At 43.4% G+C, this 137,993-nt stretch overlaps 1 protein-coding gene across 5 annotated transcripts; it reads right to left on the bottom strand.

Annotated features, from left to right (window-relative positions):
- Positions 1-71,027: 71,027 nt before the first annotated feature.
- On the bottom strand, positions 71,028-136,117 carry LOC124118859 (probable methyltransferase TARBP1). 5 transcript variants are annotated; one of them, XM_048403033.1, is made up of 27 exons: positions 134,931-136,117; positions 132,874-132,937; positions 128,774-128,925; positions 126,741-126,793; positions 125,746-125,846; positions 118,439-118,574; positions 118,217-118,313; positions 116,623-116,824; positions 109,341-109,574; positions 107,612-107,721; positions 98,951-99,097; positions 98,631-98,815; positions 98,313-98,520; positions 94,448-94,627; positions 92,894-93,069; positions 91,075-91,146; positions 90,637-90,871; positions 83,283-83,435; positions 80,773-80,856; positions 80,469-80,656; positions 75,889-75,970; positions 75,604-75,784; positions 74,572-74,760; positions 74,058-74,182; positions 72,828-72,964; positions 72,610-72,718; positions 71,028-72,508 (listed from the first exon to the last, which is right to left on the bottom strand). In XM_048403033.1, the coding sequence occupies exons 1-27, from the start codon at positions 135,990-135,992 to the stop codon at positions 72,452-72,454; spliced, it is 4,719 nt and encodes a 1,572-aa protein (XP_048258990.1). In that variant the 5' UTR covers positions 135,993-136,117; the 3' UTR covers positions 71,028-72,451. The 5 variants fall into 5 exon arrangements, with proteins under 5 accessions (XP_048258990.1, XP_046337096.2, XP_046337095.2 ...); XM_046481140.2 differs by having other exon boundaries at positions 71,028-72,478; positions 72,580-72,718; positions 134,931-136,116; XM_046481139.2 differs by having other exon boundaries at positions 71,028-72,718; positions 134,931-136,116.
- Between the last annotated feature and the right edge of the window lie 1,876 nt (positions 136,118-137,993).

Genomic DNA, 137,993 nt, shown 5'->3' with positions numbered 1-137,993 from the left:
CCATTACAGGAGATGTACATCCACCGACCACTACAGAGAGATGTACATCCACCGACCAGTACAGAGAGATGTACATCCTCCGACCAGAGCAGAGAGATGTACATCCACCGACCAGAGCAGAGAGATGTACATCCGCCGACCAGTAGAGAGAGATAAACATCCACCGACCAGAGCGGAGAGATGTATATACACCCACCAGTACAGAGAGATGTACATCCTCCGACCAGTACAGAGAGCTGTACATCCACCGACCAGAGCAGAGAGATGTACATACACCTACCAGTAGAGAGAGATGTACATCCACCCACCACTACAGAGAGATGTACACAATCACCGACCAGAGCAGAGAGATGTATATACACCCACCAGTACAGAAAGAGAGATGTACATCCACCGACCAGTACAGAGAGATGTACATCCACCGACCAGAGCAGAGAGATGTACAGACATCCACCAGTACAGAGAGATGTACATATACCCTCAATTACAGGAGATGTACATCCACCGACCAGTACAGAGAGATGTACATACACCCTCTATTACTGAGAGAGATGTACATACACCCTCCATTACAGGAGATGTACATCCACCGACCAGTACAGAGAGATGTACATACACCCACCAGTACAGAGAGATGTACATCCACCGACCAGTGCAGAGAGAGAGAGATGTACATCCACCCATCAGTACAGAGGGATGTACATCCACCCACCAGTGCAGAGAGATGTACATCCACCGACCAGTGCAGAGAGAGATGTACATCCACCCACCATTACAGAGAGATGTACATCCACCGACCAGTACAGAGAGATGTACATACACCCTCTATTCCTGAGAGAGATGTACATACACCCTCCATTACAGGAGATGTACATCCACCGACCACTACAGAGAGATGTACATCCACCGACCAGTACAGAGAGATGTACATCCTCCGACCAGAGCAGAGAGATGTACATCCACCGACCAGAGCAGAGAGATGTACATCCGCCGACCAGTAGAGAGAGATAAACATCCACCGACCAGAGCGGAGAGATGTATATACACCCACCAGTACAGAGAGATGTACATCCTCCGACCAGTACAGAGAGCTGTACATCCACCGACCAGAGCAGAGAGATGTACATACACCTACCAGTAGAGAGAGATGTACATCCACCCACCACTACAGAGAGATGTACACAATCACCGACCAGAGCAGAGAGATGTATATACACCCACCAGTACAGAAAGAGAGATGTACATCCACCGACCAGTACAGAGAGATGTACATCCACCGACCAGAGCAGAGAGATGTACAGACATCCACCAGTACAGAGAGATGTACATATACCCTCAATTACAGGAGATGTACATCCACCGACCAGTACAGAGAGATGTACATACACCCTCTATTACTGAGAGAGATGTACATACACCCTCCATTACAGGAGATGTACATCCACCGACCAGTACAGAGAGATGTACATCCACCGACCAGTGCAAAGAGATGTACATCCACCGACCAGTGCAAAGAGATGTACATACACCCTCCAGTACAGAGAGATGTACATCCACCGACCAGAGCAGAGAGATGTACATATACCCACCAGTACAGAGAGATGTACATCCACCGACCAGAGCAGCGAGATGTATATACACCCACCAGTACAGAGAGATGTACAACCACCGACCAGTACAGAAAGATGTACATCCACCGACCAGTGCAGAGAGAGAGAGAGAGAGAGATGTACATCCACCCATCAGTACAGAGGGATGTACATCCACCCACCAGTGCAGAGAGATGTACATCCACCGACCAGTGCAGAGAGAGATGTACATACACCTACCAGTACAGAGAGATGTACATCCACCGACCAGAGCAGAGAGATGTACATCCACCGACCACCACAGAGAGATGTACACCCACCGACCAGAGCAGAGAGATGTATATACACCCACCAGTACAGAAAGAGAGATGTACATCCACCGACCAGTACAGAGAGATGTACATCCGCCGACCAGTACAGAGAGATGTACATCCACCGACCAGAGCAGAGAGATGTACAGACATCCACCAGTACAGAGAGAGATGCATAGATACCAGCCAGGACAGAGATGTATAGATATCCTCCAGTACAGCGAGAGATGTACATCCACCGACCAGTGCAGAGAGATGTGCATACACCGACCAGTGCAAAGAGATGGACATACACCTACCAGTGCAAAGAGATGTACATACACCGACCAGTGCAAAGAGATGTACATACACCCTCCAGTACAGAGAGATGTACATCCACCGACCAGTACAGAGAGATGTACATCCACCGACCAGAGCAGAGAGATGCACATTCACCGACCAGACCAGAGATGTACATATACCCACCAGTACAGAGAGATGTACATTCACCGACCAGAGCAGAGAGATGTATATACACCAACCAGTACACAGAGATGTACATCCACCGACCAGTGCAGAGAGAGAGAGAGAGATGTACATCCACCCATCAGTACAGAGGGATGTACATCAACCCACCAGTGCAGAGAGATGTACATCCACCGACCAGTGCAGAGAGATGTACATACACCCTCAATTACAGGAGATGTACATCCACCGACCAGTACAGAGAGATGTACATACACCCTCAATTACAGAGAGATGTACATCCACCGACCAGTACAGAGAGATGTACATCCACCGACCAGTACAGAGAGATGTACATCCTCCGACCAGAGCAGAGAGATGTACATCCACCGACCAGAGCAGAGAGATGTACATCCGCCGACCAGTAGAGAGAGGTGTAATGGAGGGTGTATGTACATCTCTCTCAGTAATAGAGGGTGTATGTACATCTCTCTGTACTGGTCGGTGGATGTACATCTCCTGTAATTGAGGGTATATGTACATCTCTCTGTACTGGTGGGTGGATATACATCTCTATCTCTGCACTGGTCGGTGGATGTATACTCTCTGCACTGGTTGGTGTATGTACATCTCTCTGCACTGGTCGATGGATGTACATCTCTCTGTACTGGTCGGTGGATGTACATCTCTCTGTACTGGTGGGTGTATGTACATCTCTCTCTGCTCTGGTCGATGGATGTACATCTCTCTCTGCTCTGGTCGGTGGATGTACATCTCTCTGCACTGGTCGGTGTATGTACATCCCTCTGTACTGGTGGGTGGATATACATTTCTCTCTCTGCACTGGTCGGTGTATGTACATCTCTCTGAACTGGTCGGTGGATGTACATCTCCCTACACTGGTGGGTGGATGTTCATCTCTCTGCACTGGTGGGTTGATTTAGATCTCTCTGTACTGGTCGGTAGATGCACATCTCTCTGTACTGGTGGGTGGATGTACATCTCTCTGCACTGGTGGGTGGATGTACATCTCTCTGTACTGATGGGTGGATGTACATCTCTCTCTCTCTGCACTGGTCGGTGTATGTACATCTCTCTGTACTGGTGGATGTCTGTACATCTCTCTGCTCTGGTCGGTGGATGTACATCTCTTTGTACTTGTCGGTGTATGTACATCTCTCTGCACTGGTCGGTGTATGCACATCTCTCTGCACTGGTCGGTGTATGTACATCTCTCTGTACTTGAGGGTGTATGTACATCTCTTTGCACTGGTCGGTGGATGTACATCTCTTTGCACTGGTCGGTGGATGTACATCTCTTTGCACTGGTCGGTGTATGTACATCTCTTTGCCCGGTCGGTGGATGTACATCTCTCTGTACTGGTCGGTGGATGTACATCTCTCTGCACTGGTCGGTGTATGCACATCTCTCTGCACTGGTCGGTGGATGTACATCTCTTTGCACTGGTCGGTGTATGCACATCTCTCTGCACTGGTCGGTGGATGTACATCTCTCTGTACTGGTCGGTGGATGTACATCTCTCTGTACTGGTCGGTGGATGTACATCTCTCTGTACTGGTCGGTGGATGTACATCTCTTTGCACTGGTCGGTGTATGCACATCTCTCTGCACTGGTCGGTGTATGTACATCTCTCTGTACTTGAGGGTGTATGTACATCTCTTTGCACTGGTCGGTGGATGTACATCTCTTTGCACTGGTCGGTGGATGTACATCTCTTTGCACTGGTCGGTGTATGTACATCTCTCTGCTCTGGTCGGTGGATGTACATCTCTCTGTACTGGTCGGTGGATGTACATCTCTCTGTACTGGTCGGTGGATGTACATCTCTTTGCACTGGTCGGTGTATGTACATCTCTTTGCACTGGTAGGTGTATGTCCATCTCTTTGCACTGGTCGGTGTATGCACATCTCTCTGCACTGGTCGGTGGATGTACATCTCTCGCTGTACTGGAGGATATCTATACATCTCTGTCCTGGCTGGTATCTATGCATCTCTCTCTGTACTGGTGGATGTCTGTACATCTCTCTGCTCTGGTCGGTGGATGTACATCTCTCTGTACTGGTCGGTGGATGTACATCTCTCTTTCTGTACTGGTGGGTGTATATACATCTCTCTGCTCTGGTCGGTGGGTGTACATCTCTCTGTAGTGGTCGGTGGATGTACATCTCTCTGCTCTGGTCGGTGGATGTACATCTCTCTGTACTGGTAGGTGTATGTACATCTCTCTCTACACTGGTCGGTGGATGTACATCTCTCTGCACTGGTGGATGGATGTACATCCCTCTGTACTGATGGGTGGATGTACATCTCTCTCTCTCTCTCTCTGCACTGGTCGGTGGATGTACATCTTTCTGTACTGGTCGGTGGTTGTACATCTCTCTGTACTGGTGGGTGTATATACATCTCTCTGCTCTGGTCGGTGGATGTACATCTCTCTGTACTGGTGGGTATATGTACATCTCTCTGCTCTGGTCGATGGATGTACATCTCTCTGTACTGGAGGGTGTATGTACATCTCTTTGCACTGGTCGGTGGATGTACATCTCTTTGCACTGGTCGGTGGATGTACATCTCTCTGTACTGGTTGGTCGGTGGATGTACATCTCCTGTAATAGTGGGTGTATGTACATCTCTCTCAGTAATAGGGGGTGTATGTACATCTCTCTGTACTGGTCGGTGGATGTACATCTCCTGTAATTGAGGGTATATATCCTCCGACCAGTACAGAGAGATGTACATCCACCGACCAGAGCAGAGAGATGTACATACACCTACCAGTAGAGAGAGATGTACATCCACCGACCACTACAGAGAGATGTACATGAACCGACCAGAGCAGAGAGATGTATATACACCCACCAGTACAGAGAGAGAGATGTACATCCAGCGACCAGTACAGAGAGATGTACATCCGCCGACCAGTACAGAGAGATGTACATCCACCGACCAGAGCAGAGAGATGTACAGACATCCACCAGTACAGAGAGAGATGCATAGATACCAGCCAGGACAGAGATGTATAGATATCCTCCAGTAGAGAAAGATGTCCGATACCCACCAGTACAGAGAGAGATGTACATCCACCGACCAGTGCAAAGAGATGTACATACACCGACCAGTGCAAAGAGATGGACATACACCTACCAGTGCAAAGAGATGTACATACACCCTCCAGTACAGAGAGATGTACATCCATCGACCAGAGCAGAGAGATGTACAGACATCCACCAGTGCAGAGAGATGTGCATACACCGACCAGTGCAAAGAGATGTACATACACCTACCAGTGCAAAGAGATGTACATCCACCGACCAGTGCAAAGAGATGTACATCCACCGACCAGTGCAAAGAGATGTACATACACCTACCAGTGCAAAGAGATGTACATCCACCCACCAGTGCAAAGAGATGTACATCCACCGACCAGTGCAAAGAGATGTACATCCACCGACCAGTGCAAAGAGATGTACATCCACCCACCAGTGCAAAGAGATGTACATCCACCCTCCAGTACAGAGAGATGTACATCCATCGACCAGAGCAGAGAGATGTACAGACATCCACCAGTGCAGAGAGATGTGCATACACCGACCAGTGCAAAGAGATGTACATACACCTACCAGTGCAAAGAGATGTACATACACCGACCAGTGCAAAGAGATGTACATCCACCGACCAGTGCAAAGAGATGTACATCCACCGACCAGTGCAGAGGGATGTGCATACACCGACCAGTGCAGAGAGATGTACATACACCGACAAGTACAAATAGATGTACATCCACCGACCAGAGCAGAGAGATGTACAGACATCCACCAGTACAGAGAGATGTACATACACCGACCAGTGCAGAGAGAGAGAGATGTACATCCACCCATCAGTACAGAGAGATGTACATCCACCCACCAGTGCAGAGAGATGTACATCCACCCACCAGTACAGAGAGATGTGCATCTACCGACCAGTACAGAGAGATCTAAATCAACCCACCAGTGCAGAGAGATGAACATCCACCCACCAGTGTAGGGAGATGTACATCCACCGACCAGTTCAGAGAGATGTACATCCACCGACCAGTGCAGAGAGAGAAATGTATATCCACCCACCAGTACAGAGGGATGTACATACACCGACCAGTGCAGAGAGATGTACATCCACCGACCAGAGCAAAGAGAGAGATGTACATCCATCGACCAGAGCAGAGAGAGATGTACATCCACCGACCAGTACAGAGAGATGTACATACACCCACCAGTACAGAGAGATGTACATCCACCGACCAGTACAGAGAGATGTACATCCACCGACCAGTGCAGAGAGATGTACATACACCCACCAGTACAGAGAGATGTACATACACCAACCAGTGCAGAGAGTATACATCCACCGACCAGTGCAGAGATAGAGATGTATATCCACCCACCAGTACAGAGAGATGTACATATACCCTCAATTACAGGAGATGTACATCCACCGACCAGTACAGAGAGATGTACATACACCCTCTATTACTGAGAGAGATGTACATACACCCTCCATTACAGAGATAGAGATGTACATCCACCGACCAGTGCAGAGAGATGTACATACACCCACCAGTACAGAGAGATGTACATACACCAACCAGTGCAGAGAGATGTACGTCCACCGACCAGTGCAGAGATAGAGATGTATATCCACCCACCAGTACAGAGAGATGTACATATACCCTCAATTACAGGAGATGTACATCCACTCACCAGTACAGAGAGATGTACATCCACTCACCAGTACAGAGAGATGTACATCCACCGACCAGTACAGAGAGATGTACATACACCCTCAATTACAGGAGATGTACATCCACCGACCAGTACAGAGAGATGTACATCCACCGACCAGTACAGAGAGATGTACATACACCCTCAATTACAGGAGATGTACATCCACCGACCAGTACAGAGAGATGTACATCCACCGACCAGTACAGAGAGATGTACATACACCCTCAATTACAGGAGATGTACATCCACCGACCAGTACAGAGAGATGTACATACACCCTCTATTACTGAGAGAGATGTACATACACCCTCCATTACAGAGAGATGTACATCCACCGACCAGTACAGAGAGATGTACATACACCAACCACTACAGAGAGATGTACATACACCCACCAGTACAGAGAGATGTACATACACCCACCAGTACAGAGAGATGTACATACACCCACAAGTACACAGAGATGTACAAACACCCACCAGTAGAGAGAGATGTACATCCACCGACCAGTACAGAGAGATGTACATCCACCCAGCATTACAGAGAGATGTACATCCACCGGTAAGTGCAGAGAGATGTACATCCACCCACCAGTACAGAGGGATGTATAGATACCCACAAGTAGAGAGAGATGTATAGATACCAACCAGTACAGATAGATGTTTTTATACCCAACCAGTACAGAGAGATGTATAGATAACCACAATTACAGAGAAATGTAAAGATACCCACCAGTACAGACAGATGTATAGATACCCAGCAGTACAGACCGATGTATTGATACCCAGCAGTACAGAGAGATGTATAAATACCCACCAGTACAGAGAGATGTGTAAATATCCACCATAGTCACCCACCAATGCAGAGATATAAAGTAGGCCATTAATACAGAGATATACACTCTTGAAAAAAAGAAACGCACAGGTAGATTTTCAGGAAATGTATTGTACCTAATAAGTCGATATATTTAATTCAATATCATAGATACAAATATGAAGCTCGATAGTCACATGTTGTTGTACAACGGCATTGAAAGCTTGCATTGTCATGACACAAAAGGCCACAGGGTTGCGCTGAACTCAGTATCTCGTGTTACCGTCCCGGGGAGCAATCACGGCTCTGCATCTCCTCGGCACTGACTAGATAAGTGTACGAATTCTGTCCTGCGGAATTCTGCGCCATTCTGCTTGTTGGCCAGCTGTGGGAGTGTCTACGGCGTGTTCTGTCGTTGACGTACACGTCGATCGAGTTACACGAGATCGACGTACACGGTGTTCGATTGGGTTGAGATCTGGAGATCTCGACGGCCAGGGCAAAATGTTGATGTTGGCATTTTGAGGATAGTCTACCGTGACAAGAGCTGTGTGCGGTGGAGCGTTGTCCTGTTGAAACAACTCCCTCTGGCAGTCAATGCTTGGAAGAAGGTGAGGCTGAAGAATTTGAATCATACAGCAATTTGCTGTCAAAATTCCCTGAACACAACAACCAAGTCAGATCTCGTGGTGTAGGAAATGCCACCCCCCACCCCACCCCACCCCCCCACCCCCCAAACCCCCCCACTGCCCACCCCCCACCCCAACACACACACACCCCACCCCAGCCCCCCTCCACCATCAGGCCACCAACATTTACCAATAACATATATCCAATATATATACCGGATTTTTTGTGTAGTCATTTTCAATGAACTATATACTACCTGTGCGTTTCCTTTTTTGAAGAGTGTATACCCACCAGCATAGAGAGATAAATAAGTACCCGTTGGTAATGCGTATTCATTTCATAGCTTATTTTACACACAATGGCGATGGTTTCAGTAGGACTGTATTTCTTTAAATAATGTCATACAACTGAGTACGAGGCACTAATGTAGTTAAGTCTTACTAGGACCTCAGTTAACCGTACATGTATGTATGTATGTATTTTCTGTGTGTATGTTTCCTGTGATACCCCAATCCAACAATGATGACATTTCGCGGGTTACCGCCTTCCTGTTTATTCAAAATTAACAAAAGTCAATTCACACAATCCAAAATGAAGTTTAGGTTTTCAAAGCAACCATATTTGTTTAAAAATCGGTCATTGTTCCTCCATTTTCTCAGACAATTTTACCCCACAGCGTTACGAGTGATGCTGACATGCCGCTTACTATGAACCGACTTGAGGTGAGGTGAGGTGAAATGGGGTTTAACGTCGCGTCCATGATTATTGCACTTATATCTCGACGTGCATGAACGTGTGTGTGTGTGTGTGTGTGTGTGTGTGTGTGTGTGTGTGTGTGGCTGCTTGTACTAGTCCGGACTGAAGCCGATTTATAGTGCCAGCTCACTGATATACCATACCGCAGTTTAACATGAATACCCCACTCAGATACAGTATACGGACTCCGAACCGACCAGTCCTTGTTTTAGCCCTTAATGCCGAGCGCCAGACAGGGTAACAACGAGTACCATCTTTTAAGGTTTTTGGTATGACGCGGCCGGGGATCGAACCCCTGACCTCCTGCTCTCCGAGCGGACACGCTCTACCACTAGACCACGTAGGCGGTCTAAACCTACTTGAACGTGCATTGAGGTGCAGATCTGAGGTTCGTCTTAAGTCACAACGGTGGAAATAATTTTAGTCATTTTAGTGGTAATGTTGTGACAGTGAGTTAAGGTTACTGTCAGGTTAGTTTGTGAAACAGAAGCGGGTGTGAGTGCAGACGAAGGACGATGAATGGCGCAGTCCATGGACCTTTACCACTTTGGAGGAAGCGGTTTGGTGTTGACTAAGACGTGATCATAACCGGGGCGAATCTGGGATTCGAACCATGGACCGATGGATCCTGGTTGTGGTAGGGGGGTTCCTGGTGTCTCAGTACAGTATTAAATATGAACCTGGTACTGGATACTGCTTGGTGGCTGTCGTCCGTGGGAGACGGTGGATGGTGTTTGGCGTATCACAGATAGACAGATAGCAGACAGGTCAAATCATTGTCTACATGGCTAACCAAAAAGGTGCATGGATCAAGAACTGTCTGTGATTCGCTGAACACCAATAATCTTCATCTGTATGGAAAGGGTTTTCTCGCTTATATTTTCATTTTCATCATGTTTTCATGCATGTATGCATTTATACACTGTTTAATCATTGCCGTGTTCTTATTTCTGTGCCATGTAAATGCCATATTTATGTGCCCTGGCCCATGTGGGCATTTATTTTTTTATTTTTCAACGGCATTCATACAATGGAAACACTTCCTATCCTCCATTTGTATATTATTTTAACGTCCTATTTCAATGTTTATAAGAGCAATGCCTCAACCCTTGCAAAGTTAATGTAAGCCGCAATGTAGGATTATACTGATCCTTTGTATTACATTGTTTTAATTTCAATTTTTCAAACAGAAATTATATCATTTTTAATCTGTCATCTTTCCCGGGGAACAGTTTCCGGTTTTGTTTTTTCTTGATCCACGTACTTCTGCGCCTCAGGTGAGTGTGCACGGCCATGTCACGGTCTCTGAGACCTGCTACTCCACACACCGACTAGTTCCACAGGTGTTGTATTGTCGGGGGGACGTCGCACCACCTAGGCAGACGCCATGTACCTGCTTTCTTATAAGTTCTGGTTTTACAAGATAAATAGGAAATTCTAACTGCTTGGTTTGCCTGCTTTTGGTCTTTTTGTAAACCCCCCACGAATGTATTCTTGTGTGTTGGAGATTGACAGGGCCAAAGTTTCGCCGTTCTTTGGAGTGAAAAAGGCATTTAAAACTGGCCTTATCGCGCGCTGCACTGACGGGGAAAATTGCCACACTTGGAAAAAAAATTGCATAAACGAAGAACCTTTCTTCGACATTAAATCATTTTGGTTTTTCCCTATAAGCCCGAAAAACAGGAATGAGAACGAACACGTGTTATGCAGTTAGACCGTCCAAGCAAACCGTTATAGCCATCGCCTAAGTTGAGACTTACAATATTGAACTCTTTCCCAGTTGAGGGGGTCGTAAATCCCTCACTCCGTGTCTAAACGTTCCCAGTCCCTCCATTATACTAGTACACCAACAGCTTCTCCCTCCGCCCGCCCCCAGATCAACACCAACTGTTCCAGGTCACATATCAGGCAAATTTCACATCTTATTATTTTTCTCCCCAAATTCGCATGATCTCTGGCTTCTTTGTCGTGAATGAAAATGCGAGAACACCGATTCCTTGTGTGTTTCATTAAGAGAAAAGAAAAGAAAAGATATACACAATTTGCTTAGCGATTCTATACAAACCAATTATGCTGCGTTATTCAAAAACAATATTAATGATTTTGCCTTGGAGAAAACTTGAGGGTTAAATACATATATATCCATGCATGCATACCTACATTCAATGTGGCCGTCATGTACTTATTCATATCACTTTAATAAAACCCTGGAATGAAGCAAATACGTATTGACACTGGTTCTGGGGGTATGACAGTAGTAGATGACACAGTATCGGGGGATGAGAGGGGGGGAGGGGACTAGACCTGCCCCACCCCCTACCTGCCATGTAATTCCAGCACGCAAATGTTTCAATCACTGTTTGTTGTGAATGGCACCAGTTTCGGATCAGCCCGCTCAATCGCATATTGTCTAGGAACACAAATAAAAGCTGTTGCCAGTGTTTTCGCTCGCTCTCCATCCCTCATTGGGAGGCACTGACTAGATCGGTTTGTGCACGGCCTTGGAAATTGTGCTGAGCGCGAACACGACTAGGTGATACGCCAGACCTCATAGACGGGCGCCGCCTTATGGAAAACCGTATTGTCATAGTTACGAGTGAAATGTTGGCAAACTCGTTGAACCTGTGAGGATATTTATGCATGGAGTCGACCGGTCCACAGCTAATATCTTTACTTTCTTTGTTTTTAAAAGCGAAATATTTCTGTAGATTTTCGACATGCTGGTGCTCGGGAGCTGTCAACAAAAACCTGTGATGAACCACCATCCATTATGCTTGCTAGAGTTGGAGGATCGCAGCACGAGCAGAGAAACCAAACTACCTATGCTCTTGACAGTGGCGTAATTTATCTAGCTGCTATCGCTATTTTCAAAACAAACACAACGAAAGCTGAGGCAATTCTAGTTCTGTCGCTAACTCATTCTGAAGAAGCGATGACTTCCCCACATGTGAGTACCGGGCCATCAGTGTCGGTGTCGAGCCGATCCTTTGAAGTGACAGCAGGGGGTACGACTGGGGGGTGCCGAGCTCACGGGATACGGGAGGGGGTAATAGGGTTCTTGGTACCGTGGGAGGAATTTACCCATTTAAGAGACTCTGTCATTAGATAACTCAAGGAAAATATTTTCGTTTGGTTGTAATGCGTAATACAGATTTTTATCAAAGTTTTACGACAAGACCATTCGGCGCTCTGCCTGAGAAGGTTGTTTTGATTGTAGATTGTTGGCTGTAATCGACTGTCGGGTCTGGTGTAAGTACACAACGGGGAGTCATAGGGCAAAACAATCACAGTTATCACACACGGCCCTTTTTGTAATATACTTGCTTTAGATAAGGCGCTTGTTCTTCGCTGGCAATCTGTGACGCTCAGTACCCACAACTGAAATACATGTTCATTAACCCCACAGTGAGTGTAACTGCAGAAGCGAGAGGGTTGGGGAGCTACACATCTAGCATATCGGCAATATGTGTCGTCATCACCAACACTGATGTAACGTTTAGCTTCCAAGATGGCGTATCGGATCTATTTCTGGACAACAATATTCACCGGTAAGGCCACGTGGCGAGTTACGTGTGGGGTGGCGGTGACAGGTGGCTGTCGTAGAATTCTCTCCCACCCAACTCAACGCACGCTCGCCACATTTCTCACACTCTCAAAGAAAATGACAAGTGGGAAGCTGGTTGTAGATAGTAGCAGCTCATCTTGAACATGGAAACCATTTTCCTACGGCCCAACTTGACGCGGGCCTACCAAACCACCCCACTGCCTTACCCATCTACCCACACCCCCACTCGCGCACGCACGCGCACACACACGCACACACACCGAAGGGCCCTGGTGTTGCTGTGCAGACTAAGCCTCTATCTGGTGGCACTTGTCCCGGTGAATCCGCCCCTTGCCAGGAGTCCCTGTCATGTCACTCCCCCACCCCACCCCCACCCCCACCCCAGGTCTGTATGTAGCCGGGACCTATAAAAAATATACGCTGTTACATATACGAATATGTACACTGCGCCCATAGCAGCCATTCTTACCACTTGAGTTCTTTGCAAAGATGCGTATGCATTAAAACTGGCTACTCTAAAAGAAAATATATAACGACAAAACTATGTCAATCGAAACTCAAATGATTATTGATACATTTTATTTCTAACTTTCAACAAACATGAAAGAGTTTACAGAAGGCTAATTATTCGCTATTTACGGGGCACAAACGTGATAAACTTAGAATTTCAGACGAACTTATGTAGTAATTGATTTCGGGCAGTGATACAATCAGGCTAAGTATGGGATTTCCACGAAATGTAGATGTTTTATTTGCTACCGACCGAGCGTTGACCATAAAGACTTGCTGAGAGCAGTTCATAGTCGGAAAGAACAGGCGCTCTTCGCCATCAGATATGTTTATATATATGCTGATCATATCAGAGAGCTACAGTAGCGGGCGGTTTTTGCAGTGAGATGGTAAATCTTGGAGTAGAAAGAATTCTGAATACGATAAAAGGAATGTAATTTACGGGGGACAAGTGCATGGGGCAGGATTCTAGCGGGTACAAGATAAATATGTTAGTCTAGCTCTGTGCTATCACCATCATCTCAAAGAAATTGACTCTCATATTTCTGTCTATGGTTTTGTTTTTCTCCGTAGGAAATAAAAAATAAGGTTATAAAATATGGAAGATTTAAGATACGTGTACGGTTAATTTGCAATGCGCACATCTTTTTCTCATTTATGAAAATGTACAATAAAACTGTCTTGTTCGTCGTACACATAGAACTCTGGTAAACAGAAAACATGAAACATTCTCAGTGTGAATAATTCTAGATGAACTGGTTGTGTAATGAACGCTGAGGGGCCCTGATCAGTACTATGTACCAGTAGGGAGCACTGGGGTATGGATGATGTCACCAACAGGCATCCTGCATCGGGACGAGTAATAATCGAAATAGCTCTCTTCTTTCTGAAAGATTGCCAGAAATGACACTATTAAAGATATATGCTTCGAAGGCGCTTTCAATACGTTTACTCTCCCCGAAGCCGTTGAACGGCTAAAAAAGATACCATATATGATATAAATACTCCCTCATGTTCGAGATTAATGTACGGGTTGGAAACTGGAGAAGGCAAGATCTCTTTTAACTTTTACAATCAAATGGTTTTATTGAACGTAGATTGCATTTTGTCTATTAGATTAGTTCACCCTTCACTTGCATTTAAATGATTATCAAAGGAAATTATCAAATTGTTAATTATGCCACGGAAACGTGCGAATGTTGATGTTGTTAAAATGTCTTCCACCATAAGTAATTGATGGACTCGCATCACAATACTAGTGCCCACCATTTGTAGAATCTATGTACGATATTCTGGTCCTCATAATGCTCATTTTTATTCCTCGGGTTTGTATATCATATATTGGTGTATATATTGGTTTGTTTTTATCTAAAACGGCCACTAATGACAAACCCAACTTTTGTACATGCACTTTCGCCCCGAATGACAAAAACAACATTGACTAGCTCCGTATGCCATCATGGAATACAAACAGCCGTGAGTTTTGAATATACAATGGACAGCTCTGAACCACTTTTATAAAATTGGTTAAAATACTTTAAGGGTCTTAACAATATAGCAAAAATCTACCACAAAACATGCAGTGTTGCAAGATGCAGCTGTAACTGACAAAATATATCATCTCCAGACAAAATGCCAGCCATCTTTCACCCTGAAACAGTTTAAATTAAAATAATGTTCCCACAAGACTGTGGGGGTTGTTACTGAACCAGTGACTAGTTGTCTACATGTAGTGTTGTTGTTGTTGGTTTCCCGGAGATGAGCGAGTCTGTTTATCTACATCCATTATCGTCACTCGGATGGTAGTAGTATTCTCTCCCCTAATCTTCCCTAACGCCAACAAACACAACAATTCAGAATGTCACTTTTTGTGACAATTATGCATAGTCACATGCACATGGCTGGCAGATATTCCGGGTCAAGTGTGGAAGTGAGAAGTGAGGTATATTAATCGACTTGTTCTACCTGTTGTTTCCGGGGCTGTGTTCGCCCCGAGGGAGGTGATGGGTGTATGTATGTGTGTGTTGGATGGCGTCTGAGAACGCCTTGTTCATTGCGTGCGCCCGCCAAACCTTCAAGAAACGCTATCTTGATTACAAAGATCAAAAACCCCAGGAAACGACAAATTTACTCTGAAGTTTATCCTAAAAACTTCTTATTTTATCAGATAGTCTGTCTAACGCAAATACAGCGATCCAACGCGAGACTAGCTACTCGTCAGCCTATCGGAAGCAAGAAAATGTTTCAATTTTACGGTTGACTTGAATTTCAACAAAAAGTCTCAAACGACATCATTTTCCCCACGAGCGACATAATTTTTATCGATATTCAGAGTTGAGATGTCATCCTAGCAGTTTGTTAAAGCATTTCTTCTCGACTCCGCGCGCAGGAAATGATATCACACAGCAGTTACCCCCCTTGAAGAATGATCTTCTGTTGACAATGACCATCTGTCTCAAACGGTTGCCTATTCAGGTGTAAGGAAACCTCGTTCTGACTATCTTCCCAGCTGTCTCCGGCCATCATGGCCGTCGTTTGTAACAGATCAGTGATTGTGGTGTGCAAGAGGCCCGATCCTGACAAATCCCCCAACCTGAGGTATTTGATTCCCTTCTCACCAGCAGGTGAAGCTAATGATCATTTAAACACCCAGCTTTTTGTAAAAAAAAAATTTAAACTGCGACCCTTCGTCTGTATCAAAAGTTTGTTATCAGATTGGTATATGTTGCGACAACATGATATGAGTCAATTTCAGGCGCAATTAGTGCCGTCACAAGCTTGATAAAACATGCATAACGTAACAATCCATTTACTGTTCTGAAATACACCATATGACTAGGTTTACATGACGAGGTTGTTGCCTATACACAACTCCCGAGGTACTTCACTGGTGCGGTCCAGTTTGACCTTAAAGCTTCTTAAATGATAACACGTATCAATGCATGAAAATATTATATTATTCAAAAATTCACGCGAAATGTATAGGTAGAAAACCAGGGTGAAGCCTCACGGATCAGAACTAAAAAGTGACTTTATGATGTACACGTGGCAGGGACGTCGTGAATGAGGGCTGGGCAGAAGGTTCATAACGACGGTTTATCATCGTGAAGGCACCTTCGATGTGCGGAGGGACGGGTTATCATCGTGAAGGCACCTTCAATATGCGGAGGGACGGGTTATCAGAAGACAGGCACCTTCGATGTGCGGAGAGACGGGTTATCAGAAGACAGGCACCTTCGATGTGCGGAGAGACGGGTTATCAGAAGACAGGCACCTTCGATGTGCGGAGAGACGGGTTATCAGAAGACAGGCACCTTCAATGTGCGGAGAGACGGGTTATCAGAAGACAGGCATCTTCGATGTGCGGAGAGACGGGTTATCAGAAGACAGGCACCTTCGATGTGCGGCGAGACGGGTTATCAGAAGACAGGCACCTTCAATGTGCGGAGAGACGGGTTATCAGAAGACAGGCATCTTCGATGTGAGGAGGGACGGGTTATCATAAGAAAGACGCTTCCAATGCCCGGAGAGACGGGTTATCAAAAGAAAGGCACCTTCGATGTGAGGAGAGACGGGTTATCAAAAGAAAGGCACCTTCGATGTGAGGAGGGACGGGTTATCAAAAGAAAGGCACCTTCGATGTGAGGAGAGACGGGTTATCAAAAGAAAGGCACCTTCGATGTGAGGAGGGACGGGTTATCAAAAGAAAGGCACCTTCGATGTGAGGAGGGACGGGTTATCAAAAGAAAGGCACCTTTGATGTGCGGAGGGACGGGTTATCGTAAGAACGGCACCTCAAATGTGCGGAGGGACGGGTTATCAAAAGAAAGGCACCTTCGATGTGAGAAGGGACGGGTTATCAAAAGAAAGGCACCTCCAATGTGAGGAGAGACGGGTTATCATAAGAAAAGCACCTTCGATGTGCGGAGGGACTAGTTATCATAAGAAAGGTCTAATGTGCGGAGGGACGGGTTATCATAAGAAAGGTACCTCCAATTTGAGGAGGGACGGGTTGTCATAAGAAAGGCACCTCCAATTTGAGGAGGGACGGGTTGTCATAAGAAAGGTCTAATGTGGGGAGGGAGGGGTTATCATAAGAAAGGTACCTCCAATTTGAGGAGGGACGGGTTATCATAAGTAAGGTCTAATGTGGGGAGGGACGGGTTATCATAAGAAAGGTACCTCCAATTTGAGGAGGGACGGGTTGTCATAAGAAAGGCATCTCCAATGTGAGGAGGGACGGGTTGTCATAAGTAAGGTCTAATGTGGGGAGGGACGGGTTATCATAAGAAAGGTACCTCCAATTTGAGGAGGGACGGGTTGTCATAAGAAAGGCATCTCCAATTTGAGGAGGGACGGGTTGTCATAAGAAAGGTCTAATGTGAGGAGGGACGGGTTGTCATAAGAAAGGCATCTCCAATGTGAGGAGAGACGGGTTATCATAAGAAAAGCACCTTCGATGTGCGGAGGGACTAGTTATCATAAGAAAGGCGCCTCCGATGTGCGGAGGGACGGGTTGTCATACAATTCGTGGAATACATACATATTCCCTGGTATCTAAGCTACTGAACCTCCTTCGCAATGCCGGTAGTACTAGGTTTTTTCTTGGAATTGACATGACGCTATATGAATACACGGTTGTTATAACAACTATGAATGGACGCAACTTCTTGAAGTCTCAGAAAGAGGCTGTCAGTCACGTAACCTTTGGAGTGTGACGGAAGCCATGTTTGGGTAGTGGCGTGACAATTGAGCGTGTCCAAGTGGCACTATCGGAGCGGTATGGCGTACATGGGGGCGGCCTACTGGAACACAATCGACGCCTCGGCCGCGAGGATACTTGATGAAAGTGAAGATAAAATTGATTAAAATAACCTTGCTGCCTTGAACACCTTCATTTCAGATACGTAAAATATTTTGTTGTTTTCATTGATTGAGTTAGCCCAATGGTTAGTGTGTTGGTTTGTCAGACTGAATGCAAAGATTTCATTTACTACATGTGCGGGTACCACTTTCGTTTATCTTCCTTCGTGGCCCCAAATAATTCCTATTTACTCACTCAACCCAATCGTTAGAGTATGCATATACCAATAGACGTTCTGCATTTACTTTTGACAGACTTTCTGATTTTCTTTCACATTCTTCAACCTGGGCTGCCCACCGATTTGATTCTGTTATCGCAATGTAAATAGATACTTTGTTAAAAGAAAATCCAAATAAATTACAAATAAATAATCGGTAGGTCAAGAAGTGTGTTATATCACTTAAACCGTTTTTTATGTGATTTTTTTTACCAAAACAGAAATGGAATATATTGTTAATAATTGCATTGTCAGGAAAACACTGGTAATCTCAGTCAATAGTTTTTTGAGAGAGCACACACTGAATCATTGTTTGGAAATTACTAGTGTATAGGATCGTGATACCATGGCAAATGTTTGTATAGCTGGTTTACGGCATGTGGACGGTGTGGCAGAGCGAGATGCTTGTCTAGATCAGTCCGTGGTTGTCTTACAGCTGCCTACGTAGAAGGTCTACTTATATAAATGATACAACAAGTATAGTGCTCGGCTCTTGAAAGGTGGATTCTGCCCGACCCAAAGAAAAGATGTCATGTCGCACAGATCGAATTAGAATTACCCACACAGGGTATCTCTGAGTTCTAATAGGTTGTGTCTAGAAGGGGATCGGTCATCCAGCAGTGAGTAGTTCTCCAGTACACTACGGTTAAGTAAACTCGATAACGTTCTTGGCGAAGGTCAGCAATGCCCTGCGGTGTGACGCCTGTAGGAGGTCAACAATGACCTGCGGTGTGACGCCTGTAGGAAGTCAGCTGTAACCTGCGGTGTGACGCCCTTAGGAGGTCAGCAATGACCTGCGGTGTGACGTCTGTAGGAGGTCAGCAATGCCCTGCGGTGTGACATATGTAGGAGGTCAGCAATGCCCTGCGGTGTGACGCCTGTTGGAGGTCAGCAATGACCTGCGGTGTGACGCCTTTAGGAGGTCAGTAATAACGTGCGGCGTGATGTCTGTAGGAGGTCAGCAATGACCTGCGGTGTGACCCCTGTAGGAGGTCAGCAATGACGTGCGGTGTGACGCCTGTAGAAAGTCAGCAATAACCTGCGGTGTGACGCCTTTAGGAGGTCAGCAATGCCCTGCGTTGTGACGCCTTTAGGAGGTCAGCAATGCCCTACGGTGTGTCGCCTTTAGGAGGTGAGCAATGACCTGCGGTGTGACGCCTGTAGGAAGTCAGCAGTGACTTGCGGTGTGACGCCTTTAGGAAGTCAGCAGTGACCTGCGGTGTGCCGCCTTTAGGAGGTGAGCAATGACCTGCGGTGTGACGCCTGTAGGAGGTCAGCAATGACCTGCGGTGTGACGCCTGTAGGAAATCAGCAATGACCTGCGGTGTGACGGCTGTAGGAGGTCAGCAATGACCTGCGGTGTGACGCCTGTAGGAAGTCAGCTGTAACCTGCGGTGTGACGCCTTTAGGAAGTCAGCTGTAACCTGCTGTGTGACGCCTTTAGGAGGTCAGCAGTGACCTGCGGTGTGACGTCTTTAGGAAGTCAGCAGTGACCTGCGGTGTGACGCCTTTAGGAGGTGAGCAATGACCTGCGGTGTGACGCCTGTAGGAGGTCAGCAATGACCTGCGGTGTGACGCCTGTAGGAAGTCAGCAGTGACCTGCGACGTGACGCCTTTAGGAGGTCAGCAATGACCTGCGGTGTGACGCCTGTAGGAAGTCAGCAGTGACCTGCGACGTGACGCCTGTAGGAAGTCAGCTGTAACCTGCGGTGTGACGCCCTTAGGAGGTCAGCAATGACCTGCGGTGTGACGTCTGTAGGAGGTCAGCAATGCCCTGCGGTGTGACATATGTAGGAGGTCAGCAATGCCCTGCGGTGTGACGCCTGTTGGAAGTCAGCAGTGACCTGCGGTGTGACGCCTTTAGGAGGTGAGCAATGACCTGCGGTGTGACGCCTGTAGGAAGTCAGCAATGACCTGCGGTGTGACGCCTGTAGGAGGTCAGCAATGACCTGCGGTGTGACGCCTTTAGGAGGTCAGCAGTGACTTGCGGTGTGACGTATTTAGGAAGTCATCAGTGACCTGCGGTGTGACGCCTTTAGGAGGTGAGCAATGACCTGCGGTGTGACGTCTGTAGGAGGTCAGCAATGACCTGCGGTGTGACGCCTGTAGGAAGTCAGCAATGACCTGCGGTGTGACGCCTGTAGGAGGTCAGCAATGACCTGCGGTGTGACGCCTTTAGGAAGTCAGCAGTGACCTGCGGTGTGACGTCTTTAGAAGGTGAGCAATGACCTGCGGTGTGACGCCTGTAGGAGGTCAGCAATGACCTGCGGTGTGACGCCTGTAGGAGGTCAGCAATGACCTGCGAAGTGACGCCTGTAGGAAGTCAGCTGTAACCTGCTGTGTGACACCCTTAGGAAGTCAGCAATGACCTGCGGTGTGACGTCTGTAGGAGGTCAGCAATGCCCTGCGGTGTGACATATGTAGGAGGTCAGCAATGCCCTGCGGTGTGACGCCTGTTGGAGGTCAGCAATGACCTGCGGTGTGACGCCTTTAGGAGGTCAGCAATAACGTGCGGCGTGATGTCTGTAGGAGGTCAGCAATGACCTGCGGTGTGACCCCTGTAGGAGGTCAGCAATGACGTTTGGTGTGACGCCTGTAGAAAGTCAGCAATAACCTGCGGTGTGATGTCTGTAGGAGGTCAGCAATGACCTGCGGTGTGACGTCTGTAGGAGGTCAGCAATGCCCTGCGGTGTGACATATGTAGGAGGTCAGCAATGCCCTGCGGTGTGACGCCTGTTGGAGGTCAGCAATGACCTGCGGTGTGACGCCTTTAGGAGGTCAGCAATAACGTGCGGCGTGATGTCTGTAGGAGGTCAGCAATGACCTGCGGTGTGACCCCTGTAGGAGGTCAGCAATGACGTTTGGTGTGACGCCTGTAGAAAGTCAGCAATAACCTGCGGTGTGACGCCTTTAGGAGGTCAGCAATGCCCTGCGGTGTGACGCCTTTAGGAGGTCAGCAATGCCCTGCGGTGTGTCGCCTTTAGGAGGTGAGCAATGACCTGCGGTGTGACGCCTGTAGGAGGTCAGCAATGACCTGCGGTGTGACGCCTTTAGGAAGTCAGCAGTGACCTGCGGTGTGACGTCTTTAGAAGGTGAGCAATGACCTGCGGTGTGACGCCTGTAGGAGATCAGCAATGACCTCCGGTGTGACGCCTGTAGGAGGTCAGCAATGACCTGCGGTGTGACGCCTGTAGGAGGTCAGCAATGACCTGCGGTGTGACGCCTGTAGGAGGTCAGCAATGCCCTGCGGTGTGACGCCTGTAGGAGGTCAGCAATGACGTGCGGTGTGACGCCTGTAGAAGGTCAGCAATAACCTGCGGTGTGACGTCTTTAGGAGGTCAGCAATGACCTGCGGTGTGACGCCTTTAGGAGGTCAGCAATGCCCTGCGGTGCGTCGCCTTTAGGAGGTGAGCAATGACCTGCGGTGTGACGCCTTTAGGAAGTCAGCAGTGACCTGCGGTGTGACGCCTTTAGGAGGTGAGCAATGACCTGCGGTGTGACGCCTGTAGGAAGTCAGCAATGACCTGCGGTGTGACGCCTGTAGGAGGTCAGCAATGACCTGCGGTGTGACGCCTTTAGGAAGTCAGCTGTAACCTGCGGTGTGACGCCTTTAGGAGGTCAGCAGTGACTTGCGGTGTGACGTCTTTAGGAATCATCAGTGACCTGCGGTGTGACGCCTTTAGGAGGTGAGCAATGACCTGCGGTGTGACGTCTGTAGGAGGTCAGCAATGACCTGCGGTGTGACGCCTGTAGGAAGTCAGCAATGACCTGCTGTGTGACGCCTGTAGGAAGTCAGCAATGACCTGCGGTGTGACGCCTTTAGGAAGTCAGCAATGACCTGCGGTGTGACGCCTTTAGGAGGTGAGCAATGACCTGCGGTGTGACGCCTGTAGGAGGTCAGCAATGACCTGCGGTGTGACGCCTGTAGGAGGTCAGCAATGACCTGCGGTGTTACGCCTGTAGGAAGTCAGCTGTAACCTGCGGTGTGACGCCTTTAGGATTTCAGCAGTGACTTGCGGTGTTACGCCTGTAGGAAGTCAGCTGTAACCTGCGGTGTGACGCCTTTAGGATGTCAGCAGTGACTTGCGGTGTGACGTCTTTAGAAAGTCAGCCACTGCTCTGCGGTGTGACGCCTTTAGGAGGTCAGCAATGACCTGCGGTGTGACGTCTGTAGGAGGTCAGCAATGACCTGCGGTGTGACATCTGTAGGAGGTCACCAATGACATTTAGTGTGACGCCTTTAGGGGGGGCAGCAATGACCTGCGGTGTGATGTCTGTAGGAGATCAGCAATGACCTGCGGTGTGACGCCTTTAGGAAGTCAGCAATGACCTGCGGTGTGACCTCTGTAGGAGGTCAGCAATGACCTGCGCTGTGACATCTGTAGGAGGTCAGCAATGACCTGCGGTGTGACGCCTGTAGGAGGTCAGCAATGACCTGCGGTGGGACGCCTTTAGGAGATCAGCAATGACCTTCATTGTGACGAATTGAGGAGGTCAGCCACGGCCTGCGGTGTGACGCTTTTAGGAGGACATGTCCACCGATTTCCCCTATTCATTGGTACAGGAACTGTTCATGTTCTTTTCTGAAACGAATAAGTTTAGAAACCGATTTGTCTTGTTATACTCCCTGCCATTCCAAGGTTTAATGAAATGTTAGAAATTGAACTATTTTGAAATAAGGAATATGTTTGAGTGCTGGTGGAATGCCACGCCGAGTAGGGTTCCAGGCCTCGCGCCATAAAGGTTGTCAATGCTTATAATACTCTGAAGAATTTCCTTGAACTATCAGAAGCAATCATGGCAACACCGTGTCAGTCATTATCAATATGTTGCAAACTCCAGCCCAGGAGTACTTATTAAACTTTCCTGTGCAGTGTCAGCATGGCCAAGCGCCCTCGGCTTATACATCGCTTATCTACAACTTGTGCGTTATGATCGATGTGACAGGCGATGGCGGCAGGTTCTATTAGATAAGAGGGGAGAGAGTACATTGCTAGTCACAAGTCTTTGTTATGGTAGAGCGGACTGCCTGGTATTCCGCCAGAACAAACGCGGAGAGTTCCTTACATTGCGCCCGTGGTTGGCTGCAGCAGGAGCGTGATTTACACGGACATCCTGACCCCAGTGGCCTGGCGCTGACAAGGAGGTGTAAGGGTCTAGCTCCGGGAGGAGTGGGGTGTGCCACCTCGCGATACGTCATGGAGCCGCAGAGACAGCTTGGAGGAAGATAGCGGCATCCCCTCCAGGTACCAGGTGACGAGAGAGGAATGGAGGTGTAGCGCCCATCTCATTATTCCACCCTTGCCACTGTCGTACTCTGAACGTTCATGAGGAATTCATAAGAGAGTTTATCTTCTATGGCACACTGAATATTGTAACAGCAATACGAACTGAAATAAAAAACATGTCCCCTGTAGTTCCATTTTGTTTTATCTGCGTAGAACGTCATTAAACTAATTGCAATTCAAACAAAGGTGTCGTCAATGTGGAAATCTGATGTTTTACATTACATGATGTTTCTCCACCATCACACGTCCGATGTATGTATATGTATATATGTTACAGGAAACAAGTATAATCAGTGATTAAGTCTAATAACTGGAAATTTCAGTGATTATGTCTAATAACTGATTCACTCGGTGGTTATGTCTAATTACTGAAATCTTCAGTAATTAGACATAATCACTGAAATGAACCAAGGGATTTTATACTTGTTTACTGAAAGCATATTCCTGCCTTTTTATAATAACTTGTGAGAAGGCTTCATAATCCTGTCCTAAGCCAATCAGGCAAACACATATAAATGGTACACCTTGACCAGATACCTCACACTTTGACTATGGAGCCTCACGATACCTTCAGAGATGCACTGTACAAGATGTATGAGGAAAACAGGCGTGTCCTCATCCCGAAGGAGCTTTACTTGGAATCTATGAACAACTTGCTAGAAGCCTCCAGTACCACTAAGAAGACACCACACCACTACTACCTCCTGAAGAAGTATGAACTACTGAAGTGTGGTGACGTTGACAAGTTGATCAAACGACGCCAGTCATCAGAGGAAGATGCACTGTATTTCGTGACCATCGAAGATACGTACGACAATATCAAGCGCGCTCACCTGGCAACTGGTCGTGGCGGAAGAGATAAGATGATTCATGAAATAAATAAGAAGTATGCCAACATCACCATTGATTCAATCTCCCTCTTCAAATCCATGTGTACGGAGTGCCAGCGGAAGAGGAAGCGACCAACCAACAAGGGGACCGTTGTCAAGCCCATTCTTTCCAAGCACTTTAATTCAAGGGCTCAAGTGGACCTCATCGACATGCAGTCAATGAGTCAAGGCCAGTATAAGTGGATCATGGTTTACCAAGATCATCTTACCAAGTTTGTTGTGTTGCGTCCCCCAACGTATAAACGTGCTTCTGAAGTCGCCTATCAGCAGTTTGATGTATGTGTCAACAAACTGTATAATGCTGACGATTTCAATACCGATCGAAGACTCTCTTTGCGTCAAGCGGTTCAACTTGACTCAGTCTGTGGTGGTCAAGGCTTTGTAAGGTGTAATTGTGTTGGAACTAAACGGTGTCAGACCAATCGATGCAAATGTTTTAAGGCCAAGATGCAATGTAATTCTAGATGTCATTCAAGTCTTTCATGCGCAAACAAACATTCCTGAGTGTCCATCTGACTGCTATTTGTCATACCATTCATGTCATACCATTCACGTCATACCATTTTATGAAATAAAAGATTGAACTGTTTAAGCTTATTTCTGTGATTTTTGTGTAAGGTATCTGGTTACAGGAGGTTGTATTTACTTTGATAGCTAATCTACTTTCAAAACTAGCACACATTATAAAAACAAGGCAGGAATATGCTTTCAGTAAACAAGTATAAAATCCCTTGGTTCATTTCAGTGATTATACACGTATATGTAAGCAATCAGTGAAGGCAATGTTTATGTGAAGTGAAGGCAATCATCGAACACGTGTTAATGGTGAACATGGTGTTTATGTATTTAATCAGTCAAGACGGAGTATATATGTATGTAATCAGTCAATACGGAGTTTATATGTATTTAATTAGTCAAGACGGAGTATATGTGTATGTAATCAGTCAATACGGAGTTTATATGTATTTAATCAGTCAAGACGGAGTATATATGTATGTAATCAGTCAGTACGGAGTTTATATGTATTTAATCAGTCAGGACGGAGTTTATATGTATGTAATCAGTCAAGGCGGAGTTTATATGTATTTAATCAGTCAACCCGGAGTTTATATGTATGTAATCAGTCATCACGGGGTTTATATGTATGTAATCAATCAACATGGAGTATATATGTGTGCAATCAGTCAATACTGAGTATATATGCATGTAATTAGTCAACACATAGTTTATATGTGTTTAATTATGTATGTAATTAGGTCAACACGGAGTATATATGTGTGTAATCAGTCAACACGGAGTTTATATGTGTGTAATCAGTCAACACGGAGTTTATGCGTTTTTAATCAGTCAACACGGGGTTTATATCTATGTAATCAGTCAATATGGAGTTTATATGCATGTAATCAGTCAATACGGAGTTTATATGTATGTTATCAGTCAACACGGAGTATATATGTGTGTAATCAGTCAACACGGAGTATATATGTAATCAGTCAACACTGAGTTTATATGCGTTTATAATCAGTCAACACGGAGTATATGCGTTTTTAATCAGTCAACACGGGTTTATATGCATGTAATCAGTCAATACGGAGTTTATATGTATGTAATCAGTCAATACGGAGTTTATATGTATGTAATCAGTCAATACGGAGTTTATATGTATGTAATCAGTCAATACGGAGTCTATATGTATGTAATCAGTCAATACGGAGTCTATATGTATGTAATCAGTCAATACGGAGTTTATATGTATGTAATCAGTCAATACGGAGTCTATATGTATGTAATCAGTCAATACGGAGTCTATATGTATGTAATCAGTCAATACGGAGTTTATATGTATGTAATCAGTCAATACGGAGTTTATATGTATGTAATCAGTCAATACGGAGTCTATATGTATGTAATCAGTCAATACGGAGTCTATATGTATGTAATCAGTCAATACGGAGTTTATATGTATGTAATCAGTCAATACGGAGTTTATATGTATGTAATCAGTCAATACGGAGTTTATATGCATGTAATCAGTCAATACGGAGTTTATATGTATGTAATCAGTCAATACGGAGTTTATATGTATGTAATCAGTCAATACGGAGTCTATATGTATGTAATCAGTCAATACGGAGTCTATATGTATGTAATCAGTGTGAGTCACATGGTTTCATCACTCTGTGTGTGTGCGTAGTAACTGCTTTATAAACGTGCCCATGATGTTCTTTGAGGATTGATGTGAGAATGTTATGCACCTGCAGTTGTAACTGACGGCGCCGACAACAATGCAGAGAATGCAGGAACCATGCGTACCGTGCACTGCGTGACCCCACTAGATGGCGTGTGCTGGAAACTGCTAGCCACTCTAGGTATACAAATGAGAGGTATTAGCCAACTCTATCTGCTACACGCAACTAAAGCCTCCACCCACTATGCATCTCATGTTGCTAATTGGGCTGTAGAAAGCTGCTTATGCTGATGCTTGAGAAGTAGCGGTGCACACCACATGTTTTCTCCCCGTGAAATCTCTACAAGTAAGGTCTACTTGGCGATCATCCCTGTTCAAATTGTGCTCCCTGCACTGGCAGCGGTGTATTTATTCTGGGGGTTCACGACCCGGGGGGCTGGGTAGATGAGATGGGGCACAGTCGCCCTCTGAAGTCACCTGTACCAGGCGAGGCATGGCAGTGCAGTAGAAGGCCATAAAACGGTCGCTGCGCAACGATTAGCTATCGGCAGATTCACAGCAGGACAATCTGACCCTAAATATCATTTGTTTGCACAGGCGCAGTGATATGTATCCATTCCCTCATAAAGGGAAGAACATGGATGATGGGATCTGGTTAAGCGTATGTCTTACTCGTTGGGAGGGAATCCGGTCACTTACTAGTGATGAATATGTCAGGCCGTACGATGGTGCTAGCTGTACGTTGACAATCGCTCCTTCATAACAATCACAGTGTAGTGTGAACTGCCTCCCACAACAAGCGGACTAGTCGTAAACATTAGCACATTACACATAACTGATCGTTCGTACTTGTTATGTCAAGAAATCCGAAAAGAGTATAAATAAAATATGAAAACTTAACGACATGTAATACTAAGAAGACTAAGAGGAGAAGTTGTTCAGCATGAGTGACTGTGAAGCCAGCAAAACAGTCGGGGATATGACAATGCTCTATGTCGAAGGATATGCGGCTGTTCAAAGATAGGATTATTTGTAACTGTTTTGGCAGTCCAATATCACATACTTCCTGTTTTGCCTGATTAGCTTCAAGAGCTGCTCATCAACGCAACCTTTAACTGTTGCTATAGTTACAAGAACGACTACCATCTGCAATTGTCATCAACATAGCTTACAGATCAGCCTTTTTAAAACGGGGTATTTTTTATATTTTGGCTGGGTTTGTTTCCATATTTGAGGGCTAGGATAGAGTCTAATCGCAGCCCCCCGTGGCTACCAGATGCTCAATGTTTTATCCCCACGGAGTTCTCTACGAGAACGGCATTCAATTGGCAGGCTGAGAGATTTATCATCTGCATATGCTCACAAGATAAACAAACAAGATGGAATGGTCGAGTTAGCGGTCTCAGCTTACTGGAAAGGTATTAGCCATGCGATTGCAAGAAAACTCCTGATATGTTGACATTTGTGTACGACAATTTGTGAAAATTAGCGACATGGTCGGATTGCTATATTCTGTGCGCGGCTAGTCGGTGTCTAAATGGCCGGAAACAAAACCACGAGCCGCTATGTAACAACAGCCACACAATGTTTTCTCGTGGATTCATATCATTACTTATCTAACATGTGGAACGTGTCTCGCTCCCAACCACACATTAACCATTTTATGCGAGTTTTCCTTCGCCCGAGACGCTTCTTAAACTCCGACTTTCTGTAATCAAAGTTATTGGTGTAAGTGCCTATTTCAAGCAGATAGATCACTTGTATCTGGGAAAACAATGATGTCTGGCTTTATCGCTTGTCATTGTGTGTAAATGAATGTATTTAAAAAAAAAACAATCACACTAAAAGAATGCTATATGTATTTCTTCTATCGAATTATGAGGATCATTCCCATTGTTCAACACTTGGCCTGAGATAACATGACACGGTAATGTAAGCTTAGATATGCTGGTCTTACAGTGCAACTGTGTACACCAATCCATACTTAGCATCAGTTGAACAGAGAGTCCCTATCATATACAGCATAGTTCTGATATATAATTCCATATACATTATTCTGCTACACATACTTCTACTTTGACACAGACAAAAAGTACACTCTTCAATCCCCTCCGTGCATAAGTCTTTGAAACATAGAACGAATTCAGTACGCTTTGTCAATACACGACATCAGATCTGGCATATCTAAAGCAACTGGGACACCGACATCGGTTTACCAGTGCCCAAGTTTTTTGCTCTCAGTATATTTTTTCCAGAAGCCCCCTCCTTTGTGTGTTTTATGGAACCTGAACTGTCAAAACAAGCGGGCTGTACCGCTCAGTACGGCGTTTGAAGCCCGGAACAATCCTCAGCATCAATCTGGGGTAATTTGTAAACCAAGACAAGATCTCGCTATCTTCCAACACCCTGCTTGATTACTTTTCAAAACAAATTTATCCTGCATCTAACTTGATATACTAGCTACCTTATCCAACCCGCGGGGAGCAAAAGGCAAAAAATGGTCGGTGGGCATCAATCACTTGGACTCTCATTTTGAATTGTAACTATACCGGAGGAGGCATCGCGACAGCCGGGGGGCAATTCGACCGTGATCACCTGTTGGCATTAATCTAGCTCTATTTCTTGTCGGAGGTGAAGATTGAGGAATGATATGCCATTTGGAAGTTTGGAAGTCGCCACTAAGCCTCTCAACTATGTCTTATCAGCGCCCCCCATTGGTCACGTGATGGCAACTTCAAACGTGAGGAACTTTCCCTTTCGCGGGAACTCGCGCCAGAATGAGAATTTCATTGTTGTGAAACAATAAAATGGCGGCGAGAGATAAGTTATTCGAAATGTTTATTTGCTAATAAATGATGACGGCTTTGCCGAGCAGCAAGGACTGATTAAATCGATGAAATTAACACGAATCCTGCAGCGCCAATTTGTCATGGATTTGAGATGTGGAGCTGGCACGGACGAAATGTAATTAAATAGTTAAAGACCCATTTCAGCGCTAAAGCAAGTCAAGCCCTCGCCATCTGTATAACTGACTGTCTGTCAAGTCCTCGCCGTCTGTACAACTGACTGTCTGTCAAGTCCTCGCCGTCTGCATAACTGACTGTCTGTCAAGTCCTCGCAGTCTGTATAACTGACTATCTGTCAAGTCCTCGCCGTCTGCATAACTGACTGTCTGTCAAGTCCTCGCCGTCTGTACAACTGACTGTCTGTCAAGCCATCGCCGTCTGTACAACTAACTGCCTGTCAAGCCCTCGCCGTCTGCATAACTGACTGTCTGTCAAGTCCTCGCCGTCTGTATAACTAGCTGTCCTTGAAGTCCTCGCCGTCTGCATAACTGACTGTCTGTCAAGCCCCCATCACCTGAATACTGACTGTCTGTCAAGCCCTCATCACCTGTATCACTGACTGTCTGTCAAACCGTCGCTCTCTGGTATCAGCCACTGTCCAGATCTGCCAATCCCTTGCAATCTGGACAACTGAGTGTCTGTCATGCCCTCACCATCTGACATCTCTATGTCTGACATATTTTTATAACTAATTGTCTGTCGATCAAGCCCTGACCATCTGTGTTAGTGAATTCAGTTAAATATCAACCTAAGACTCGCTTTGTGGATTGGGGCCCATCACGTATGAAGGTCAGGTTTCAGTACTTCCACGCTGTTCCGGATTGATAGATTAAATATTGCATTTGTATGGTAAATGCGTATAAAATGTCTTCCTGTGTCGTGGCTATCAAAAAATCTTCACTTCTTATTCAAGACATAACATTGATGTGCTGTAGAGTTACATCTCACGAGAGCAGAATACAACATGACACTAGCAGCCAGATCGCACTTTCGCTTTACCGAGCTCTACTTGACTGGCGAATTGTTTATCTATAATAGCAGGTATGTAAACTCGGTGAAACACTGATATCAGTACAATTGTATTTCGTCAGAGTGCACATAAATAGTATTGTGTTTTAATTCCCTGAAGCACGCACAGTGTGTATGGAGAAGTTAGCGTTCCCAGAATCTCGGAATTATGAAATAAATGTTGTTGGTTTTTTTAAAAAAAAATACATGATGGTATATGGCAATTGTGTATATTTATTTTTCTACAAAAAAGTATTCAATTCATATCGACGATGGATTATTCGGCCACTGTGTACCGAATATTAGATGCACCAGACACAATATCCTGGCGATCCTGGCGTATGCAGCAATTGGAATGTATGTTCGCCATAACTACTGATGCCATGTTTCGCAATCTGTGCCTGTTTCGCTTTGCTGATGAAATTTGTTTTGATATTTGCTGTATCTAAACAAATACGTGATATATTAGATGAGGATGATACATTGATAATGATGCGCAACCTCGAGGTATTATACTGAAGTACTTCGAGTAGTCATGTATTATACTGAAGTACTTCGAGTAGTCATGTATTATACTGAAGTACTTCGAGTAGTCATGTATTATACTGAAGTACTTCGAGTAGTCATGTATTATACTGAAGTACTTCGAGTAGTCATGTATTATACTGAAGTACTTCGAGTAGTCATGTATTATACTGAAGTACTTCGAGTAGTCATGTATTATACTGAAGTACTTCGAGTAGTCATGTATTATACTGAAGTACTTCGAGTAGTCATGTATTATACTGAAGTACTTCGAGTAGTCATGTATTATACTGAAGTACTTCGAGTAGTCATGTATTATACTGAAGTACTTCGAGTAGTCATGTATTATACTGAGGTACCTTGAGTAGCCATGTATTATACTGAAGTACTTCGAGTAGTCATGTATTATACTGAAGTACTTCGAGTAGTCATGTATTATACTGAGGTACCTCGAGTAGTCATGTATTATACTGAAGTACTTCGAGTAGTCATGTATTATACTGAAGTACCTTGAGTAGTCATGTATTATACTGAAGTACTTCGAGTAGTCATGTATTATACTGAAGTACCTTGAGTAGCCATGTATTATACTGAAGTACCTTGAGTAGCCAGGTATTATACTGAAGTACTTCGAGTAGTCATGTATTATACTGAAGTACTTCGAGTAGTCATGTATTATACTTAAGTACCTTGAGTAGTCATGTATTATACTGAAGTACTTCGAGTAGTCATGTATTATACTGAAGTACCTTGAGTAGTCATGTATTATACTGAAGTACTTCGAGTAGTCATGTATTATACTGAAGTACCTTGAGTAGTCATGTATTATACTGAAGTACTTCGAGTAGTCATGTATTATACTGAAGTACCTTGAGTAGCCATGTATTATACTGAAGTACCTTGAGTAGCCAGGTATTATACTGAAGTACTTCGAGTAGTCATGTATTATACTGAAGTACTTCGAGTAGTCATGTATTATACTTAAGTACCTTGAGTAGCCATGTATTATACTGAAGTACCTTGAGTAGCCATGTATTATACTGAAGTACTTCGAGTAGTCATGTATTATACTGAAGTACTTCGAGTAGTCATGTATTATACTTAAGTACTTCGAGTAGTCATGTATTATACTTAAGTACCTTGAGTAGCCATGTATTATACTGAAGTACCTTGAGTAGCCAGGTGTTATACTGAAGTACCTTGAGTAGCCAGGTGTTATACTGAAGTACCTTGAGTAGCCAGGTGTTATACTGAAGTACCTTGAGTAGCCAGGTGTTATACTGAAGTACCTTGAGTAGCCATGTATTATACTGAAGTACTTCGAGTAGTCATGTATTATACTTAAGTACCTTGAGTAGCCATGTATTATACTGAAGTACCTTGAGTAGCCAGGTGTTATACTGAAGTACCTTGAGTAGCCATGTATTATACTGAAGTACCTTGAGTAGCCATGTATTATACTGAAGTACCTTGAGTAGCCATGTATTATACTGAAGTACCTTGAGTAGCCATGTATTATACTGAAGTACCTTGAGTAGCCATGTATTATACTGAAGTACCTTGAGTAGCCATGTATTATACTGAGGTACCTCGAGTAGCCATGTATTATACTGAAGTACCTTGAGTAGCCAGGTATTATACTGAAGTACCTTGAGTAGCCATGTATTATACTGAAGTACCTTGAGTAGCCATGTATTATACTGAAGTACCTTGAGTAGCCAGGTGTTATACTGAAGTACTTCGAGTAGCCATGTATTATACTGAAGTACCTTGAGTAGCCATGTATTATACTGAAGTACCTTGAGTAGCCAGGTCTTATACTGAGGTACCTCGAGTAGCCATGTATTATACTGAAGTACCTCGAGTAGCCATGTATTATACTGAAGTACCTTGAGTAGCCATGTATTATACTGAAGTACCTTGAGTAGCCATGTATTATACTGAAGTACCTTGAGTAGCCATGTATTATACTGAGGTACCTCGAGTAGCCATGTATTATACTGAAGTACCTCGAGTAGCCATGTATTATACCGAAGTACCTCGAGTAGCCATGTATTATACTGAAGTACCTTGAGTAGCCAGGTATTATACTGAAGTACCTTGAGTAGCCATGTATTATACGGAAGTACCTTGAGTAGTCAGGTATTATACTGAAGTACCTCGAGTAGCCATGTATTATACTGAAGTACCTTGAGTAGCCAGGTGTTAAACTGAAGTACCTTGAGTAGCCAGGTGTTATACTGAAGTACCTTGAGTAGCCAGGTGTTATACTGAAGTACCTTGAGTAGCCATGTATTATACTGAAGTACCTTGAGTAGCCATGTATTATACTGAAGTACCTTGAGTAGCCATGTATCATACGGAAGTACCTTGAGTAGTCAGGTATTATACTGAAGTACCTCGAGTAGCCATGTATTATACTGAAGTACCTTGAGTAGCCAGGTGTTATACTGAAGTACCTTGAGTAGCCATGTATTATACTGAAGTACCTTGAGTAGCCATGTATTATACTGAAGTACCTTGAGTAGCCATGTATTATACTGAGGTACCTCGAGTAGCCATGTATTATACTGAAGTACCTTGAGTAGCCAGGTGTTATACTGAAGTACCTTGAGTAGCCATGTATTATACTGAAGTACCTTGAGTAGCCATGTATTATACTGAAGTACCTTGAGTAGCCAGGTGTTATACTGAAGTACCTTGAGTAGCCAGGTGTTATACTGAAGTACCTTGAGTAGCCATGTATTATACTGAAGTACCTTGAGTAGCCAGGTGTTATACTGAAGTACCTTGAGTAGCCAGGTGTTATACTGAAGTACCTTGAGTAGCCAGGTGTTATACTGAAGTACCTTGAGTAGCCATGTATTATACTGAAGTACCTTGAGTAGCCATGTATTATACTGAAGTACCTTGAGTAGCCATGTATTATACGGAAGTACCTTGAGTAGTCAGGTATTATACTGAAGTACCTCGAGTAGCCATGTATTATACTGAAGTACCTTGAGTAGCCAGGTGTTATACTGAAGTACCTTGAGTAGCCATGTATTATACTGAAGTACCTTGAGTAGCCATGTATTATACTGAGGTACCTCGAGTAGCCATGTATTATACTGAAGTACCTCGAGTAGCCATGTATTATACCGAAGTACCTCGAGTAGCCATGTATTATACTGAAGTACCTTGAGTAGCCAGGTATTATACTGAAGTACCTTGAGTAGCCATGTATTATACGGAAGTACCTTGAGTAGTCAGGTATTATACTGAAGTACCTTGAGTAGCCATGTATTATACTGAAGTACCTTGAGTAGCCAGGCATTATACTGAAGTACCTCGAGTAGCCAGGCGTTATACTGAAGTACCTCAAGTAGCCAGGTATTATACTGAAGTATAACTAAGGGTCAGTTATACAGGTGGTGAGACTCTTTGAACGGAAGACTATGTTATGCAAACCATAATATTATGTAACCAGACAATCTCTGTGAGAAGACAACATTGAACATGTTTGTTTCTGAGCAAGTATGCATTTAACGCCCGTGTATTTGAACATTGTGTCCTCCGCGCAGTGAAATACACAAGGAAATCTGGGGCGGTCTCAGACATTTTGTATTTAAAACAAATTGGGGATAGTTTGTGTACACTACACAGTCATGGCAGTGTCAAAACATTTTGAAAGCGAAAAACTCCTGGTCCAAATTCTTTGCGCCCTTACCGCCCCCGCTGCCAGGGTGTTCGGGGAAAGACTATTATTTTACTGGTTATGGTGACAGCACAAACGTACGTTGTATTACGAGCTGTAAGTTCAGGGCGTGGAATTTGCTGAGAAAAAACTACGGTATTCATCGGGGCTCTCTGTTTCGGACGTAGTTAAATCCTCTCGTGTCACTTACGCGAATATCATTTATCTGATATTAATGAACTCATAACACAGCGGCTGGGATCCACGCGTCAATGGCACGGCTCAAGAACAGGGCTAGTTTGTGTGTCATCTTTGCATGCCAAATTAAGCAGGTGATATACGTGATTCCTGTTGCAGCTTTCTCGCTGGCCCAGTCCTTCACGCTCACCTGTCGCGAGCTGTACATATCTCTCTCCTCCGCCTAGGCAGGGGGTCGGGGGCTCGCCTCTCCCCCCTCTCCAGTATCCCAAATGTTCTGCATCAACCCCTGACGCTTCCCGACCTACAGTTCCGAACGGCGGGATTTACGAGGAACAGCAGACTGTAGCCGGGTGTTACTTATCGCGTGTTCAGTGTAAATGATGTGCAATTGGCTATGGTTGGGCAGCCATAGTTGATGTCTTGGGACTACTTCGACGGTTGTCTGGTAGGTTGTGATGGGGAGATGCACAGTGCACATCACATGTAAATGGCGTATCCGTTCACAGCCAATAACCTGGGCTAATCAGGCCTAAATACAGGGAGAGATCCATGTACAACTAAACGTAGACACTCCATGACACTAACGCCCTGCAGCAGGAATACTGGACGGCAGGTGGAAAAGCAACGGAATTGTTCATCTTGAAATATATCCTCAGCGTCATGTTGACACTATGAGCACATCCGACGACGACAGGTGGGTACAATGGTGGTCCACTCTAAGCCGCACATGTAGAGTGTGGCTCCCTTAAAACCTACACACACACTTCGGTGCGCCGATGTAAGCTACACAGCACATATAGTGTGGTGCTCCCATATAAGCTACACGCCACACAAGTGTGGTGCCCCCTTTTGAGCTTTACGCAACGTCCTGTGTACTGCTCACCTACAAGCTACACGCCACCTTCAGTGTGGACCTTCTCCATCAGCTGCACGCCACATTCAGAGTGGAGCTTCTCTATAAGCTACACGTCGCACACAGTGTGGTCTTCCCCCTTTAGCTACATTGCACATTTAGTGTGCTCAAAGACGTATATACGTCTTTGGTGTACTGTTCCTCTCGAAGCTATACGTCACTTTCAGTGTGGTGCCGCTCCTATAAGATACACACCACATACAGTGTGGTGGCCCCTATAAGATACACGTCACATGCAGTGTGGTGGCCCCCTATAAGATACACGTCACATAATACAGTGTGGTGGCCCCCTATAAGATACACGCCACATACAGTGTGGTGCCCCCTATAAGATACACGCCACATACAGTGTGGTGGCCCCTATAAGATACACGCCACATACAGTGTGGTGCCCCCCTATAAGATACACGCCACATACAGTGTGGTGCCCCCTATAAGATACACGCCACATACAGTGTGCTGGCCCCCTATAAGATACACGCCACATACAGTGTGGTGCCCCCTATAAGATACACGTCACATACAGTGTGGTGCCCACTATAAGATACACGCCACATACAGTGTGGTGCCCCCTATAAGATACACGCTACATACAGTGTGGTGCCCCCTATAAGATACACGCCACATAAAGTGTGCTGGCCCCTATAAGATACACGCCACATACATTGTGGTGCCCCCTATAAGATACACGTCACATACAGTGTGGTGCCCACTATAAGATACACGCCACATACAGTGTGGTGCCCCCTATAAGATACACGCCACATACAGTGTGCTGGCCCCCTATAAGATACACGCCACATACAGTGTGGTGTCCCCCGATAGGATACACGCCACATACAGTGTTGTGTCCCCCTATAAGATACACGCCACATACAGTTTGCTGCCCCCTATAAGATACACGCCACATACAGTGTGGTGGCCCCCTATAAGATACACGTCACATAATACAGTGTGGTGGCCCCCTATAAGATACACGCCACATACAGTGTGGTGCCCCCTATAAGATACACGCCACATACAGTGTGGTGCCCCCTATAAGATACACGCAACATTCAGTGTGGTGGCCCCCTATAAGATACACGTCACATACAGTGTGGTGCCCCCTTTAAGATACACGTCACATACAGTGTGGTGCCCCCTATAAGATACACGCCACATACATTGTGGTGCCCCCTATAAGATACACGCCACATTCAGTGTGGTGTCCCCCTATAAGATACACGCCACATACAGTGTGGTGGCCCCCTATAAGATACACGCCACATACAGTGTGTTGGCCCCTATAAGATACACGCCACATACAGTGTGGTGCCCCCTATAAGATACACGCCACATACAGTGTGGTGCCCCCTATAAGATACACGCCACATACAGTGTGGTGCCCCCTATAAGATACACGCCACATACAGTGTGGTGGCCCCTATAAGATACACGCCACATACAGTGTGGTGCCCCCTATAAGATACACGCCACATACAGTGTGGTGGCCCCCTATAAGATACACGCCACATACAGTGTGGTGGACCCCTATAAGATACACGTCACATACAGTGTAGTGGATCCCTATAAGATACACGTCACATACAGTGTGGTGCCCCCTATAAGATACACGCCACATACAGTGTGGTGGCCCCTATAAGATACACGCCACATACAGTGTGATGGCCTCCTATAAGATACACGCCACATACAGTGTGGTGGCCCCCTATAAGATACACACCACATACAGTGTGGCGGACCCCTATAAGATACACGTCACATACAGTGCGGTGGCCCCCTATAAGATACACGCCACATACAGTGTGGTGGTCCCCTATAAGATACACGCCACATACAGTGTGGTGGCCCCCTATAAGATACACGTCACATTCTGTGTGGTGCCCCCTATAAAACACGCCACATACAGTGAAGTGCCCTCTATTTGATACACGCCACTGACAGTGTTGTGGCCCCCTTTAAAATACACGTCACATACAGTGTTGTGCCCCCTATAACATACACGTCACATAATACAGTGTGGTGCCCTCTATAAGATACACGCCACATACAGTGTGGTGGCCCATATAAGATACACGCCACATACAGTGTGCTGCCCCCTATAAGATACACGCCACATACAGTGTGGTGCCCCCTATAAGATACACGTCACATTCTGTGTGCTGCCCCCTATAAAACACGCTACATACAGTGAAGTGCCCTCTATAAGATACACGCCACATACAGTGTGGTCGCCCCCTATAAGATACACGCCACATACAGTGTGGTGCCCCCTATGATACACGCCACATACAGTGTGGTGGCCCCCAATAAGATACACGTCACATACAGTTTGGTGGCCCCCTATAAGATACACGCCACATACAGTGTGCTGGCCCCCTATAAGACACACGCCACATACAGTGTGGTGGCCCCCTATAAGATACACGTCACATTCTGTGTTGTGCCCCCTATAAGATACACGCCACATACAGTGAAGTGCCCTCTATAAGATACACGCCACATACAGTGTGGTGGCCCCCTATAAGATACACGTCACATACAGTGTGGTGGCCCCCTATAAGATACACGCCACATACAGTGTGGTGCCCCCTATGATACACGCCACATACAGTGTGGTGGCCCCCAATAAGATACACGCCACATACAGTGTGGTGCCCCCTATAAGATACACGTCACATACAGTGTGGTGGCCCCCTATAAGATACACGCCACATACAGTGTGGTGGCCCCCTATAAGATACACACCACATACAGTGTGGTTCCCCCTATAAGATACACGTCACATAATACAGTGTGGTGCCCCCTATAAGATGCACGTCACATACAGTGTGGTGCCCCCTATAAGATACACGTCACATACAGTGTGGTGCCCCCTATAAGATACACGCCACATACAGTGTGGTGCCCCCTATAAGATACAAGCAACATTCAGTGTGGTGGCCCCATATAAGATACACGTCACATACAGTGTGGTGCCCCCTATAAGATACACGTCACATACAGTGTGGTGCCCCCTATAAGATACACGCTACATACAGTGTGGTGCCCCCTATAAGATACACGCCACACACAGTGTGCTGGCCCCCTATAAGATACACGCCACATACATTGTGGTGCCCCCTATAAGATACACGTCACATACAGTGTGGTGCCCCCTATAAGATACACGCCACATACAGTGTGGTGGCCCCCTATAAGATACACGCCACATACAGTGTGGTGCCCCCTATGATACACGCCACATACAGTGTGGTGGCCCCCAATAAGATACACGCCACATACAGTGTGGTGCCCCCTATAAGATACACGTCACATACAGTGTGGTGGCCCCCTATAAGATACACGCCACATACAGTGTGGTGGCCCCCTATAAGATACACACCACATACAGTGTGGTTCCCCCTATAAGATACACGTCACATAATACAGTGTGGTGCCCCCTATAAGATGCACGTCACATACAGTGTGGTGCCCCCTATAAGATACACGTCACATACAGTGTGGTGCCCCCTATAAGATACACGCCACATACAGTGTGGTGCCCCCTATAAGATACAAGCAACATTCAGTGTGGTGGCCCCATATAAGATACACGTCACATACAGTGTGGTGCCCCCTATAAGATACACGTCACATACAGTGTGGTGCCCCCTATAAGATACACGCTACATACAGTGTGGTGCCCCCTATAAGATACACGCCACACACAGTGTGCTGGCCCCCTATAAGATACACGCCACATACATTGTGGTGCCCCCTATAAGATACACGTCACATACAGTGTGGTGCCCCCTATAAGATACACGTCACATACAGTGCGGTGGCCCCCTATAAGATACACGCCACATACAGTGTGGTGGTCCCCTATAAGATACACGCCACATACAGTGTGATGGCCCCCTATAAGATACACGTCACATTCTGTGTGGTGCCCCCTATAAAACACGCCACATACAGTGAAGTGCCCTCTATTTGATACACGCCACTGACAGTGTTGTGGCCCCCTTTAAAATACACGTCACATACAGTGTTGTGCCCCCTATAAGATACACGTCACAAACAGTGTGGTGGCCCTCTATAACATACACGTCACATAATACAGTGTGGTGCCCTCTATAAGATACACGCCACATACAGTGTGGTGGCCCATATAAGATACACGCCACATACAGTGTGCTGCCCCCTATAAGATACACGTCACATACAGTGTGGTGCCCCCTATAAGATACACGTCACATTCTGTGTGCTGCCCCCTATAAAACACGCTACATACAGTGAAGTGCCCTCTATAAGATACACGCCACATACAGTGTGGTCGCCCCCTATAAGATACACGCCACATACAGTGTGGTGCCCCCTATAAGATACACGTCACATACAGTTTGGTGGCCCCCTATAAGATACACGCCACATACAGTGTGGTGGCCCCCTATAAGACACACGCCACATACAGTGTGGTGGCCCCCTATAAGATACACGTCACATTCTGTGTTGTGCCCCCTATAAGATACACGCCACATACAGTGAAGTGCCCTCTATAAGATACACGCCACATACAGTGTGGTGGCCCCCTATAAGATACACGTCACATACAGTGTGGTGGCCCCCTATAAGATACACGTCACATACAGTGTGGTGCCCCCTATGATACACGCCACATACAGTGTGGTGGCCCCCAATAAGATACACGCCACATACAGTGTGGTGCCCCCTTTAAGATACACGTCACATACAGTGTGGTGGCCCCCTATAAGATACACACCACATACAGTGTGGTGGCCCGCTATAAGATACACACCACATACAGTGTGGTTCCCCCTATAAGATACACGTCACATAATACAGTGTGGTGGCCCCTATAAGATACACGTCACATACAGTGTGGTGCCCCCTATAAGATACACGTCACATACAGTGTGGTGGCCCCCTAAAAGATACACGCCACATACAGTGTGGTGGCCCCCTATAAGACACACGCCACATACAGTGTGGTGGCCCCCTATAAGATACACGTCACATTCTGTGTTGTGCCCCCTATAAGATACACGCCACATACAGTGAAGTGCCCTCTATAAGATACACGCCACATACAGTGTGGTGGCCCCCTATAAGATACACGTCACATACAGTGTGTTGGCCCCCTATAAGATACACGTCACATACAGTGTGGTGCCCCCTATGATACACGCCACATACAGTGTGGTGGCCCCCAATAAGATACACGCCACATACAGTGTGGTGCCCCCTATAAGATACACCAAAACATCCCAAATGTGAACAGTAACATTCCCTATCTCTAGCGTAAAACGCTGTGAGTGGATCGCGGTTGTCTTTTCTTATTCCGGTGGCGACCTTGCCCTTCGATCGTTCGAAGCTGTCACTGACATGCAAGCAGATTTGAGTTTGTTGATTTTCACGTCTTCAGTATATAGGGTGGTACAGTAAACATGAATGTCTTTGGCGAACAGTCTGATTTCCCTCTTCCAAAATGGTACGGACATGATATAAATTCAGCTGATAGATCAAGGAAACCGAACCATTTTGATTGCACAGACGGGACCCCGGCAGTGTGATGCGTGTGACTGTTGATCCGATTTCAAATTTTCTTATCGGTGTCCTGCGTACTAACAACATGGCGCTTGAATTACTATAAGTTTAAGACTTTCTTCCAAAAGGATCTTGAGCGTCGGTGCTGGTTTGTTTGCAAACAGAACAGCAGGCGTATGTTGTTAATGCGTATGCATAAACATGTCAACAATGCCCATATCTGGTCATATATCAATATTCATGCGCAACCAGATTTTGCAACCGGTTTCAGTTTGGTCTGTCAACGAACAAAAGTTGTTATGTATTTACACTTAAATATATATTTAACGTGGGTAATAAATAAAATACCACACTCATTCTCGTTACATACCATTTTTACGAAACTCGTGAACTTTCTATGGTATCTGACCTCGCTTTCGCTCGGTCAGATACCATAGAAAGTCCACTCGTTTCGTAAAAATGGTATCAAACGAGAATGAGTGTAGTATTCTCTATATATACTACCTACAGGATATTGTTATTGCCATATATTCTACCTACATACCACTCTGCTATTCTGATATATTCTGCATACAGACCAAGGTGTTATTGTTATATATACTACCTCAGACCGCTGTTTATTGTTATATATTCTACCTACAGAACATTTTATTGCTATATATTCTACCTACAGACCACTGTATTATTGTGACATATTCTACCTACATACCACTGTGCTATTCTGATATATTCTGCATACAGACCAAGGTGGTATTGCTATATATTCTACCTACATACCACTGTGTTATTGTTACATATACTACCTACAGACCACTGCTTATTGTTATATATTCTACCTACAGACCACTGTGTTATTGTGATATATACTGCAAACAGAATGCATTGGTATTGTGATATATACTACGTACAGACCACTGTATATTGTTATATATTCTGGCTACACACCACTGTGTTATTGTGATATATACTGCCAACAGAACACTGTTATTGTCATATATACTACGTACAGAACACTGTGTTATTGTGATATATACTGCCAACAGAACACTGTTATTGTCATATATACTACGTACAGAACACTGTGTTATTGGTATATATTCTACCTACAGACCACTTTTATTGTCATATTCTACCCAAAGACCACTATGTTATTGTTATATATACAACCTACAGACCACTGTTTTATTGTTATATATATTGCCTCCTGAACACTGTGTTATTGTGATATATACAACCTACAGAACACTGTGTTTTTGTGATATAGGCAAGCTAAAGACCACTGTGATATTGTAATATATTCTATCCACAAAGCACTGTGTTATTGTTATATACACATCCTACAGACCACTGTGTTATTGTTATATATTCTACCTACAGAACACTGTGTGATTCTGACATATTTTACATACAGACCACTGTGTCATTCCGAAATATTCTATGTACAGACGACTGTGCTATTGTGATATATTCTAGCTACAGAACACTCTGCTATTGTCATACATTCTTCCTACAGAATATTCTACGTACAGACCACTGTGTTAGTGTGACATATCTACCTACATACCACTGTGTTATTGTGATATTTTTTACCTACAGACCACTGTTTATTGTTATATATACTACCAACAGAACACTGTTATTGCTATATATTCTCCCTACAAACCACTGTGCTATTGTTATATATACTACCTACAGACCACTGTTTATTTTTACATATTCTTCCTTCAGAACACTGCTATTGCTATATATTCTACCTACAGACCACTGTGTTATTGTGACATATTATACCTACAGACCACTTTGTCATTGTGATATATGCTACCTACAGACCATTGTGTTATTATGAGAGTAACGCTATTTTTCAGGGCATTATCATTCGCAGAAGCCCGAGGTGTTCCATTAACTGCCCGACGAAGGAGGGCAGTTGAAAAGACCGAGGGCTTCTACAAATGATAATGCCCTGAAAAATAGCGTTACCGTTATTATAGCTAAAATGGATGGAATTTGTTATCAAATAAAAAGAAACAACAATATCGGTTTTCAATCATTTACTTCAATCAACACGAATGTCACTGACCCACTTTTACAAATATGGAAACACCAGATGATGTCACTATTGATCGTGACGTCACCTATCCCTATCCTATGACGTCACCTCACAACGGGCGTGATAATGGCCCGTCGTCAAGAAATGTGAGGGCATTATAAAGTTACAGTGGCCCGCTCATCTTTTTATAACATGCGGGCGGTTTAATGATAATTCTATCCATTTTAGCTATAATGTGATATATACAACCTACAGATCACTGTGCTATTGTTATATATACAACCTACAGAACACTGTTATTGCTATATATTCTCCCTACAAACCAATGTGCTATTGTTATATATACTACCTACAGACCACTGTTTATTTTTACATATTCTTCCTTCAGAACACTGCTATTGCTATATATTCTTCCTACGAACCACTGTGCTATTGTTATATATACTACCTACAGACCACTGTTTATTTTTACATATTCTTCCTTCAGAACACTGCTATTGCTATATATTCTACCTACAGACCACTGTGTTATTGTGACATATTATACCTACAGACCACTTTGTCATTGTGATATATGCTACCTACAGACCATTGTGTTATTATGAGAGTAACGCTATTTTTCAGGGCATTATCATTCGCAGAAGCCCGAGGTGTTCCATTAACTGCCCGACGAAGGAGGGCAGTTGAAAAGACCGAGGGCTTCTACAAATGATAATGCCCTGAAAAATAGCGTTACCGTTATTATAGCTAAAATGGATGGAATTTGTTATCAGATAAAAAGAAACAACAATATCGGTTTTCAATCATTTACTTCAATCAACACGAATGTCACTGACCCACTTTTACAAATATGGAAACACCAGATGATGTCACTATTGATCGTGACGTCACCTATCCCTATCCTATGACGTCACCTCACAACGGGCGTGATAATGGCCCGTCTTCAAGAAATGTGAGGGCATTATAAAGTTACAGTGGCCCGCTCATCTTTTTATAACATGCGGGCGGTTTAATGATAATTCTATCCATTTTAGCTATAATGTGATATATACAACCTACAGATCACTGTGCTATTGTTATATATACAACCTACAGAACACTGTTATTGCTATATATTCTACCAATAGACCACTGTGTGATTGTGACATATTCTACCTACTGAACACTGTGATATTGTGATACAGACCAGCTACATACCATTGTGTTATTGTGATATATTCTATATGCAAACCACTGTGTTAATCTTATATATACAACCTACGGACCACTGTGTTATTCTGACATATTCTACACACAGATCACTGTGTTATTCTGATACATTCTTCCTGATACAATGTGTTATTGTGACATATTCTGCGTACAGACCACTGTGTTAGTGTGATATATTTTACCTATAGACAACTGTTTTATTGTTATATATACTACGAACAGACCACTGTTTATTGTTATATATTCTACCTTCAGAACACTGTTATTGCTGTGTATTCTGCCTACAGACGACTGTGTTATAGTGATATATTCTTGCAACAGACCCCTGTGTTATTGTTATATATACTACCTACAGACTCCTGTGTTATTTGTTATATATATACTGCCTGTAGAACACTGTGTTGTTGTTAAATATACTGCCTACAGACTCCTGTGTTATTTGTTATATATATACTGCCTGCAGAACACTGTGTTGTTGTTAAATATACTGCCTACAGACTCCTGTGTTATTTGTTATATATATACTGCCTGTAGAACACTGTGTTGTTGTTAAATATACTGCCTACAGACCCCTTTGTTATTGTGACATGTTGTACAAACCGACTGTTTCGTGTAAACATGTAGTCCCATCACTGTTAACTTGTATTGGTCCAGTTAGATAATCTTACAAATATTCCGGTTCAGTCATTTGCCACATGCATGCATCTTCTGTTTGAGAATTTATGGATATTGTCATCATACTCGCATTTGACTTCTGAGTTTAAGGAGCTTTGTTGTAAATATATATTCTGATAAACACAGGGGTTTTTCAGGTACTCAGGAAGTGAAAGAAGAAGAAACGTTAAAGGCCGAACACACATCTGAACACTAACTGGTCAGGCAGGAACATGGGGATTTTACGCCCGCTATATTTATTAGGGTTCATTCTGAGCATGTCATGGCGTAATGTGAGATTTCAGAAACCTAGGGCACATTCTGTGTACTGTTTCTTCTGTACATTATTACAACAGAATAACCGCAAGTTCAAGGAGAACGTCGGGAGGGGGGAGGGTTATTATACCCAAATATTAACTCTTCCTCTTGAAAAGCATGTTTGTTGAAAGCCTTTATTATCTCCCTTCTGCAATAAAAACAATATATAACCTGCTCAGCTTGAAAGTTGAGTACAGAGTAATGATATTGCCCTGTGGATAAGAATGTTAAATCCAACAGACATGCGCAGAAGAACCAAAAATGGATGCTTGGACATTTGTTTCACTTCCGTTGATATTAAACGTTACACAGATAGGTCGCGACGTACCTCAACCTTCTCCTTCAGGCACACTGACATCGGTTGTACCGAGAGAGGAGCACCCGGAGGGATGTCAACAAGACATAGGCCATCTCATCAGCGGGAATAATAACCGTGTTGTCAGATGGTATCAGTGGCCGCTGCAGATCCAATGACAGGAGCTATAGCGTCATCCAGTTTGGGTAGCTTCACAAGAACAATAAACGAGGAATTCCTGTTTTTGTACATTTGAACTGTCTCGCTGGTGAAATGGGGTTCAAGATTATTCTACTTATAAAGGAACGTGCATGCGTGTGCGTGCGTGCGTGCGTGCGTGCGTGCGTGCGTGTACCCCAACCAGACAAAATATACTGACTCCACACCAGTCCTTGCGAGCCGAGCGCCAGGCGGGGTATCAGGTACCATCTTTTAACGTCTTTTGGTTTGACGTGGCCAAGGATCGAGCCCCGACCTTCCGCTCTCCGGGCTGACGCTCTACGGCTAGAACACGGAGGCGGTCGTCTCGCTTCTATGACCTGTAAAATACATATTTATATAATGTATTATTATGTGATATTATATGCATACGAGGGGATAAGCACAGAGGCTGGGAAGTACTGTTTCTTTTGTTGACGATATATTTTACACGAGAAGACAAGAGGGTGAGAATCTAATTATCACACATAAATAACCAACCTCATGATTAAGTCCTTTTGCAAAGCAACTGCATAACTAGATGGAGCGATTCCATAATCATGACGTCGTTACAAACAAATGATGTATCACGCGACGACATCTCCAGTCACGTGTGACTGACGAACGCACACTGATGGAAAGTACAGGCATTTATTTACACAATTACATGTTCTATCAAAATTCAATTTGACAGTTGAAAACTTGAATTAAGAGGAGTTCAACAACACTGAAGAAAACTGTAACCTGTTCGCTCGCAGGTCTGCTGTTCGTTAGTGTTGGCTCTGGAGACGTGTAGCCCTGAGCGAGTGCCTGGCTTCGGCAATGCAGCATTTTGTTTGTTTGCTTGTTTGTTTGTTCGTTTGTTTGTTTATTGTTAAACGCCGCACTCACCAAATGAGCATCGACCTACGCAATGGGATACGATGACACGCACGGACCCCGTTAGTCGCCTCTTACGACAAGTATAATCAAGCTACTGGCCCGTGTTTGGGAACTTGATTATACCTCAATAAGAAGAGGAACAATTACAATAAAGAAGTTAGCTGTTAGTTTTGTTGTGTGTACAATACAGAATACAAGAGATAGAACAACAATACAAGGCATATAGAATGATAATAATACATGGAACATATAGAATAATGATTGAACAATCGAACAAGCAACGGTATTGATACTTGAGGGGGAAAGCTGGGAAGGTAGGGGATATAACTATAATTAGAGCTAACCACACTTATACGTCAAGAAAGGACATCACATCACGACACCAATATTATGACACATGACTGCATATGTAAGTAACATTAATATTAATACGATTGGCTTAATACGCCTGAAGTAAGACGCGATGTTTACTAAATGTAGATATTCATATACACGATAAACGATAATAACAATAACCTCAAACCAATTATAATAAACAATGACATAATTGTATTTGGTGCTTAGAATAGGAGCTGTGGTATATGACCGATATTGGTATTCTTATGAATATCATTTCCCTGCAGTTGATTCATCACGATGTTAGATTTGATTTCTAAGTTCATCAATGCTTTGTCATAGGGTGTATCAAAATATAATACGTTGAGTATCTTGGGAACAGTTTCTGTAACGGCCGAACATTAGATATACAGGTTAACTGCCTGTGTCTTTATCGTTCAATTAAAGTTACTTTCATGTTATTTATTTGATATATATTGTATTCTGATACTAAACTGAGGGCCAAAAGAAACGTTACCAACATTAACTGATTTGCCACTTTGAAACAAAGATGCCAACCTGTTCAAAAACAGTAAAGAACACATCTCACGAATACAGCCTTCATGTTCTCTGTCGTTCTTTGCACGTGCTTTGCGGATTTTGGGAGATATTGGTGTTTGTCAGCAAATTTTTAAAACATTCTTTCCCAAATTATCGTGCAATTTCCGGGTATAAATTACGCACGGATCTGTTCCCTATCATTGGTTGCGATGATTAACACCAACGACCATGCCAAGACTGACCGCTGTCCAGAGGGAGAGAGCCATAGGTATGCTGCAGATGGGAGCGACACAGAGAGCGGTTGCCATTAACATGAACTGCTCCAAGATGACCATTACAAAACTGGTCGCACGTCTCCGGCAGACTAGCAGAACCGCAGACAGACCACGGAGTGGCAGACCAAAGGTCACGACACCGCAGGATGACCGCTTTTTACGGGTACTTCATCTGAGGAACAGATTTCTTACTGTGACGTCATCAGCTGCCAACAGCTTAGGACATCCGGTCAGCAGAGAAACAGTGACCAGACGACTACGACATTATGGTCTCCGGGCTTATCACCCTTTCAAGGGCATGACCTTGACCCGTCAACATCGACGTGCCAGATTGACGTTGTGCAGGCAAACTCAGCGATGGCAACAAAGGGAATGGCGGCGAGTGCTGTTTAGTGACGAGATCTGACAACACAACGATACATTGACAATATCTAACGGCCAGTGGTTCTTCCTTTCATCCAGCGTCAACAACGGACGGTGTTCCAACAAGATAACGCCACACCCCATAGAGCCCGTATTACTAGAGACTTCCTCAACGCCAACAACGTGCCTGTCCTGCCGTGGCCAGCTCGATCACCAGATCTGTCACCCATAGAACATCTCTGGGACCAGCTGGGGCGTCGTCTTCGGAAACGTCAACAAGTGAGACAAGCGCTGATCGTTGCCCTCCTTGAGGAATGGAATCGGATACCTGTAGTCGATGTGAGGACGCTTGTCTACTCAGTTCGACGCCGCATTCGAAGATGCATTGCCGCTCATGGAGGTCATATCCCGTATTGAACTGTCTGGGCCGTCGTCAACTTAAAGTTGTAACCAATGTTGTTGATCGAATACTCTAAGAATCACCCCTTGTCAAGAAATGTCCCTGTTGGAGGTCAAGGACTTTGTTGTTGTATTAGTAAATTCGCATTTTACTGTTCTGAATGATGAATTTCTACAATACAATTGTTATTCCTGCTTCAAATTGTGTTGGTCATATTTTATCCTAGAAATATCGTTGGTAACATTTCTTTTGGCCGTTAGTTCATGTATATTCGGATATTGATGGTGGATAATCATATTCAAAGTAAAGAGTATAACTGATCATTAACGCACGCATGTGGTCCTAAACACATTTTTTATAAAACATACAAAATATAGTAAACATCTATTTAAAATACATTGAAGTTCTGGTAAAAAAATATCTTAACTACACAAGCTATTGTGTATGATCTCTCATGTATACATTAGGTAATAATGAACGCTTTATTATTTAAACACACAAGAGACCAGTACACATGGATAGTGCCAATTTGTCTCTAGCATCTTGCATTAGATTGTTTAAGTTAACCACTATAAAAAACATAGACTTTATATGAATGTGTCACATATATATCAAATAAGACATGTATTTAATGACAAAATGTTTCTTACATTAATAAGAAGAGGAACGATTACAATCAGCTGTCAGTGGCATGTCTAACTCCTTTGTGCTTTCTTTAATCAGAGGATCGCCTCCTTGGTCAAGTGGTAGAGCATCCGCTCGGACAGCGGAAGATCCGGGGGTCGATCCCCGGCCGCGTCATACCAAAAGACGTTAAAAGATGGTACTTGTTGTTACCCTGTCTAATACGCTCGGCATTAAGGGGCTAAAACATGGACTGTTCGGCTCGGTTTCAGTATACTATGGTATCTCAGTGGGCAAGCACTATAAATCGGCATCAGTCCGGACTATAAGCAGCCACAACACACACACGTTCATATATAAGTGAAATTATCTTGGACGCGACGTGAAACCCCATTTCATCTCACCTCTTTAATCAGATGAGCATTCACCCCTATCTATAGCTTATGGTGTTTATTGATTGCAGATTGTGAACTAACCGTCAAATAATTTTGCTAGAACTTCAAATATGAAAGTGACGGCCTTGATACACATTGACGTTTTCTCACCTGCAAATGCATGCAAATAGTTCTGGCTTTTGACAAATATGTTTCATAGACAATATGTATGGTAACCATCTTTACAGTTAGTCTCCTCCCTGACCTGACCACTTCATTCTACCCTCCCCTGGGGAGTTTGTTCAACCGTTCAAATTCTATGCAAATGAGATCTACACAAGGTATTTTTAAAACAATCTTTAAAATGATTTTTAAAAATAAACTGTTACATTTATTCCATTTACTATTGCATGATTTCTTCCAGAATAATGTTGCAATGATATACGTTTGTTTGTTAACGACACTACAAGGCTAATAAGCAGATAACATTATACAGTTTTGTGTGAGATGGGAAAATACATTCATACGAGTAACCGCACCAGGTATTGAGCCAAAGTGATGTGGAGAGAACACGTGGTGATAGTAGTCATCTCAGTTATCGGTATATAGGAAAAGTCCAAGGTGAAGGTCAACATACATCAATAACACGTATGTCCTCAGTTGGAATCGATAGCGGATGGCAACTCCTGCACATTGAAGAGACGAGTATGCGAATTACATCCTGGGGAATGGTAGCCCACTCGGCCTGCAACGCAAAGGCCAACTGCTGCAACGTCTGGGGTTGTGGGTGACGTCGGTGAGCCGTCTTTCCAATTCATCCAACAGGTGCTCTAGCGGGTTCAAATCCGGGGATCTGGAGGGCCAGGGTAGAACACCAAGGTTGTTGTTGTGTAGACAGGCTCTTGTGATCCGTGCTGTATGCGGTCGAGCGTTGTCCTGCTGGAAGACACCGTTGCCGTTGGCTGCAATTGGGAGGAGTTGATCGTCGAAGGAGACGGTCGTACGTAATATCGCTCCGAGAAAAGTGCTACTTATCTCATGATCTGTACAGCTGTACTCATTGAGGAAGTACCCACTTACAGCTGAGCATTACAGGAAAACAATGCCGTGAAAACGAAGTTTCTCGGAAACTGAGTTTAATGTTGTTTTTGGTTAAAATCTGTAAAACTATTTGCAATAACAAAACTATCTCGCCACGCATGTGTTAACAACCCAAGCCTGCCCAACAATGGAGTCTCCACCAGAGACGCACAGTGAGCGCTCGGGTACTGATTGGCCAACAATAGAAGAATCCGACGAGGTCTACAGTACACAGCCCAGCGATGAACAGGACAAAGCCATGTATCTGGAGATTAAGAAAAAACTTGGACACAAAGAAAAGCGATCATTCATGGAAAGCTTACTTGGTATCTACGACAAAAGCATGAAGGAAATCAATCACGTCAGAGAGAGCTTATACGATTATGCGAAGGATAATTGTGACAACTTTCCTCCAGGATCGCTTGTCAAACGACGAAATACAAACGGCGGTGTTCACAATGCCCTCGATAAATGTGCACAAGATGTATACTATCTTTTCCACTTCATAGAAGGAGGTGTACCAGATCATGTACTCCAGTCTAAAGTACTCAGTAGGGCGAGTGTCAGGAATATGTCCCTGTCAGTTATACCTTCGTACGACAACGATGAAAATGACGCTTACATTGAATCAGATCGAAAACTAACAGGTGATACTGATGCCATTGGGCTCATACTGGGTCATATCGTGCAACTTAAACAGTGTGTCTCACAGGCTACAAAATCCACTGACAAGAAGCTCTCGGATATCGAGTTGAAACTTAATGAAGACCTGTCACAAAAAGATCTTGAAATCAGCCACAAGAGCAAGACAATTGACGACCTTGCTAAAAGGCTGGAAGATTCAGAACTAAGACGATCGGAATTAAGAGCACAACTCAAACTCGACTCACAAGAAATTAAAACACTCAAGGAAAGAGTTCAGGAGCTTGAGCATGAACTACTTCGTCTTAATTATCAAATAGACACCAAACTAAAGACTATTGATAATAAGATAGGCAACGTCACTTCCAAGATGAAGCTCTCGTATGCCAGCGCAGTAAAATCGCCCCCAAAATCAACTGATGTACCCACTGAACAGACTCAAACTGCATCAACAACGATCACCCCTGACACTTCCCAGTGCCAACCCACACCCACACAACCTTCAACGAACGCAAACAGTCATGACAACGAAAAGACTGAGAAACAGAGCACATCATACAAGGAGAGAATCTCACAAAATACAACATCAGAAACAACGACTTCAAAACCAAAGGAGAAACCACGTATGGTAGATTTGACGAACACTGATCTTCTGTGGAACATCTACAATGATAACGTCCATGGTCTAGTGTTTTCCGGCATGGAAGATGGTGACAACTCTCACCCTGTCCATCCTCACACAGGAAGTCACTCTGATAATCCTTCAAGCACCTACAAGATCAAGTCACTGGCTAAATCCTACAACACACTTGAAGGGGTTTCAAGAGTCCGGACCAAAAGAGTTGTCCTCTCTAATATCAGGGCAGACAAATCTTTTGATGATGTCAAACAGTTAATCTTTGACTACGCACATGAACGCTACGTACGTGTTACTCATGCACGCCTGCTGAAGAAACGTGTCCACTACGACAATACAGAGACATACACAGTTCAAGTCAATATGTCGTGTGACGATTATGATTATGTCATTAATGACAAAAAGTTCTGGCCTGAAGATATACAATGTCGTGACTACGTTCCGCGCTTCAGGAACTATGAAAAGCACGGTCAGTACAGTGATAACAACCAAAGACGTCAGTAGAAAACATGCATTAGTGCTGAAACCAGTGTCCCACTCAATCATGTCTCTTGTGTCTTCAATTATGACCCTTAGTCTTCTTACATGGAATGTGCGTGGTCTGTTATATGGTACACGTGGTATAAATAGTGTAATTCCAAACTCAGTGGACATACTGGCTATTCAGGAACACTGGCTTTCGCCGGATTGTGAGTATAGATTTAATGACTTGTCTGGTTTTTCAGTTATTACCTATTCATGCAATCCACAATTACTTTCTGCTAGAGGCTCTGGTGGCACGGCTATTCTATGTAATGATACATCCATGTGGAGTGCCAAGTCGCTACATACTAACTCTCATTTCTTTGTAGCTGCTACTATTTATGCTAAGGGTTATAATGATGTCTCCGTCATATGTTGCCGTCTTCCCTCAACTAACGTCTTACATTCAGTGTATGTCAACGCATTAGATGAAGTCATTGACATGTATGATACTTTAAGTGCCAAAGGTGACACTGTCATATTAGGTGATTTAAATTCTGATATCCACAGAATAAACATGTCTCCTCGCGATAAGCTACTACAAAAGGTAATAGATCATAGGCACCTAGTTAGTGTAACGCATAACCTATGCAACACAGGTCCCCGGTATACGTACAGAAGTAAAGACAATGCTAATACATCACTTATTGACTATGCCCTCATACCATCCAACATGCGTAACTGCATCATCCAGTGCAGCATACTTGATCAATGTCAGTACGATACTTCGGACCACTTGCCTTGCCTTGTCTGCATACAATGTACACATCAAACCCCACCCAATATGGAAACAACACATGTTCCAAAGTGGCCCAAGGCAGACGAAATACACATAATTATGTATACAAAAGAAGTTGACACACTTCTCTCCTCTGTATGTATAGCATCTGACCACGTTCAACCTGATGTCATAGAGCATTTTAACGAAGAGCTAAGTAAATGTCTTATGAAGGCCAGCTCTAACAATATCCCCCAAAGTGTATATAGATCACATTTGAAGCCCTATTGGAAAACTGATGGGTTAAATCAGTCCCACTATGAAATGAGGTCGGCCAGACGAGAATGGATAGCAGATAATAGACCACGGGGAGGAAACTCTAGATTATACAAATCCTATAAAAATGCAAAAAGGGAATTTAGACGTTTGCACCGAAAATCAAAACGTAAACAGCGCAAAGAAATAAGTACAGAACTAGAAAAGACATGTGAAGCCGATATAAACACATTCTATAAACATGTTCGTAAGTTGAGACGCAAGAGTCCGGTTATTGATAAATTAGTTTACAATGGACGTAGTGCTGTTTCTTCAGCTGATATATGTAAACTGTGGGGTGACTATTATTCAGACTTGGCAAAACCTCACCAGTCTGATGATTTTGACGAAAACTTTAAACTCACCATTGTATCAAAACTTCATTATATCATGGAACAAAATCGTCATAATCATGATCCACTAGATGATATCCTGTATACAGAAATCCAAGTCCCAGAAATAAGATCACATATACACAACCTTAAAAGAAACAAATCTCCAGGACCTGATGGTATCACAAATGAACACCTGATATTTGGAGGAGAGATGCTTGTAGTAACCCTCAAACACCTATTCAATCAAATACTTGCATCCCAGTATTATCCATGTGCCTTCAGAAAAGGCATGATAATACCTATTTATAAAGGCAAAAACGACAAACATGATCCACGTAACTACAGGGGCATAACTCTTACATCGTGCCTATCTAAACTCCTAGAGAAAATCATTCTAAGTAGAATAGAAAAATATACACCCAGTAATCTCCAATCATTCCCCGATACTTTACAATTTGGTTTCAGAAAGGAACATGGAGCAATCATGTCTGTATTCACCGTTTTAGAATGTGTTAATTTTTACCTAGAAAGAGAATCACAAGTGTTTGCTGCATTTTTAGATAATGAAAAAGCTTTCGATCGTATTTGGCACGACGGTCTTTTTGTTAAATTACATGACCTTGGTGTGAAAGGTAAATTATGGAACTTACTTTTCCATAGCTATACAGACAGCTGTGCTTTTATATCCTACAACGGAGAAAGATCTGACGTGTTTCCCATTAAACAAGGTGTTGGGCAAGGTCGAGTTATGTCAGCATGGTTCTTTCTCGTTTTCATAAATGACCTTATATGTGAACTAAGGAAAGCAAACGATGGCCTCTCTGTTTATGGCATCTATATACCCTGTGTGTTATTGGCCGATGACACAACGCTCTTGTCTACAACCCCACGGGGCTTACAGTCTTCCCTTGATTCAGTTCGTTTATATGCCAACAAATGGAGACTCACCTATAATGCCTCCAAGAGTAAATCACTTGTATTCTGCAAAACACGCCAGCGTCATAATAAAGTAACCTACAAATTTGGCGATGCAATAATTGACACTTCCGACTCCGTCAAATATGGCGGAATAATCATAAACAATAATTTATCCTGTAAAGAAAGAATCATGACATGTTGCTCAAAAGCAAGAAAAAGTGTTAATTCACTACGATCACTCGGCCTCAACGACTCAGACCTCCACCCAGTTGCATGTGTCAATATATGGAAAAGAATGATTTTATCTACAAGTTTTTATGGATGTGAATTGTTACCAGCCTTTTACGGTAAAGAACTTGAAATGATTGAATGTACACAACGTTACTTTGCTCGTCATATACAAGGATTTGGTAAAAGACATCCAACCGATTCGTCTATTTCTAACTTGGGAATGTGGTCAATGAATGGCTACATTGATAAATGTAGACTACAATTATTAGGAAGGCTCTGCAATAACGATTGTAACTCAATAACAAAAGACCTATTTTGTGCTCACATTGCTACCAACGCTTTTGTCAATATTAGCCGTCCAGTAAGCATATGTAACATCCTTCTATATACTGCTAAAAAATACCATTTGGATAACTATATAAAGGGATACACTGATAGCGGTTCGTTCCCAACAAAATCGGCTTGGCGAGCTCTTGTAATCAGACGTCTATCAGAGAATGAACAGTACATCTGGAGAGAGAGACTAGCACAGAGACCGGATCTTTCACGATACCATAAAATTCATAAACGGTTACAAATGCATGTTCTTTATAATGTAATGTATCTCTATCCACATCTAAGACAACCCCTGCAACTTTGTATTAAAATCGGATCAAGAGCAAAAGTGTCGAAAGAATGTAACCATTGCAATAGACATTGCTATGACTATGATTGCCATATTATTTTGCACTGTGAAATGTTTATGCCTGACAGAAATAATTTCTTCTCATGCCTAATTGATAAACTTGATGTAGATGTATACGTGAAAATAGATATGCTTGACGATGATGATATGCTTTCATTCTTTCTCGGTGCAGATGTCCATGACTTGACAAACGAACTTGATTACGATACTTGGCAAAGCATCATACTGTCTTTCTGCCACTTCATATGGAATTTAAAGAATTACCTTATGTATATCTACTAGATACCTTTCTGCTATCAAAATGTACATTGTAAATTGTTTATTCATAGCAGTGTATAACATCATTTCTTTGTATATAGTCAAGTAATTTCATTGATGTATTGTAAATAATGTACTTGCCCATGTAAAATCTTCGGATTCAACTCTGGAGGAAATAAAGAAATTCATTCATTCATTCATTCATTCATTCATTCATCGGTTGTACCGAGAGAGGAGCACCCGGAGGGATGTCAACAAGACATAGGCCATCTCATCAGCGGGAATAATAACCGTGTTGTCAGATGGTATCAGTGGCCGCTGCAGATCCAATGACAGGAGCTATAGCGTCATCCAGTTTGGGTAGCTTCACAAGAACAATAAACGAGGAATTCCTGTTTTTGTACATTTGAACTGTCTCGCTGGTGAAATGGGGTTCAAGATTATTCTACTTATAAAGGAACGTGCATGCGTGTGCGTGCGTGCGTGCGTGCGTGCGTGCGTGCGTGCGTGTACCCCAACCAGACAAAATATACTGACTCCACACCAGTCCTTGCGAGCCGAGCGCCAGGCGGGGTATCAGGTACCATCTTTTAACGTCTTTTGGTTTGACGTGGCCAAGGATCGAGCCCCGACCTTCCGCTCTCCGGGCTGACGCTCTACGGCTAGAACACGGAGGCGGTCGTCTCGCTTCTATGACCTGTAAAATACATATTTATATAATGTATTATTATGTGATATTATATGCATACGAGGGGATAAGCACAGAGGCTGGGAAGTACTGTTTCTTTTGTTGACGATATATTTTACACGAGAAGACAAGAGGGTGAGAATCTAATTATCACACATAAATAACCAACCTCATGATTAAGTCCTTTTGCAAAGCAACTGCATAACTAGATGGAGCGATTCCATAATCATGACGTCGTTACAAACAAATGATGTATCACGCGACGACATCTCCAGTCACGTGTGACTGACGAACGCACACTGATGGAAAGTACAGGCATTTATTTACACAATTACATGTTCTATCAAAATTCAATTTGACAGTTGAAAACTTGAATTAAGAGGAGTTCAACAACACTGAAGAAAACTGTAACCTGTTCGCTCGCAGGTCTGCTGTTCGTTAGTGTTGGCTCTGGAGACGTGTAGCCCTGAGCGAGTGCCTGGCTTCGGCAATGCAGCATTTTGTTTGTTTGCTTGTTTGTTTGTTCGTTTGTTTGTTTATTGTTAAACGCCGCACTCACCAAATGAGCATCGACCTACGCAATGGGATACGATGACACGCACGGACCCCGTTAGTCGCCTCTTACGACAAGTATAATCAAGCTACTGGCCCGTGTTTGGGAACTTGATTATACCTCAATAAGAAGAGGAACAATTACAATAAAGAAGTTAGCTGTTAGTTTTGTTGTGTGTACAATACAGAATACAAGAGATAGAACAACAATACAAGGCATATAGAATGATAATAATACATGGAACATATAGAATAATGATTGAACAATCGAACAAGCAACGGTATTGATACTTGAGGGGGAAAGCTGGGAAGGTAGGGGATATAACTATAATTAGAGCTAACCACACTTATACGTCAAGAAAGGACATCACATCACGACACCAATATTATGACACATGACTGCATATGTAAGTAACATTAATATTAATACGATTGGCTTAATACGCCTGAAGTAAGACGCGATGTTTACTAAATGTAGATATTCATATACACGATAAACGATAATAACAATAACCTCAAACCAATTATAATAAACAATGACATAATTGTATTTGGTGCTTAGAATAGGAGCTGTGGTATATGACCGATATTGGTATTCTTATGAATATCATTTCCCTGCAGTTGATTCATCACGATGTTAGATTTGATTTCTAAGTTCATCAATGCTTTGTCATAGGGTGTATCAAAATATAATACGTTGAGTATCTTGGGAACAGTTTCTGTAACGGCCGAACATTAGATATACAGGTTAACTGCCTGTGTCTTTATCGTTCAATTAAAGTTACTTTCATGTTATTTATTTGATATATATTGTATTCTGATACTAAACTGAGGGCCAAAAGAAACGTTACCAACATTAACTGATTTGCCACTTTGAAACAAAGATGCCAACCTGTTCAAAAACAGTAAAGAACACATCTCACGAATACAGCCTTCATGTTCTCTGTCGTTCTTTGCACGTGCTTTGCGGATTTTGGGAGATATTGGTGTTTGTCAGCAAATTTTTAAAACATTCTTTCCCAAATTATCGTGCAATTTCCGGGTATAAATTACGCACGGATCTGTTCCCTATCATTGGTTGCGATGATTAACACCAACGACCATGCCAAGACTGACCGCTGTCCAGAGGGAGAGAGCCATAGGTATGCTGCAGATGGGAGCGACACAGAGAGCGGTTGCCATTAACATGAACTGCTCCAAGATGACCATTACAAAACTGGTCGCACGTCTCCGGCAGACTAGCAGAACCGCAGACAGACCACGGAGTGGCAGACCAAAGGTCACGACACCGCAGGATGACCGCTTTTTACGGGTACTTCATCTGAGGAACAGATTTCTTACTGTGACGTCATCAGCTGCCAACAGCTTAGGACATCCGGTCAGCAGAGAAACAGTGACCAGACGACTACGACATTATGGTCTCCGGGCTTATCACCCTTTCAAGGGCATGACCTTGACCCGTCAACATCGACGTGCCAGATTGACGTTGTGCAGGCAAACTCAGCGATGGCAACAAAGGGAATGGCGGCGAGTGCTGTTTAGTGACGAGATCTGACAACACAACGATACATTGACAATATCTAACGGCCAGTGGTTCTTCCTTTCATCCAGCGTCAACAACGGACGGTGTTCCAACAAGATAACGCCACACCCCATAGAGCCCGTATTACTAGAGACTTCCTCAACGCCAACAACGTGCCTGTCCTGCCGTGGCCAGCTCGATCACCAGATCTGTCACCCATAGAACATCTCTGGGACCAGCTGGGGCGTCGTCTTCGGAAACGTCAACAAGTGAGACAAGCGCTGATCGTTGCCCTCCTTGAGGAATGGAATCGGATACCTGTAGTCGATGTGAGGACGCTTGTCTACTCAGTTCGACGCCGCATTCGAAGATGCATTGCCGCTCATGGAGGTCATATCCCGTATTGAACTGTCTGGGCCGTCGTCAACTTAAAGTTGTAACCAATGTTGTTGATCGAATACTCTAAGAATCACCCCTTGTCAAGAAATGTCCCTGTTGGAGGTCAAGGACTTTGTTGTTGTATTAGTAAATTCGCATTTTACTGTTCTGAATGATGAATTTCTACAATACAATTGTTATTCCTGCTTCAAATTGTGTTGGTCATATTTTATCCTAGAAATATCGTTGGTAACATTTCTTTTGGCCGTTAGTTCATGTATATTCGGATATTGATGGTGGATAATCATATTCAAAGTAAAGAGTATAACTGATCATTAACGCACGCATGTGGTCCTAAACACATTTTTTATAAAACATACAAAATATAGTAAACATCTATTTAAAATACATTGAAGTTCTGGTAAAAAAATATCTTAACTACACAAGCTATTGTGTATGATCTCTCATGTATACATTAGGTAATAATGAACGCTTTATTATTTAAACACACAAGAGACCAGTACACATGGATAGTGCCAATTTGTCTCTAGCATCTTGCATTAGATTGTTTAAGTTAACCACTATAAAAAACATAGACTTTATATGAATGTGTCACATATATATCAAATAAGACATGTATTTAATGACAAAATGTTTCTTACATTAATAAGAAGAGGAACGATTACAATCAGCTGTCAGTGGCATGTCTAACTCCTTTGTGCTTTCTTTAATCAGAGGATCGCCTCCTTGGTCAAGTGGTAGAGCATCCGCTCGGACAGCGGAAGATCCGGGGGTCGATCCCCGGCCGCGTCATACCAAAAGACGTTAAAAGATGGTACTTGTTGTTACCCTGTCTAATACGCTCGGCATTAAGGGGCTAAAACATGGACTGTTCGGCTCGGTTTCAGTATACTATGGTATCTCAGTGGGCAAGCACTATAAATCGGCATCAGTCCGGACTATAAGCAGCCACAACACACACACGTTCATATATAAGTGAAATTATCTTGGACGCGACGTGAAACCCCATTTCATCTCACCTCTTTAATCAGATGAGCATTCACCCCTATCTATAGCTTATGGTGTTTATTGATTGCAGATTGTGAACTAACCGTCAAATAATTTTGCTAGAACTTCAAATATGAAAGTGACGGCCTTGATACACATTGACGTTTTCTCACCTGCAAATGCATGCAAATAGTTCTGGCTTTTGACAAATATGTTTCATAGACAATATGTATGGTAACCATCTTTACAGTTAGTCTCCTCCCTGACCTGACCACTTCATTCTACCCTCCCCTGGGGAGTTTGTTCAACCGTTCAAATTCTATGCAAATGAGATCTACACAAGGTATTTTTAAAACAATCTTTAAAATGATTTTTAAAAATAAACTGTTACATTTATTCCATTTACTATTGCATGATTTCTTCCAGAATAATGTTGCAATGATATACGTTTGTTTGTTAACGACACTACAAGGCTAATAAGCAGATAACATTATACAGTTTTGTGTGAGATGGGAAAATACATTCATACGAGTAACCGCACCAGGTATTGAGCCAAAGTGATGTGGAGAGAACACGTGGTGATAGTAGTCATCTCAGTTATCGGTATATAGGAAAAGTCCAAGGTGAAGGTCAACATACATCAATAACACGTATGTCCTCAGTTGGAATCGATAGCGGATGGCAACTCCTGCACATTGAAGAGACGAGTATGCGAATTACATCCTGGGGAATGGTAGCCCACTCGGCCTGCAACGCAAAGGCCAACTGCTGCAACGTCTGGGGTTGTGGGTGACGTCGGTGAGCCGTCTTTCCAATTCATCCAACAGGTGCTCTAGCGGGTTCAAATCCGGGGATCTGGAGGGCCAGGGTAGAACACCAAGGTTGTTGTTGTGTAGACAGGCTCTTGTGATCCGTGCTGTATGCGGTCGAGCGTTGTCCTGCTGGAAGACACCGTTGCCGTTGGCTGCAATTGGGAGGACGTGTGGTAGGAGAATTTCGTTGATGTGTCGTTGAGCTGTAAGATTGCCCTGGATATGGACCAAACCTGTCCTGTCGTGATGAGAGGTATCCGCCCATATCATAACGCTACCCCCACCAAACCTGTCCACTTCCTGTTCTCCCCGACGTCTGTAGATCCATGCTCTTCCATCCCCTCGATTCGTCGCTGAACCAGACATCTCTCCAACGCAGATGAGGCCATACCCGTTGTTCACGATAATGTCGACGCAATATGACGCGTCGAACAGGGCGTCTTGCTGCTCCTAAACGGTTTCGTACGGTCTGGTCGGAGATTCTGCGCTGTCCTGGTATTTGGGATGCGGTTGAGGTGGCTGTGGCCGTCCTTTCACGTAGGTGGCGCAGTCGGATGTTGCGATCTTTGGCGAGGATGGTTACTCTTGGTCGTCCCGTCCTTGGCCGATCACGTGTTGACCCATGCTATTGAAACCGATCCCATAGCCTTGTGATGGTGATGGGCGCTACATTGAAAACCCTGGCTACAGCTGATCGGGATTCCCCTGCTTGCAAGCGGCCTATGACATTGTTTCTTTGCACTTCTGTTCATCTCGTGTTGTTGAACTGTCACTGTTCGATTCACGCAGATGCCAGGCAATCAAAGACCCTACACTTTAATACCATTTATACTGTTAGTGCACGTATGCATGCCAGTGCCTACACTCCTCAGTCAGATATCAAGCCTCCTCAGTGCAACAGATAAGACAGCCAACGTATCATAACTTTGGAACACCATACACAAAGTTGCGCATACGACACGATATTCCAGCTGTATGACGAGTTTGGACGAGACACTCCAGTGATTGATATCATGAGCAACGATTTCCGCCGTCGGGGTTACGTTGACACGCCCTCGACCAAGTCACCCAGCCCGACCACCAGATTCATTCAGAGCCTTAGCTCTTACGACCCGCACTGACTGCCAGAGACCACGGCTTGCCAAGCTATTCGTCTCTTACAACTAGCCATGGGGTGCTCGGGACACATTCTACCTGTGGTCCCGACTCTCGTATGAAAACTTACGTGTCTGTATTTTTGCCACGTGAGTAACGGCAAAATTCCTTTGCGTCCGCAAGGTTTTAGTCAGACGTTGTTTTTGAGGGCGGTAAATGCAAAAGCTACATCTTCAGCATCATTTGGTGGCAAGTGTTCAACATAGAAAGAATTATTTCACATTGCATAAGATTAAGGAGACAATTTCCTTACTAGCATGGTTTGACAATACTTGCTGACTTATGTAAAGATATACGGGATATAAAGAGATACGGCTTGGTGGGAAAGTACGTGTTGTTTGTTTGTTTGTTGTTCAACGCCGTTGTGTAATGGCGGCGTTCTCTAAATAGTCTTTCTATAATATCTTAAAGATGGGCCGGGCAGGCGATTTGTACGAGAAGAGTTGCTTATAGTTGCCAGCGATACAGTATTACCTCCTTAAGTAGCCATACCCATAGGTAGTTACTCCATCCTTATCAATCCATCTCTTTGTATCTAAGGGGATGATGGTGTCTTGTTCATTCTTTATCCATATATCCTGTGATTCACTTCTTAAAGTTTTCATCTCATGTTTGAATGTTCTACCATTGAATAATGCTTCTTTATACCGTTCATTGTTCGTATGCTTTTTTTACCACATACTTATTAACACCTTTAGCATTTCTTATCTCCACATTATCAGACTTCGGTCTTCATCCAACATACTCAGCAATAGGAGTTCCAGCACACTTAGACTTCATCTTACCATCTTTTATTTACTGCGCTTTGAGATGGATTATCTTTTGTGTAATCGCTTGTATCATACATATCTATTTTTTTCTGCCATATCTTTATACACATCCTCGGTTTGTATTTCCATTAACAAAGAATAAGTATCGGTATATAACACCTCGGATCTATCGCCGTATTGTTTCTTAAGTTCGTTGTAATAAAAGTCATACATGTTTATGACAAGTCAGGAATACTCATACCGACATATACTGGTCTGTTGAATATTATATTACTCTTCCTCAAATGTAATGCTGCTAAGTCATTATCAAATATCTTACTTCTGTTGAAAGCTGGACGAGCTATTAGTTTCCTAAGTCTTTCTTCCTCATTAGATCTGACCAATTTCGCATCAACACACTTCCTTGGATTCTCTATAGTTTTACCAAATACGGAGTTATTCATGAGCTTATATAGGTTCTTTTCGAAATCACTAGTAGCCCACTTTCCTTAAACTGTGTTCAGCTTTACATTGGGTTCAAGCCAAGGGCTTTAATTAAACTTAAGAACTCTATCTATTTTCTTTAGTTTCATGCCTTGTGATGATATAACTGGAGATTTCTGTAGTGGACTATATATTTTGTCTTATCAATCAAATTTGGTACGAGATTTTCTACATTAGTCTTAGCTTAGTATTGCCCATCAAGTTGATACGTTTATATTCAGACATCCAGTCTCTATTGACCATTCATCTTTCAGGAGCTAGTAGGTAACTGTTATGATGTTTATGTAACTCTGTTGAGTATTCTAAGTCTACTTCTAGTATGTACCCTTTTTCAGAACCTTTCGGAATATTATTCACATCAATATTGTCTACCCTCTGTAAACCACCTGCGGGTAAAGGCTGACTCATAGCCCATCGGTACAAATTGTTGGGGTCGAGATATAATATGTGTGTACTAGTTTTACTGGAATCATATCCTTCTACTAATTTATTATTGGCCACAGAATATCTTTTAACTGTCATTAAACCTCTTAATCTTTTCTCAACAAACAAGTGCATATCATAATCAATAAGTAGTTTTACTTCTACGCCGGTCTTCTTCAAAAATGCATCCCACGACAGTCCGGGACTGGACTAGTACCATGCCGGATCAAAACCATATTGGTTTAAACATATCTGTCTAAATATCTCAAACATATCGGCGAGTGATAGTACATCAGTTTTTAAGTATAGATCATGATAATCGCCTTAATTCTTAGAGCCTAATTTATCCCACACATTCAGAGCGTGTTTATAATCAGCATCAGTTATTTAAGATTATGTTAAGTTACTACAGAATGTAACTGGTGGTAATCTGTTTCATCAAATCTAGACCGATCAACCATATATGCGTAACGATTTATACCCTTTCTAAGCAACAAATGTCAAGTTAACTGATGAGTATATTGGTTTGTTATCGAGTCATCGAGATTGTTTGCATTAGCTAAACTGTCCAGAGAAGATAACAGAAACTGTACATTATCTATGAATCTAAGTCCATTACTTTGCTTTGTTCTCGCTTTCCCATCTTTGTCCATATAATGTGTAGTTTTAGTCAATTAGAATGATATATATCTTTCCATATTATTAGGAATGCACGTTAAACCGCCATCAGTCTTTGAGATAGCTTGCATGATGAGATGAGAATCATATCCCCTAAGGTTATGAAATACAACGGGGATTGGTATTGTTTTGGGATTTATTTTAAGTTTTAGGTTAAACCCATTCTCATTTGTGACGTGGTCATGATCTCTTACAGAATCCCCATGCAGGGGTTTATTACAAACATGACAACGCGTTGACTTCTTACAGGCCCTCCAATCATCCTGTGTCATACACATGGGCTTCGTATGCCATAAATTTCCCTAATTATTCTCTCTTCATTTTGAAGAGATTCTAGGAACGTTTCCGCTGCATCGGGACCTCTGTAAATTCCAGGAGCCTTTGTTTTTCCGTCGTACCTTAAAACGATATATCCAAACCCACACGCCTTATGGTCTTGAGTTTTGTAGATATAACTGCATTCAGTAGTTTCTATGTGTGTCATAAGAGCTTCATTTGATTTTGATGAAATATCTAACGAGCAACAAAAGAATACTATCATATACATTAATTATGGTTTACGACTTCGCAACCGTCTTTGAACAAATGATGTTTAATTATTCTTGAGGTTATTTGCCTTTATTAATCAAATGCTTTAATCTCTTCTTCTTGTTGTGATGCGATTTATTTTTCAAAAAATTGTACTCGTGCACATCTCTGTGCATATAAGTCTGCATGTTTTACTTGTACATGTACAAAATTGTATATATATATAATATTATTGTATATATATGGGCCTATGGCCTGAATATAATAAATGATGATGATGATTGCAATAACGATTCAATTTTAACAAATTTTTATCCTCTTTGGGCATATTAATCCTGACAGCAGTCTGCCAAACACCTCTATAGTATTCTTTATGCACTTCTAAAAGACCTTGTCTGCTGTATCCATACAGGCATCTTTCACAGAAATATGTATTTTCCTTATGGGTTGTTAGATCATATAATAGTCTGCTGAAACTCTTTATCCTTGAATGATAGTTACCATCTTTTTCACCCAGACATAAATAGATTCGTTGAATATGTTATGGGGCAGAGCTCAGCCTGCGTACAACAGTGCCTTTAGAATGCCCCAAAACAGTTAAAGTTAAATGATTTGCTTTTCTACCTTATTACTTTGTGAGATTGGTGTAGGTGCATCTATACCTCTAAAGTTGAGTCCATCGTCTGGGGGATAGCTCGAAGGCCTATCTGTAATTTTACAATCTGCAGGAAATAAGGCAGATCTTAATGTCCATCTTAAAAAGTTATCATCATTATTTTTAACGTTAATTATGGCTTTTTTCTTCTTGTAATATACTGAGTCAAATGAAAAACTTCACATTTTTTAAAATAATCCCATATATGATATACAACGGACAAATGTATCAGAGAAGGTAATTTTTAATCATTAATGTCCAAAGAAGGATTTTAATTAACGGTGGTAACCATAATCTGTTCCAAGCACCTACGGTATTCGGTAATAACATCAACAGTTTAAATCATAAGTCCCAAGCACGAGAATCTGATGGCACACAAGTTCAGTAGCGTGTATGGCCACCATGTGCGTTGACAACTGCCACACAACGCCTCCGCATGGACCTTGTGATGCTTGTGAACACATGATTGGGAAGACGACGCCATTGTTGCTGCAAAATGGTGCCAGCAAAATTCTGTGGTTGGTTCTGGAGTGCGCAGACTTCTGCCAAGAGCATCCCAGACATGTTCGATGGGATTTAGGTCGGGAGACCTTGACGGCCAGTCCATGACGTTGACTCCCGCATTCTGAAGGAAATTCCTTGTCAAAATTGCTGTGTGGGGCCTGGCATTGTCGTGTTGGAAGATCAAACCGGGTCAACGTGCTGCCATAAAAGGCAGAAGTTCTGGTGCCAGTACCTGGTCGCGGTAAGCAGCAGCGTTGAGGTTGCCACGGATGACAAGAAGCCTGGAACGTGCATTGCCACAGAAAGCACCCCACACCATGACACTTCCGCCTCGAAATCTGTCAACTTCCTGTACACAACACTGTCGCTGTGCCCACAATTGACGTTGACGTCTGTGTAATTGAGTCAGAATCGGCCCGCAGTATGGCCGTCGTGCTTGAAGGTGAGCAGTTCTCAGACGGTTTCAAACAGTTTGCGCACTCAGTCTACCCCTAAACAGTTCATTTCTGGTTGATGTAGCCGTCAAAAATCGGTTACGGAGGTGACGTAAGACAATCTGACGATCCTCTGTATGTGACGTCACACGTTGTCGACCTGGCCGAGGGCGATCAGCGGTGGTACCCGTTTGCTGTAGACGCGTCTGTAAATCATAAACAGTCCGGCGACTACAACCCATCGTCCCTGCGACTTCAGCTACGGACGTTCCCGTCTGCAACATGCCGATGGTACGTTCACGTTGCACATTTGAAAGGCGTGGCATGACAAATGGCTGTAAAGACTTTTGTTTTCTTGTGTTTTTCATTTTTTGTTAATGACTGCTAACAAGTATGGCTGAAAACACGTGTGGTATTATGGCCACGTGACCAGTTGCACGTGAAAAACCACGTTTGCCACTATAGTGCTGTGCACATGATTTTGATCGATTCACCTGCACAAAAACGGGTGTTATCTGAAGACAATACGTGTCCATTACTGTTTAAATACACAATAAGGGCCCACAATGATAACTGGTCAAAATGTTAAAATTTTAGGATTGTGAAGTTTTTAATTTGGTTCAGTATATATATAAGATCCACCTATCAAAGGCATATAATTTGCTATATCTAAATATAAAGTATCAATTCTAACCACATACCAACCTGGACTTCTATTAGTCCATCGCTCTAAAGTTTCTGGTATCAGTTGAATCGATGTATCTAATGATGAACTTATGGAACTAGATTCGGTTATAACTTTTTGGTTGTCCCTGAAATAAGGTTCGGTATATTCAACACTGTCATCTGAGTAATTTTTACATAATGACTTTTTAACTGTTAGGTGGTTATTTTATACTATTTAAATCATCTAGCTACTCATTAATTTGACTTGATATGATAGATTTAACATCATAAACATTAATGATTGAATTAATATCCATCTTCCAGCCTCTTAGTTATTTAACAAAGGCATGATCGTGGGTAAAAATCTTAACTCGACTGGTTCATCAGTATTTCAAAACTGGTTGATTATCAACAACTGGTTTGTTGTTATCCAGAAAAGCAATCAATTCAGTTTTTCTCATTCAAGAAAAACCTCTCAGCCGGCGATTTCTTGCCTGAGCTTTGCTTTGTCACATGTGGTGCAGGACACGCCCACGAACACCTGGTATCATAACTATTTTGTAGTGATTCATAAGCACGAGGTCGTCATATATTCAAAATCGTACAATCGACTCATCGGTCAGGTAGTGCACGTCGACCAGCAGGGATTGCTCTCAAATCAAATCAAAAGAAGTAAATTGTACAAAAGGCCTCCGACCCATATACAATAGAGAGTTACACATGTAAATACAATCATAAATGATACACATTTGGATATACACTTTGTTTGATGAATTCATTTTCTTTTCTGCTAATGCATGCTTAATATATAGAGATTTAAAATATTAGATTCGTTCTTTGTCATCATAATTAGTACATAGGCGTTTATCGGTGACATTGCTTTTAAATAATCTTTTATGTATTTCTTTCGAAGATCATTGTAAAATTGACACACACAAAATGAATTTCATTTTCTATCTCTAGATTACAGAATGGACAAATTCTTTTCAGTTTTTCAATGGACAGGTTTCTTCCTTCATTTACAAATAGGTCTAGCAAACTCAGTCGATATTTAATAAAATGTTTTCTTAAGATTTCCGTAGTGAGTACTGATAAATATAATTTTGATTAAAGTAAAGTCTTGAAAGTTTTGTAATATTCATAACGTGAATTATCCCCTAAAGTTGAATGCCATTCTTGGTAGAACATATTTATAGATCGATTTCGAAATTCATTAAGAAACATATTTACATTTCCAACTGTGACATAGCCATATACAACCAAATCAATGAGAAAATAAAACATTTCTCATATGCGATGTCCAAGTATTCTTTCCCGTTATCTAAATGTAGAAGCATGTTATAATCGGGTATGGTGCTGACAAACCTAGAAACATAATCGGGGCGAACCGGGATTAGAACCCACAATCATAGGTTTCTGGCGTGCCCAATGGACGCAACTCTGCACAGCGAATCGCGGCGCCTTAAACGACTAGGCCCCCTAAGCATATGGAGGATTTTAAACCAGTATTGTAAACTTCTAATATGAGAGAAAAAATATAATGCCTATCTACCACGTTCACAATAAAACCATACAATTTGGTGTAGAAGATCCGACACAAAGAAACTTTCTACATGCTAATAAGGGACCGCCTCCTTGGTCTAGTCGTAGAGCGTTCGCCCGGAGAGCGGAAGGTACGGGGTTCGATCCCCGGCCGCGTCATGCCAAAAGACGTTAAAAGATGGTACTTGTTGTTACCCTGTCTGGCGCTCGGCATAAAGGGGCTAAAACAAGGACTGGTCGGCTCGGAGTCCGTATACTGTGTCTGAGTGGGATATTCTTGTTAAACTGCGGCATGGTATCTCAGTGAGCTAGCACTATAAATCGGCTTTAGTCCGGACTAGTACAAGCAGCCACACACCCACACGAGCATGCACGTCGCTATATAAGTGCAATAATCTTGGACGCGACGTTAAATCCAATTTCACCTCACCTCACATGCTAATAAGTACACCTTCTCTAAACAGTCATAACATTGAAATCCCCATACTTCAGAGTTGTGTCTGGGTATCAAAAAGCTTAAACAAGATATTAGGTAACATCGTTCCAACTTCGTGAGCAATAGACATTACAATTATTAAAGCTCTCTTTGCACGCAAGGACAAGTCAAGGGCACATTTTATTTTCCAATTCATTGTGTGTGAGAACCAAATTCCAAAATATGAATAGTGATCTACAATATTGACTGACCATCGTATGACCACCTTTTCTAAAGATCACAATCTTAGTTTTTCCAAAATTTACTGATAATTTCCATTCTTACGTGTATGTACTTAAAATAGTCACTTGCCTTTGTAGACCAACAACAGTATCTGACACTAAAATGACATCGTCTGCGAAAAGTAGCACTAATATTTCTATCAAATCTGGAAAAATTTGGATACCACGTTTACCATTGGCAGCTATTTCGTAATATAATTCATTAATGAAAAATGAAAATAAGATCGGACTCAAAATACAGCCTCACTCCTGTCTCCTTTTTAGGCAGGGGGATTTAATAATTAAAGAACAAGACCAAATGTTGTAGAAAACTCCATTTTCAAATAACTTATTGAAACATCTGCAAAGAAAAGGCATAACTTCAAATCAGGAACACTTCAACATTTCGATAACAACATCATCAGGACCAGCTGCTTTTCCCTTTTTGAGGTGATTTATCGCTTCTAATATTTCGTTTTCAACAATGAGTGAATCTAGCAAAACTTCAACATCCGTGTAGCTATCACTAAAATAATTTTAATCATCAATTGTCGTAGTAAATATTGCAACATTTTAAAAAAACCTTCTTAAAATGACTAAGCCACTGTGATTTTGTTATGTTATCTGTAGATCTATTCTTGAGATCGTATTTGTGTCCAGAACGCAGAAGGGTTGTTAATAGACTTTTTCAGTTTATCATGTCTATGCATATCAAATTTCTATTTCCGACAGCACCTACACCAAAACAGACGACACTTGGCATTGCAACATAAAAAAACCTGGGGATTCAGAGTAAGAATATAGGTCCCCAGCAATATAGAATTGTGGTAAGAGATGACTGAATGAATCGGTGGATCAGGCTGGACCTGGTTGATAGCATGTCATTGTATCCCAATTGCATAGATTAATGTTTATGATGTTAATCAATGGATTGTCTGGTCCAGACTTGCAATGGAGAACGTCTTAAATCAGAGTTGATATTGTACTTCCACAGCACAGTTTGACAGAGACGGAGAGAGTGATACACATCATTATACATTTGCTTGTATCCCTCGTAGATGTTTTTACTTAGCCAGATTCTCCGATATCAACAACACAAGTCCGTCTTAGGTTCCTGGACGTTTTATTCTTGCAGGTCTTCACATCAAGACTTAAGCTCTCAACTCCCCACTCCCTTATGCGCAGCTTGTTCTGGTTTACATGCATTTACTTTCTAACAGTGCTGGCCACATTCCTAAAAAGGTAATTCTACAAGACAACCAGGTACCTCGTCCAGTGCAGTGGTGATCAGGATGATCTTACTCTTGACCTTATCAGACTACTGCATGTAGTTGGGTTTCTTAGAATTCCATGAGTATGTCCGATTTCCCGCATCCCCTCCTCACCAGGCAAGGGACAAACTGCCGACTAGTGCATGCTGACCCTTACATCGTTAAAACCTCCCATGATGTGTTTGCCTGAGGGTAAGGAGGAGGAGCATGTGATGCTTGTGTTGCCGAGAGTGATTCATGGAGTGGTCCAATCATCAGTATATGGGGTGCAGTTGGTCTGAACCAGCAGGTTGTACTCATCATCAACAATACTGGCCCAGGCAATAGCATCAGTCATCAGATCACACATTTTGCAGTCTTCTGCTTGACACCAATGATACATCTTTTAGCAAGACTACTCCAGTCCCCATAATGCTTGACTTGTACAGCACATCCTAAACCATCATAACATCATGACTCACCATGGTCCTACACATGAGTCAACCATTGTGCTGCCATTGTACAATGCCATGGCACCTCAACACCAAGGTCTACCTCCATCGCATGGTTCACTCTGCTATGTACAGGAGAATTGTTGATGCAACTGGTGGCTTCACCAGGTACTCTGCAGGTGCTGTGAATATTCTGGACACCAGTCTGTGCTATTGCAAGTTAGAAAACTGGAAGTGTTTCACATCTGATAGGCTGTATGATGGCTTATGTTGTGCATGTGCAAGTTTAGCTTCCTACCAGCTCAGAAAACCATAAATAGCAACATGTAGTCCATTTTTTCAAATATTGATACAACTTTAAATGTGCTTGTACAAAAACAATACCACCACCATTCAAGACTGTGGTCAAATATACTGTTGTCATGATTTAATTATAAAACTGCAGGCTGCAGGCTGCAGCATACACCAGCATCTACTCATTCAGTACATATTGTCAGAAGGAACACTTCTGTCCAGGATATCATTGCTGGGGCATCACCTGCACACATCGGGCCTCTAGACAGGGAAGTAGTCCTCACTGTATCTCACTCAGGGCATCAATTAACTGACTTCATGTGTAGTCTGGCTACAAGGTTGCCGTGGCTGCATCCATCTGCTGCCGGCCATACTCCCACACAAGCAGGGCCCCACTCATGTGGACATTGACTGACATAATGTGTAGTCTGGCTACAAGGTTGCCGTGGCTGCATCCATCTGCTGCCGGGGCATACTCCCACACAAGCAGGGCCCCACTCATGTGGACGTTGACTGACATCATGTGTAGTCTGGCTACAAGGTTGCCGTGGCTGCATCCATCTGCTGCCGGGCATACTCCCACACAAGCAGGGCCCCACTCATGTGGACGTTGACTGACATCATGTGTAGTCTGGCTACAAGGTTGCCGTGGCTGCATCCATCTGCTGCCGGGCATACTCCCACACAAGCAGGGCCCCACTTACGTGGACGTTGAGAGAGCGGATGATGCCCTGCTGGGGGATCTCCACACAGACATCCAGCAGCTGGATCAGGTTGACTGGAATGCCCTCTTTCTCATTTCTACCAAACAGAAGATTTATTCATTTGAATACCAAATATACTTAACTAGACATTGATTGTCATCCGTGCAGCATTCTCACAATATGGTTAAAAGTGGAATGTTACCTACCCTAGTAGCAGTAAGGTCTTTTGGGGGAACTTGTACTGTGTGAGACACACGCTGTTAGCTGTCTGCTCTGCGCCAACTAGTGTGTACCCGTCCCTACGCTTAGCCTGCAGGAACTCCTGCAATCTGTGGCCAGGCACCTGCAACAAGACAAAGCACATGGACAAAGTTCTCAACACTGTTTACTCCATTTCACAGTCCAAGTAACTGTGACCTCAGTGACCTATATCTACCCTCAAGGCAGTCAGTGGTACCTCAGTTACCTATATCTATCATCAGGTCAGTCAGTGGTACCTCAGTGACCTATATCTATCATCAGGTCAGTCAATGGTACCTCAGTGACCTATATCTACACCCAGGGCAGTCAGTGGTACCTCAGTGACCTATATCTACCCTCAGGGGCAGTCAGAGGTACCTCAGTGGCCTATATCTATCATGAGGTCAGTCAGTGGTACCTCAGTGGCCTATATCTATCATGAGGTCAGTCAGTGGTACCTCAATGACCTATATCTACCCTCAGGGCAGTCAGTTGTACCTCAGTGACCTATATCTACCCTCAGGGCAGTCAGTGGTACCTCAATGACCTATATCTACCCTCAGGGCAGTCAGTGGTACCTCAATGACCTATATCTACACCCAGGTCAGTCAGTGGTACCTCAGTGACCTATATCTACTCTCAGGGCAGTCAGTGGTACCTCAGTGACCTATATCTTTCATCAGGTCAGTCAGTGGTACCTCAATGACCTATATCTACACCCAGGTCAGTCAGTGGTACCTCAGTGACCTATATCTACCCTCAGGGGCAGTCAGAGGTACCTCAGTGGCCTATATCTACCCTCAGGGCAGTCAGTGGTACCTCAATGACCTATATCTATCATGAGGTCAGTCAGTTGTACCTAAGTGACCTATATCTACCCTCAGGGAAGTCAGTGGTACCTCAATGACCTAAATCTACCCTCAGGGCAGTCAGTGGTACCTCAATGACCTAAATCTACCCTCAGGGCAGTCAGTGGTACCTCAATGACCTATATCTACCCTCAGGGCAGTCAGTGGTACCTCAATGACCTATATCTACCCTCAGGGCAGTCAGTGGTACCTCGATGACCTATATCTACCCTCAGGGCAGTCAGTGGTACCTCAACGACCTATATCTACCCTCAGGGCAGTCAGTTGTACCTCAGTGACCTATATCTACCCTCAGGGCAATCCATGGTATCAGTGACATATATCTACCTCAGTGATAGGAATCCACTTGTGTGCTGTAACACTTAGTGACTGGAAGGCCCGGTCTTCAATGAAGCAAAGATTCCCAATAATGAACTCTGACACTCCGAAGATCTCACTTGTACGGCAGAGACCTGTGAAATATTACAGTGTTTTCTCAAATATACATGATGATACAAAAATATCTTCAGGGATGGACCATTTGCCATTTGATATTCAGGGGGGGGGGCTGAGATTTTGTGTGGATACTGGACATATTTTTCAGCAAAATCTGCTAAAACCAGACATTTATTTAATTAAAATTGTGAGCCTGATTTGTTTTTTTGCAATGATATGTTTTTTTAGGCAGACAATTTCTGTTTTTTTCATCAGTCGGAAGTATAATTATTTTCTGGGAAAATATTTTTTTCTAGATAACATTAAAAGTGCACTGAAAGCATATTAATATTGTCTTAATGACATATCATGGTCATGAAGTGGATGGAATTCCTCTAGAGGCACCTGAGGGCACTCATCAACTCACCTCCCAAGTTGGGTAACTTGTCAATAAGTGAAGTGACTAGGATAAGTCCTCCAGCTTTGTGAACTTTCTTCAAATTCATCTTGTTGTCTGGGTGGGAATCTTCATCTGGTGTCATCAAACGCCATGGCATTATCTTCTTCTGTACATTGCCCTCCGTCACCTCTTCATCTGCACAGTCAGTGTCTGATACTGGCCAAAATGGAAGGGTGAAGTAACATATTGTGTGGGATAAGTAAACTCTACTTAAGCTGTCCTATTGCAGGAAAACTGTCAGCAAATGTTTCCAATACTGATGGTTATTACAACTGACATATACAGTTGCTGGGTAGCATCAAAGTTTGACACAAGGAAGTATCCTTGACACCACCAGTTTGGTGCTGCGTAACCCTGTACACTGTGTTGTCATATCTAGCTTAAAGTGGATTTGTGTGCATTGAGCCTGACATCATGTTTGTGCATTGAGCATGTGCTTGGAGCCAGACTTTGATATGTGTTTCATGTGTAGGAGCCTGACTTTATGTGTGAGTGTGGAATGTATGCCTGGGGCTCAACTTTGACGTGTCTGTTGAATGTGAGCTCAGAGCCTGACTTTGATGTGTCTGTTGAATGTGCGCTCGGAGCCTGAATTTGACGTGTCTGTTGAATGTGCGCTCGGAGCCTGACCATGATGTGTCTGTTGAATGTGCACTCAGAGCCTGACTTTGATGTGTCTGTTGAATGTGCGCTCGGAGCCTGAATTTGACTTGTCTGTTGAATGTGGGCTCAGTGCCTGACCATGATGTGTCTGTTGAATGTGCGCTCGGAGCCTGACTTTGATGTGTCTGTTGAATGTGCACTCAGAGCCTGACTTTGATGTGTCTGTTGAATGTGCGCTCTGTGCCTGACCATGATGTGTCTGTTGAATGTGCGCTCGAAGCCTGACCATGATGTGTCTGTTGAATGTGCACTCAGAGCCTGACTTTGACGTGCAAGCGTTGAGGACTTGGAACATGACTTTGATGTGTTTGGTGGACTATCATCATGCTTACTAACCAGGTGGTCTTATCTTCCATGGCCCGGGAACACATTCTCTAAGTCTGGAAGATGCATTGTACAGGGGCACACATCGTTGCAAGTCAGGTGACTTGAAAATGTCCCAGCGATGGAATGTATCTGGACGCAGCCACTCTTCATCGATTAAGCAAGACAGCCTTGGTAAGGTGAGAAATATTGTCTGCAACAGAAATGTTCTGCCTTGTATGTTTCCTACATCAAAGGAGGATTCAAGTTGCTCCACAGCTATGTCATTCTGAAGGTTCAGTACAGGCAGTCACTTACCTCCATGCTGTAGTCCTCCACAAAGTCAAATGTCTGGTAGAAATAGTTCCCGATTAGCTTCTGCAAGTTCTTTGTTGAGTTGCTGAAATTGACGAAATAACTCCTGTAGGAGCAAACCTTCAGTATCAGGATATAAACTGGTTGTCTGTATACAGTCTGACACTGGTGACCACGGAGGAGACAGACACTGGTGACCAGGGTGGGGACAGACACTGGTGACCAGGGAATGGACAGTCACTGGTTGTCTGTATACAACCAGACACTTGTGACCAGGGAATGGACAGACACTGGTTGTCTGTATACAGTCAGACACTAGTGACCAGGGAGGGGACAGTCACTGGTTGTCTGTATACAGTCAGACACTGGTGACCAGGGAGGGGACGGTCACTGGTTGTCTGTATACAGCCAGACACTGGTGACCAGGGAGGGGACAGACACTGGTTGTCTGTATACAGTCAGACACTAGTGACCAGGGAATGGACAGACACTGGTTGTCTGTATACAGTCAGACACTGGTGACAAGGCAATGGACAGTCACTGGTTGTCTGTTTAAAGCCAGACACTGGTGACAAGGGAGGGGACAGACACTGGTTGTCTGTATACAGTCAGACACTGGTGACCAGGGAGGGGGACAGTCACTGGTTGTCTGTATACAGTCAGACACTGGTGACAAGGCAATGGACAGTCACTGGTTGTCTGTTTAAAGCCAGACACTGGTGACAAGGGAGGGGACAGACACTGGTTGTCTGTATACAGCCAGACACTGGTGACCAGGGAGGGGACAGACACTGGTTGTCTGTATACAGTCAGACACTGGTGACCAGGGAGGGGACAGACACTGGTTGTCTGTATACAGCCAGACACTAGTGACCTGGGAGGGACAGACACTGGTTGTCTGTATACAGTCAGACATTGGTGACCAGGGAGGGGACAGACACTGGTTGTCTGTTTAAAGCCAGACACTGGTGACAAGGGAGGGGACAGACACTGGTTGTCTGTATACAGTCAGACACTGGTGACCAGGGAGGGGACAGACACTGGTTGTCTGTTTAAAGCCAGACACTGGTGACAAGGGAGGGGACAGACACTGGTTGTCTGTATACAGTCAGACACTGGTGACCAGGGAGGGGACAGACACTGGTTGTCTGTATACAGTCAGACACTGGTGACCAGGGAGGGGACAGGCACTGGTTGTCTGTATACAGTCAGACACTAGTGACCAGGGAGGGGACAGGCACTGGTTGTCTGTATACAGCCAGACACTGGTGACCAGGGAGGGGACAGGCACTGGTTGTCTGTATACAGTCAGACACTGGTGACCAGGGAGGGGACAGGCACTGGTTGTCTGTATACAGTCAGACACTGGAGACCAGGGAGAAGACAGACACTGGTTGTCTGTATACAGCCAGACACTGGTGACCAGGGAGGGGACGGTCACTGGTTGTCTGTATACAGTCAGACACTGGTGACCAGGGAGGGGACAGGCACTGGTTGTCTGTATACAGTCAGACACTAGTGACCAGGGAGGGGACAGGCACTGGTTGTCTGTATACAGCCAGACACTGGTGACCAGGGAGGGGACAGGCACTGGTTGTCTGTATACAGTCAGACACTGGTGACCAGGGAGGGGACAGGCACTGGTTGTCTGTATACAGTCAGACACTGGAGACCAGGGAGAAGACAGACACTGGTTGTCTGTATACAGCCAGACACTGGTGACCAGGGAGGGGACAGTCACTGGTTGTCTGTATACAGTCAGACACTGGTAACAAGGCAATGGACAGTCACTGGTTGTCTGTTTAAAGCCAGACACTGGTGACAAGGGAGGGGACAGACACTGGTTGTCTGTATACAGTCAGACACTGGTGACCAGGGAGGGACAGTCACTGGTTGTCTGTATACAGTCAGACACTGGTGACCAGGGAGGGGACAGACACTGATGACCAGGGAGGGACAGACACTGGTTGTCTGTATACAGTCAGACACTGGTGACCAGGGAGGGGACGGTCACTGGTTGTCTGTATACAGCCAGACACTGGTGACCAGGGAGGGGACAGACACTGGTTGTCTGTATACAGTCAGACACTAGTGACCAGGGAATGGACAGACACTGGTTGTCTGTATACAGTCAGACACTGGTGACAAGGGAGGGGACAGTCACTGATTGTCTGTATACAGTCAGACACTGGTGACAAGGCAATGGACAGTCACTGGTTGTCTGTTTAAAGCCAGACACTGGTGACAAGGGAGGGGACAGACACTGGTTGTCTGTATACAGCCAGACACTGGTGACCAGGGAGGGGACAGACACTGGTTGTCTGTATACAGTCAGACACTGGTGACCAGGGAGGGGACAGACACTGGTTGTCTGTATACAGCCAGACACTAGTGACCAGGGAGGGACAGACACTGGTTGTCTGTATACAGTCAGACACTGGTGACCAGGGAGGGGACAGACACTGGTTGTCTGTTTAAAGCCAGACACTGGTGACAAGGGAGGGGACAGACACTGGTTGTCTGTATACAGTCAGACACTGGTGACCAGGGAGGGGACAGACACTGGTTGTCTGTTTAAAGCCAGACACTGGTGACAAGGGAGGGGACAGACACTGGTTGTCTGTATACAGTCAGACACTGGTGACCAGGGAGGGGACAGACACTGGTTGTCTGTATACAGTCAGACACTGGTGACCAGGGAGGGGACAGGCACTGGTTGTCTGTATACAGTCAGACACTGGTGACCAGGGAGGGGACAGGCACTGGTTGTCTGTATACAGTCAGACACTAGTGACCAGGGAGGGGACAGGCACTGGTTGTCTGTATACAGCCAGACACTGGTGACCAGGGAGGGGACAGGCACTGGTTGTCTGTATACAGTCAGACACTGGTGACCAGGGAGGGGACAGGCACTGGTTGTCTGTATACAGTCAGACACTGGAGACCAGGGAGAAGACAGACACTGGTTGTCTGTATACAGCCAGACACTGGTGACCAGGGAGGGGACGGTCACTGGTTGTCTGTATACAGTCAGACACTGGTGACCAGGGAGGGGACAGACACTGGTTGTCTGTATACAGCCAGACACTGGTGACCAGGGAGGGGACAGTCACTGGTTGTCTGTATACAGTCAGACACTGGTGACAAGGCAATGGACAGTCACTGGTTGTCTGTTTAAAGCCAGACACTGGTGACAAGGGAGGGGACAGACACTGGTTGTCTGTATACAGTCAGACACTGGTGACCAGGGAGGGACAGTCACTGGTTGTCTGTATACAGCCAGACACTGGTGACCAGGGAGGGGACAGACACTGATGACCAGGGAGGGACAGACACTGGTTGTCTGTATACAGTCAGACACTGGTGACCAGGGAGGGGACAGACACTGATGACCAGGGAGGGACAGACACTGGTTGTCTGTATACAGTCAGACACTGGTGACCAGGGAGGGGACGGTCACTGGTTGTCTGTATACAGCCAGACACTGGTGACCAGGGAGGGGACAGACACTGGTTGTCTGTATACAGTCAGACACTGGTGACAAGGGAGGGGACAGACACTGGTTGTCTGTATACAGCCAGACACTGGTGACCAGGGAGGGGACAGACACTGATGACCAGGGAGGGACAGTAACTGGTTGTCTGTATACAGTCAGACACTGGTGACCAGGGAGGGGACAGACACTGATGACCAGGGAGGGACAGACACTGGTTGTCTGTATACAGTCAGACACTGGTGACCAGGGAGGGGACGGTCACTGGTTGTCTGTATACAGCCAGACACTGGTGACCAGGGAGGGGACAGGCACTGGTTGTCTGTATACAGTCAGACACTGGTGACAAGGGAGGGGACAGACACTGGTTGTCTGTATACAGCCAGACACTGGTGACCAGGGAGGGACAGACACTGGTTGTCTGTATACAGTCAGACACTGGTGACCAGGGAGGGGACAGACACTGGTTGTCTGTTTAAAGCCAGACACTGGTGACCAGGGTGGGGACAGACACTGGTGACCAGGGAGGGGACAGACACTGGTTGTCTGTATACAGTCAGACACTAGTGACCAGGGAATGGACAGACACTGGTTGTCTGTATACAGTCAGACACTGGTGACCAGGGAGGGGACAGTCACTGATTGTCTGTATACAGTCAGACACTGGTGACAAGGCAATGGACAGTCACTGGTTGTCTGTTTAAAGCCAGACACTGGTGACAAGGGAGGGGACAGACACTGGTTGTCTGTATACAGTCAGACACTGGTGACCAGGGAGGGGACAGACACTGGTTGTCTGTTTAAAGCCAGACACTGGTGACAAGGGAGGGGACGGTCACTGGTTGTCTGTATACAGCCAGACACTGGTGACCAGGGAGGGGACAGACACTGGTTGTCTGTATACAGTCAGACACTGGTGACCAGGGAGGGGACAGACACTGGTTGTCTGTTTAAAGCCAGACACTGGTGACCAGGGAGGGGACAGAAACTGGTTGTCTGTATACAGTCAGACACTGGTGACCAGGGAGGGGACAGACACTGGTTGGTTGTTGATAGTCAGACAGTGATTCTTATATAACGGAACCCTCACTTGTTGTTTTCCTGGAAAGTGACGATGCTGTTGATGATGGAATGGTGGCTTATGAGGTTGTTTAGGTTGAGCTTGTGACACTGGTTCCAGAGCGTGGTGAGACTGGCCTGGGCATGGACGCGGGTGTTGAAGTGATGGGCCATACACCACGGCAACAGGAGCGGCAGGGCCTGGCCATAGAAATCGTTCTGCCACACAGGGCATGGTGGTTATATTAAATGCACATTTTCCAATCAATATTTATTACCAGAAAATAATTGATGGCATGTTTATTTTTCTTCAAAAAACAAGTAGTGAAACCTACCTGCAAGTCTTTGGGAAGGTGAGGTCCACACCGAGACAGAACGTGCATTAAAGAACATAGACTGAGGTTCCTCTTGTCGTTGAACTACAAACACATCAACATTATTATACATCTGTAATTCAAGACTTTTCTTTATAATGAATTAATATATTTTCCCTAAAATATAAGTGAATTATAATTGGAACAAAAAAGTTGAAATATAGGTTTTCAAAATCATTTATATCTAATATATTTTATATTTAATACTTATCCTGCATTACATATTGCAATCTCAGCTGAAACAAGCTTTGCCAAGTCTCTACGGTTCAAGAACAGTTCCTGACAACAGATGAAACAGCTCTCCCAAAGGCAACAATCGGATGACACATGACAAAGCCCTAGTGCCATCACTCTGGTTTCTTGAATAACTGATTGGAGAAGGTATTACTTGTCAGCAGGGTGGACCCATCTGTCTGTTCTCCATTCTATTATGATACTCTCACCAGGAGAACATAGGCTACTTGTGAGCTTACTGGACAATAATGTAGGAGTTTGGACCTAGCATAAAGTCATTTCCCCTATGCATTAACCCATCATCTCATGGAGGGGAAAGAACGCTGGAAAAGTGTGTCTGGGAGGCACTTGACGTCTGCGCCTCAGGTTAGCAACCTGGTGCACCACTACTCTCCAGGTGGCGTCTAATTGCTTGAGCTGCTTTCCCTGCAGAAGTCATCGTCCCAGCAATGTGCAAGTCTTCTGAGGGATCAATGGTTTGATATCCCATCTTTTACCCAGCATCCCATCATCTTCCACAGTGCCGATGGTCAGAAGTTTCTCAACCTCATCATGCGACACCAGAGTTTCCTTCAGCACCACCAAAAGATATGTGAGTGTAGACGGGCACTTTATATCCCTCAGAGCTGTCATGGCTTGTCTGACCTCACAAGCTGCTCAAGCATGCTGAAGGAGATCGTCAGGGTTTGCTGAGGCATTCTTTTTACTTTCATTTCTTTCTTTTGTCTTCAAGAAGTAGACGACAAGCCCTTGGAAACACTCTTCCTCGACAATGACAACAAATTAGCCGACTCTTCTTTCTCAGTCTCATTAACTTCTGTTTTCTTCAACGACTGTTTCCATGCTTCGGATAATTGGGAGAGCAAAACATCGGACAGGGAGATGCACAGAAAGCATCTCTTCTTCAACACGCACAGGTCTTCTCTGCACTGGCAACAAATAAGACGGGTGTCCCCAGCAATCTGGAACTTGCTGAACCCTGAGCAGAAGGTGGACGCTGATGAAGAGGGAGTGTCCACAACACAAAACAACCAGATAGGCACTACTTAGCTATAATCTGTTACAACAAAACTACAGTGTGATAACACTACCCCAAAATGTGTGCTAGAAAAATGTTCAATGTTGTCTCAAGCACACACAGGAAAGAAGTGATGTTTTCCCGCCTTGTGCATGCACAGAAGCACTGAACACAGAGAGATGGTCTACCTAACAACAAGTTTGAGCATAGCACCTGTGAACTAGGCGTCATTGAAAATCTTAAAGATTTTATAGTGAAATGGCAGTCAAAATACAAGATTTGAGGCTTTGATGTAATAGAGTAAATGCATTTGCAGGAATTATATACAAATATTCATTAAAAACACAAAAAATATGGGAAAAGTTGGAGGAACCAACCCAGTAAACAGGTACATGCGTCATTGGAACATAGTATATCACATAAACAAGGATGCTTGTGGATAATGACAGTGAACAATTCCAATCATGTCCTTACTCAAGACATACAGAAGAGAGTGACATCACTAAGGTTTGATCATGTGACATCCTGAAGTTGGATTTGGGAGAGTTGTTTCAACTGTAGTCAGAAACAGTTCTTGAACTGGATAAACTTGGTAAGTCTTTTTTTTGGCTGAAAAGAAAGAGATTGCAATATGTAGTGCAGGATGAATTAAATACTTAGCTCAATCCAACTGAGCTATGTTGTTGCAAGTCCTTATGTTATCCAGGTAAATAGTGATCATTTAGCCATGGGTCATGTTAACGTCACAAAGTAGGATAATAAGGCTCTGTGGGTCAAGTTTCGGGGAATGGAGCATAATAAAACGGTGAACAAGAATAACATTGATACATGCAGAAACGGCTGAGTAATGGGTCAAATGACATTTTCAATACAACTGCCATGACAGCCAGCTTCTAAAATCAGCTAAGTATTCTGTGAGTAAATTTCGAGACACAATAGATGGGAGGACATAACGGTACACAAACGTCTAGCTGAGAGGAATGTTGAAAATATGAACATTTGTGACATACAATTCAAGACAGTGAAATACCAGGTATGTGAAACAAAACGGAAATGGAGAGCTGAATAAATATCAAAAGGAAGCACTTTACTGCTTGATATTACGTTACTTCAATATCTACTCACAACACATCAGCTATTACAATTTACCTCACTTTTCCAAAGACTTTCTATTTGAAACTGTATCGCATCAAGCAGTAAGTCTTCAGGGTCCCGTTACCTGATTGAAGTGCTCCCACATTCGTCCAACCATGTCGGGAAACCTGAGCACCAACCGCATCAAAACCCATTCCTGCATGTGTCGAACTGATGCATGAGCCTCATTCACCAGGCATTTCCAGACAAACTGCCACAGTGCCTGGAGACTGTCTCCCTGCAACACAACCACACAGGTAATGTGGGAGCCTCACACACCAGGCATTTCCAGACAAACTGCCACAGTGCCTGGAGACTGTCTCCCTGCAACACAACCACACAGGTAATGTGGGAGCCTCACACACCAGGCATTTCCAGACAAACTGCCACAGTTATTATTATTCATGTTATATACTTTAGAGAAATCAGTTCGTTATATCCGTTCTTCATCATTTACGTTTTTGCTCGGAAAAGTCCACCATCTTGGATAAATCAAAACCCCAAAACATGTAATTGCAGCATTGACTTGTATTAGCAGTGATCACTTCATAGCATTCAATTGATAACATTTCATAACATTTATTTAAGTATAACAAGGTTGATCCGCCTCCACTGATTGTGTTGATTCGCCGCGATTGTGTTGATTCACTGCTGATTGCGTACAGCCAGATGTCAGTGACACTTGACACTGAGTGAGATTTCTCAGTTCGCTATACACGTCACTAATTAGTGATAGATGGGCTTGTCGGTGATCAGATATCAGTTCGCTGTAGAGAGTTCGTTATATATGTAAATTTTATATGATATCATGTTGGAGATAAAGTGGGGATTTTTAAACAGTTTGTTGTATCCGTTTGTTCGCTCTATCCATGTTCGTTATATGCGTGTTCTACTGTATGCTTGATATGATTGGTTGATATATCTTGGTAAGTGTAGGTGTATGAGTGTTGTATGTCTGATATGAGTGGCTGTTGTACTATATATTTGTATACATTATTTTACCATAGGATATCACTTATACATATATAAAGTATTCTGCATATCTATTTCTTTCTTATGCAGATTTGTCAGTGGCTGTCAGTGGCAACGTTCGCTGTGTACACATGGTTACCGGTATTACCAGTACAGGTTTCACCTATCTTGTATGTAATGTCATCTTAGATATTGTATAAATAGTCTATATTCCATGATTTGTAATACTTTCTAAAGTTACATACAGCATGTTCATTATCACTTTATTATCATAATCTTATATTAATATATTTTGTATCTGTGTAGATCAATGTATTGTACAAATACGTGCAGTACTAGATGATGTAAAGAACTTATATTTATCAAGGAAAGTGATATCTATATTTTATAAATTCAATGTGTACCTGTAACAGAATGTACATATTTATTAGATTCTATTTCACATTTGCTTATGTTGTTATTTCATTGTTCCCGGCTGACTTATGTTCATTTGTCAATACAATTCATAATAAACGTCATCAGCCTCAACCCCACAGCTGTTGGCGATTTTTTGGGTGGGTATATTGCCTACTCTACTATCGGCCAACACAAGCACAGTTACAGTGGAGCCTACAGTGAGGAACAAGATAGACGTTGCTACCGCCACCAAGTGCCATTACGTGGACACCCACGATCACTCCCCGGATTGTGCCAACATGTGATGTGCCTGTGCGTTGGTAGATATGTGTGACATTTGACTATTTAATAAGATATGTGATATATGTTAATAAGATATAAGATGACTATTGCTGTCTTTTCAGCTAATAACATGTACTGTGTACAAACTCTATGAAGATTGTGCTGCAGGCTCAAGTAATTGACATCTTGAAATCAACAATAATGTGTTTTCATCCCCTCCACATGTGTGATGTTACTCCGATTACTTGTATCTACTGCTTGTGTGATGTCTAATACATTTAACATGTGTTTAGTTTCAACTGGAGCGGTCCAACTTAGTACTTTCTTAGTATTCCTTAGTTAGTTCCCATATTTATTATCACACTTAATCTCTTAGTGTTCTTCTAGTGTCGCTAAATAAGTGCAATAATCTTGAACGTGACATTACAGCCTATCTCACCTCAACTCTTATTATATTTAGATTTAGTATTAGTTTTTTGCATCAGTAACAGCCAGTATCTGTCTGTGTGTGTGAATGAATGATGTGCTGAGGCAACCTATTAGTAGTTAGTAAAACTAAACTATGTAACTAAATAAACTGTTAGGTATGTTGTGTTGGATTACGTGTGGTTTATTTGTTTATTATTTGAATATTTGAATATTATGCGCAGAAAAAAATTACACCGTACCCCTTCAGCGAAGTCCGGCAAACGAACGGATGATGAGAAACTTCGTCAGTACAAATTCGAAATTTGAGATAAAAAAATCGCCAGACATGTTGATTTACCGTTTAAATTGTATATTTTGTTCAGCTAGGCATTGTTTTATATCCAGGGATTAAGATTACCTTGTGTATTTTCTCGTAAACTAAGCCAGACACAGCAATCAGCTGTAGACACGTTTTCTTGGAATCTACCGGTGATTCGGTCAAGACACACCCAATGATATAACTTTGCAGTATTTTAATGAAAGGATCGGCAAAAGTTGTATCTGAAACTATTTTGTTATCAGGAATAATATATTCCAATATCTTGTTCATTTAAATGCAGCTTTTACTAAACATATTTACAATAATAATAACCCTAAGCGAAGCAGCTGATCGCTATTGCCGGCTATTATTTTTTACATGGAACCAGTCTGACCAGTCACCGTGCACGTGATCGCGTGATCGCTAGAATTACGTGTTGACATAGAATCGTCCAACAAAAACAAATATGACTTTTAACGAATCAAAGTATGGCATTTATGATATATGTATCCATTCTCTGTCAACTAAAGTTCGTTTCAAGGCGTCAATAGCCGTAATCTAACCGTGGTTGCTGTTAATAACGGTAAGTTGTGCGATCTTGTGCCGAAATTAATTAAAACAATATTAAAAGAAATTTTGAATAAACTTAATGAAATAAGTTACAAACATAAGTCCAGATATACAAAGAACACTTTTTATAGCCAGACAGTGTAATTACATGAATAATTTGCGAACTTCAGTATGGATTTGTTGACATGGTATTTCCGGTGTTACATGCTCACAGTAATGTCTTTCCATGGGGGGAAAAACCTCAAAACTCATTAATTCGTGTATAATGCGCACCCTCTTCTACACAGCTGTGCTTTTTGGAAAAAAAGTGCGCACTATACTCAAGGAACTACGGTAGTTCTGCAAACATTCGGTGTTGTAGGTTGTGTGTTCAGTGTTTTTTTCTCTTGGGTTGCTGGTGCTATAATCATATCATGCTGTAGCCCCATACCCACCTCCAATCGCATGCGTCTGCTTACAATTTGCACTGCCACTATTTTCATGAATAATATTTGTTACTAAACATTAGTTGTATGTTAGCATTATCCCTTAGGTTTATTTAGCATTATTCTAGTGTTGTTCATTTAAACCAGCCGTGACATTTGACACAATCATGACATATGATAGGTATTGAGACTTAATCAAAATTGCTAGCGAAATGACTTGTTATTTTTATTTTAAACAGTGTTTCATAAATGTTCTGTGATTAGGTCCCTATGGTATAAGGGAGGTAACTCTGTCCATACCTTGTAGTCCAGGCCCTTAGGGAGCCGTTAGTGGGTATCGTGCAGATGTGTCTACAAGCATCAAATTTGGCACATCTGTAGACCAGAATATACTTAATTTATTTTTGGAGGGCGCCAAAGCCGGTGATCATTGGAGCCGCCATTTGGCAAAATCCAAGATGACCGCCAGTCCCTTTTTGTTTGTTTGTTTGTTTGTTGTTTAACGCCGCACTCAGCATTATTCCAGCTATATGACGGCGGTCTGTAAAATAATCGAGTCTGGACCAGACTATCCAGTGATTGACATCATGAACATCGATCCACGCAATTGGGATCGATGACATGTTTCAACCAAGTCAGCGAGCCTGACCAACCGATCCCATTAGTCGCCTTTTACGACAAGCATAGTCGCCTTTTACGGCAAGAATGGGTTGCTGAAGACCTATTCTACCCCGGAATCTTCACGGGTCCAGTCCCTTTTTTATTTTATCCTAACTTAGTAACCAAAAGTCATACTGTCATGAATGAAGGCGCTTTTTGTAGGTTTTTGACCTCAAGGATTCCAAATCTGAGCTTTATTTTGACAAACAAAATACCCTTTGTCCAATTTAGTTGTCAGAGTATTCCAAGGGGCATAATTATGGGCAAAAACTTGCAGGTACAGGTTTAATTTGGATGTGACACAATAATGTTATTTTCTGGTCTGCAAATGAGTATAATGCACTGCTGGTGGTAGATGGTTTATATTACTGAACACACAAAGGTTACATATACTACCTTGGATGTATTTCTTTCTTCTTCAAGAAATGCTGATATACATATAGGTGGTCATGACTAATTTTGCATTTATCACACGTAGGTGGCCTACAACTTGTCAAATGAATTTATTCATATTTTTCCGTCTCTGTAGTTGTTTTTGGCTGATTTGGCGAGAATAGTAGTCGTGGTGGTAAAGACTGACATGGTGGTGGTGATGAAATAATTGTAAATTGTGTGATATTGCCTGAGTTTCATCCAATTGCTACAGCACAAATAGCAAAGTATCCCTTGTTGAGGATTCAGCCTCTGTATATAAGCTATCTGCGCTTAGACAGATGTACCAAACACTAATGGAAGAACAAGAAGGTCCCTGTCACAATACCAGGCAGCCACATTCAACATGGTTAAAAGAGCAAGGATCAGTCACATGAACAGTCCAATAAGAGTCTACATGCACACATACATCATTATGAAACAGGAAGTCGTCACATCTCTCTCTAGGGTTCATAAAGTTGGAGGGGACCTTCATGCACAATACATTTCACAGACACTCTACAAGGTGACAGTGCCAGTGTCAAAAACTATCCGGCGTAATATAATCTTGACATTCGCCAATTGTCCTGATCTGATAGAAAAATATGACTCTAATGACAACACTCTACCTTTCACTACAATTACAACCAGATGTGGATATGGAAGAGTTTTTTCGTTTTGAAAATCAATGGGAACCACCAAGTTAGATCGTGGTTCACTTGGATTCGGCAACAAGTCTGATATTCTGGAATGCATCAAATCGCCAATTGGTCGAGCACATCCAGGAAAGTTAGCCACAGTTGTTGTGTTGGATATGGCAAGTTTTGTTCATATGGTGCGGCCCACATCAGCAAATAGCTTTGCTGAGTATGTTACACAACACATTGTGTCATTCCTGGAGTCTCAGATAACCGCAACAGTTGCATGTATATATATGCCATATGGGATAGCTACCCAGGAAACAACCCATGGACTATGATTGGGGATGGCCACACACGAATCCCAAAGCATGACTGGAACAGTGGATTTCTCAAAAACGAGGATAACAAAAAGGAGTTATTCGCTTTCCTCAGTGAGGAGCTTGTCAAGATATTCCTTCATCTGGCACATGCTGTAGCACAGGGCCACCAGACAGCTTATGTTCGTATTGTTGATAGTGACGTGGCGGTCCTTGCCATACGCTTCTTCTCTACACTTGGTCCCTCAGAGCTGTGGTTGTGTTTCGGTAGCAGGAATAAAATTCGCGATATACCAATTTATGATATCTGTTCCTATCTTGGACCTTCGTGGTCTCTGACATGGTAGCTTTTCCATTCGACATCACAGCTCCTTGGGTTTGGCAAGAAGACTGATTAGGCATCTTGACAAAACACACCAGGACTCACTGAAACACTGGTGACTAACCAATCAACCAGAACTGTTCAGCCTTGAGTCTCTTCACATGCAGAAGCTGGAACGATTGTAGTTATCATGTTAAGTAAGGGATGTGGTTTGGTTGAAGTCAACGAAGCCAGACATCGTCGTTTTGCAACTGAGAATACACCACCCACTCAGGCAGCCTTGTTTGAACACATAAAAGGGCACTGCTTCAGGCAAGCTTTTACTGGAATCAAGCAGCCTCAGTTCGCCAGGAAATCCCTAACTTTAGTGAATGGGGGTGGCAAAGGAAGACGGTGGTAACTGGTTACCATTTTGGACAACTCTCGAGGATACCAGTAAGTCATGTTCCTTCCTTTTGCTTTGCTGTTGCGAAATGTATTGCACCGGAAACTGTAAATACAGTAGAGCTGGAGTCTGCTGCATGGGGTTATGCAAATATGAAGGTGGATGTGTGGATGCCTCGATCAATTAGATTAAACCTTGCCACAGTGATGTTTAACCTACACTAGAGATCTTTAAGTTTGTAATGTTTTTTTTATATATTTTATGTTTTTCTCAGTTATGAACTGTTCTGTGATGTAAAATGACCATAAAAATAAAGTTGATTTGATTAAAATATGTTTTCAAACACTTAATTGTCCAAAACGCACTTCTATGTCAAAACAAGGCTCAGATTTGGAATCCTTGAGGTCAAAAACCTATAATCCTATGACTTTTGGAAATGAAGTTTGGACAAAATCCAAGTAGGGACTGGTGCTTGTAGACACATCTGCACGATATCCCCCTAAGGGCCTGGACTATTGTGAGTGGTCATTTATATTTGTCATATCCGATATTTTTGTGCTAAGATGGTTGGTTTGTTGTTTAACGCCGCACTCAGCAATATTCCAGCTATATGACGGCGGTCTGTATAAATAATCGAGTCTGGACCAGACAATTCAGTGATTGATATTATGAGCATCCATCCACGCAATTGGGATCGATGACATCCATCAACCAAGTCAGCGAGCCTGACCACCTGATCCCGTTAGTCGCCTTTTATGACAAGCATAGTCACCTTTTACGAGTTTATTAAAGCTGATTGCAAAAACCTTCTATTTTTCATGAATTAATCTGAAACTTTTTTTGTTGTTGACACAATCATGCCCCCCCACCTTAGAGATGATGTTTACAATGTTTCATCAATTTTCATTCATAAATACTCAAGTTATCATGTACACAAACTTTCAAAATGCCACACCCACAGTGACACACCTTACCTTCAATGTAAAACAATCCTCTAGTGATCTTGACCTTATACGGGGGTCACCCAAAATTTCATACAATCAAGACCCCCACCTTAGAGATCATGTATTCTTACGTTCATCAAATCCCCTTCTTAAATAAGAATGTTGATGACTGTGCATAGTTGCATTCAATCACATGTCAAAAATCACTCCCCAAGGATATATAAGAGGAACATCAAGTATGAAGACTACCATATGTCATAAGCCTGGGGAGAGTTCTGATTCAACACATCAAGCAGCTTCCCCTAACAGGGATGTTTAATTTCATCCTGAAGTATGAGTATACATTTTCTTACCATATTCTTGGCATATTTTGAAAAAAGAACTGACCTCTTTTATGAATGGTTCCAGTACACAAATTGCCTGAAAGATCCTGTTCTTCTGTCTGTGACAGAGTGAGTTGTTGAATTGACGGTACTCAGCCAACTCCATGAGTGCATCATGCCGGGCACAGAGGTCAAGGGTCAATGCCTGGGCAAAGTCTGCATGAGATGCTTCATTTGGGTCTAGGTGTGACAGAAAATTGATGGCAAATACACGAACAATGCCATCACCCTTTGAGAATCTGAACAAAAGAGAGATTGAGTCAGTAGACCAGTAGGTAGAGCATGGATTCATGATGCACGAGCTTGGAAATACAGAAAATAACAGCCAGTCAGTTCATGTTACATTCTGAGTCTGCAGTTAATTTGACACGTTATGCTGGGCATGGGTAATATCTGCAGGGTGCAGACAGGAGTCTTCACTACACATGACTGAACAACATACCTTGGCATAACATCATTCACTGACAACATCTTGCCCTGGTTCTCAATGTAGTATGTCACATCCAAAATTAGTCTGAAAAAAGGTAAAAAAAGTGACAATGTCTTGGTCAGGAATCATACAAAGTTACCTGTCACTAAGACATGTACTACAGCCTTACCTGTCACTAAGACATGTACTACAGCCTCACCTGTCACTAAGACATGTACTACAGCCTCACCTGTCATTAAGACATGTACTACAGCCTCACCTGTCACTAAGACATGTACTACAGCCTCACCTGTCATTAAGACATGTACTAAAGCCTCACAATTGTCACTAAGACATGTACTACAGCCTCACCTGTCACTAAGACATGTACTACAGCCTCACAATTGTCACTAAGACATGTACTACAGCCTCACCTGTCACTAAGATATGTACTACAGCCTCACCTGTCACTAAGACATGTACTACAGCCTCAAAATTGTCACTAAGACATGTACTACAGCCTCACCTGTCATTAAGACATTTATTTCAGCCTCACCTGTCATTAAGACATGTACTACAGCCTCACCTGTCATTAAGACATGTACTACAGCCTCACCTGTCATTAAGACATTTATTTCAGCCTCACCTGTCATTAAGACATGTACTACAGCCTCACAATTGTCACTAAGACATGTACTACAGCCTCACCTGTCATTAAGACATGTACTACAGCCTCACCTGTCACTAAGACATGTACTACAGCCTCACCTGTCACTAAGACATGTACTACAGCCTCACCTGTCACTAAGACATGTACTGCAGCCTCACCTGTCATTAAGACATGTACTACAGCCTCACCTGTCACTAAGACATGTACTACAGCCTCACCTGTCATTAAGACATGTACTACAGCCTCACCTGTCATTATTACATTTATTACAGCCTCACCTGTCATTAAGACATGTACTACAGTCTCACCTCTCATTAAGACATGTACTACAGCCTCACCTGTCATTAAGACATTTATTACAGCCTCGCCTGTCATTAAGACATGTACTACAGCCTCACCTGTCATTAAGACATTTATTTCAGCCTCACCTGTCATTAAGACATGTACTACAGCCTCACAATTGTCACTAAGACATGTACTACAGCCTCACCTGTCACTAAGACATGTACTACAGCCTCACCTGTCACTAAGACATGTACTACAGCCTCACCTGTCACTAAGACATGTACTACAGCCTCACCTGTCACTAAGACATGTACTACAGCCTCACCTGTCATTAAGACATGTACTACAGCCTCACCTGTCACTAAGACATGTACTACAGCCTCACCTGTCATTAAGACATGTACTACAGCCTCACCTGTCATTAAGACATGTACTACAGCCTCACCTGTCATTATTACATTTATTACAGCCTCACCTGTCATTAAGACATGTACTACAGTCTCACCTCTCATTAAGACATGTACTACAGCCTCACCTGTCATTAAGACATTTATTACAGCCTCGCCTGTCATTAAGACATTTATTTCAGCCTCACCTGTCATTAAGACATTTATTTCAGCCTCACCTGTCATTAAGACATGTACTACAGCCTCACAATTGTCATTAAGACATTTATTACAGCCACGCCTGTCATTAAGACATGTACTACAGCCTCACCTGTCACTAAGACATGTACTACAGCCTCACCTGTCACTAAGACATTTATTACAGCCACGCCTGTCATTAAGACATGTACTACAGCCTCACCTGTCATTAAGACATGTACTACAGCCTCACCTGTCATTAAGACATGTACTACAGCCTCACCTGTCATTAAGACATGTACTACAACCTCACCTGTCAGTTCTGTGGTGCATGCCACCAAACATACATGCATCTGCTAGGATGGAGCGGAAATTGTTGGCAATCTGTATGCCATGATCATCTGAGACGAGATGTGGGTAAAGATGTTCTATCAGCATGTTGGCCACACCCATCTTTTCTTCTCCCAGCTTGAAAAGCAGACCCATGTGCTACAAAAGGTGAATATTGTTATTGTTAAAACATAACTGTAAGTGTTGACATTTGCACAAGACAGAAAATGTGCTACAAGCGTTACTAACTGTAGTTAGTCATACACACAGGAATACCCTACTGTAACTTGGTGTAATCAGAGGCAGAAATAAAAACGTAACAATAGTAATTTTCACCTCTTGCAGACACTCGTTGACCTGGGAGCCAGGAGTTGATGGCAACAATGGAGTCTGTGTTAACAGTTTAATGACCCCACCTTCAGCAGACACTCACTGACCTGGGAGCCAGGAGTTGATGGCAACAATGGAGTCTGTGTTAACAGTTTAATGACCCCACCTTCAGCAGACACTCACTGACCTGGGAGCCAGGAGTTGATGGCAACAATGGAGTCTGTGTTAACAGTTTAATGACCCCACCTTCAGCAGACACTCACTGACCTGGGAGCCAGGAGTTGATGGCAACAATGGAGTCTGTGTTAACAGTTTAATGACCCCACCTTCAGCAGACACTCACTGACCTGGGAGCCAGGAGTTGATGGCAACAATGGAGTCTGTGTTAACAGTTTAATGACCCCACCTTCAGCAGACACTCGTTGACCTGGGAGCCAGGAGTTGATGGCAACAATGGAGTCTGTGTTAACAGTTTAATGACCCCACCTTCAGCAGACACTCACTGACCTGGGAGCCAGGAGTTGATGGCAACAATGGAGTCTGTGTTAACAGTTTAATGACCCCACCTTCAGCAGACACTCACTGACCTGGGAGCCAGGAGTTGATGGCAACAATGGAGTCTGTGTTAACAGTTTAATGACCCCACCTTCAGCAGACACTCACTGACCTGGGAGCCAGGAGTTGATGGCAACAATGGAGTCTGTGTTAACAGTTTAATGACCCCACCTTCAGCAGACACTCACTGACCTGGGAGCCAGGAGTTGATGGCAACAATGGAGTCAGTGTTAACAGTTTAATGACCCCACCTTCAGCAGACACTCACTGAACTGGGAGCCAGGACTCGATGGCAACAATAGAGTCCGTGTTAACAGTTTAATGACCCCACCTTCAGCAGACACTCGTTCACCTGGGAGCCAGGACTCAATGGCAACAATGGAGTCTGTGTTAACAGTTTAATGACCCCACCTTCAGCAGACACTCACTGACCATGGAGCCAGGACTCGATGGCAACAATGGAGTCCGGGTTAACAGTTTAATGACCCCACCTTCAGCAGACAATCACTGACCTGGGAGCCAGGACTCGATGGCAACAATGGAGTCTGTGTTAACAGTTTAATTGACCCCACCTTCAGCAGACACTCACTGACCTGGGAGCCAGGACTCGATGGCAACAATGGAGTCTGTGTTAACAGTTTAATGACCCCACCTTCAGCAGACACTCGTTGACCTGGGAGCCATGGCCTGCCAGCAGCAGTGGACTCTGTGTTAACAGTTTGACAACACAGGACAGTTTCCGCCAGTAGGAAGCAGTGTGTAGCTCCTCACTAGCCTTGACCCATGCTACATGCAGCATCTTGCACACTGTGTCTGGTTCCACGGTCACCAGCTGTCAACAGAGGATCGTGTAGTCAAGTAAGTAAACTGGGAACAGTATTTCAGTAATACCACAATCTCAATAAAATTAGCTCTTTCACTCCGAACAATATCTCTCTGCATGAAGATCTGAGGACACTTTCATAGGAGGTCGCCTTTGTTAAACTCTGAGTTAACTTTGACCACTTAATCTAACTGAATGACTCGAGGGTTGTTGAGCAAATCAGATGTCATCTTTCTAAAATGATTCAGCTTCAATTCTTTACCACCTCAATTAAGATCTACACAACAGATACAGAACTCAAATAAACCTCCTATACCACACCTTTTGGGTGTTGTTGCCATGGTGATCAGAATCGACAGGATACATAAAATATCCACAACATAATAACATATCTACATATTTCGGCATTCAATTTTGATTATTTTGTTTTCAAGATATGCTTGTATGACTGCTTCGCTCACTCGTGCCAAGGAGTTAGAAGATTTGACATGATTGGCTGATTAGAAAGTTCCCTTCGACGTGTCTTCAGATCTTTACACAGAGTGGCATCGTTATATCATAATGAGATTAGTAAAATCTAAAAATTGTTTACAATTGGATACTTATCCTGCATTACTACCTTAATGCTTCTACTGCTGTTCTGTGACTAGGAGACGGAGCTGTGAGAGGTCCTGGCTACAGAAATTGTTGTACCAACCACTTACTTCCTCCCACAGCTACCATGTGACTGGAAGTGGCGACATCACAACCACATCACTGCTAGTAACGGACATCTGAAAAACTTCATGTGGAGGTACCAAAGCAATGAGAGGGCACTTCAGATGTAGTAATGAAGGATAAGTATCCAAACGTAAAAAATATTTAGACTTTACTTATTTTTTTATCTTATCCTGCATTTTTATGAGACGGAATGGAGGGGAGGCAAACATTTCAAATGGAATTAAGACCCTCCAACCGATCCCGGTAACCAGATAGCATCCTGAGTGGGAAAAAACAGAAACCACAGACCTTTCTGTCTGATAGAGCTACACGAGAGAGAGTTGGAGGTGTGAAATCCAGTGACAGAAAGGTAGAAAAGTTACAAATTCCTATTCAAGCAGATGGAATAAGTGGAAACTTGAAAGCCTCTAGTCTGGGGTAATTTCTACCAGAGAGGTTGCACGGTCAGTTCCGAGCTGTATGAGACATGACCGTCTGGGGGTGGGTGACTTGCTGAACCACCACCTGGGAACCAAAACTATGGACACCTTGCACAACTTCAAGAGCCACGCCTCGGAGATGATGACTTGTGAAGACAGTATCTGACAATTGCTGCGGTGGAAGCAACAGCTCGAATCTCATAGGGGTTGTTGGCACTAGGTGGGTCCATACCGGCAAGGTCGTAAGCCTGCAATATAATGGAGTGCAGCAATAGTGAGATAGTGTTACAACTAACTTCTGTCTAGGATGTAGGTGAGACCAGAATGTAGAGTCGTTTCCAACATCAACGTTGTGTCTTGGATCGACGGAGGAAAACTTCAATACCGCATTCAAATCCCAGGCTGGGGGATGAAACTTAGCACATTGATTCTCCAGACAAAACGACTGCAATAGTGACTGAAGTTCTGAGATCAGTCAGGTGGAAAGAGGAGTTAGAGCAGGGGAAGACCACATTTTGTTCCTTTTATCAACATCTGGGCCTGGGGAGGGAGCGGCTGAGGCCAACCAGTCTGCCATCCAATCCGGCACTTGGTTCAGTCCCTGGTACATTCCCAACTCAAATGCGGTCGACTCGCAATGGACAGGCCAACTGAGTTCGTCGAAGAGTCTGATGGATAATCATGTTGTCGATGAAGTGGAGAATGACTACCAGACCGATGTTTGGAGTGAGAGGATCTGGAAGTACGACTGGAAGACCAGGAGAGAAAGAGCCACATTTATAAGACCAAGGAGGTGTGGTGGCATCTTCTAGTGGAGCCAAGGACAAATGTGAGGTAGTCATAGTTATTGGCAATTGAGGCCTATGCATATGCATAAGGGGAGTTACTGCACTGAAGCAGAAGCTTGGGGCGCTAGAGGTATACTGATTAATGGTTGAAACCCCGGAGGCGCTGATGATTGCGGCATGGTTGGGGATAATAACACCTGAGTCAACTTCGGCCACCTCTGAAGTCAGAGAAGTGTCCTCGTGGTCTGCCATCTTGGGATGCCTGCAGGCACATTGGGTGTGTCATTTTCTCAAGACCCTAATAAGTAATCTCTCACTGGGGAGGAGATCACAGCAAAACAACTGCGACAACCAGAAACAGGAAACCATTCAATCGTTGCACCGGGGTTGGGGGGCCCTGGCTGATTTATTGCTCCGGCATTGTGAGCAATGCGACATATCATTTCAATGAAATAGACAAACGTTGCAAGCAGAATAGACACACATGCCAACAAAAAGAAACAGGCATGTAATTAAAAACTTCACGAGAGCAAATTACGAAATAAAGAGTATGATTATACACTTAAATAGCCCAGAATAGAAAAGTATATAGCACATGAACAAGAGCTGAGACAGACATATTGAATTATCAAAGCACACAACATGCAAACATGACAATGTGGTAAAACAAGATGGCTGATGGCACAACACATGTGTGAAGTAAGCGAGGGAATGCCAAAGTCAAGCAACAATTACGCTAAGGTAAACGTGAAAAGACCACCCTAGTACACCAGACTATAATATATACAACTGAGAATGTATTGGTTATCAAAGGATAAGCAAAAGGATAGGCAAAGGATGCTATCTGGTTCTTCATATTGGGGAGCTTTATTCTCAAACGTCTGTACAGTCAGATGACTAGCAGTGATGTGGTTATACGTGACATCTCCACCTCCAGTCACATGGTAGCTGTGGGAGGGAGGAAGCCACACAACTAGTCGGTACAACAATTTCTGCAGCCTGGACCTCTCACAGCTGTCTTCCTAGTCAAAGAACAGCAGTAGGAGCATTAAGGTAGTAATGCAGTATAAGATAAAAGAAATTAAGTAATATCACAGCATGTCAGCTTAATGTGGGAGGAGAGTCTAAAGTTAACCACCTTGGTGAAAGCCACATACACAGGTCTGATGCTGACAAAACAATAATCCTAATCAGAAGTGAATCTGGGCCTGACCCCACTTTCCTGGCAACTTTGCAGAGTGAACTGCAATGCTTTAGAGAACTGGGCCAACTGTGACACTGGTTTGAGACCAGTTATTATTATTGACTTTAAAGCTCCCATTCAATCTGATTTGTGCTGTACTTTCTTTTGTCATAGTGGTCTAGTGGATTGGGCAAAACATCTTGGCTGTGCCATACCAAAAGACTTTTAAAGATGGTCTGTGTTGTTACCCTGCCTCGCTAAACAAGGACTGGTCAGCGCAGTGTCAGAATACTGTGTTAAACCATGTTGTCCATGTTAAATTGTGGCATGGTATCTCAGTGGGCTAGCACTGTAAAACTGGCATTAGTCTGGACTAGTACAAGCATGTGCATGAACATACTCACACACATTCACATATGCACATCTCTATATAAAGTGCAATAATGCATGAATGCGACACTAAACGCCATGATACCTCACTCCTTTTGTCATATGCCAAATTCACACTACAAGGAAATCTAATCATATATTATGAAAAATAATGTTGTCATATTGTTAAAATTTTTGAGCATGTCTACCCATACCTCGGACAGGAGACACTGTACACAATGGAGAACCTGGATGTCCGAGTCCCTCGTGCCAACATCAAATGCATCATAGCAAGTCTCTAGGAGTTGAGTGGCTGACAGTCGTCCGGGGGACCTCTTCAGAAGGAAATACATGCACTGCCACTGACTGGAGATATATCTAGATACGACCCTGCCCCAGTCCTTCTGGGAAATCCTCGACTCACTGCAATTGAAATCCTACACTTTATATTGGGAAAGTCAAGGGATCTGATGCAGTGATGCAGTTGTCATTGTACATTGTTACCGTGTGGGTAATAACGTTTTTCAATTTACCTATTGCTTGTTTTTGATGCTTGTTTAGTAAATGATGGGATCATTGTCATGGACACAGTGAATTCCAGGATTGTTTCTGTGATGTCTGCCATTGTGTCTGAGGGCTGGAAACTATCAACTATGTCTGACACTGCAGCCAGCAGACACAGTAATGACACAGTCTGGATCTGACTCTCCAGATATACCTGCAAACACACACAAACAAATGGATGAGGAGCTACTTTATTAAAATGTGCATTCAGTTGTTCATTCCTTCTTTCACATAAACAGGCTTATACAAGAACTACAGGCATATACTTGATGCATTGTCCTACACATACCTGGGGCAAGGCCTGTAGATGCTGTAGCTTGCTAACGCAGGTGGTGACGAGGCTAAAGAGAGACTGACACCTCATGTCCGGGGGCAGGTATTTGAGGCACCTCTCCATGCAGCCTGTGTACATATCCAGCAATACCAGGTCATCCATCTGCACAGAGGTGGTAGGCACAGATAACCAACTATAGGACACACATAATAATGGGCTGACCATTTACTATTCTGGGGGACAAGTCTGTTTTGTTTTGTCAGAGACAGAATATTTATTAAGATGGTGGCCTGTTTTATCTGGACCAACCAATCCAGTGATTGATATGGTGAGCTCCACACTGTCAGGGTATGATGACAATCAAGACACCTGACCTCCCAATCCAAAGGTTAAGATGCCTTTTACTCCCAACATAGGATGCTGGAAACCTATTCTCACACGGAATCCAAATAAGGGCATGTGTCAGTTTTCATAGAGCATTATCACAATTCTAGTAAAATCCTAGATATTTTTTATATTTGTATACTTATCCTGCATTACTCCTTAATGCATATTACTGATTGTTCTTGACAGAGAAAAGAGCTGTGTGAGGGTCTTTACTTGAAGAAGTTGCTCCAACTAGCTGAGAGGCCAGCCCAAACAAAGGAAGTGACGTCACGGATCCTCACATTACTCTGTAGTCCGCAACATCGGAAGGCATCGTTGGGAGGTAGATCTGCGATGGGTGGGTCAAAAGGCCGGCGTAGTCAATAACGTGTAGTAGTGGTGACCTGCTGGGCCACTGCTAACGGACCAAAGCAGTGCGTGCCTTGCACATCCTCCAATGCGACGTCTCGAAGGTAGTGACTGGCGAAGACCGTGTTGGAACCCCAGAAACATCCCTCCATGATGGCGCTTAGAGAGCAGTTGCTGTGGAGCGCCATGGTGGAGGCGACCGCCCGGATCTCATGCGGGTTGTTGGAGCATGGGGGGTCCAATCCCGGGGCCTCGTAGGCCTGAAGGATGATGGCTCTAGCCAGAGGGCAATCGCGTTGCGGCTGACTTCCGCTCAGTAGGTCGCAGATATCGGTACGAAGAGGTGTCGTCGTTGTCAACGGCGTTCCTTGGATCGCCGGATGTAGCAACAAAGCACTCTAACCGGACATAGACGGAGCTCTAGTTCATCTTCCGCGCCCACAATCAATGACTGGGGGGGATGAGGAACGATCTATCGGGCTGGCCTGGGAGCTGATTCTTTGCAATGAAGTCCCAGCACAGGGCAGATGCACGGCTCCATGTGCTCCCTGCTCAAAACGGACCCGTGTGATGTCTAAGGCGTGTAGCTTACTGACACACACTGCTGTAGCGAGCGCCAGTAGGAATACCTAGGCCGTGGGCTATGTATGACCCATGAGCACCCCTCCCACATCCAAACCCCACTAATTTCTTTTAAAGCCCAGAAACATACTAAACATGATTTTGAATGTGAACAAGAAAAAAGTTGGGACAAACTTGTTGTTACAGCCTTTCAAAGTATGGTACCCTATATCGCGTTTTCGGCCGGTTTTGCCGTATATCACTTGGAGGTATGATTACGTTTTGGGCTGTCATCTCACTAGTGATCCACTGATCTTCAAGTGTGATATACCACTGGAATCCATATATAAGTACCTCTCCAATGAGGTATCAATAATTGGTATTGAGTGAATATGGACCAACCCATGACAAATCGAACGTCATATATCCCAACAAAACCAAATTCTTCTTGCAGAAACCTTTATTCCGGTATATGTTCTAGGTACGTGTGCCTGATTCCACTATAATCTTCTAACACATGTTTCAGTACATCTCTTGAAGTACTTCTTTACATGTGATGTTACCAGGTGAAAATCTTTTGCACAATTTGCAACAAATTTACTACCGGTACTCTTATAATATCAGAGTAGGATACCCAATATTGCATTCTCGGCTTAGCTACATCGGAACAACGCTTGGATGTATGCTCAGGATTTGGCTTGTCATCTTGTGTGTTATTCACCGACCTCGATGTGTTATATACCATAGGAAACCATATATAAACACCATAATTTGATGTAGGCTGATTATTGATCTACTTGTGGACAATCATACAGAATACTTCTTGACAACTCTGATATCACTCACTTTTGTATGCATATAAGAGCTTCACAGTATAATGCTCGAGTCGATTTCAGAACTTTGAATGAAATGGACCTATGTGTAACATATTCAAGATGGCAACCATATAGCTGTGCAAAAAAAACTGATCATAATGTAAATGTTATTTATTTCAGCAAATATACAAATCAATTTCTTGGACGCAGGCTTGATATTTTGACAAATTTTGCCATTTCAGGTTGAGTTTCAGATTCTTTAGTACAGCTACTAGTTAAGGTGAATTTGCAGTGGGCATCGCCGAAGGTAAAAGACGAATTCACTTACAAACATAATTCATACATAACTTAGCTACTTAAGTTTCCAATTTACAGAAAATGTCCAAATGCGAATTGTCCAAATCGTATATGAATGGCTTGAAATGAACAGGGACCATGCATTCACAGAAATGAATGATATTCCAATTACATACTTAAGATTCTCTTACAGAATGCCCATGTTAATATTATATATGGAAATGTTCCACCTTGTAAAAATGTCATCACCATGATAATGTGTCTTTTGAGGTTGAACTGTTGTGACTGAGACCAACATCTTATACAACCAGGAACTTTGACATCTCAACCTAAACGGAAGGCCTCACAAACTTCAGTTTTTGCTTCACAGGCAAATAGGTCCTTCCCTCTGGACAATTCGCATTTGGACAATTCGCATTTGGACATTTTCTGTAAATTGGAAACTTAAGTAGCTAAGTTATGTATGAATTATGTTTGTAAGTGAATTCGTCTTTTACCTTCGGCGATGCCCACTGCAAATTCACCTTAACTAGTAGCTGTACTAAAGAATCTGAAACTCAACTTGAAATGGCAAAATTTGTCAAAATATCAAGCCTGCGTCCAAGAAATTGATTTGTATATTTGCTGAAATAAATAACATTTACATTATGATCAGGTTTTTTTTGCACAGCTTTATGGTTGCCATCTTCAATATGTAACACATAGGTCCATTTCATTCAAAGTTCTGAAATCGACTCGAGCATTATACTGTGAAGCTCTTATATGCATACAAAAGTGAGTGATATCAGAGTTGTCAAGAAGTATTCTGTATGATTGTCCACAAGTAGATCAATAATCAGCCTACATCAAATTATGGTGTTTATATATGGTTTCCTATGGTATATAACACATCGAGGTCGGTGAATAACACACAAGATGACAAGCCAAATCCTGAGCATACATCCAAGCGTTGTTCCAATGTAGCTAAGCCGAGAATGCAATATTGGGTATCCTACTCTGATATTATAAGAGTACCGGTAGTAAATTTGTTGCAAATTGTGCAAAAGATTTTCACCTGGTAACATCACATGTAAAGAAGTACTTCAAGAGATGTACTGAAACATGTGTTAGAAGATTATAGTGGAATCAGGCACACGTACCTAGAACATATACCGGATTAAAGGTTTCTGCGAGAAGAATTTGGTTTTGTCGGGATATATGACGTTCGATTTGTCATGGGTTGGTCCATATTCACTCAATACCAATTATTGATACCTCATTGGAGAGGTACATATATATGGCTTCCAGTGGTATATCACACTTGAAGATCAGTGGATCACTAGTGAGATGACAGCCCAAAACGTAATCATACCCCCAAGTGATATACGGCAAAACCGGCCGAAAACGCGATATAGGGTACCATACTTTGAAAGGCTGTAACAACAAGTTCGTCCCAACTTTTTTTGTTGTTAACATTCAAAATCATGTTTAGTATGTTTCTGGGCTTTAAAAAAAATTAGTGGGGTTTGGATGTGGGAGGGGTGCTCGTGGGTCATACCTAGCCCAAGGCCTAACCGTCTTTTTCGTCAGATTGTAGAATGACGACGTTTCGAGTGGCTCGAAAGGCGCATCTCACAGCGAGGTGAGAATGACGTTCAAGTCCCAGGCTGGAGGATGGAACCTTTGCCTTTTGGTCTTCCAGTCGAATGAGCGGAGCAGTGCCTGTAGTTCCGGGATTTTCGTCATGCGTCGATCCTTCGGAACTGTCAGGACGGAGTTGAGCGCAACAAGGTAGGTCATGATGGTACTGCCTTTGAGCTTACGCTTGTGTTGCAGATGGAGCATGAACTCGGCCAGGAATTGAGGCGATGCAGATGTGGGGTCTTGGTGCTTACTCCTGCAAAAGCTCTCAAAGGATTGCCACTTGTCATCATAAAGGCTCCTGATGGTTGGGCGATGTGCCATCGTGATGGCCTTCGCCGCTCTGGCCGAGTAGCCCTTGGTGTTCAATGCTCTCTGTAAATGGACCAGACATGAAGACGTAACCTGTCTGGTCCTGGGTGTGGCTGTCTGCTGTGAGGGTGGATCAGCAGATTTGGCCAATCTGGGAGTGGCAGTGGGTTGACGACGGACAGCTCTCTGTGGTTGACGAACCAAGCCCTCGCGACCAAAGTCGATCTTCTGGACGACTTTGGGAAGGAGTACAGGTGGTGGAAAAACGTACGTACGCTTTAAGTCCTTCCCAGGGGACGCTGAAAGTGTCGACTGCCCAAGCCAGTGGATCCGGTACCGGAGATATGTAGGTCGGGATCTGGGAAGTTTCCACTCTGTGGGAGCCACTTTGCCTGGCCGAGATAGGGCATCCGCTAGGATGTTTGGCAGCCCGGGATGTGGTTGACCTGGAACTGGATCTCCAGATGATCCACCAGGTGAAACAATCAGAACATCTGTTGAAGGAGCGAAGTCGAATGAGTCGTTCCTTGGTTCCGGAGGCACCATACGACAGTGATGTTGTCCATCGAGATGGAGAGCCGGGCGTGTCTGAGAGCCTGCTTCCAGTGAGTGATGGCCAAGATAAGCGCTTCTAGTTCGAGGTTGTTGATGTGCCATAGGCGCTGATCGGCGGACCACAGCCCTGAGACGACCTGTCCCTCCAGGTGTGCGCCCCATCCCTGTAGGGACGCGTCTACGAAGAGGCTTAGAGAGGTCGTAAGCCCTGTCAAGGAGACGCCGCCTAAGACATTTGATTCCACCGTCCACCACTGGAGATGCTGCTTGAGATGATCCGGGAGGATGATGGATATGGAGGGGTCCTGGCGTCTGATCCTGATGTAGGGCGCCAGGAACATCTGAACTGGGCGCAGTTGGAGCCTTCTTCTGTAGGTCAAGTCCTGTGCTGAGGTTAGGAGGCCAAGGAGGACTTGCCATTGACGCAGAGTGCGTGGTAGGTGGAGAGCTGGAATCAGGTGCGCCTGCATTCGTTCCCACCGGTCTCTGGGTACAGAGATGAGGTCGAGGTCCGTCTGGAAGAGGCCCCCGATGAACTGAAGGCGCTTGGAGGGTGTCAACTCTGACTTCCTGAGGTTGATCTTCCACAACAACTGGTATAGGAGCCGAAGGGAGGTTGATCTTCCACAACAACTGGTATAGGAGCCGAAGGGTGAAGTCCCTGTGACGGAGTAGAGTGACAGGGTCCGGATGGTCCAGTAGGCAGTCGTCTATGTACGCCTCGAACTGGATGTCCCGGTGATGGAGGTACGAGGCTATCGGCTTGGTAAGCCGTGTGAATAGCCACAGGGCCGAAGAAATTCCAAACGGGAGGACCGCCCATTGACAATGGCCTCCCATGAAGATGAAGCGGAGGAATTTCCGGTCGTCGGGATGTATAGGGACACGTAGGTAGGCGTCCTCAATATCCAGGCTGATGAGCGCCTCCTGTGCCTGGATCCGGGATCGCAGTAGCCTGAGCATGGTCATCCTGAAATAAGGTGGACGCGCCAGGTAGCGTTTGTTGAAAGCGGCGAGGTTGTGGATCATCCTGTGTTTGTCCGTGTCCTTCTTGGGGACCAGGAAGACAGGTGAATAGAAGCCCGGTCTTATGGCTGGGGTGTGTACCACCTCTGAGGCTTTCTTGTCTAGCAGGGCCCTGATGTTTTGGCTCAGTAGCTGCTGTTGGGATGGGGGGTATGTGTCCACTATGGGTGACGGCGTCAGTGGCGGGTCGTCTATAAGCTTGTACCTGTGTCGGATGATGTTGGTGACGTATGGGTCCCCCAGGATCTCCCAATTCTGCCAGAAGTGAGTCTCCCACCTACTGGGGTGTCGACAACTTGGACGGCTTGGGGTGGGAGATCCAAGTCATGCCTGTCTGGCGGTTCACTGGAGGTCCCTGCGGTCGGCGTTACCCCCCTTGGGGTAGCCATGTCGGGACTGGTATGTGCCTGAGGACTTTCCTTTCCCCTTGCCTCTGCCTCTAAAGGTTGAGGTGGAGCCCCGCCCCCGAGTCCAGAGGGTGTTGCGTCGTGGCTGGTAGGAGCCCGACTGGGATGCCTTAGCAAAGGCTGGCTGTGTCACCCTGGCCTGGGCCTTGAGAGCCGTCTCATCACGGGTGAAGGCTGAGACCTGGGCTTGTGTCTTGGATATCTGTCCATTAAAAAGGTCAGAGCCGGACCAAGGTTGATGCAAAAGGTTTCTCTTGAACTCTGGGTCCCAGTTCGACAAGCCAAGATACCCAAGGCGTCTAGTGGTAGTGATTTCGATCAGAGCGGCGCGCATGTGGGAGCACATCAGTTCCACCTGTCGTTGGAGGTAGGATACGACGGTAGTTAGATGGTCAATTCTATGGGGGTTGTCCTCCGCTAAGTCCTGCAGTATGGCCCTGGAGGACAACGCCATCAGAGAGAGGGGTTTGAGCGTGTGGCGAATCTCTGTCTCCACGTAGGCTAGTTTGCTGTCTGAGACTCGAACTGAGGTGGAGCGGTTCGATCCCGTCACGCGGTGCATGTCCTCATCTAAGTAGTGAGCGTGGTTCGCAACTTGAAGACAGTGGACTGGGTAGTCATCTCTTCTATAACGTGGGGCCCTGAAGGATGGAATCAGTGACAGCTTACTGAAGTCCTCGTCCAGAGCTGAGATCATGTCTCTGATCAGAGGGTCAGGAGGGATCGAAGTGGGGTCTGTACGTATGGCCATCTTGCTATCGACCTCTAGGCCAGCCGAGGGAGCTATAGCCTCCAATCTGTCAGCCAACCAGTCTGCGACTTGGTCAAAACCCAGGTGTGATTCACCGTCCATAGGGGTGTCATCATAGCAAGGGATGAAGGAGCCCTCCGAAGAGTCGGATTGATCGCCACTCGAGCGTCTGCTAACCGGGGAGCGCCTCCTAGATCTATGACCCTGTTTAGAAGATCTGCTGTCACTCCGCCACGAATACGTACATGGGGAAGCCACATCCGCGGAGTGAAAAGAGGTAAATGGCGTCTGTGAGGTTGGCCAACGCGGCAGTGTCAAAGGTGCGGGCGTCTGTAAGGGCGCTGTGCAGATAGGCGCCATCTGAAAGGCCGCTTGAGTAGGCTGTCTGGCCTGTAAGTACTGAATGTACCGGAGGAGGGAGGCGTCTATCATGGGTGTCTGTGCCGCAGGCAGGGGCGCCTGCGCCATAGGCAGGGGTGCCTGTGGGTTACCGAGCGTCTGTCCGCAGGATAGTATAGGCGCCGTCTGGTATGTGAGCGCACGACAGGCGTCACGGAGGTCACCGCCATAAAGATCGACGCTGTCGTGGTTGTCAAAGTGCTCTGGGTAGAGACTACATCCGTGGGGTCCGACATCAAGGTAGCAGTTGAGGTGGCCGATTTGGAAAGCGAAACCTCGGTGTGGTCTGACGTTTCCTGGCCTGCTGTGTTCTGCATTTTTACACACACGGAGGTACTGTCTGAAAGCTGTGGATGAAAGCAGTAAACAGTCTTTACATCAGTGACTCTGGAGGCATTGAGATGAACAATTAAGGCACAGGGGGTGGGGATCCCACGCCGACATATTACGCCGGCACTTTGAGCAGGAGGGCATGATATCTGCAACGAAGCAGTGTAAAATCACAATGCGTCCCCGCCCGATTATGTATGCTATAATTTGTTTATCCCACTGTGTGGTGTGTGGGTTTATGAAACAAATATTACAACAAACATAAGACAACATACAACAAAACAAAACCATACCTGTGAGGATACGCCAAGCGTGGGGTACCAAGCAAAAGAATATAGAACGCAAACCAGTTCACTAACTGCTGACTACACAAAATATAAAGATGGCTACTTGGAGCAACAAGACACCTGGCCTTAAGTTTTCTTTTGAGAAAACGCCAGTAAGTGTCTAATACTTTTATGCACATGTTATCAAACATAGAATGTACAAAATACAAACAGTAGGCACAAAGACAAAAAACTTTAACTCAGATAGCAAACACGTGAGGGTTTGAATCAGTTTTATGTTACAGCAAAAAAAACAGGTCTTCTCTCATCAAGGGACAAGAGTAATGTGAGGATCCGTGACGTCACTTCCCTTGGTCACGTGGGAGCTGCGTGATGGGCTGGCCTCTCAGCTAGTTGGAGCAACTTCTTCAAGCAAAGACCCTCACACAGTTCTTTTCTCTGTCAAGAAACAAGCAGTAATATGCATTAAGGAGTAATGCAGGATAAGTAAAAAATGTATGCTTATATTCAGAATGTCTGAAAAATGGCTAACAGAAATGTAAGATTCTTAATCTGCATTACAATCATTTAACTTCATTCACCTCTGTGATGTCCTGTGTGACTCTGTTACCAATGTACACCACCAGCTCCTGCCAGCACCCCTCCACTGCCTCCTGCACACTCTGGTCACACTCACACACACCTCCTGAAGCTGCAAAGAAGAAAAGAAATAACTGACGTGTTGAGCTTATTTTCCAGTAGTGTCATGGGTATATACGATTAGAAACAAAAAGTGACCCACTTTTTAAAGTTTGTCTATTTGCAATAAAATAACAAGAAACATCAGAAGATTAACAAATCCCCCTGGTCCCAACAAATTCGAAAGAAAAAATCATCTGACTGTTTCTTCAAGTCCAACTTGATGAGAGAGAAATTCTATCTAATCCATCCAAATACAAGAGTAGTTATTCAGCTATCTAAACAATACCATGGAATTGGGATTCAGAACTTTGTATTTCTATGTCAGGTACACACCACTATGAACAGCTAGAGTCAAAATCAAACTTATTGGCATTGAAACAGAAAAATTATAAATTATAAAAATCCCTAAATAGCAAAGGGCACCAGTTGACAACCTGCTCTTTGTGTGTGCACAGTCTCAAGAAAGAGTACATATCAGTTTTAGAGATATGGTCTGTACGACACACCATGATGAACAGAGTCAGAGTCAAACTTGTTGCCATGAAAACAGAAAATATATAAATTCTAAACACCCCTTAGTAGCAAAGGCACCATTTGACAACCTTGTCTTTGTGTGTGCAAAGTGTTAGGAAAGAATACTTGGCAAAAGGCACCACTTCATACATATACTAGGTTTGGATGATAAGTCTTTCACAGTTTTCAAGTTGTTCTCTGGAAATGACACCTACCCCCACCCTTTTGAGACAAAGTCCAAACTGTTTCCATGGAAATCTAGAAATTAAAAATGCCCCAAATCCGCAAATAGCAAATGGCACCACTTTCAGGATATGTTTGATATATCTGCCAAGTTTTGAGATACACTACAGAAATGAAATGATTACAGACGGACAGACAGATGAGGCGTTAACTATATCGCCCTGCATTATGTGCTGGGGGGATAACAATACCTTGGTTTTTTTAAGACAAAACTGCCTTGAACAAAATGTGGGAAATCTAAAAGTACACCACATGAATCCCAGTTCTTGATAGCTATAACAAGGGTCATCAGAAAGATGACATTTCCCCCTGGCAGCTGTCTGTAAAGAAACCACTAGTTAATGTGCAATTCTCTATGTAATGAGTCAACAGTTGAATGTTCTTTAAGAAGCATACATTGTTTACCCACTGAATGGTTTTCGAATTCTGGCCCGGAAACGAACCCGTTCCCCAATGGAGTATAGGTCCAACTTCTTTCCATAAAAATTGTAAAAAATATAAATTCGTAAAAAAATATATTGAAAGGCACCACTTCAGTATGTGCCTGATAGCTTTGCCAAGTTTCGATCAAATACACTGAATGGTTTTCGAATTCTGCCCCGGAAACGAACCCCATCCCCAATTGAGTCTATGTCCAACTTCATTCCATAACAATTTAAAAATATAATAATTAAAAAATTCCCAAAATATCAAAAGGCACCACTTCAGTATGTGCCTGATAGCTTTGCCAAGTTTCGATCAAATACACTGAATGGTTTTGGAATTCTGCCCCAGAAAAGGAAATGATTACGGACGGACGGACGGACAGACAGACTGGCTGATTGCTATATCCCCCCACATTATATGCCGGGGGGATAAAAATGTCTGACTCACCACTGGAGTGTTCGGTTGCCAAGGTAGCCAGAAGACTGACAGCACGATCAGCCTTCACCTTTGTCATATAGGGATGGGAGTTAATACTTCTGATGACATCTGTGATCTGACCTAACATGAAGTCAAGGCCAATACTATCTTCTCTTTGTATTTGTTTAAATATGCCAGCATCCATGGCAATGACAAGCAGACGGACAATCTTCGTCATCATCAAAGAATTGAACATTCCTGATTCTGCAAGTAACAATTAACATATAAAAAACAGTTCATGGTTATGTAGCTCACATGAATTCTTCTGGAATTAATCAGATTAGCTCAGGAAAGTCATACAAGAGTGAAGAAGTAAAAACAGAAGACAATCCCACACAAGCATGAAATACTCATGCCAATATGACATGTCTGGTTGTGTGCAAGCCAAGAAATATTGTACGGTTTTCAAGAACTGCTCCGATAAGGAGTACTACCGCTATTTTCAGTCGTTGCCATGGAAACAAAAAATAAATATTTCACAAATCCCAAAGGGCACCAGTTTACCACTAGACCTATCTATGTGCCAAGTTTGGTTAAGAAATATTGTACAGTTTTCAAAATCTGCTCTGAAAAGGAGCGCTCACCCCATTTTCAGTCTAAGTCAAAGTCGTTGCCATGGAAACTCAAAAACAATCTTTTTAAAAATTCGAAACTATAAAAAAGCGCCAGTTCACCACCAAACCTATCTATATGCCAAGTTGATTCATGTTTTTTTAGTTCTGCTTCGGAAACGAAATGTGAATGACGGACGAAAGGACAGGACAGACGGACAGCAACTATTCCTTTATCCCCTTTCCCCTTCGTGACGGGGGATAATAAATAGACATGCTCACATCATGTTACCTACACAAGTAGCACACTACACAGCAAAACATAACATGACTGTGAGTCATACCACATAAATACTGAAGACCAAATTGCATATTGGTACATGCAGAAACGTCAGACAGTCAAGCATCTTCCCGAGGCAAGAGAGTTAACTGACTTTAAAAGTTCAGTTTCCACCCTTGCCGAACTAGGCTGGAATTCCTTGGCTCGATTGTAGCACCACCAGTGGCTATTATGAGTGATGTCCCTTCTATGCCTCTCCTATAGACCAATCAGATTCCACCTCTCGCATCACTTGCATTTGCTTCAAACAAAATGGCGGCGCCCGGTCGATCGATAATCAAGATCTATATTGTGATAGAACGGGTCTTACATCACCAAGTGCATCAAATCATGTGAGCACCTTGAAAAGATTTGGAATATATCTGTTGACAACGAGGTGGCGGTGCACATGATTTGCGAATCCTGCAATCGATGGAAATCTGATTGACAGCTTATGAACCGGATTTCGATTTCGTTGCGCGATTGTGATTGGACTATGCATAGACTCGTTAGTCCAGCCAAAATATAACTCCATAATACCAGCCTAGTTCGGCAAGGGTGGAAACTAGATGATTATAGTCAGTTAACTCCATTGCCTCGGGAAGATGACAGTCAAGTGATTGATAACAAGTTGTGGTCGGTGAAGGAAATGTAGTTAGTGTAAATGTTTATGCCCAGTTGTGTTAACGGGACCACCACACTTTGCATACTTCAACATATTGGGTACAGGTTCTTTCTCCACCTAGGGTTTAAGGTCTGGCATCATCAGCTAGCAAAGTTCCTCCATTAAACCCACAAACAAGTGGCCAGGAGAACAATCTGTAACAAAATTTATCATCCAAAACTGGCTCCCACAGGAGATATTGCTTGGTTGAGATCAAGCGATATCTACATTGTAGATATCGCTGCAATGACACTGCTTCACAATGCTTTGCAGACCATTGTGATGTCATTGGTTACCATGACATCACAATCAAAATGACACCACTAATGGCCCTGCTACTGAAGCTGTTAGCAGTACTTTTTACACTTGAGATACTGCTTATTACTATCTACAAACTGAAAAATTTGGAAAAATGATGTTGGTTGATAAATAAAATCTCACCCTCGTGTCTTTTGATATCAAATATATCAACACTAAGCAAGCCTTGGATTTTTCCACTTTTATCAACTCATGTTGACATATTTCATATCAGAAGACAAGGGCAAAATTCCCTATATATCCTCCAGAGAATCCATACAATGGTCAATATCACTTTGATATCTGTCCGAAACTGGGTAAGAGTGGTTAGAATCTTGTTGTCTTGTCCATAAAACTGGCATTTGTGTGTACCCATAGTTGATGGCCAACTGACTTGACCTAGACCCCATAGTACGGTCAAGTTTTGTCAACCCGAATGATTAAGTCTGAATCTTAACTCTGAATCATCTTGACCCTCACTGCTTGTCACCACAGCGCTCACCCATCTTTAAAACAATAGGATTTATCCTTGTGTCGACAGCTACTAAGTCTGATCTCCTGATTATCCCGCCCACAACAATGAACCCTGAGCTGATTTAAGTACCCCAGCAGTGATGCAATATCAACCAACTGGTGTGAAATCAGCACAACTCATGTGGAAGCTGTCCTGTGTAGAGCCATCGGTTGCCATCGGACCTTGTGTATCCAGTGAAATTGCCAACCAACCATGTGTATCCAGGAAAATTACCATCCGACCTTGCGTATCCAGGAAAATTGCCAACCGACCTTGTGTATCCAGGAAAATTGCCATCCGACCTTGTGTATCCAGGAAAATTGCCATCTGACCTTGTGTATCCAGGAAACTGCCATCCGACCTTGTGTATCCAGGAAAATTGCCATCTGACCTTGTGTATCCAGGAAAATTGCCATCCGACATTGTGTACCCAGGAAAATTGCCAACCGACCTTACGTATCCAGGAAAATTGCCAACCGACCTTGCGTATCCAGGAAAATTGCCAACCAACCTTGTGTATCCAGGAAAATTGCCAACCGACCTTGTGTATCCAGGAAAATTGCCAACCGACCTTGTGTATCCAGGAAAATTGCCATCCGACCTTGTGTATGCAGGAAAATTGCAATCCGACCTTATGTATCCAGTAAAATTGCCAACCGACCTAGTGTATCCAGGAAAATTGCCATCCGACCTTGTGTATCAAGGAAAATTGCCAACCGACCTTGTGTATCAAGGAAAATTGCCATCCGTCCTTGTGTATCCAGGAAAATTGCCATCCGACCTTGTGTATCCCGGAAAATTGCTAACCGACCTTGTGTATCCAGGAAAATTGCCAACCTACCTTGTGTATCCAGGAAAATTACCAACTGACCTTGACCTTGGCCAACACTGAAATCTGCACCTGTGTTGAGCGCACTATCCTGCACTGTGTGGTAATCCATCCTGGCTCATCTATCTATCTCTCATGGTGGTACAGTATGCAAATCTCTGGTGAGCTTTAAGCACGTATCACAACATGGTGAAAGAAAGTTGATGTGATGACTCAGCCTCGGATGGAACGTCAGACAGTCGAGATTTCTTTAGGGGAGCCTCTGGTTTCTTTAACTTCCCCTTTGGGACCGAATGGGATTTTCTTGGTCGCCTCCTTACAGCCTGCATTTGACCAGGCCTCCGTGACTTTTAGACACTAAGTTACCTTACACTCCAAACACGCATCCTGTGGGCCTCCCGCTATCTTGAAACAGTCACACTTACACAGTCTTCCCATTACAACTTTCTATCTAAGAATACTTCAGCCAGACGTTTCAGGGACCAAAACTCCTCTGGCCAATTTTGTTATGATCATGAGTGTAAATGACAACATAATGTGTGCAGCTAACAACTTCGGGAACAACTTCGGGAACAATTTCTTTTTTGGGGACTCGGCTCAACAAAGTTAGCAAACACAGGAAAGAGTGAGTGAGTGAGAATGGTTTTATGCCGCTTTTAGCAATATTCCAGCAATATCAAGGTGGGGGACACCAGAAACGGGTTTAACACATTGTACCCATATTGGGAATCAAAGCCAAGTCTTCGGCGTGACAAGCGAACGCTTTAACCACAAGGCTACCCGACCGCCCCCAAACAGGAAGAAGTGAGAAATATGTGAAAGAGGTCGGAGTGGCAAGTACTACTGATTTCGCAACTGTAATGGATAGTTGACAGTGAAAAGGACGACTGTTGAATATCTGAAGATTTTATGGTGCGATGACAGCCAAAATGCTGGTTTTAATGCTGTGATGTAATAGGGGTAAAGTATTCGCAAGAATTATATGTAATAAATGTTATTCACGCCATACTTGCATCATATCAATGCTACAAGCAGAAATGACTGAGTAATAGGAAAAAATGACATTTACAAGAGTAGCACTTCAGCCCTTGATTAATACATATACCAAGTTTGGACGAAAAAAGTTGAATACTTTTTTAGTTCTGCTCCAGAAATGACACCTACCTCCATTTCAGTTAAGTCTAAGTTGTTTCCATGGAAACAGTGAAAAATCAAATGTTGAAAAATTCCTTAATAGCAAAAGGCACCACCACTTGGTTAATACATGTACCAGATTTGGATGATAAGTCTTTCACAGTTTTCAAGTTGTTCTCTGGAAATGACACCTACCCCCACCCTTTTGAGACTAAGTCCAAATTGCAAATCAAGAAAAGTAAAAATTACCAAAATCCGCAAATAGCAAAAGGCACCACTTCAGGATCTGTTTGTTACACCTGCCGAAACGAAATCCATTCCACCATTAGAGACGAAGTACAAATTGTTTACCATGAATCAAAAAAAATATAAATGCCCAAACTAGTAAAATCAGTAGATATCTTTTATATTTGTATACTTATCCTGCATTACTCCTTAATGCATATTACTGCTTTTTGTTCACAGAAAGTCTTGCTGAAGAAGAATTTGTTTCAATTAGCCTTGAGGACAACCCTATCACACAGCTCCCACGTGACCATGGTCTTCACATTACTGCTAGAAGCCGGAACATCTACGACATTGTGTGGAGGAGCTCTGCAATGGGTGGGTCTGTGTAGACATAATAATGCAGGATAAGTACACAAATATAAAAAATATCTAGGGCTTTTACTGGATTTTTTAACTTCTCCTGCATTACTCCTCACTGCAGTCTGTATCCGACGGAACTTGGAGTAGGGCATACCTTCAGATATGGTCTTTTTATCCAAACTCTCCAAGATCCCTGAGCCAGTCAGTGAAGGCAAATGACCATTCCTGTTGACAGGGAAGGAGGTAGTTAGGTATGCTGTGTATCATGGTATCGACTCAACTTAGGGAATTAACCGAAGTTATTGTCTCATAATTGACGTATGTAGCCCTCTAGTCAAGGGTGGTATGCACCAGTTGAGGTCGAGAGGCTGGCTCTGGAATAGCGAAGACATCAATGAAGCCTAGTAACGGTGACCTGTTGGGCCACCACTAAAGGGCCAAAGCTGTGTGTCCCTTGCACGTCTTCTAATCCGACATCTTGAAGGTAGTGAAGAGACGGCGGCACTGTTTACTCAGTGCTCCCACCCGGACACAGAAGGAGCTCTTGTTCGTCCTCCACTCCAATTATCAAGGATAGTGACGGAATGACAGAGGGTCTGTCAGGCTGTCCTGGGAGCTGGTTCTTTGCAATAGTCCCAGCACAGTCATAGGTGAACAGCTCACAGCTCACGTGGATCTTGCTGACACGCGCACCCTTGGCAATAGCCATGAGGAAGCTGGTCTTTTTCGTAAGGTTGTAGTATGACGCCAAATGAGGGGGCTCAAAGAGCGAACCTCTCAAGCAGGTGAGGACGACATTCAAGTCCCAGGCGGGTGGTCTGAATTTCACCTTCTGGTCTTGCAAAGTAGAGAAAGGAGTTCCAGAAAGGAGTTCCAGAATTTTCGTCATCTTGCGATCTTCTGGAACTGCCAAGACAGAGTTGAGGGCTACAAGATATGCAGTGATGGAGCTTCCCTTCAAACACTGTGTGTGACGCAGGAACAACAGGAACTCGGCCAGGAACTGAAGAGAAGCAGAGGTGGACTCCTGATGTTTTTCTTTACAGAAATTCTCGAAGGAAATCCACTTGTCATCATAGAGGCTCCTGGTGGATGGATTGTGAGCCAAGTGTGATGGCCTTCGCTGCTCTGGCTGAGTAGCCCTTGGCACTGAGTGCTCTTTGTAAATGGACCAGACACGTATATGAAACCTCGTCACCTGCTGTATGGATGAACCAGCAGGTTTGGCCAATCTAGGAGTGGCAGAGGGTCAGCAGCAGCTATCTCGCTGAGACCGACGAACCAGACCCTCGCCGGCGACTGGGCCACCCAGGATCTTCCAGTTCCGCCAATATCTGCACAGTCTCTCACCTACAGGGGTGTCGACCATTTGAACGAATGGGGATGGGAGGTTCATTTGCAGTTCCCTGTTGTCGCCGCTCCCTCCTCTTGAGCGATCACGACGCTGGTAGAAACTCGAGGGCTTCCCCTTGCCTCTGGGCTTGCCTCAAAAAGACGCATTGGTAGAGTCTTCAGGGCAGTTTCATCCCTCGCGAATGCAGAGACTCTTGAATGGGTCTTGGAGACCTGACCATGGAAGTGAGTGAGTGAGTGAGTGAGTTGGGTTTTACGCCGCTTTTAACAATATTCCAGTTATATCGCGGCATGTCAGCTTAATGTGGGAGGAAAGCCCCAAGTGATGCAGGTCTCAGACGTTTACCACTTCGGCAAAACCCACCAGCAGGGGTATGGTGCTGACAAACCTAGAAACATAATCGGGGCGAACCGGGATTCGAACCCACAATCATAGGTTTCTGGCGTGCCCAAGGGACGCAACTCTGCACAGCGAATCGCGGCGCCTTAGACGACTGGGCCAACCGTGCCCCCTGACCATGGAAGAGTGAGGCGAGGACCACGGTTGACGGAAATATATCTGTATTATATCTGTAAATAGCAAAAGGCACCACTTCAGGACCTGTTTGATATATCTGCCAATTCTTGCTGAAAAGTAATGAACATTTTTTCAGTTGTGCTCCGGAAACGAAATCCATCCCACCATTAGAGACTAAGAACAAATTGTTTCCATGGAAATCGAGAAAAATAAAAATGCCAAAAATTTGTAAATAGCAAAAGGAACCACTTCATGGCCTGTTTGAAATATCTGCCATTTTTTGTTGAAGAATATTGAATTGTTTTTTAGTTACACTCCGGAAAACAAATGATTACAGACGGACAGACTGATGGACGGACAGACAGACAAGGCGTCGACTACATCCCCTGGCATTATATCCCCAGGGGATAATAATGTGTATTCTATTTCTATCACCTGATCAACAAAACATTACATGGATGACCAATCGGTGTCCTACAACAGTACCTGCAGGGTCAATCAGGAAGTCATGGATCATGTTGTTGACAGCTTGTTGGATATATGCCTGGCTCCACTGCTCATCAGCCTCTGTTGCAGCCTCCTGAAGCCATACACTAGCCTCTACCCACTGAGTTGTTCCCCTTTGTAAGCTCTCATTGCGCTCAAATACCGCAAGAATGGATGCAAAATCCTCCACTGTTACTTGTGTCTATTTCGACAAAGAAGATCAAGGTTATTGGTTTTGAGAGATTTAGCATTTGATCAATCTATCATGCTACTTCATTTTTCCGCCTCATATCATGAAGACCAGGGTTAAAATAAGTCTTCGGCAACCCATGCTTGCCGTAAGAGCGTCTTGAGCAGGCGGAGCGTCATTGTTAAGACCTATCTTGTCGGTCAGGTGTAAGAGCGTCTTGGGCAGGTGGAGCGTCATTGTTATGACCAATCTCTGGTCAGGTGTAAGAGCGTCTTGAGCAGGTGGAGCGTCATTGTTATGACCTATCTTGTCGGTCAGGACTAAGAGCGTCTTGGGCAGGTGGAGTGTCTTGCTCAGGTGGAGTGCCAGTGTTATGACCTACCTTGTCAGTCAGGTGTAAGAGGGTCTTGGGCAGGTGGGGAGTCTTGGGCAGGTGGAGTGTCTTTGGCAGGTGGAGTGCCAGTGTTATGACCTACCTTGTCAGTCAGGTGTAAGAGGGTCTTGGGCAGGTGGGGAGTCTTGGGCAGGTGGAGTGTCTTGGGCAGGTGGAGTGCCAGTGTTATGACCTACCTTGTCAGTCAGGTGTAAGAGGGTCTTGGGCAGGTGGAGTGTCTTTGGCAGGTGGAGGGGGGCAACCCATGCTTGCCATAAGATGTTGCTATGTTTGACATAAGAGGCAACTAACAGGACTGGGTTGTCAAGCTCGCTGACTTGGTTGATGCATGTCATCATTACCCAATTGAGTGGATCGATGCTCAATCACTGCATTGGCTAGTCCAGACTTATTATTTACAGACATATAGCTGGAATACTGCAGAGTGCGGCATTGTCACAAGCACAAACATCATGCATATGGTGCCTTGTCTATTTCGACAAAGAAGATCAAGTTTATTGGTTTTGAGAGATTTAGCATTTGATCAATCTATCATGCTACTTCATTTTTATGGTGCCTTGCCAATCAGATGTCACAGTCAGGTGTAAAGTGTCTTGGGCAGGTGGAGCGTCATTGTTATGACCTATCTTGTCGGTCAGGTGTAAGAGGGTCTTGGGCAGGTGGAGCGTCATTGTTATGACCTATCTTGTCGGTCAGGTGTAAGAGCGTCTTGGGCAGGTGGAGCGTCATTGTTATGACCTATCTTGTCGGTCAGGTGTAAGAGCGTCTTGGGCAGGTGGAGCGTCATTGTTATGACCTATCTTGTCGGTCAGGTGTAAAAGCGTCTTGGGCAGGCAGAGCGTCATTGTTATGACCTATCTTGTCGGTCAGGTGTAAGAGGGTCTTGAGCAGGTGGAGCGTTATTGTTATGACCTATCTTGTCGGTCAGGTGTAAGAGCGTCTTGGGCAGGTGGGGAGTCTTGGGCAGGTGGGGAGTCTTGGGCAGGTGGAGTGCCAGTGTTATGACCTACCTTGTCAGTCAGGCGTAAAATGGCCTTGAGCAGGAAGCACTGAATTGCACCCTTCTGTAGTGGCTCCATGGTTGTCATCAGTGTTGTCAACATATCCCTGGATGATCCAGAAGAATAGGGACAGAAAACAATGAATGAACAGTCTTCAAATAATTCCACAAATCTTGAAAACTGAACTGAACATTGACATTTGTTATAGAGCAAATAGAGTGTGTAACTTACTTGATGAGTGTTAAAATGCGTGGAGTAAGGATGGGTGTTGCGGGGATATTGGCCAGCGCCCGACACAGGAACAGCATTGGTGTGGATCCCCAAGTGCATGACATCAACGTCCCACACACAGCGGCCAGGAAGTCACCTGAAGAGAAGAACATCACGAAGCAGCACTTCAGCAGTGGCTGTGTCCATATCCTATACAAGAACAACATCACGAAGCAGCACTTCAGGAGCGGCTGTGTCCATATCATATACTAGACCAACATCACTAAGCAGCCCTTCAGGAGTGGCTGTGTCCATATCCTATACTAGACCAACATCACTTAGCAGCACTTCAGGAGCGGCTGTGTCCATATCCTATACAAGAACAACATCACAAAGCAGCCCTTCAGCAGTGGCTGTGTCCATATCATATACTAGCAGAACATCACCCAGCAGCACTTCAGGAGTGGCTGTGTCCATATCCTATACTAGAACATCACTAGCAGCACTTCAGATGTGGCTCTGTCCATATCATATACTAGAGGAACATCACTAAGCAGGACTTCAGGAGCGGCTGTGTCCATTTCATATACTAGAAGAACATCACTAGCAGCACTTCAGGAGTGGCTGTGTCTATATCATATACTAGAGGAACATCACTAAGCAGGACTTCAGGAGCGGCTGTGTCCATATCATATACTAGAGGAACATCACTAAGCAGCACTTCAGGAGCGGCTGTGTCCATATCATATACTAGAGGAACATCACTAAGCAGGACTTCAGGAGCGGCTGTGTCCATTTCATATACTAGAAGAACATCACTAGCAGCACTTCAGCAGTGGCTGTGTCCATATCATATACTAGAGGAACATCACTAAGCAGGACTTCAGGAGCGGCTGTGTCCATATCATATACTAGAGGAACATCACTAAGCAGGACTTCAGGAGCGGCTGTGTCCATTTCATATACTAGAACATCACTAGCAGCACTTCAGGAGTGGCTGTGTCCATATCATATACTAGAGGAACATCACTAAGCAGGACTTCAGGAGCGGCTGTGTCCATTTCATATACTAGAAGAACATCACTAGCAGCACTTCAGCAGTGGCTGTGTCCATATCATTTACTAGAGGAACATCACTAAGCAGGACTTCAGGAGCGGCTGTGTCCATATCATATACTAGAGAAACATCACTAAGCAGGACTTCAGGAGCGGCTGTGTTCATTTCATATACTAGAACATCACTAGCAGCACTTCAGGAGTGGCTGTGTCCATATCCTATACTAGCAGAACATCACCCAGCAGCGATTCAGCAGTGGCTGTGTCCATATCCTATACAAGAACAACATCACTAAGCAGCACTTCAGTAATGGCTGTGTCCATATCATATACTTGAAGAACATCACTAAGCAGCACTTTAGGAGTGGCTGTGTCCATATCCTATACAAGAACAACATCACTAAGCAGCATTTCAGTAATGGCTGTGTCCATATCATATACTAGAAGAATATCACTATGCAGCACTTCAGGAGAGGCTGTGTCCATATCATATACTAGAAGAACATCACAAAGCAGCACTTGAGGAGAGGCTGTGTCCATATCATATACTAGAAGAACATCAGTAAGCAACATATCAGGAGTGGTAGTAACCTTAGGAAACAGGCGTAAAATCTTTGTTGCTAGCTTACGGTTCTTGAAAAAGACATTCTAAAAATCATTACGATTTATCAGCGCCTATGTAGCCTTGAGGTACACTCACTGGGCTACAGATACGAAGATTGCGTGTTCGATCTTTGGGAATATAAAGATAACATTTGTCATTTGATTTTACATTTCCTTACATGTTACAATCTGAAAGGAAGTTGTATTGATAAAATCACCGGGGTGGAGAGGAAGTTGGAAGGAGAATTGAGAATGAAGGATAAAAAGGGTGGATAGAGAATTGAGAATGAAAGGAGAAAAAAGGGTGGAGAGGAGGTTGATGGAGAGAAATGAAAATGAAGGAGAAAACAGGGTAGAGAGAAAGTTGGAAGGAGAACAAGAGTGCTCTGAGAGCACAACATCCCCCGCATGAATTTTTTTAACAAGTTTATATTTTCTTTGTATTTTATGAAATAACAACAGTAGATGGCACTGCATTTGAAACAAATTGTGCAGAACGTTTTGTTGGGAGTACTCCAGTCTGAATGCTAATGCCATAAGGATGTAGCTCACCCACAAAAGCCTTATACAAGGAAACTAACTATAGTTATAGTTATAGTTAGATATTGTGATATTCTCTGAAAACTGGAGGAGTAGATTTCATGAAGCTCCGTAAAACAGGGGCAGTAACTCTGTCAAAATTTGTCGAAATGAAACGGGACTGCGATATGCGTATCATCAACATGTCGACATCTTGTTTGTACAGTGTCGGGGATATTCTCTAAAAGCTGGAGGAGGAGTTGATTTCACAAGCTTAGTACCTCTCAAAATTAGTCGAAATGAAACAGAACTGCAATATGTGTATCATTAACATGTCGACATCTTGTGTGTAGAGTGTCAGGGATATTCTCTAGAAACTGTAGGAGTTGATTTCACAAGCTTAGTGCCCTCTCTCACAATAAGGCAAATGAAGCTCCGTAAAACAGGGGCAGTAACTCTGTCAAAATCAGTCGAAATGAAATGGGACTGTGATATGCCTATCATCAACATGTCGACATCTTGTTTGTACAGTGTCAGGGATATTCTCTAAAAGCTGGAGGAGGAGTTGATTTCACAAGCTTAGTGCCCTCTCTCACAATAAGGCAAATGAAGCTCAGTAAAACAGGGGCAGTAACTCTGTCAAAATTAGTCGAAATGAAACAGAACTGCAATTTGTGTATCATCAACATGTCGACATCTTGTGTGTAGAGTTTCAGGGATATTCTCTGGAAACTGTAGGAGAAGTTGATTTCACAAGCTTAGTACCCTCTGTGGGACGGATGGACGGACGGACGGACTGCGCTGGGACATAATCCCCCTTCGGCCATTCTGGCCCGGCGGGGGATAAGAAGGGTGAAGAAAACATGGCTACACTGTAACTGTAAACTTTATTGAATTACAGTAGCTTTGTCGTTGGTATAAAGGTCCAAGAGGCTTTATCTATTGTGTAACTGACATAATGAAAATACCCTGGAAATGAGTAACAGTAACATACACATATGTTGTTTCAAGAAAGATGTAAGGAATCTTTTGAGATTTCTGAAGACAAAGTGGGGAGACAAGTCTGGGTCCTTACACCTTAGGATAACTATACAAATGTAAAAGAATATTTAGATTTTACCGTAATAAACACACTCTACTAAATGTTTAACTTTTCCTGCATTACTCCTTAATGCATCTGTATCGTATGGTTTGGAGGCCTTCAGATGTCCAAAACTTCAATAATTCACACACGAAAAACGACTCATGTTTATCAAGAATCTGCGAGGCAGAAAAAGCAAAGAAAAACGCTGTAGCGGTAGGGGTAGTTCAATCTTTTACAGATGGAACATAAGAATTAAAAGGTAGCACCCTGTACACACATGGTAATAAAGGATGATAGCGAAAGTTGAAATCTTTACCTACTGTGTCATCGAGCCAAAGCCTGATAAAAAGCTTGTCTTCACTTCTTCCACTGGGTGTGTGTCATACCACCTATGCGTGAAATAGACTGGCTCCGTATTGGGCAAGTTCATTATTTGTGTCGAGGGTTGGTTATCTGTTGGGCTACTACCAGAGGGCCAAAACTTGGAAAGCCTCTGATGTCTCCAAGAGCCACATCGGGAAGATAATGACAAGCAAAAACTGTGTTGGACCTCCTAAACCATCCTTCCATGATCGTTTAACAGTTACTATGTAACGCCATGGTAGAGGCTAACGCCCTGATCTTATGAGAATTATTTGCTCTCGGAGGATCAATTTTGGCAATCTCATAAGCCTGAAAGATGACTGCCCATAACCATAGAGATGGTGTTGCGACTAACTTTGGTCGTGGACGCAGGAGATGCGGGTATGAACAACCGTTTAATCGAACCACTCCTAGTTTTGGAGTGAAGGTTGTAAACTCATAGTGAGTGTACCGGGCATATGATGAGTTCACCCTCATCTTCAACTCCCACAATCGTAGAAATTGGTGGGATAGTAAAGGAACGATCAGGTTGGCCTGGTAGTTGATTTTTTGCAACAAAATCTTAGCACAACCCAAGATGTTTCACTCAGTGCATACTATTCTCAGAACGGACCTGGGTGATGTCAAGTGCATGTAACTCGCTCACCCATGCCGCAGTTGCTAATGCCAAGAGAACTATTGTTTTGTTGTTGAGGTCATAAAAAGAGGATGCGTAGAGGGTCTCGAAGGGTGGGCCCTCGCAAACCTTGAAGTATCACATTCAAGTCCCAAGCAGGGGGGCGGTCTTCTGATCAACAAGCCTAAATGAGCATAATAGAGCCTGTAGTTCCGGGACCTTGGTCATTTAGCGATTCTCCGGAACAGTGCAACCAAATACACAGTAAAGGGGGTGGGAGTTCCCAGTCGTGACTGTCCAACACTTCCACTGCCCTGGGGGATTGATAAGAACCTCTGCTACGCCCCCTTCCTCTAAAAGAATCCTGATCTTGACCTTCTTTAAGAGAAGAGCGTCTAGGTTTGTAATTATCCGGCCTGCCTGAATGCCTTGAGCGCGGTCCCATCCTTAGCGTAATTGGATACTTTAGAATGCGTATCAACCATTTGTCCATTGAACAGTATCCTAGATGACCAAGGTTGACGTAGGAGCCTGCTCTTAAACTCAGAATACCAGTTTAAAAGCGCTAAATACCTAATCCTGCGTGTCACAGTAATCTCAGCTGGTGAGGCTCTGACATGGTTCCTCATGTGGTCATTTTAATCCTGTTGGAAGGCAGCCACAGTTTGGAAGTGATCTAAATGGTTAGGATTATCTTCCGTTACATCTTGATCCATAGCACAGGTTGAAGACGCCAATGCTGACAAAGTTTTCAATATACCTGATCTGCTACCGACAAAAATCATAAATAGGAAAATCATCTTTCCTCAACTTTGGCAGTTTGAATGATGGGGCAAGTGTGAGTCATGAGAAATTCTTGTCCAGTGCCCTAACCATTTCTGTCAACATCAGATCCAACGGAATTGAGGTGGGATATGACCATATGGTATCCTTCTTATCAACCCTGTTATGCATGTGCAAGAGTTGTAGTTGACGCTGGCGCCTGGAACATAGGTGCAGGCGTTGGGTACAAATGTGCCATAGACTGCTACCACATGGACTGCATAAAATTCCGTATCCAATTGCTGTTCTGGTACAGTGCTGACGGCTGAGCGTACAACTGCTGCGCTGCCGGAGAAGTGGGTGGAACACCGCTAAGCTGATCATGCGTCACGGACGTAATGGTGTACGGTGGAAGCCCTGAGTCTAATGTAATTGTAGACGCGCCTGGGAAGTAGGAAGGCACTGCACTCAACGCAAGCCCTTGAGAAGCAATGCCCATTGGTGTTGACTGGATCATGGCATGTGTCTGCGATACCCTAATCAAAGCGTCGTGAGATGAGCATGCTAGCCTTGCAGGGGCTGTAGCACTGGTAGTCCTAAACGCTGAAAATTAGAAGCAGGTATGATACTCACAGCGGCCTCCGACATTGTTGAATTTGGAGAATGTCTGCAGTCACTATTACGGAAGCCATATTACCAACCGAAGATAATGGTTGCGTAGTTATGATAGAAGAATGTCCACTGCTCGCATCCTGCGACTGTGACATCTTCCTCGCAACACGACGGAACCGCTTCAAAATACGTTTTTGAGTGACCTGTCTATAAATAGCAAAACCCGATGGAGAGAGAGAGGTGAAAAAAAATAATTTGTACACTGCACAAGCATATTTTACGCAAATAGGGAGTTGTTGATTGATACAGAGTTGAAGAATTGCCATAGAATTATACAAAAATCTATCGGCAAATATTTTACAAGTTGAAAGTCTATACAATGAAATAATTTACGCAAACTCTATGTAACGTCAAAGCTACCTTTAATTAAATACACATAAAGATGTTATAAATACCTAGCTACGAATAGCAAACAATTTGACTACCCCTGCAGGTAAACAATTGTAACACAAATTCAAATTCGTGGGAAACAACAAGCCAAAGTCTTTTTATACCACAATCACCCACATATTAATAAAAAAAATAGTGAAGGTAATATGAAAAGAATACATCACCCATCACAGTAATAGCTGAAGCTAAAGGTCTAAAAAAAATCCAATTTAAAGAACTCAACTGAGAGACGTCCTTATGGGCGGCCATTCGGCATGCAGTTATCATATACTATACACGGGGGAACAAGCCAATTAAACTCGGAATGTTTTACAAATTGCAACGCCATCTGGCGTTCTTTTTTGTCAACGTACTTTCGTGCTCACTGACGTTCTTTATTGAAAACGTCCTTTCGTGATCACTAACGTTCTTTCGTACACATTGTTCTTTCTTTTCTTATGACGTCTTTTCGTAATATTTGACTATTAACATTGTATTTTGACCTTTAGTAGTAACATTTAGTTCTTTATTCGTCATATTTGACATTAATTGAGTACTTTTGTCCTTTTTTTCAACTTTGTATTTTTTTTACCGAATGGCTGCCAATACGTCCTAGCTGTTATGCGACAGGCAGTGATGTGAGGTGATGTGTCATCAAGGTCACATGACAGTGGCGATGGTCCATTCAAAAAAGCAGGATTTGAAAACAAAAACATTTTTTTTTTACCCAAGACCATCGTAAGTAGTGAATGCATTAAGAATAATGCAGGATAAGTTAAAAATAATGACCTTAATTTGTAACATTCATTCTTTATTTGTAACATTCAACTATTATTGCGTATGTGTGTCCTTTATTTCAACTCATATGGCTCCACAATGAACTTGTTCCAAATCACAAGACTAAACCGAAGCTAATCAATATAAAACTTAAATTTGATCAATCCTGCTTATTGCTGCATGAGATTTTTGATAATCACACTCTGAACAGACATTAAAATGTGACTTATTGAACCATAAACTACCTTTTTTAGTGGCATACTTTGTCTCTAAATGTAAGGGTGCAGGCAATTACATGGAAGAGCTCATCAGACCTGTTCAAGGATTTTCAAAATATCAGATGTTATTATTATGTCCAACAATACACAAGGTTAGTCTTAAATATGGCATCTTAGAAAAGCAATCAAATTTGCTCTATCCCCATGTGAAATGTAACAACATCCTTGTGTTTGACTATGAAAGTTTAGGGAAAAACTATACTGTATTCCTCAAATACAAACATCTTACCTTGTCTGTCCTTACTCTTCAGTTGTGTGAGGCAGTTGGAGAAGAAGCGTGCCAGGTTGACCGCCACTGGGGGACATGTCCCGACCTCAACCCCTGGGGGCCTGGGAGCGGGGACAGAGGCAGGGAAGTCAGGTATAGTGGCAATACAATCATTTACAACTCATCTCATAAACATCACCAAAGAATATTGTAAATTATGCACTTGAAGACTACATTCTATCCACTGAAGAGCAGTTTACAAGCAGTTGTATCCTCATGTACTTTATGTTACTGTCAGACTCATATGTTTCCTGTGGTTTAAGGAAGTACAATAAAGTCTAGAAACAAGCACCACCCTCATTTTCAGTATAAGACCAAATTGTTGTCATGAAAACAAAATAATAATAAAATAATCCCAAATCTCAAGTTATACACTAGACTGATCTATATAGTAAGTTTCAATATGAAATATTTAATGGTATTGGAGTTCTGCTCTGGAAACGGAAAACAACTTGTTTTCATCATGAAAATCACTAAAAAAATAAAATAAAATGAATACAATTCCCAAATCATTACAAGGCACCAGTTCCCCACCAGACTGATCCATATAGAAAGTTTCAACATGAAATATTTAATGGTTTTGGAGTTCTGCTCCGGAAACGAAAAAAACAGATGGCTGACGGACAAATGGACAATGCTGATCGCTATATCCCCATGTTTCAAACCAGGAGGTCAATAAATGTAAAAGTCTGTTTCCTGCTGCTTCTCTCAATAAAAATTCTGTCTTTTGTATATTTTTCAATTGTGATATTATGTAACGTTAACCATGTAAATATTTTAGGAGAGAGACACCTAAGTTGTGGAAACTTTTACCCAGTCCTTCTCCTTGTGAATGAAATGTGTCTAAAACAAACAGGCTGTACTTCAATGATAGCATACAGAATACCATATTTTAAAGGAAAGAGGTGAAAGCAAGTGTTAATGTCTGTGTCAGTCTGAACTGTATTGAAAATTACCTCAAAAAAAGCCTGAGCTCCTGAAGAATGAGAAGAAAGTCACCGGTCAGGAACTGAAAGAAACAAGAAAACAGCGTTGTCACTATCCCCCGCCATGGGGTACATTAGAATTTTGTTGGTTCATATAGTACTGAATATTAACTATAAAAAAGTCCTATAAAGCCTTAAAAAGAGAAAGCCACTTGGGCCACTTCATATCATCAGGAAAATTGATTAAATGTGAAATTATTACACATAAAAGGCCCTTTCTCTGGGAAAAAACCCTCAGTTTGATCAATATTTCTTAGATAAGCTAACTTCAGCGGTTTCTCAGAAAACTTGTCCTGATTGCATACACTATGCACCAAGTAAAATATGGGTCATGGGCTCTGTAAACAAATAATTTACGGGATTTTTGCAAAGTTTCATTCATGTAACATCAGTAGTTTCTGAGTAAAGTAAACTTGTCCCCATTTCACTAAGCTGAAAAGCAGACAGTATGCATTAAGTTGAAAAGCATGGAGCAAGGGCCATAACTCTGCAAAAAAAATAATGTATGGCACTAACTCTTAACAAGTATCTCTTATATAAGGATGCAAACTTTCATTCATGTAACTTCAGTAGTTTATGAAACTACTTGTCCACATATAACACAGTATGAAAAGCTTGAAGCAAAGGCCATAATTCTGTTAACAATTAATGTACGACACCAATTTTAGAACATTTGAGATCATGACCAGTCACATAAGTGTGTAAAATTTCTCTTTTCTAACTTGAATAGTTTTGGAGAAAATTTGTCCATACTGAGATGCGGACAGGCAGACAGAAGGATGGACGAACTCCTATATCCTATAATATTCAGAGCTATTAGAGAAAAAAAACATAACAAATTATAGGGCATCAACCCAGAGGTATTTCAACCTCATACTCTAGGTGTACATCAAACTGAAGGCTAAACCTAAGACTGGAGTTCAGGAGATCTCAGAAGTATCCAGTATTGTAATTATTGGAGCATTCAGCATTGTCTAGAGTCAGCCAATCAGGCCATGGCTATGGAAACTACATGGAGCTACATGTGTCCAGCATTATTAAAATCTAAGGATCCTTCCTTCCCTGATCATGCTGATTATGCTGATGCCATGAAGCACTGCTTTGCCTGGCTTAGGATTGCTTGTTACAGACTGGCCTGATAAAGCATTAAATTGCTGCCTACAGTGCAGCTCGGACTCACTCATTTAGGCTAAAAAAAATAATAGGGGTAGTCTTCGATCTCAGGCACCGCCCACATCATCATAAAGTCTTCCGTACTTCTTCATTTCGTTTTTTATTTCCATTTAAAATTTTTTTTTAGAAAATACTTATACTTTAAAACAATAAGATCCAATATAGCACAGTTATTTCCCTTTACATGCGCACTCCTTTACTGCACATCTAGTGTTATGGTATTGGTGGCAATAGGCGTTTGTATGCTTGTTTTTGTTGGGAGGCCCTTCCCAGGTTGATGGTACACAACTGTTTAAATTGTTTGATAGGCATTACTTAGAAGTTGACGGATGACAAGGTAGACAATTTAATGTCAACCAAGTCTTGCTTGACAACGGTTTAAGGATCTGTAACGAAACGTCGCTTTTTACAGTATTAAAGAAGTTGTTATCCATAAAATTGTGTCTACCTTGTCACACAACTGTTTATTTGGTTACATACAAGTTTGAGCACACAAAAGAAAAAAAACAATGCCCACCCGCTCCATATTTTCAAAAGTCATTGCCACTTGAGGCTGAGGTATTGTTACGAATTAAGCTACACAAGGTAAGATATTCAATAAGTAAAAAATACATACATAACTCAAAGTTACTTTTTCACAAATGCACATTTTAATCAAACTTGATCTGATAAATGTTCTCAAAAGTAAGGCCTAATTTTAGTGTCCTGAGGGTGTAAAAAAACATGAAATCAGAAATACTCCTTAGGGTCTCAAAAACACAGCATGCAAGGATACTAAACTAAGCTATACAAACATGTGTGAGCATAAGAAAGTCGGAGGTAATGCTTACCCCTTGCTGGCCCTGCTCGAGAAGAGGCACAGCTGTCAGGTCCAAGTTGAGTGCAGTCTCCACCCCCCACTTGATGATGAACTGACTCTCATGCTGGTAGCATCGGCTCAGCACTGTCATGAGCCAGGATGTGTGTAGGCACCAGCCAGCACCTGCCCACATGGAACACAATAGAACACTAACTCACCCGCGTGTAAATATCTAATCTTACTTTAAACCATGTCTTTGGTCTTTCATAACAATTAATAACAAACTTTAATTTCCATGTCATCATCAAAAAGTTCTCCAAGTTATTTTGTTAAGCCAAATATATTGAATGCAGTTTAGTGTTTGACATACACTATCCGCTTCCCTATTGATCCGAGGCCAGAAGAATGTTCTTTAGCAGCTAGCAACCAGCAAGCACCAGCTGGTCAGGGAGTAGCAATCATCCTGTGTAACCAGCAAGTACCAGCTAGTCAGGGAGCAGCAATCATCCTGTGTAACCAGCAAGTACCAGCTGGTCAGGGAGTAGCAATCATCCTGTGTAACCAGCAAGTACCAGCTGGTCAGGGAGTAGCAATCTTCCTGTGTAACCAGCAAGTACCAGCTAGTCAGGGAGTAGCAATCATCCTGTGTAACCAGCAAGTACCAGCTAGTCAGGGAGTAGCAATCATCCTGTGTAACCAGCAACAACCAGCTAGTCAGGGAGTAGCAATCATCCTGTGTAACCAGCAAGCACCAGCTAGTCAGGGAGCAGCAATCATCCTGTGTAACCAGCAAGCACCAGCTAGTCAGGGAGCAGCAATCATCCTGTGTAACCAGCAAGCACCAGCTAGTCAGGGAGTAGCAATCATCCTGTGTAACCAGCAAGTACCAGCTAGTCAGGGAGCAGCAATCATCCTGTGTAACCAGCAAGTACCAGCTGGTCAGGGAGTAGCAATCATCCTGTGTAACCAGCAAGTACCAGCTGGTCAGGGAGTAGCAATCATCCTGTGTAACCAGCAACAACCAGCTGGACAGGGAGTAGCAATCATCTTGTGTAACCAGCAAGTGCCAGCTAGTCAGGGAGTAGCAATCATCCTGTGTAACCAGCAAGCACCAGCTAGTCAGGGAGCAGCAATCATCCTGTGTTACCAGCAAGTACCAGCTAGTCAGGGAGCAGCAATCATCTTGTGTAACCAGCAAGTACCAGCTAGTCAGGGAGTAGCAATCATCCTGTGTAACCAGCAAGTACCAGCTAGTCAGGGAGTAGCAATCATCTTGTGTAACCAGCAAGCACCAGCTAGTCAGGGAGTAGCAATCATCCTGTGTAACCAGCAAGCACCAGCTAGTCAGGGAGCAGCAATCATCCTGTGTTACCAGCAAGTACCAGCTAGTCAGGGAGCAGCAATCATCTTGTGTAACCAGCAAGTACCAGCGAGTCAGGGAGTAGCAATCGTCCTGTGTAACCAGCAAGTACCAGCTAGTCAGGGAGTAGCAATCATCCTGTGTAACCAGCAAGTACCAGCTAGTCAGGGAGTAGCAATCATCCTGTGTAACCAGCAAGCACCAGCTAGTCAGGGAGTAGCAATCATCCTGTGTAACCAGCAAGCACCAGCTAGTCAGGGAGTAGCAATCATCCTGTGTAACCAGCAAGTACCAGCTGGTCAGGGAGTAGCAATCATCCTGTGTAACCAGCAAGCACCAGCTAGTCAGGGAGCAGCAATCATCCTGTGTAACCAGCAAGCACCAGCTAGTCAGGGAGTAGCAATCATCCTGTGTAACCAGCAAGTACCAGCTGGTCAGGGAGTAGCAATCATCCTGTGTAGCAAGCACCAGCTAGTCAGGGAGTAGCAATCATCCTGTGTAGCAAGCACCAGCTAGTCAGGGAGTAGCAATCATCCTGTGTAACCAGCAAGCACCAGCTGGTCAGGGAGTAGCAATCATCCTGTGTAACCAGCAAGCACCAGCTGGTCAGGGAGTAGCAATCATCCTGTGTAGCAAGCACCAGCTAGTCAGGGAGTAGCAATCATCCTGTGTAACCAGCAAGTACCAGCAAGTCAGGGAGCAGCAATCATCCTGTGTAGCAAGCACCAGCTAGTCAGGGAGTAGCAATCATCCTGTGTAACCAGCAAGCACCAGCTGGTCAGGGAGTAGCAATCATCCTGTGTAGCAAGCACCAGCTAGTCAGGGAGTAGCAATCATCCTGTGTAACCAATATAGAACAAAATGTGATGGAAATTGGAAATATGGGTCACATATTCCTTTGTAGTGTAACAACTGTAGCTGTTGCAATCAATTTGTTTTTGTTAGGGAGTAGTCGTTCATCGGTAAACTATTTGGTTCACCATGTGAACAGTTATCGATAACGTCATGTGATGAATTTGCAACATAACAATTGATTATTGATAATATGGAGGGGCCATGCCATAGAGACTCAACAATAAATTCTCTGAAATAAAAAAAATAGTTGTGTATAATTCTAAGAATATTACCTCTATTACACCATGGCCATAATTTCTATTTTGGATGCTCTCACACTGTAAAAATCTTTAGATTTTCAACAGACCTCCTCTTCACTTTGAAGGTATGAAGGTGTGTTTGATCAGAAAAGGGTAACCTAACCCTAACCCATAAAAGGGTGCTTGATAAGAAGGGCTAAGGATAAAATTGAGGGTAACCTACCCTAATCCCAACACAACTAAACCTTAGGATCAAAAAGGCATGCGAGATCTGTGAAGCGAGAGCCACAGCCAATAGCCTGTGGCGATTAGCACTATAAACTGTTTTGTTGCCTTCGAGTTAATTTCTAATGCTGACAGCATGAAATCTGTTTATATATTTCAACACAATATCCATGAAAATAGACAACAGTGAGTGTGCTGGGTTTAACACCGCTTTATGTGGGGAAATCTCAAAGTGATGCAGGTCTCAGACGTCTACATCTTTGGTGAAACCCATAAGCACGGATACGGTGCTGACAAACCGCGATACTGTCAGGGTAAACTGTGATTTGAACCCACAATTATATATTTCTGGTGTGCCCAAGGGAATTGCAGCACCTTAGACGACTTGGCCTCCCATGCCCCAAAATATTCTGAAAATATGTAATTTGAATGGAAAGAAATAATTCCAATTAAACTGAAAAGGAGCCCTAGTGAGATGGGAGAACAAGACTTAGTGAAAACACAAACTTGCTTCATTTAGGGCTTTTGCATTACAGAAAAAGGCTTGTAGACAGACCTGGGGTATTCGTATTCAGTATTCGTATTCAAATATTATTCCATACATTAATTTAGTATTCGCGTGTATTCAGTATTCACAACAACGCATGAATACAAGTATTCATATTGTATTCGAATAGTCTCTTGAAAGACCCTGTATTCATGAATACCTTTTTAATACATTTTGAATACTTTTGTACTTATATTAAAAAACACACCTTATTTCAATCACAACTGTTTGTAGTTACTCAGATCTGCACTTGGCCAACATCTGATCATGCTGATAACTAAACTGTCTGATCATGCTGATAACTAAACTGATGTGTTTGAACTACCGTACACATATTTTCAACTTTTGTCTTCACCAAACATCTAACAATATAGCCATGTGCCCTTAATGTGATCTTGGTACACATGATGCCTGTGGGGTGCAGCAAGGCTGCTTGTCTGGCAACAAAGTTGGATCATCTGGTTATCAAAGTATGGCAGCTTTGTTTTACATTCACACTCAGTCAACCTGGGGTGTCACTCCTCTTTGTGGCAGTATTTACTCAGTCTTTCACTGGCTGCCCTGGACCACACTTCATCACAATTGTCAACCAAAACTTCGGATTTCGACATGACTGGTAAAAATCAGTCAGGTGTGCCAGTAAGATGTAATGTATTCAAATATATTTTCAACGTATTCGTATTCAAAACATTGCACAAGAAAGGCGTATTTGTATTCATACAGTTACCAAGTATTCATATTTGTATTCGCCCCTGGTCTGCTTATGAAAAAATTATATGGTAAAAGGACTATGAGACGGACTAGTGATTCATATAAACATTCATTTTTATATACTTATATGTAGCATTGAAGAGTGAAGATAGATCTGATGGTTTGGACCCTAAGTGTATGGTGACATACATTACCTGAGTTTGTGGCAGCTTTCACAAGTGACTGCATCCGGCCTAGAAGTGGCTTTATAACATGAACCTACAACATGTACAAACATACATACTCATGTAGTCAATGAACGCATCACACCAGTGAGAAAACACAACAACTAATTACATGGAGTTGTCACAACTATACGACTTATGGCATGTATACAAACTGTATGCAAAGTGTACTATTATTACTAAATTTATAATCAAATCATGCCCTGTCTGGTTCATTTGTTCCTTGGCTGTCATTCATGTCATCCCCTCCATCGTCATCTACTCCGGTTCAACCGTCACAGCGATCAGGCAGGCATTCACACAACCCTCTCGCTTTCAAGTATGTCGTGTTTTCACCTTATGCTTTTCAGTGGGAACCTTTTGGGGGTTACTTGCCTATCAGTGGGAACCTTTTGGGGGTTACTTGCCAATCAATGGGAACCTTTTGGAGGTTACTTGCCTATCAGTGGGAACCTTTCGGGGGTTACTTGCCTATCAGTGGGAACCTTTGGGAGGTTACTTGCCTATCAGTGGGAACCTTTGGGAGGTTACTTGCCTATCAGTGGGAACCTTTTGGAGGTTACTTGCCTTTCAGTGGGAACCTTTTTGGGGTTGCTTGCCTATCAGCAGGAACCTGTTGGGGGTTCCTTGCCTATCAGTGGGAACCTTTTGGGGGTTACTTGCCTATCAGTGGGAACCTTTTGGGGGTTACTTGTTTATCAGTGGGAAACTTTTTGGGGTTACTTGCCTATCAGCAGGAACCTGTTGGGGGTTCCTTGCCTATCAGTGGGAACCTTTTGGGGGTTACTTGCCTATCAGTGGGAACCTTTTGGGGGTTACTTGTTTATCAGTGGGAAACTTTTTGGGGTTACTTGCCTATCAGCAGGAACCTTTTGGCTCAGCTGAATTATGACGTTTTAATGCCGAAAAGTTATATTTACAATGATTATGCTATATGCTTGAAGTGTGTTCTTACAAAATATACAACGAAAGTATGCAAACGATGTACATGAAAATGTGGGAGGTCACATGACCTCAAATATGAACGATCAGCTAGGTGTGGACAAATAGTGCTTTTTATCCTAACTTTTGCTTTAAAACAATGCCTGAGGAGTGTGTGTACATGTTTGACATCGATACACATCATATATATCTGTGCGAGTACTAAAACGACAAATGACCTTGACTGTCCTTCGCTACCATGTCGTCCGTGAACACTGACTGGGCGCAGTGTTATCGTTAAGCAAGTAATTATCTAAATACAACATTACCTATTTAGCCAAATATGGTTATTTCAAATCTACATGTTCTTATCTACATAATTACATATGTTGTGGTATTATCTCGACCGTTAATTATCATACATACCTGAAAACAACAAAGAATTTGGGTCACATCAGTTTATGTTTCATAAAACATGGCTGACAAAGATACGTCAGCCAATGACATAAGCGCATTCAATTTGACAGTGCGCTAAGCGGCACAACTTCCAGAGGACTGACAGAGTGATTTCCCTTAGACCGTGGACCAGACACTCAACATGTATTTACTTACACCCTTGAAAACACGGAATATATTACACAGGGGATGCAAAATTTAACTGAATGCACTTACAATGGGTGAAAAGTACTATATACAACATTTGGCAACCATAGTTGCCAAAAATTGTGTGGCCCAACAGTGGTACTTATCATTTGGGACGTCAAGAGAAGAGCTGCCAAATATAATTAACTGGCATTTTAGTATCCCACAAGCACCTGCGCACGCTTTGGACATAGAATCCACTCTTCCGTCATGTTCTTCTTTATATGCTCAGGCATCCTCTGCTTGGTAGCCTGTCGCTTCCCTTTAGCACTGCATGCAAGAAGTAACAAATACTCCAACTGGAGCTAGATTAAACTAGGACCAATAAAATCAGTTACTAAACTTGTAACTATCATGTAGCTGTAAATATAACAACTACAGAGAGTAAAATCAAAATCATCAGAATCAATCGTAAAATCAACAACTCATTGTAAGAATATGTACAACATGTACTGGGACATCACCTGTTTTTCTTCAAGGGTTTCAACCAACAGTATGTAATGTTCCCACACTACAGCCAGATCCCTGTTCCCTGTTTTCCACTGGAAGATAGGATATGGTCTCCCTGTCATATCTGTATTTACATCTACGTTGTTGCTCTCACACGTGTCTACAATCCTCTTCAACAGGTACAATGAGCGTTTTCTTGACACTGGATTTACACTGTACAGCCCCCTCTGGACAATCCCCCAGAAGCTGTCACTACATCGCAAATCTTCTTCAACAGTTTCTTCAGAAATTGGAAAGTAAAAATCTGCTAAACTACAAAACATGACAAGTGTTTTGTCTTCAAACTGGCTCTTTTTGCAATCAACTGTTTGACAGAGTAACTGAGTTTCTCTCCACAGCATAGCCAGTTTACTTTCTGTAGTTGTAGGTTCTTGTCTAAGTATAGGAGAAAGGACACCACTGATAACTCTTGCAAATACTTTGTCTGAGACAAGGGGAAATGTGCAAATAAGTTGAGCAAAGATCTTATGTAACAGGTGACATACATCGGGGGCAAATATTTCTTTCCTTCTTGCATTCAAGTATGTCCTCAGCAGTTCCACGGTGCACGAGACACCCAAGTACTCATCATTATGCTGGGTTGTGCCATAAATACCAGGACTGTCAGTACAATATGACTGTAATGCATCAGTACAGTGTTGAAGCACTTGGACTACTTGATCTGATGTAGATTTTTCTAAACTTGTTACTAAGAGTTCACATGTGACAAGAAGAATTTGATGTGTATTTTTACCACTGGAAATATGCATTGATGATTGGAACAATCTCAACATGGGTATGCATACACTCCAGATGAGCGAGTCAATTTCTGAAACTATATCTTCCTGGTCTTTGGTATCTGATTTAATGTTCTTAACCAATCTGCAAAGGATTTCCAAGTCTGCTGTATATTTTCCATCCAATATCTGTACACCTGCTTGTGATATGTTGCTGCTTATTTCATGAACCACATGTTTAATGATTCTTGGGCCATCAACGTCTGCCAGGCGACTGATACGTTGAATGATATCTGCCATAGTTGTCAGATCACAAATCACAAGTTGAACGATTCCCTTGTCTTGGCTGCCGATACAGCGATAAAACCAGACAGTTGTCCCATTCAGCGATTGCCTGAAAGTCAGGCCGGTCCGGGTCGGCGGGTACTACTAAAATCGGAATGACAAATACTAAAAACGAAACGTGCGCAAATACGTACATTAAGTGTCCACAAATCTAGATGGATATATGTATGGTGTATGTGCAAAAACGTCTCTGTGTGTGTGTGTATGTGTGTGTGTGTGTGTGTGTGTGTGTGAAACGAGAAGTTTGAAGAAAAATAACCTTACAAATGTGAAACGTACAAATACTTGTCATTCTGCTGTGTAATAAACCAGTTTATTACTCGCCCCACGAAGAGAACATCCGTTTAACTAACACACAGCTGTATTACACCTTGTGTAATACCAAAGCGCATGCTTATGTACTCCTAGACCAGTTTCACTAACAATAATAGAAAACTCAAAACATCCATTGGCTTATTAAACGACATTGCGTGTGGAGATGATAGATCACTGAGCGGATGACGCCACATGGCATAGGGTATTGGGAGTTACGATAACCTTACAAATGTGAAACGTACAAATACTTGTCATTCTGCTGTGTAATAAACCAGTTTATTACTCGCCCCACGAAGAGAACATCCGTTTAACTAACACACAGCTGTATTACACCTTGTGTAATACCAAAGCGCATGCTTATGTACTCCTAGACCAGTTTCACTAACAATAATAGAAAACTCAAAACATCCATTGGCTTATTAAACGACATTGCGTGTGGAGATGATAGATCACTGAGCGGATGACGCCACATGGCATAGGGTATTGGGAGTTACGATAACCAGAGCGCCACGATAGTTTTGTTGAACGGACCCCTGAATTATAAAGGTAAAGCTGTTGTATGTTTTTAGCAATACATGTCAAGTTTTGACGTGTTTGAAGTATTATTCTTTTAAAACTCAATTATATTATGCTGTGGATAATATATTATGCTGTGGATCACGTAGATGTCTGCCTATTCACGAACGATAGTAATTTTTTTAAGTTGTAAAAGGCAAGTAATAAATACAATACTAAACTCGCTCCCGTGTAATATCAATTTTATGAACTCGTGAATAGTTCTGGTATCTGACTCGTATATGTTCGTGTATATCATTTATCCATCACGAAACTAAAGTGTCTGCATACGATTCAAGCACGCATTTAAAAAATACCTCACTATAGTTTCACCTAATTTGTCGATCAATCCAGATCACTATTATACACGTTTTCTTTATGACGTCACAATGGAATCCTGAGCATGGTCTCTACATATAAAAAGTACATTTCTTCAGGATCGTCTCAGGCGAGGAAAACACACTATAACATCACAGACGTATATAACATACTGTATTATTCGAACGATTATTTCAAATTGCACTGTATTTTAACAGCGATGTCAGATGGTTGTGTGAGGAAAGGTACTAGATATATCCTAGAGAATTGCTCGTCGCTGCTTATAAGCGTAAAATGATTTGTTACACTTCTCATACTGTTAATGTGGCAAACGCCAAATTCGAGATAAAGTTACAAAATTCTACAGTCAAGTCATACTTAGTACCTAATCCAATGATCGAGATAGCGTTGTATATCTATGTTTATATCGAAATGGAGATCATATTTATATGTATTTACATACTAGTAGTGAGGCGTTCGGGACTAAGTTCGGGAATAAGTTCCAGGCACCCAAACATTCGAGATAACAGGGTCCGGCTGCATATGATATTAGATGTGCGAGCTGGCCAGTTAGGCGCGATCAACATCAGTCGTAACTGTTTTGTGGATACGATCGCCTAGATTACCCGTGGTAGAATCGCTGTTGGCGGGAAGGCGTAAGCAGCGTTGAGATTTTACCATGATGTGGTCAGAGCGTCGTACCTCCACGCCTCTAGATCTGGACTCGGAGAGACGAATCTGGCGAGTTGTGTGGTGAACCTGGGGGCG

The sequence above is a fragment of the Haliotis rufescens genome, unplaced genomic scaffold (assembly GCF_023055435.1).
Source record: "Haliotis rufescens isolate VD_foot unplaced genomic scaffold, xgHalRufe1.0.p SCAF_3, whole genome shotgun sequence".
NCBI lineage: Eukaryota > Metazoa > Mollusca > Gastropoda > Lepetellida > Haliotidae > Haliotis > Haliotis rufescens.
Note: the sequence above shows the minus strand (reverse complement) of the source record. Positions and strands in the feature narration are given on the sequence as shown.

Excerpts from the sequence above, each read along its gene's own strand:
- LOC124118859 (XM_048403033.1), bottom strand. The coding sequence starts at position 135,992 with ATGGCAGATATCATTCAACGTATCAGTCGCCTGGCAGACGTTGATGGC. Across the intron at positions 83,436-90,636 it reads TGGAACCATTCATAAAAGAG|GGAGACAGTCTCCAGGCACT; the intron begins GTCAGTTCTTTT and ends GTTGTGTTGCAG. Across the intron at positions 74,761-75,603 it reads ATGGAAGATAAGACCACCTG|TATCAGACACTGACTGTGCA; the intron begins GTTAGTAAGCAT and ends CATTTTGGCCAG.